A 144,179-nucleotide genomic window follows, 5' to 3' on the forward strand; every position below is an offset into this window, starting at 1 on the left:
TTGACATTTCCAACTTAAGTTTCTACTTAAGAGACTAAGTATCTCAATTCACTCTGAAACCACTCCGGTCCCAAACCAACTAACCCGATATAATATAATATAGCTGAATAACACAAAAAAAAGTAAAAATGGGGAAAACGGGGCTATAACTCTCGAAATGACCGGCCGGGTCGCTACATTCTCACCTATTTTCTCTACTTGAGTCTATGGATTAAATTCTGGATTACTCATATTGAGTTTGTGATTGTTTACTTAGATTTTGGTTGTGTTGATTAGTTATGGACTGAACATATTTGAATATTTGATATACCTATTCAATTTGTTACGGATTGTGTAGTTAGTAGAATAATACCTCTTATTTCACTGTTTTACATGTGTGATTTAAGTTTTGTGGGAACAATCATGTAATTAGATCAATTCTTCTTTGATTTATGTTCAAATAGTGTTGAAATACAGATATTGATGAGGTCTTTGGTCTGTAATTTATGCAAGCTTCTCAGAACTAAAAATTTGTGAGTAGGGATAAAGTTGCTATTGGACTAGGGAGTATGTAATTTTTCTCTGTTCTGTCATCATTGGTTATAAAATCAGGAAGTTGAAATAAGATTTGTGGTTGTAGTACTTCGAAATTTGAATTTCATTTGTGTACTGATAGACCTCGGCTTTCATGGAAGGTCAGGACGTAGTGTTTGGTTCAACTGGGTATGAGTTTAGGCTAATAGTTGATGAATGTTGAGCTGCCAGCATTTATTCCAATCCAATACATGGCTCCATGACTCTCAACTTTAACACACGATCTTGAACTTAGAAAAGTAATCAATTGATGAATTTCGTAGCTTGCTTTAGGCACGATTAATAAATTATCGTGGTCATGGGTATAATAAATTATCGTGGTCATGGGTACGATTCTCTTGGCATGGTCACGATACATAAATCCCAACTTAAGTGCGCTTTTCATGTGAATAATAAAAATTAATATGTTGATTAACAGGAAAAAAGCTCTGACTTGGAAAATGTGCCCTTTATTTCTCTCTCTTCCAAACATGTCCTGGAGTAACTTTTTGTTCTAAATTTACTTCCGATTCTCATGGAAGACAAGATTTTCTTTCTTTCAGGTGATAAATCTTTTGAGTTAATCGATGCCGGCGATGGGTGGTACGTTTTAATCAAAAGAGGCAGAAGGTTTTCAAGCAGTATTAAGGTCGACGAAGAGAATCTCTGGTGGGTCTGCGATGCTCTTAAACAAGCATCAAACGGAGTGGGGAATTTTTATAGACGCTGGGGGAAGAAGATACAAGAGTACATTTATAGAGTGTATCAAAAATACAACATATATGGTCGATTCGTTCGAATCGAAACACGGCTGGGAGACAAGAAAATAGCAGTAATCATCCCGGAACCAGATTACAACAGGGGATGGGGAGACATAGCTGGGAAAATTCTACGCTTTCTGGATAAATCATACACAGTTGTAAGACGCATGAGGCCCAATATTCCACAAATGAGTTCTTATCTTGGTGCAGCTGCTATTTCTCAATGACCGGAGTTGAGGAAGCAACCAGTAATGCCAAAGGATAGCCGGTTCCAGTCCAACCCAGTAACAGTTGCTGAAAATCACCAGTTCCTATCGAGTTAACTTGTGGGAACTCTAAATGACCCTTTCAATCACAGCCGGAATCCAGAGGTGCTGCGAACATGGTTTATGAGCAGATGAAAGGTTTGTTCCGGCATGAGAGTAATTCCTCTCTCTCATAATACTTTCCTGTTTGAACTGCCATCGAGGCAGGAAGCGGCTAGGGTAAAGGCGGGAGAGTGGTTTTGGAATGGCCAGCGACTAACTTTAGAATGGTGGTCACCTATGATCGGCACCGAGACGGCTGGAAAAAACTTTGTACGTTGGGTCAAAGTTTTTGGGATTCCTATGCACGCATGGAATCTCGACTCTTTCAAAATCATTGGTGACCTCTGTGATGGATTCGTAGGAATTAATGAAGATACGAAGCATCGGAATCATCTTCTTTGGGCAAGAATATGTGTCAAAAGTTCTGATGTTAACTATCCAACCACCATCTTGCTCGATGTGGAAAATTGGAGGTTCGAAGTTTCAGTAATTAAGGAAGTTGTTGCCACACCAGTGGTAACCGGAGGTCCATCTGTTTTCGGAGAAGAAAAGGGAAAAATATCGAGCACATACCCAAAGGCATCAACATCGAGGATAGCAGTGCAAGGCAAAGTCCAATCGCTGCACGTGGGAGGACAGGTGGAGAAGGTTTACTTTAATTCAAAAAGTGTGGAGCCCTATAACCGACCCGCTCCAGCTATAAATAAATGTTATCACACAGCGGGCCTCAGAGCAGATAAAACCTACTATACTAAAGGCCCAAACAATCAGACCAATGCAAAGAACAAAAGGCCCAAGCTGCACAAGCCAATAAAGGAGTTGATAGTTAAAGGGATCAGGCCCATCCCTTGGTTATATAACTGGGCCATGGCTACCAGCACATCATCGACAATCCAACAACAGATTGCTTCCAACCACTCCAATCCACCACGCGATTTCACAAACGACCCCCAAATAGAAGCAGATGAGGAGGCCGACGATGAAGCCGAAAATTTCAGAGACAATCTCTGGGGACTTTCTTTATTCACAAAGTGGCATAAAATTGCTTCCACCACTATTACATGCTCTGACTCTCAGTACTCTACCTCATCTTACAGTAATTCACTGTCATTTCCATGGTATAAAGATGAGCAGCCTAATTTACAGATGGTGCAGGAGCCTACTGTGCTCGAGATTTCAAAGTGGACAAAGAAAATGTTGAGTAAAGCATATAAGACCTTCGGGATTAATCATGCAGGCTTTGAACATGAAATTATGGACTTAATTCTGAGAATGGATGAGAAACGTCGGGCTCAGATTCAAAATAGGAACTGCTCAAGTTCAGAAAAGAAGAAGGGCAAGAAAAAAGGTGAGAACGAAGTGCTTAATTTAATATATGGTGTTAATTATAAGGGTAGTAGCAGGAAGGAAAGGGGCAGGCGAGGCAAGGAAGTTAAAAGATGAAGATCAAAATTCTTAGTTGGAACATAAGGGGGATTAATGATAATAATAAACGGACCACTATTAGTTCACCGGTCCGCAGATGAAAACCTGATATTTTGTGTCTTCAAGAAACTAAAATAGATAACTGCCCTGCAGGTATTGTTCACCAAGTATGGGGGAATAGATGGGCTAAATGGGAAGAGTTGAAGGCAAGTGGTACCAGAGGGGCTATTATTGTTCTATGGGACAAGAGACTATGGAGGTGTATTGATTCCTATCAAGGTAGATTCTCAATAACTTGTATCCTTGAAAGCTTGCATGAAGATTTTAGGTGGTGCTTTACAGGTATGTATGGTCCACATTCAAACATAGAGAGGATGGAGTTTTGGCAGGAGCTGGGAGCAGTGAGGGGGCTATGGGGTGAACAATGGGTGATTGGTGGCAATTTTAATGTTTGCAGATTCGAGAATGAACGATTCAACTGTACTATAAAATCTGGTGCCATGAGGAACTTCTCAAACATTATATTAGACCTTGAATTAATCGATTCACCCCTTCAAGGGGCACAATATACATGGTCAAGGGGAGAGGATTATCTCCAGGCTTCCAGAATTGATCGCTTTCTAATCTCCTCGGAGTGAAATGAAAGTTTCAAAGCTATCAAACAGATAGCACTTCCAAGGTTTATCTCTGATCAAAAGCCATTACTACTGGAGTGTGGTGAGTGGGAAGCAACAACATCCTACTTTAAGTTCGAGAACATATGGTTGCAGCAAGATGGGTTCATTGATATGATAAAGGATTGGTGGCAGAACTACATGATTGGTGGCTCGCCTGATTTTATTCTCGTCCAAAAATTGAGGAACCTAAAAAAGGATATAAGCAAATGGAACAGAGAGGTTTATGGCAGAATGGATGATAGAAGAGGCAAAGCACTTGATGAACTTTCAGTCCTTGAGCAGGCTATAGAAAATAGAGTCTCTATACAATCTGAAAAACAAAGGATTCTGAGTTTGAAATTGGAGCTACAGAACTTGGCCAAAGCTGAGGAGATTTCATGGAGACAAAAGTCTAGATGTCGGTGGCTCAAAGAAGGAGACAGGAACACTAAATACTTCCAAAAACTGTCCAATTAAAATAGAAGATACAATAATATAGACAAGCTCAAGGTGGGCAGTGAAGTAATTGATGACAAGGAGTTGATCAAGAAAGAAATCCTAAACTACTACCATAACCTGTATACTGAAAATGAAGTTTGGAGGCCTACAACCAATTTTGAGGAGGTGGCCAGAATTTCAGCAGTTGACAACGAAATGTTAGAAGCAATTTTCGATGAAGAAGAAGTCCATGCTGTTATCCAGTCTTGTGCCCCAAATAAAGCTCCAGGTCCAGATGGGTTTACCATGGCATTCTTTCAAAAAGCTTGGGAATTTATCAAGCCAGAAGTATTGGGGGCTCTCAACCACTTCCACCAACACTGCCATATGATTAAATCATGCAATGCTTCATTCATTACACTAATTCCCAAGAAGAAAGGAGCCATGGAGTTGAGAGATTATAAGCCAATTAGCCTCATAGGAAGTGTGTACAAAATTATCTCGAAGCTTCTAGCAGAGAGACTAAAGAAGATTATTGGCAAGCTGGTCTCTGTACATCAAAATGCCTTCATAAAACACAGGCAAATCACAGATGCATCACTGATTGCCAATGAAACCCTTGACTGGAGGATTAAAAGTCGTGAACCTGGTGTGATGTGCAAACTTGACATAGAAAAGGCATTCGACCCGCTAAACTGGTCCTATCTCATCCCTATTCTTAGGAAAATGGGATTCGGAGACAGATGGATCAGATTTAACATCTCAACTGTGAAATACTCAGTGATAGTCAATAATGGTCCAGTGGATTTTTTCTCTCCTCAAAAAAGGATCAGGCAAGGAGATCCCCTCTCCCTTTTTTTGTTCATTATAGCAATGGAAGGACTGGGAAAAATATTGGATAAGGCCAATCAGTTGTAGTGGATTCAGGGTTTTAATATGGGTACTAATATCGGGAACTCAGTCACAATGTCACATTTACTATATGCCGATGATACACTCATCTTTTGTGAGCCTATTACATCACAACTACTGTATTTGAATTTGACACTTCTCCTCTTTGAAGCACTATCAGGTTTACATATCAACATGTCGAAAAGTGTAATGTACCCGGTCAATGATGTGCCTAACCTAGAGGAATCGTTCAACATTATGGGTTGTACAATTGGGTCATTCCCTACCACCTATCTAGGTCTCCCCCTTGGTGCCAAATACAAGAACACTAAAATCTGGAATGGGATCATTGGAAAGTTTGAAAAGAGATTGGCAGCTTGGCAGATGCACTATCTCTCCATGGGAGGGAGACTAACTCTCATCAATAGTGTCCTTGATAGCATCCCCACTTACTACTTGTCATTATTTCCCATCCCTAGCAAGGTACTTAAGAAGCTAGACAAGATCAGGAGAGACTTTCTCTGGGAAGGAAACAGCACCTCCCGCAAATACCATCTCGTCAAGTGGTCCAAAGTCACACAATTAAAAAGCAATGGAGGTCTGGGTATTAGAGACTTGGCCTTACATAACAAAAGTCTGCTCATGAAATGGCTATGGAGGTTCGGTACAGATGAGTCAAGCCTTTGGAAAGAAGTAATTGTTACTAAACATGGTAGAAGGGACAACTGGAGAACAAATACATCTACGTCGTCTCATGAGGTTGGTCCTTGGCAGCACATCAGCAAGTTGGGAAATAAATTCTTTGAGCAAGTATCTTTCAGGGCTGGAAATGGTGTGAACATTAGTTTCTAGAAGGATAAATGGTTAAACAATATTCCACTCATGGAGATCTACCCAAATCTGTTCCAGATTGCCCAAGATAAGAATTCCTCTATTGCTCAAAATAGATGTGGAAACTGTTGGAATGTATTATTCAGAAGATATGTTCAGGATTGGGAGATAGATAGCGTGTTGGAATTACTAGCTAGTTTAGAGAGGTGCACCATTGTTGAAACCAAAGCTGACAGACTCAGTTGGGGAGACAACAACCTTTTCACAGGGAAGGAATGCTACCAGCTATTAAGTTTCCAGAATCAGATAATTGATTCCTAGCCTTGGAAGCAAATCTGGAAGACCAAACTGCCTACAAAGGTCATCTGCTTCAGCTGGATTGCTCTTAAGGAAGCATGTTTAACACAAGACAATCTCAACAGAAGGGGTTATAAATTGGTAAATAGATGTTATGTGTCAAAGCAGCTCCGAGTCAGTCAGCCATCTGTTTTTGCATTGTAGAGTGGCCAAGGAACTATGAAATATGTTCTATTATCTCTTTGGCATTCAATGGGTCATGCCACAGCATGTTGGTGAAGCATATGCAAGCTGGAGCCTATGGAGAGTTGAAAAGACCATCAAGAAGATATGGGTGATGATCCCTGCAGTTATTTTTTGGTGCTTGTGGAATGAAAGGAATCATAAATGTTTTGATGGGATCTCAGCTCCAACTCACTCTCTTAAAGCTACATGTCTGCTTAACCTTTTTTGCTGGACTAAGTTAACTCCTGTAATTAGCTTTGATCAAATTTTTGATTTTGTTAATTCCCTGATGTAAAGGGGCTAACAAACTAGTATTTTTGTGCGCTAGTGCTTTTATTCTTTTGTAACTTTGCATCTTCTTGATGTCTTTTATTAATGAAACACCTTACTTCATCCAAAAAAAAAAAACATGTTGCAAATCGGGGGTGCGTTTCACGTGGCGCGATTCGCAATGTGTACAAAAACAAGCGAGTGCGCGACACCGCGACTTGTTCAAACAAATTTCACAAATATTAAAAACGGTTAAAAAGTTAAAAATACACAATAGGTTTCAAATATGTATTAAATCAGATAATTAGGCCAATTATTAATAGTTGAGCGACTGTGCTAAAACCACAGAACTCGGGAGTGCCTCGCACCTTCTCCCGGGTTACCAGAATTTCTTACCCGGTCTTCTGTGTTCGCAGACCATAAATAAGAGTCAATTTCCTCGATTTGAGATTTAAAATAAACCGGTGACTTGGGATACCATAATTATCCCAAGTGGCGACTTTGATTTAAATAAATAATCTCATTTCGAATAATATCACTTAAAATGGAAAAACTCCCATATCCCCTCGGGAAAAAGGAGGTGTGACACTTATCAAAGATTTATCTATAACTTTAACAAAGTAAGATTGAAATAATGTTCACGTAACAAAATAACCTGAAAAAACCAAACCAATCCAAACCGATATAGTTGGTTTGGTTTGGTTTTGATAAAAAGTGAACCAACCTGGCCCATGTACATCCCTAATGCCAATGATATCATATGATACCATGTCTCGTTAATGACTTGCCTAAAATTCTTCTAAAGAACAGGAAAAAATGAAGAAAAAATTTGCATATTTTCTCTGAAAAATGGTAACTGTAGGATCTAGAATACAATGCAAATCTAGTTTTTCCAAATCATAAATGAATTTCCAAATGAAATATTTCATTAGAATTATTTCTTGTGACTGACAGTAGTATAAAAAGACCATCTGTCTTCGTTTTCTAATCATAGGTTTGTCAACTAAAACGTTATATGGCGCAAAGCTTATTGTTGTCTTGTGTAATTCAGAGTACTGATTAGTCGGGCCAATACGTTCTGGATACTAGAAGTTGTGTATCGAGCATCTTCACTTTCTATCTTCTTCATTGAAATCTTTTACATCTTGTGAACCATGTTTATAAAAGGGTTTGCTCTTAAAAAGATTTTGATGGAGAAGATGGAAGTGACGATGATATATATACAATAATATTTCAGAGACGCATTTGGATGTAAAACTTAATAAGTAACTAATTAGAAAAATAAGTAACTAATTAGATTTGACTTTATGTGATGCTAACTTTATGTAGTAGTAATCCTTTGTCATTCATTTTATTACTATATATAATTCTGTTACATTAATTTTATCTATAATTCAAGTGGCATTTAAAATAGAATACATTTTTTTTGGTTCGATTTTTTTTATTTTTTTTGCAGAAAATCTACTATGAGTAGTTCCTAAACAAAGAAGTCTTGATATCAATTCTGTTTGCTTCCGTCTTACCATGTTGTTTCACTTTTTCATTTCCAATATTCAGTAAAGCGGCAAAATTACCCCCCCCCCCCCCCCCCCCTTTTTTTGTTAAAATTCAGTATAGCGATTAACAAATAATATTGAATTTCAACATGTGAATGCACAACAAAATATAATTTTCAAATCTATAATTAATATAAACATAGTTTCTATAGCTCTTTCGCCTTGTATGGGCTGGATTTAGTAACGGGATCTTTACATAAATAGTCGGTCATATTTATTATTTATTTTTTTTAGCCATATATATAAATTATACATTAATTGTATATAATTATACATATATAATACATAAATTATACATATATTATACCACTGTCGACTATTTTTAATTTAAACGATGGACGGTTATTTAGATTAATTCTTGAAATACTGCAAAATGATATGCGGGCTTCTGAGGCCTATTTGGATCGAGCTTTCCTTCAGTACTTTACCCAATAAGGAATTCTTCGTCTTTGTGGGCCGGGTGGAGATTAGAGGTAGCCACTCGAAACTTACAAAAAAGTGTTACATTTCCTGGTCATAACTTGAACCTTCTTTCTCGTAGTCACTATATAACTCATGTAACAAAGGTTTGAGTATGATGGCAGATAGTTTTTCCCGTCTCTTTCGGGTGGATGGTGAGGTTAATAGGACCTTCACGTGTTATCGTAAAGTACTAACGACACGAGCCGAGCAGTGTCTCGATTACGAAAGATGAAAGGTCCAAAAGTGTAAACATGAGGTTGGATGAGCAAGAAATGATTAATAATCAAAATAGCTGTTTCTACTTATAGGTATATCTCAAGAATTTGAAAGAATAAATATTTTGTTACCTCCTAATACAATCTTGTCTTTGCCTTCGTGTCTATATGTATTTGAACTTACCTAGCTGCGTACCTTCCTCACAAGAGGCATCCTAACTCTAGTGTTCAGTACTTTAATTTCTACTACTATTCTTTACTCCAAACTTAAAGATGTACTATTTAGTTCTTCTCTTCACTTTGTCTGGTAGACTAGTAAAAACTCTCTCTTAACTGAAAAAATTAACTCTATAAGAACAACTCTTGGGGTTTGAAATGAAAATGCGAAGTTTGATTTTCTTTTTTTGTTTTTTATTTATAAAAATGAATTTATGACTAACAACTTGTTTGGATGATTGTTATTTATTGTATCGTATCGTATTATTGCTTTAAATACTATGTTTATTTTGATTGTTACTTAAATTTTATTGTATGTATAGTTAAATCCATCGTTAGGTAACGACGAAAAGTTCCACTATGTAACGATCGATTCAGTGTGGTCGTGTTGTTACCTTGTTTTTTACTCTTATCTTGTCCTTCTTTATTATTGAATAAACATATCCTATTCTTTACTCTACTTTTTTACATAACAATTCTATCATGTATCCTACTTTTTCTTTATAATATTGTAGTTTTATTTTTTATATTTCTGGCGTGTCACATCATGAAACGATGACAAACGATCAATTTATCCAAACGTAAAATTCATCGAAACAATATAATACAATATATAATAAACAATACGATACATTATGAAACGACATGTAATAATCATCCAAATAAGCTGTAATTGATGTTCAATTTACCCTTGTATTAATTGAAACGTTTTAAGATTATTCCTTTCATTATATACTTTCGGGCCATTAAGATCTTTGCCGTTAGTAAAACGTCTTATATTTTATCATTGACTTCAGTGGAGCTTTGGACTAAAAAATCTTTGAACTCGGTCAAACATCTTGATACAGTGAACTTCACATTTCAAAATACCTTAGATTTACCAAAATTTACTCTTTTATTTTTAGTTTTGTTTTATAATACCTTTCATTATAAATCGATTAAAGTTTGTAAGTGGAAGAAAGAGACAAAAGGCTTGTCAGAAATAAGCCATTTCCACTAAATGAAACAAAAGTTTCATTCAAAAATGAAGGCCAAACTTTAGGGTGTCCACATACACCATATCCAAACACAATCGTCCAAATTACAAGAGGGGCAAAGCTAGAGTGGAGTTTTGGCAGAGGCATTATCAAAAGGAGTTGGAAGCAAAAAATTATTTCTCATTTCATATGTTTGAATAGTTTTGGAAAACAAACGAATATTATATATGTCGGAGCTAACCATTATTAACCAAGAAAAATAAAGGGCACCCGTAATCAGTGCCGGAAGCATAATTTTCATTAAGGGGGTTCAAAAATAAAAATAAAAATACGCAAAAAAAATTAAGAGGATTCAACATCTAATATATGTATATGAAAAAAATAAACTTATATATATATATTGTAATTTTCGGCAAAGGGAGTTTGGTTGAACCAGTTCCGCTCACCTAGCTCTGCCCTGCAGTTGTGACATTCGATCTTTTAACGAAAATTTGAAATCGTTGCAAAATTTTAGTTGTATGATTAATTAATATTTCGTAATGGAAAATAATTTTGTTTGGAAGCTGCTAATATTTGTTACTATAACTCATATCATAGCCTACAACGCGTAACTATTACATGTTGTCATCTCAAATACATCTAAAAGTAAAAATAAAGAATAACATCAATCAATGTCCATGGACAAAAGAGTCATGTATAAAATAATGACTCTAATTCTTTTTTTTATTTGACATAATAAAATGTTGCATGCATATTAAATTACGTAATATACCTCACATTTAGTTATAAGGTGGGAATATGTTCGATCCCTTTTCTGTTCATTTCAATATTGATTGAAATTGTTTTTGTATCCCATTCAGTGTATGTTATCCACATTGGAGCCCGATTATATTCGGATTCTCATCGCGTAAGGCCCCATTCGGGGAGAAGCGCTCCCTGCCTAGGATCTTTTTCATACTCAGGGCTCGAACTCGAGACTTCTGTTTAAGGGAAGAGCAGTCCCATCCACTACAGCACATCCTTTGGTGGTGATTGAAAAACTCCATGATCAACAAGATGTTGAGGTCCAAATTCAAAATAAAATTCTTTATTTACCGTAATACGGGGAAGAAATATATAAACAAAAAAGAGATCACATTTTTTAAGCTTGTAGTACCGGATAAGTATTTCCAATTTATATGTGTATGCATATATACAGTCAGATATTTCCATAACAATTATCCTTTATAACATCACTTTATTATAACAACTGAGTTTTCTTTGGAATTAATTTTTCATGTTATGTTATAATATATATTTTATATAATAATACTTCACCGGAGGCGGAGCCACATGCACCAAAGGGGTGTCAACCGACCCCCATTCGTCGAAAAATTACATTGTATAGCTCGATAATTTTTAAAAAAAAATATGTATATATATACTATATAATGACACCCTTTGACTTTTTGGTGAGTTTATTTCTTTATATTTTGACTCCCCTTAATGAAAATTTTTGTTTCGCCACTATACTTCATTATAGCAGCTAAAAATATCGAAACAAACGAGAGGTGAGATGCATGATAATATATAATAGCAATGAGGCAATGATGCATAGCTCTCATTGTGGGCAAAGAGCATGTGATAAGCTTATTGTGTTCATCGAACCTGACAAAAACTCACAGATAGGGGAAAGCTAAATGTCACAGGATACCCATTCTTCTTCATCATCTTCTACTAACCGGTTGTGTTGGGAAAATCTGCTCACTAATGGTATGTCTATAGGGTAGGGAACTAGGAATCCACCCTATATATTTTTCTATCTCCTAAGCCATGAGGATGTATGTCGTTATTGTGACGCAGTCAGAAATTTCATCAAATGAATATTACATGACATAATTTTCAGAGGAAGAGAGTTTGGTTAAACCTTATTGATAAGTTGTTGAATTGTTAAGGTGTGACTGAGAAAATTCACCTTTTGAATTACACATTTCTGTCTCACCCTTTCATTGTTTATAACTTTAGAAGTTTGGCTTATTTTTTATATACAAAACATTTTGAAATCTCTCCCCTCTTCTCTGCATTGTTTTTTCAAACAAACATAAGTATCGAGTGTGATTTGTTTCGTCATTTGAGCTCGCAAAAATTCTGTAATTTAAAGTGCCGCTATTACAGAGTAGTTTTTTCGTTTTATCCTATGAGAAATTAATCTGAATACTTTAGATAACAATGAGAGGATTAAAATCGTTAAGGACACATAAGAAATTTTCTGGGCTCGAAATAATTCACGTTTCTATTTTAAAGATTATTATGCTCATATTATTTTACACTTTATATAATTTAATTTTTTATTTTGAACACAATTTACTAACATAAATATAATTTTGCCACTGATCGTTACTACTTAGTAGACGCCTTCGTTGACTACTAAGTTTGTACCTTATTACAAATAGAATAGTAAACTTTGATTGTACGTTATATTAAAATCTAAAAAGATATTCCGATGAAGGTTATATTATTTCATGTTACATGAACAAAAAAGATACTACTAGAATCCGCCATGTTAAATGAATTTGAGTGTGATGGGAATAAAAGAGATTTTCTTGACTATTGGGGAAGATTATACTATTATTATATATAAAATACACATGTATAGGGTAAAAGTGAGATTAGAAAATTTGTGCGTAATTAATGGAGGGTAAGTTTGAGGTTTGAAATAATAAGCACGTGATTAGATGTGTCTCATTGACCTGTACTTTTATAATTAAAAAATGACATCTCATTCTTTTACATTTCACATTATATACATCAAGTTAAATCTAGAATGCTAGTCTAGAATGCTAGAAAAGAACCAAGAAAATGTTACTTTCATTATCCCAATTACTATGACTTCCGCCCTATTTTTTTTTTCATGTTACTACAATTATTAAACCTCTCCGTAACAATTTCATTTGTTCTGATATTATTTTGTTATTATAGTGAAATGCTGTTATAGGGGATATTTATTATAACATAACATAAAAATTGATTTCGAGAAAAATTTGGTTCTTAAAGTGATTGACTATTATATAGAAATGCTTTTATAAAAAAGTTTCACTCTATATATTTATAAAAATTTCTCAAATATCAAAAACTCAATTTCATTTAATTAAATAATTTAAAATTAAACACATAATCAATAATTTTTTTGAGAAAAAAATAATAATATAATTTTGAGACAAAATGATAAAGGCAATAGAACAAAACATGGGTGTGTGGACCAACCGACTTATAGCATCTTTCACAGCATAGTCAAAATTTCTAAGTTGCACCCGTGACCCTCATTTGGATCTTGTGATTTATTTGTAAGGTCATTTCTTTGTTTTCTGTTTTACACGAAAAACTAAGAGCATGTTTCACTAACAAAAAAATAAATAAATTATTAATTAAATAAAAACTCTCATACCAGAAGTATAGCCTATAGGATATATGTTACTTAATAATTTAGAAAAAGGCATGTAAATTATAGTTCATTTATACACGTTTTTATTTAGGAAAAAAGGATACATAGAGATGGGATTTTTCGAATTAAAGAAAGTTTGAATAATATTTTTCTAAGTTTAAAACATTCGGAGTATAAATTACCGCAATAAATAGAATAAAAGTCTAAAAGTGATTTTAAAGAAGAATTAATCCAAATAGCTGTCAATCTAATTTCTTAAATTAAAAATAGCCAGCGGATGTATAATATATATATATATATATATATATATATATATATATATATATATATATATAATTCATATAAATATAAGTATAATTGTGTATAATCTATGTATAGGGCTAGAAAAAATAAATATTGAATCTGGCCGGTTATTTGTGTAACAATATATACTTGATATATGCCTTTTGCAAATTTAGTAATTTAAAGTTATTTTCCACTTGAAACAAATAGATGTCTAAAATGTTCACGACAAAATGCATGTTATAGAATCTTTTTTTTTTTAAAAAAATATTGAAGGACGTGAGATGAGAAAGAGTAAAATTGTTTATTTCATCGAAATATGCACTAAAAAGTGGAAGTAAATGATATTCAAAAAAATATTCTTGGAAGTGAAACACAACAAAGGAAATGGTATTGGAGTTCCTTATATTTGAAAATTATTGACAGAAAAATTGAAAGGACAAAGCAATAGATGGTGAAACAAAGGACACATGATTGAGAAGCCCTATAATCTAAAAAGTCCCTTATCAAAATAAATAATCCAAAAAGTAAAAAAATGTAATAAGAAAAAATGTTTTAAGTTGTTAAAAAAAAGAGTGAAAATAACTAGACTTTGGGAATTGGTTGTAATGTGTCAGATGGACTTATCTTTTGGACCATTTTGTTGATTGTCTCATCATTTTTTACAGTTTGGTGTCTTTTTTTGTTCAAACAACCACAACATTCTCCTTAGATTCCCTTTCATCTTTCTATTCTCATTTCAAATTCTACCTTCTTAAAATATTTCTTGGCCAATTACTTTGCTACTCCTTTAATTCCGTCACATTGTCCGTCCCAAGTTCGAATAAAGGACAATTGTAATAAGCGATAGACAACATAAATCTAGTCAATTTACGATAAATTCCTATAATATAAACAATATTGAAACTTGTTAGAAAATGGAGAATCGTGATTAATAAGAATTATAAACACGGTCCTAAGAATTATAAACACGATCCTAATTTATTTGGGATTGATGCGTAATTATTAACATACATTCATAAAGCTTTCTTAAACTATCCTCATGTCCAACGAAAATACAAAACTTTACTTCTCTAGACTTTTTACAACGTACAAGTTGCACCATATATTAAAACATATATCTCTAGACGCTATTATATTTAATTGCTTAATCTTTCATTGGTTATCTTCAAATCTTGTATTCAGTCAAAACAAAACCTCTATTTTTAGACCAAAAGGGAAAAATGAATAGTTATGGTTTTGTTTTTCCTGTTATTATAATTATAATTATATTTTGAAACTTAGATGCATGGTTTATGTAATACATGTTAATGTTTGTTTTTTCTCTTGACGTGATATGTTTCACAATCTGAGGATATAGAAGACTGAATAAATTACTAATGTACATAGTACTTTTTAACATAATATATGGTTTATTGAGTTAACTAAAACAAGTAATTTAAACTATGATTTGAAACTTATATACACGAATGATCCACATATTTTTCACTCCACTGGTGTATTTTAAATTGTCATAGCAGTGTATTTTAAATTATTATAGCAGATTATATTTGCTTTATTTTATAAATTACCAAACTAAGCTTATTATGGAAGTTAATCCATTGTTCTAGCTTACTTTAACGCAATAGTATAACAAAATACGCCGTAAGTGCACAAAAGTTAAACTTCATAAGCTAATAGTATCCAACTCAGAATTAAATCATATATACCAAGATTCTTTTACACTATCAGTATAATTTAACATGTTATAGCATGTTGCATGCCTTATTTTACAAGTTACTAGTTCCGCTCGCTACAAAAATAGAAAAAAAATTAACGACAAACAAGTTACGTCGTTAAATAATAAAGATTCATTGTTAATCCTATTTAGCGACGTACTAATTCAGTGTTAATATATAGAAATTTAACTCATCCAACTATTAGTCTCCCCAACCCTTTCCCTCCCTACTCTCACATCTCTCCCTCTCCAAGAATCCAACTATGGGTTTAGGGGTTGGTTTGGGGGGACTAGAAACCAAAAAGGAAAGAGGAAAGAGAACTTTTTATCACCCCCCCCCTAAAACACAAGGACTATCACAAAACTCCCAAAGCCACTAATAGTATCCAACTCAGAATTAACTCATATACACAGATAGTATAACGACTCTTTTGAACTATCAATATAATTTAATATGTTATAGCATATCCATGCCTTATTTTGCAAGTTACTAGTTCCACTCACTACAGAAACAAAAACAAGAATTAACGACAAATAAGTTTCGCCGTTAAATAATAAAAATCCATTACTAATCTTATTTATCGACATATTAATACAGTGTTGATGTATAAAAATTTAATTCATCCAACTCTTAGTCTCTCCAACCGTTTCCCTACTCTCACTCCTCTCCCTCTCCAAGACTCCAACTATGGGTTTGGGACGGGGGACTAGCAAAGCCGGATCCAAAATTTGAATTTTATGCGTTCAACTTCTGAAAAATTTAATATTGAAAACATTATATTGTTAAAATTATGAGTTCATATCTATTATTTGTTTATTTTTTAGATGATTTTTGCACATAAATTTATATTCTGTACCAAAAGTACTGAGTTAGGATGAATCCGACACTGCTACGCTGGATCCGCTCCTCGGGACTAGAAGCCAAAAAAGGAAAGAGGAAAGAAAACTTTTTATCACTCCCTAAAACACAAGGACCACCACTAAAGTACCTATCTCAGTCTTTCTTTTTCTCTATCTCTCGTGAATATAGTTACTTCATTTTCCATCCACCTTGTAACACATGAATATCTAACAATAATCCCAAACTCAAGATTCATTCATGAAATCTGTACTCCACTACCTAAATTCACACCCTTTCTCTAACTATTCTCAACTGAACATTTGTTTTCTTCTCTTGTAGTAGGAACTAAAAAAACCATATGAAAATGTGGGTTTTTTCTGGTCCTTCTTGTTTTCTTATCTTCATACTTTATGTTGGTTTAATATATGGATCTTTAGCTGATGAAACTTTGCAACTTAATGATGATGTTTTAGGCCTCATTGTATTCAAATCAGCTCTTCTTGATCCTAACTCAAAACTCTTATCTTGGAATGAAGATGATAACTCTCCTTGTGCATGGGAATTCATCAAATGCAATCCAATGAATGGTAGAGTTTCTGAACTTAACTTAAATGGCTTAAGTTTATCAGGAAAGATCGGTAGGGGGCTCGAGAAGTTGCAGTCGTTACAGGTATTATCTTTATCAAACAACAACTTCACTGGTCCTATTAGCCCTGAATTAGGTTTGTTAATAAATCTTGAAAATCTTAACCTTAGTCAAAATGGCCTATCAGGAAATATTCCTGCATCTATTTCAAAAATGACCTCCTTACAATTTCTTGATCTCTCTGAGAATTCATTATCTGGACCTGTCTCTGATACCATATTTGATAACTGTGGTAATTCGCTACGTTATCTTTCTTTATCTGGGAATTTTCTTGAAGGTGCATTTCCTACCACAGTTTCCAAATGTAACAATTTGAATCATCTCAATGTTTCAAGAAACCATTTATCTGGTGACCCGGGATTTTCCGAGGGACTCTGGGGATTGACAAGGCTAAGAACATTAGATCTTTCACATAATGAACTCTCTGGATTAGTACCAAATGGTGTTTCACTTTTACATCAGTTGAAAGAGTTTTTGTTACAAGGGAATCAATTTAGTGGAGAGTTACCTTCTGATATTGGATTTTGTCCACACTTGAATAAGTTAGATTTGAGTGAAAATCTATTCACAGGAGCAATCCCAGAGTCAGTACAAAAGCTCAATGCTCTTTCTTTTCTAACTTTATCCAACAATATGATAAATGGAGATTTCCCTCAATGGATAAGTAACATGAGCAGCTTGGAATACTTAGATTTTTCAGGTAATAGTTTAGAAGGGTCATTGCCTGATTCAATAGGAGACTTGAAAATGTTGAAGTACTTGAGTTTATCTGGTAATAAATTGAGTGGAAACATTCCAAAATCTATGGTTTATTGTACTAGTTTATCGACCATTCGGCTAAAAGAAAATGCATTGACTGGTAGCATTCCTGAGGGACTGTTTGGTATAGGATTAGAAGAAGCAGATTTTTCAAGAAATGAGTTAAGTGGTTCAATTCCCCCTGGTTCTGGCAAATTATTTGAATCACTTCAAGTTCTTGATTTATCTGGAAACAATCTTACTGGAAATATTCCAGCTGAAGTGGGACTTTTCTCCAAGTTGAGATATTTGAATCTTTCTTGGAATAATTTTCAATCAAGATTGCCTCCTGAAGTTGGATATTTTCAGAATCTAACGGTGTTAGATCTTCGATACAGTGCTTTAGTTGGATCAATTCCTGGTGATATATGTGATTCTGGTAGCTTAGGAATTCTTCAGCTTGATGGAAATTCATTGACTGGACCTATTCCTGATGAGATTGGAAATTGTTCATCCCTCTACTTATTGTAAGTACAATTTTCTGATTTCTCTTATTATATTATTCAGTACTGTCAAATGAAGGGGGCCTTGGCGTAACTGGTAAAGTTATTGCCATGTGACCAGGAGGTCACGGGTTCGAACCGTGGAAACAGTCAAACAGCCTCTTGCAGAAATGCAGGGTAAGGCTGTGTACGATAGACCCTTGTGGTCCGGCCCTTTCCCGGACCCCGCGCATAGCGGGAGCTTAGTACACCGGAATGCCCTTTTTGTACTGTCAAATGAATGTCATAGTAATTTATTCATCAAAACTCATTTGATCAATTTCATAAAAGAGGATGTCCTTAGTCTTTATAGTTTCTCTTTGCTTTCTTTATTTTACTATAGTCTTGAACTGAATGCCAAAATTTGCTAAATTGCAGGAGTTTGTCTCATAATAACTTAAGTGGCTCAATACCAAGGTCTCTTTCAATGTTGAGGAAGCTCAAGATTTTGAAGCTAGAGTATAACCAATTGAGTGGTGAAATACCACAAGAGCTTGGCAAATTGGAAAATCTTCTGGCTGTTAATATATCCTACAACAGGCTCGTTGGACGGCTTCCATTTGGTAGTATATTCCAGAATTTAGACCAGAGTTCATTGGAAGGGAATTTGGGCATTTGTTCACCCTTATTGAAAGGTCCTTGTAAGATGAATGTGCCAAAGCCTTTGGTTCTTGATCCTTATGCTTATGGAAACCAAATGGGAGGTCAAAACCGGGGCGATGAAACTTCAAGAAGCAATAGCAAAAGGTTCAAACACCATAGATTCCTTAGTATTTCATCCATTGTTGCAATCTCTGCTGCAGCTTTGATCGCGGTTGGAGTAATGGTGATAGCCTTACTAAATGCTTCTGTTCGAAGGAAGATTGCGTTTGTTGACAACGCCTTGGAAAGCATGTGCTCAAGTTCTTCTAAATCCGGGAGCCTAGCCACAGGAAAGCTAGTGTTATTGGACTCTAAAACATCCCCGGATTGGACAAATAACAGTCTTGAATCAGTCCTAAACAAGGCATGTGAAATCGGTGAAGGTGTTTTCGGGACAGTTTACAAGGCTCCATTGGGAGGAGAAGGAAGATTAGTAGCTATCAAGAAGCTTGTGACATCAAAGATACTCCAATATCCTGAGGATTTTGATAGAGAAGTCAGAGTTTTAGCAAAAGCAAGGCATCAAAACCTGATATCCTTAAGAGGGTATTACTGGACTCCTCAACTTCAGCTTTTAGTATCAGATTATGCACCAGAAGGAAGTTTACAAGCCAAACTGCACGATAGGCCATCGTCTTCACCTCCACTGTCTTGGTCCAATCGGTTCAAGATTGTGCTCGGGACAGCCAAGGGACTAGCACATTTGCACCACGCGTTTAGGCCAGCAATCATTCACTACAACATAAAGCCTAGCAACATCCTCCTTGATGAGAATCTCAACCCGAAAATATCAGATTTTGGGCTGGCAAGGCTCGTGACAAAACTCGATAAACATATGATAAGCAACAGGTTCCAGAGCGCACTAGGCTATGTAGCACCTGAATTAGCATGCCAGAGCTTAAGGGTGAACGAAAAGTGCGACGTTTATGGTTTTGGGATGTTGATTCTTGAAATTGTGACAGGGAGAAGACCAATTGAGTATTGTGAAGACAATGTGTTGATACTCAATGATCATGTGAGAGTGTTGCTTGAACAAGGGAATGTTTTGGAATGTGTTGATCCAACATTGGATACATATCCTGAAGAGGAAGTTTTGCCTGTTCTGAAATTGGCTTTGGTATGCACTTCTCAAATACCATCAAGTAGGCCTTCAATGGCTGAAGTGGTTCAAATCTTGCAGGTCATCAAAACACCTGTTCCTCAAAGAATGGAAGCATACTAAACATGTTACAAACTTCATTGTCTTTTAATTTTGTCTCGTTTGTTCCTTTTTCTTGAACTTATCCTGATAAAGTTTATGGGTTTTCGATTATCTGGAAATTATTTTGGAATTAAATTTACTGGTTTGTCGCTCGTACAAAAAGAAGGTAGCCATTTTAGTGAAAGGGGATATAACGTTGCAAGTAACTTGTTATGTTTGTATTTGTTCTTTTGTACCTAAAGCATTGCCAGAAATCACTTTACATGATACAGAATGGAATCTGTGTTTAAAACTATCTTTATCATGCCTTTTCCTACCCCTTCTTTTCACCTTCTTTTCTGATGCCATCAAAGGGAGTTTGCATTTCTTCTTTTTTTTATTCTTTTTTTCCTGCAGTTAGTAGTGAAACATCTGTTACTACTTGTTGATTGTCTTTGTTTCGATTTTCTGATTGCATTACCTAGTGCTAATTTTGTATTTTTAGTTCGGTTATCAGATCGATTTGCTTGTTATTGCCCCTCCCCTTTCACTTCCTGAGCTGAGGGTCTACCCGGGTATGTTGTTGTAGTTAGTAGTGAAACAATAAATGAATAAGCTTTTTTTTTTAATTCTCAAAATTCAAGAATCGCAATTCCAACAACTTCTATGATTTTCATAGACGAGTAGGAAGAATTTTATGATTATTAAATTCTTATATATTGGACTAGCCAGGGGTGTGCCATGGGAAAAAAATCATCTTAATTTTGTGTCGAAATGCCAAATCAGACTATGCCACTATGAATTTTGTCCAGTGCGCCGCATGTTTAACATTTTTCAGTGTCACAAAATCTCATGTTTCTGAAAAATTTCCATCAATACTTTACCATAGCCAAATCGCAGAACAGGAACAAACAATTAAATCATATGAGGTGAAGCAATCTGTTCTTGCTCACTGCAGCAATGAGGGAATTCAAAACCATTGATCTAAAAACAACGAAGTTATCAACTCGGAGATCCTTACTCCTTTACATACTCGATGTAGTTGTTCACATTTATAAGTCCGACAACAAGATCGTAAGATATTTGCCTTCAATTTCATCTAATAGGTTTATAGGCTACACCTGATTGTTCATGACAAAAAATCTGAAAATAATAAGCTAAAGAAAGAACCGATCCTACACAGGAAAGACCATTGTCTTTCCATGTCAACTCAGTTTTGAGAAAATAACGCCACAAAACTTTTAAGTTACAAATTGCCCACTCAAAACTTCCTCAGTTCTCGTGTAGAGCCTTCATCAGATATAGTCTACTGAAGCTTTGTCCCGCAACACTGCAAACCGCATACAAACATATTCATGATCAGAAGAACGAAAAATTACAGAACGAAAACCACGAAGAACAAGAAATTTTAAATGGAAGTCCTAAATCTTGGTTGTCAAATGAGAAGCACTGGTAGCAAAAGTGACAAACAGAATTAAAAGCACACCACTTATTTTATCTAATCAATAATTCTTTATAGTACTTTGATCTGACCAGCAACCTCCAAGTAATTTGGCAGCTGCCAGTCAGAATACCAAGTATTGTTTGCACAATCAACAAACTGGTCTAGTTCCTTGGAGAGCTAATTTCCATTGCACCAAAAAGGACACCAAGCATCTAAAAAGATTTGAAAATGTTGAACACATCCATCAGGTAAAAGTTTCCGGCCTCACATTCCTATACTCATGTATTCCTATTACAAGAGTTCTCTATTTCTGTTTTTCTTTTTTATATATTTTAATCTTCTTTTGGAGGGGGTGAGGGGATTTTGGCAGAAATTTATAGAGGACTCTCAGATATGCATACCCATACCAAAAATCCACGTATACAGGTGGACATCTTAGTTTATCCTCAGTGGTCATGGATAATGCAACAAAAATCCATATACTAATGCAAAACACACACATTTGTAATGCCACACCGCAAGACAGGCCGCCTTAATCTAATAAAATACATCCAGAGAAAATGCTCTCTATACATGTGTGTGTATGTGTGAGGGCAAAATTTTAAAAACATGAAGCACTCAAGGTCCATCATTTGCCCGGGAAGAAAAGAGATCAGCAAAGGGTCAGCATAATTCAGCCATCATGTGTCAAACTCAGATATAACGGCAAACAATAAGCACTCAAGGCGGTAACTTACCCATTAATCTGGTTGCAGTAGTTTGCTATTTGATTAGTTATGAGAAAGCTATCCAACCGCGAGGGCTCTGGAAGTGGCTTAAAGATGGGATTAGAGGGATCCTCCTCTGGCAGAGGTTCTTCTCCTGCGGCTTTGCGTGCCATGTTGTCAGACCTGTAATGGACAGAAGCCAGAATTAGATGGATATAATTATATATAAACAAGGACCTCTGATTAGACATCATGATTTGCAAACGTTACCAGAGCATAGCTCGCAAAAGAATCAAACTTGACTACAAGGTAGACTACAAGCATTTAAGGATCTAAACAGCAAATTCCATTCTCAATTTGTGGCAATTGGTCAAGACCTTTCTCCTTCCTATCCCTAACATATAATTGTCTGCTAAAGTTGTCTAATAATATTTCCTGAATAGCCAAATATATTCCATCTCCGGAAGTGTCAAGACTCTAACTTCTTAAGCTTTTACTGCATATGAACTAAGGCAGGAGCTGTCTTGTTGAAGCCTAGATGATCAAGTCATACTAAGCTTTCCCCAAAACTGTTGTAACCCTTCTTTCAAAATGTCCTAAAAAAGAGACAGCTACTTTTTTTGTAATAAGGTTAATGAAGTACGTCAAAAATGACAACTACTTGAATATGCCCAAAAAAAAAAAGATACCTCCTCTTTTGAAGCCAAGCTTGCTGCTGAGCTTGTTGACGAGAAAGATTCCGGTAATAGAATTGGAACTGCAAATAAAGTGTTAATCTTAGTGGACCATCACTCGTATATGAATGCAAGAAAGCAAAAGATTGAACTAGGAATAGGAAAGACAAACCTTCTGCTGTTCCATTGACAAGTCATCCATGCATTCAATCAAAAATTCCACATTCCTCTCCAAATATGGATTGGTTGACAATTGTAGCCGTTCATAATCACACTGACACACATAAAAGAAAATCCGGATTACAGTTTGCCAACATATACGGATATGAGTATTCTGCCAAATTTCAGTTACATTACCTGAGTTACAGGTGTATCAGGCTCCAGTTCAGTCATAAAGGCACTAATGAGTGCGGAATTTGAAACTTTTATCTGTCAAAACAATAGAAAATTAACTTCAGCAATGAAATAGAAGACTTTTCCAGAGTTCCTGACCTAGGGTACTATGTGCTTTTACTAACACCAGGCAGGCAGGATCACTGCATGGTGTTACTCAAAACAATGTATAATTCCAAGAAAACGCATGGCAAAGCATCGCATGTAAATATCAAATCTAATCCTAAAAGGAAGAAGATTTTTTTTCAAAAATCAGATAAAAGGAAAAAATGCTACTAAATCAGAACTATATCTCAAACAACTTATCTTCAAATCAATACAACTGTCTTTTACATGCAAAATGGTAACAGGCTATGAAGCAGTGAACAATATTCTATCGATAAAAAATCTAGCAGAGAAAGATAGTATCCACATATGATGACATAAGTGCCAAAAGTAAACAGGATAAGGAAGCATTAGAAGCATACCGGTATCTCTTCAAAGATGTCAACCCATGAAAGATTCTTTTCTCTCAACCTAGAACAGTAAAACAATATCAGCAATTACAATTTGTTTACTTCTACTTCAATGGTACCATAAACATACTTCTCTTGAGAGGGAAAGATAAAAAGGAGCAACTCAAGAATAAACATACTTTTCTCCAGTAAAGTTGTTACTCTTGTAGAGTTCCATGAAAGAGTCCGAAAGCTTCAAGGCTTTCAAAGCTAAGACACCTTGGTTGGATCTTGAAGGATCGTAGATTATGCAGACACAACGTTTTATATTCTCCTGTAATCACAAACATCATAGCGTCTAAGTACAATAAATTGTTCAGATATATAGTTATTAGTTAAAAACAAATAATGCAAATAATCCAGCCAAAATATAAAATACAATTACTATTTAGGAGAATATCAGTAAGAGGACTTTTTGTTTACAGTATAGAGTGTTTCATCTTTCAAAAAATCAACATATAGGGAAATGCTAGTAGCTTTTCCATCCGAAAATAATACATAAATTAAGCTTGGAAGAAATAACTAAAGCTTGTGACATTTGACTTTGAAATCTTTTTCACAGATGTTTAACTCGAGCAGTTGGTCAGAAATTGACTTTTTGAGCAGCGTTTTGGTTCCCTCAAATTCCTAAATAGGATACATTTCTCATGTTGCTTTAAATACAACAACAACAACCCAGTATAATCTCACTAGTGGGGTCTGGGGAGGGTAAAGTGTACGCAGACCTTACCCCTACCCTGAGGTAGAGAGGCTGTTTCCGATAGACCCTCGGCTCCCTCCCTCCAAGAACTCCCCTACCTTGCTCTTGGGGTGACTCGAACTCACAACCTCTTGGTTGGAAGTAGAGGGTGCTCACCACTAGAGCAACCTACTAGTGGGATTATACTGGGTTGCTTTAAATAGGGTTTCATAATCTTAGTGGGTTGGGTTTTCCCTGCTAGAGAACCAGCAGGAGATTAGTACTGAAATGCATAGCGATGAAAGCTCATTTATGCTAGAGTCAACCTGAGCACGAGCCCTGCACACCAACATTACAAAAAGAAAAGGTTTATAAAGCTAAAGTTTTTACTCCAGCAGATGTTGGAGTGGCCATAAAGCAGCTATCTCATTTTGGTTATGGATGATCCCTTTCTATTTCTTCCAAATTCACATTTGCTAAACTTTGAAACTCAAACTTGACTCTTTTTTAGTCCAATTCCATGAGCTTTTCCTCATCCTTGTCTATCAAAAAGGTCACTCCCTTCATAGGTAAATATCTTTACATGTTACTTAAAGGCCAACAAATAAATAACCAATTTCCATTTGCTCTTTGACCAGAGTAAACAGTTACTAGTTATACTAAAATATGTTGTCGGGGTGATTCACTCACTAAATTTTGAGTCTTAAACCGCAAATGCACTTCAGGGCACTAGTCTTGCAAATCTGCAGAGCATTTCAAGGATACATTGGTCTTTTCAGGCATAGAGTCCTAGTGTTTAAACTTTAAACCAAAAGGGTACAACAGTTATTGCAAATCTTTCTGGGACGCCTTGAAGTCTTGTACTTATTTAGGATCCCTCTAAAAGTTCGTCCTTCTCCCTTCTCTTTTTAGGGCCAGCAAGTATATCTTAGGTCACTGCAGACACTATGACTTTTCAAGTGAAATGTACTACCATATTCGAAAAGCTCCATCAGTAATTCAGCAAAACTCAATTTGGGGTGGGTATAATTTACAAAGATCTCATGACAGAAAAAGAAAGCATCAAACCGCTGCACCTTGCAAAATTCTGAACTGGAAAACGCTATACTAATAAACATGCCAAGACAAAATCAAAAAAAGGAAATTCTGTAGTGGCAACCGAGTATCCATACCCCAGTTATCAGCACAGAAACTGAACCAAAGCAAGAATAACTTAACCACTGAAAAAAAGAGGTTCAGAATCCAACAAAGAGCTGGATAAGGATACCTGGTAATTCATGAAGGTCTCTATCAGTTCCACAGTCTGGAAAGAACCAAATAAAGTTGATTGGTACCTGGAAAATAACCACCGGTGAGATTCATATTTGGGACAAATTATTAATGAGGTAAAAGTTAATATGACAATCTGTTGGAAGAAGGGACCTGGCAAAAGCATTCCTTGTTACCTCATGAATTTAAAGCTAGGAATGGAAGTACTATAATAACTTGCCCAAAAACAAACATATTTTCTTACTTAGAAAGAAGAGCCAAATGTCCTACCAAGATTAAATAATGTCTAGCAGTCAGAAAGCATCTTACCAACCAACGGTGTTGTTGTCAACATTAACCTCCCTCAGGCATCTCATCATCTCAAGCTGATAATTAGCACCCTCAGCTTCTATCTCCTCATCTTCTTCACGAACCTGAGCAAGACAGACGTGAAGAAAGCATTTGGTGACATAAATTCAAAAAACATTTTTCTGTATAAATAAGAAGCGTGAAAACCAGAATTCAACATACCGGAAAGGGAAAACAGTTAGTGACTTCAAGAACGCTCCCAACATCCAATCCAAGAAGTTGCCCAGTGACTAAAGCTGGTGAAAACTCCTGGCAGTGCTTTATTATTTTCAAAATAACCTGTAGAACACAGTTTACTTCAGGAAAGTACACACGAACAGGCAGTCCAAGATGCACATGTACTACAAGAAGAGAGAACAAATCTTTTTCCCACCCATATTTCCCAGTGCTATGTGGCATCTCTAGAAACATGGTAATACAACATTAAGGGTATAGATAAATATTTCCCAAGGGCTTAGCTCAAGTGCCAAAGGGTTGAGGGACTTGTGACTTAGGCCACAGATTCGAGCCTTGCGCCAACAAAACCTGGTATTTACATGGAGAAAGGTAAAGGGACGGGCCCATTATCACCGAGCTTCGAGGGCTGTGGTTGGTCCCAAGGTTGTCCCTAGACGGATTTCTCGGTCATTAAAAAAGTATACATAAATATTACTCCCTCGATACCATTTTACATGTCCTACTATCACTTGTCATTGTACTCGTCCTTTCTCAATAGGTATAACACTCTTTATTTAAGAATACCCTAAATACATATACCAATGGAACTACCAAAGTAGAGAAATATTCAAGACGTGCAAGCTAGTACGATAGGAATTTAAATAAGATAGCACTCGGTTTTCTTTTCTTTCTTTAATTTCTATTTTGTTTGTGGTACCTACTAACTCCCGTTAACGCACATACACGTGTAACTCTACCCGAAAGCGGAGTTAAATGGGATCAAGGAGGTTCAATTGAATCCCCTTCGTCAAAAAAATGTACTGCACAAATAGGGCAAAACAGATTTTATCGGTTAAATATGAACTATAGAATCCCTTTGATAGAAAGGTAGATTCTTGCAAAGTTCAAAATTCACTTTAGATCACAGGTTCAAATCCCAAGTGTGACACTTTAAATTTTTTTGAATCCCCTTGTATGAATTTATGGCTCCACCCCTAACTCCAGCCAACAAAGTATAGGATGATAGAAACATTTCACCTAGTGTTCTCCATCCTAGGATCTGAAACTTGATTCGCAAGGGGGCTGCAAGGCCACCCCCTTTGGGGCAAAAGATCACTCAAATTGTTTTTCCTATGACGGTGATGTCTAGGCCAACTTGCACGTAACTCGAATATTACACGGGGTACCTGCTACCTCCCACTAGCACAAATACCAGTAAAAGACCAACCTCTTTGGGGCAAGATATCACTCAAATTGTTTTCCCAATGACGGTGGTATCTTGGCCAACTTGCAAATACCTCAAGTATTCCACAAGGCACTTGCTATCTCCCGCTACCACAGTACCAGTAACTATGTCCACCAAGACATGGACATATAGGAAGAAATCACCTAGTGTTTTTTGCTTTAAGCTCGGATTTGAACATGAAACCTCGTGGTTCTCAACTCACGTTATTGACCACTAGACCAAACACTTGGGCGCTTCTACTTTTGAGTTGGATTTGCCAACTTGCACGTACCTCAAATATTTCAGGGGGCACCTGCTACCTTCCACTAGCACAGGTACAATTAACATTGTCCACCAGAGCTTGGACATGTGGAGAGCAATCAGGTAGTATTTTTTGCCTCCGCTTTGAAGCTGAGACATCATGGTTCTCAACCCACCTCATTGACCACAAGGTCACACCCTTGGGTGCTACTACTTCCAAGTTGGAATTCGAGGATTATCACTGAATCAACAAGGAACTCTTCCAATTGAGCTATATACAACTTTATCTATGATTTCATTGGCTAAGTATAACATAAACAGAAAGAAATATAAGAAAGAGATAGCAGGTCGTAATACCAGCCCTTCAATCTGAACAACCCTGAGTGGCGGCGCAGCAGCCTCCTCTGTAGCTGCCACTTGCAAAAACGACCGCCCTGTTGCTGCATCAAATCAAATTGAAAGGGGTTAATTGCTAAACTACACATATTGCACACAAAAAAAGTACTCTTTTAGAAGTGGAAGCAAAATTATACGTACGATTTGCCATTGACGAAATCGGTGAGAGAAATTAGGTAGAGAATTTGATTGTGCGAAATCTTACGCTCTGCGAGAAAAAGTTCGAAAACCAAAGCCCTAATTTCTGGAGGGGTTTTGTTTATTTGTTGGGATGAGATGGGAGAGGAATTGTCATTAATGGGCCGGTCCATTACTGGCTAGTTAAAATGGCATGGTGTAGCCATTTTTACGGCTGGATATCCAAAAATAGCCACCATCGCTAATGTGATCGATTTCTAGCCATTTTAACTTAAAATATATTAGTAAATGACATAATTGCCCCTGTCCTTTTTAACGTCCTTAGTTACTTTTTATTTTTAATCGCTCTTCTCTTTATTTTTATATCATTGTACGGATTTCGCTTTCGTGAGAGCAGTTTCTTCGAATTTAGTCTGGGTTTAGGTTCAATTTTCTTCAAATTTATCTGGGTAAGTGTTGTTTTTACAATAATATGTTTGAATTTTCGTTGTTATTGTTGTTTCGTTAGTTTTAAGTTTGATTTTCGTACTGTTAGTTTTAAATATTTATGGTATTTTAATATTTACGAATTTTTTTATCTGTTCAGTAGTTTGTCTTATTTCTGAAAATTTTGTCATTCTGTTATTAGTTTTATGTTGTAATATTGTAATCGTTGCGTAATTTATTTTGATAAGTATATTATATGTTGTATGAGCTTTTATTATATACTAGAATTCATTTATTTTGAAAAAATTGCTTCTTACTGATAATTTTTAGCTGTTTTTTTGTTTTGTTTTTTGTTTTTTGCATGTTGTATTTGATTATGTTTTAATGATAAACAAACAAAGTATTTGTTTGTGGAGTTTTATTTTTGCAATAAATTTGGTGTAGTATATTTATACGGAAAATCTATCTTCTGAAGGCTTGTTTTCCAGTATTTTATACTGGATGATTTTTTATTATGTTTTTTGTTTATGGAGTTTTGTAATAATTTTTGTCCAGTATATTATACGGGAAGTCTGTCATCTGAATGTATGTCCTCTATTATATTATACTGGGTGATTATTATAATATATTTGAGTTTTGTTTGACTCCAGTATATTTTACGGGAATTCTATCTTTTGAAGGCTTGTTTCCCAGTATTTTATACTGGATATTTTTTGTTTATTAGTTTTGTAATAATTTTTGTCCTGTTTATTATATGGAAAGTCTGTCATATGAATGCTTGTCCTCCAGTATGTTATACTTGATGATTATTATAATATATTTGAGTTTTATTTGATTTCAGTATATTTTACGGGAAGTATGTCTTCTGAAGGCTTTTTTCCCAGTATTTTATACTAGATAGTTTTTTATTTTATTTTTTGTTTATGGAGTTTTGTAATAATTTTTGTCCAGTATATTATGCAGGAAGTGTGTCATCTAGATGTTTGTCCTCCACTATGTTATACTGGATGATTATTATAATATACTTGAGTTTTGTTTGATTCCAGTATGTTATACGGGAATTTTGCCGTCTTTAAGCTTGTTGTCCAGTATGTTATATTGGATAAGTCATGTTTAGACTAGAGTTTGTGATTACTTTTTTTGAATGATTATTTGTATTTTTTTTATTATTATTATGCTCTTTGATTATGTTTCTTCTTTATACCTCGTTATTTGTTTATGGAGTTTCATTGTTTCTAATTAATTTTATCCAGTATATTATATTGGGACTGCTATATATAGGCTTTGTTGTCCAGTACTTTATATCGGATGGGTATTGTTTATACTTTAGTTATGTTTTATATATTGTATTCTGGTCGTGTTTAGTAATCTAATTTGTAATATGCTTTATTTTCATGATTTTATGAAAATGGAATCTTCAAGTAGTATATTGAAGGTACGGATTCCTGAAATGTTCAAGTTTTTATCTTAAAATTATATAAAATATTACTTATATGTGTTGTATTTTAATTTTAGGAGGAAGATAGATTTTATGACTTTAATGAATGGTTTCCGACTGATTGTTATTGGAAAGGCGATCGAAATTTTAAACAAATTATATCACCTTTTTTTCAGAACTCAAATGGATGTGTTGAAGAATAGTATTTTTGGTAAGTTTTTAGAGTTGAATGAAGTGAGTCATTATGGGAAGTTGACTCATTGTATGTTGTTGTCTCAACTTTTCTACAAGGATAGAAGCAGAATATTTTTTAAAGTTTTTGGGGCATGATGTAGCATTTACAGAAGAAGATTTCTACATTATACCGAACTTAAGATTGAGGCATCCGATTATAGTTTCGTGGACTCTAGAGTGAACCGTTTGAAGGAACGGTATTTTCCTGAAGTGAAAAGGGTTTGAAGATAAAGACCTTGTATAAATTTATGCAAAAGCGGTCTCGATTGCGTGGTGGTACAGGAGATGATGCAATAAAAAAAGTCCAGCATTTTATTCAAGGCCTTATGGGAACCTTAAAAATTTAGATGTGTTATTCTTATTTGAATCACAAATACTTCCAGTATAATCAACTGGAAGTTTATGAGTTTTAGATATTAATTAACAAATGTCCAGCATATTATACTGGCATTTTGTTCCGCACCATTTTATATTTTTTTTGTGATTTTGAATTAAAGATATCTCCATTACTATAGCATATGTTATTTTTTTAAAGAACATCTTAAATTACTTGAAATTAAATTATATTTATATATTATACAATTAAGAACAGAATAAAAGTTTCTCATATAAAATTTATAATAATATCAGAACAATGCAAATTAACGCATTGAGAAAATTCTAGATTATTACAGATGAAAGCATTGAGAAGAAATCAGAAAATTAGAAGAATCGGAAAAATAATTGAGAGCTTACTTAAATTTGGAGATTACGCCGCAAGATTCTACTGAAAACAGAGTGTGATGTCGTGTTGCGCAAATTTATAAATATAGTTGGGGTAATTTAGTCAATAACACATTCCCGTACTAATTTAGTGGCTAAATAAGGTTGACTTTTATTTATGTGGCTAAATTTGATTGACCAGGCGTAAAAATGGCTAGTTGTGAATTCCCCGCTATTCGCTATGCAAGGATTGGGCCAACTTAAAAAGTGATCTTTACATAAATAGCCGACCAGATTCACTATTTACTTTTCCTAGTCGGTATACATTGATTACGCACGGTTATATACATATACATGTATTACAATATATTATACAATTCCGAGTATTTTTAGTTTAAGAGGATGAGTGAACAACTATTTAGGTTAATTCTTTTTTTAAAAGTTCTTATATTAATTGATTATTAATTTTGTTAATTTTTCTTTTTGGTTTTAGTGAGAGTATTAAAGTTCTTGCAATGTATCAAATATTAGACTAAAGTAACGGAGTTAGACTAGTGAAAAATAATAAAGCAATTCGCTTTGAATAAAAATTGAGATATATAGTGTACAATATAAAATATATGTTTGGTTTTACACTAGAATAATTTGGAAAAACATTTATTGCCGATTTTAACTTTGGCCTTCATATAGGACTTAGGAAGAAGAACTTTCTTGTTATTTGGTTGTTTTATTTCGAAATTATTATTCCATATTGATTGTGGTATAAATTTAAAACTCTATTTTCGTTGCGATATAATTTGACTACACAGAAAAGGAAAATAAACAGACGATTATAGAATTTCTCATTCAATATATTTGGATACAAAACATAATTGCAATAAGTGGAAGTATTACATAAAGTTTCTCTAGTAAAGATAAATCAAGTGTAAATTTATATAGATACGTTTCAAGGCATCCCTTGTAAAGCGATTTGGTTAGCTTGTATCCTAGCTAGGAATCTCAGAATCTGAGATTACACAAATGAATACTTCATTCAATACTTACTATGCTATTTGCTTTGTAATCAAAGTATGTGCTTCAATAATAATGTTGAAGTGTAGACAAAAGGAAGCCAAATCATAGCTCAGTGTGAACATTGTATTCTTCAATTTTCTGCTCAATTTTCTTATCAGATGAGTTGAGACACTCTGCTTCAGGATGAACGTAACCGGCTATAATGCCTGTCGCAGAGTTGCAGTAGACTTCAGCAGTGCCATCTCTGCCCTCTAAGTTGACATTGTCCAGGGTAATGTGGCTGCAGGGCACAGTGTCACTACACGCGAATTTCATCGCCTTTTGGCTCTTTGATGTCCCACTAACGTTGCGATACATTACTTCACTTATCTCAACTGCAGATGTCTATAATGCCAAAAGAAACACACACTTTGTCATACTATAATGCCAAAAGAAACAAACACTTTGGCATACTTCCATTTTCTCAATAACCAAAGAACATAAAAGTTAACTTGAGAATTATGGTTATATTGTACCTGATTATGGCAAGGTTTTTGTGAGTCGCAATAGAATTGATCGATGATGATTGGGTTTGAAACATCTTCCATCCTTACATTTTGGAAGCGCACTGTTCGAACATAACCTGATCCTCCCTATGAAAATTAAGGACTTCACATCAGTCTCCCTATAGAAACTAAATTCAATTATGAATAAGGAAAAGGAAACAGCCTCTTGCAGAAATGCAAGGTAAGGCTGCACCTGCATACAATAGACCCTTGTGGTCCGGCCCTTCCTCGGACCCCGCACATAGCGGGAGTTTCGTGCATCGGGCTGCCCTTTAACTAAGGTTATAACAAGAACTTGTACCTGCCATGTCTTGATCCTGAGGCCATTTGCGGTGCCTTTGAGGAATGCAGTATCCAGTACTACCCTTGTCACTATGCCGACAGAGTCGTCCTTACCAAGGCTCCCAATGCTGGGCAAAGATCAATCATGTAACAGAATCAATTGAGGGAACATAGGTTAGAATAATACAACAAGAACAACAACTACGCCTCGACCCCAAGTCTGGATAAAGGAGGAGTGTTTCCGTAGCTCTAACAGTCAGCGTAAAACTAGTTAGAATTCTCACAATAAGTTAGAACAATACTTCAGCTAATTCTTACATAATTGTTCAGCACTGATTCAACTTATATAGGAATAAACTACCTGATTCCATGGCCAGGACCACAGTGGATTGTCTTCATCTTGATATTGGAACTAGCATTGACGATTGATACGCAATCATCGCCTACATATCAAAAACAAGTTAACCATTTTGACCACAAAACACACATTATGAAATTTGTTGGAAAAAGCACATTCCATAGTTTTGCATGTACATTATAAAGTGCAAGCAGATCGGTCTTTTAAATTGTAAAACTAGTGATGTTGCAGTTTTTTGTTAATGCCAGAGAAATGATGAGAACTGAAAGTAGATGATTTTTAGAGGGATAGAGTGGAAACCTGTCCCAATTTTGCAGTCCTGGAGTACAACATTTGTTGATTCACTTATATGGATTCCATCGGTATTAGGACTATCTCCAGGAGAAGAAATCTTAATGCCATTTACACGTACAGAATCCGATCGAGAAATGACAAAATGCATCTGTTGGCTATTTTGGAATGTAAGGCCCTTCACCCTTATACCTGAGCTTGAGTCTATAGTTAATGCCTGCAATTCAAAGTTTCTCGTCAGTTTATCAAGCTAAGAAGATAAGAGTAATAAAACAAAGAGTCAAGACTATACGAATTAAGCCCTTACCCTTGGTGCTGCTTTACAAGGCTGTTATCAACACACAAAAAACCAAAGAAAAGAAATAGTTAGAACATCACCCCAACTTAGTTATCTGTCAACAGAGGTGCGAATCAAGGATTAGCAGTTAGTTGGTTCAAAATGAGTGTGATATCAACATTTATATACTCTTTTTTTTTTTTTTGGCATATGTATACATAGTCGAGCAGAAAGAACCGTCCTAGATCTGCCTCTGTATGTCAAAAAATTAAACGAAAAGAGCGTGTTATATGGCTTATTGTGTATGTTACATTGGTCTTGTTCTTCTTGCATGATGCTGCCCACCATTTGCTGCCAGATCCATCAATAACACCGTTTCCTTGGAATGTAGTTCCTGTCAAATTGTTGAACACAAGCCAAGCTTTTGGACTCTTTGGATCCCAGTTCTCAGGATCGCTTGGTGCCACTATGGTTCCATCAACCTGGTATACATAAAAAAACATTTTCAAACCATAAATTTGCCCTTTCAATCATTTCTATTTTTTGAACAATTCACACATAGTTCAGTTACTTTACTGTGATAGAAACAGTTTTGTAACTGTTGGGATCGGGTTACCGGGTAGTGCGGAATTTAGCCAAACAACATTATAATGACAATAACAAAGACAATGCAAATTGATAATAACGGCAATTAAATAAGATAAAGAAGACACAAATTTAACGTGGTTCGGTCAAGGTGACCTACGTCCACAAGCGGAGAATCGCAATTTTACTATACCAACAAGAGTACAAAAGAGAGTACAAAATTAGAGTAAATAGTCTAATTAGTCCCAAATACTCCAAGAGAACAACCTCACTATAACACTCCAAAGAAAGGGTTCACACAAGTGTTTCCCAACACTCACTCTCTTACAAAATACTCTATAATGAAATAAAGGAGGAAAAAGAAAGACAAGAGTGAAAAGCTCTTGAATTGGTGTGTTTGCAAATGAGGAGAAACTTCTCTATTTATAGCAAGAAATCCTTGGCCTAATAGTGGATATTATGTCATGATCCACAAATTTTGTTATAATTGATATTATGTCATGGCAAATGTCACGAAAATTTGGCCATATTACATTAACTTTAATATTATAATGGATAAACTTCAGCGACATTATATGAAATTAACAACAGGATGAAAGTAATAACCTGGATGATTAATCTGTTGGCACAAGGCCCGCTGAATCTGGTTGCATTCACTAGATAAATGCGTCCTGAAGGAACCAAGAAAACTGATCTTCGTTTCGAACAAGCTTGGTTCCATGCATCTACAAATGCCTGAAATTTACAGCAATTTAGAAAGTGGAAGAATGTAACTTTAACTACAGATAATCGTCCATAAAGAGTAACATAAGTAACCTTAAAAACAAGGCACGCTACCTCCCTACACATAACATGTTAAAATAAAAAATCTACAATGTCAGTACATATAAGATCGTAAACACCCTCTCTGCCCTTCCAAGGTAGGGGCAAAGTCTGCGTATACACTATCCTCCCCAGACCTTCACTGGATTTGTTGTTGTTGTTGTTATCGTCGTACTGTCAATACATATAAGCTAAATCTTTTACCAAAAAACTAAAAGCATAATCTTTACCTTGGTGTCATCTGAAGTTCCATCACCAGCTGCACCAAAACTATCTACATTGACAAGAACTTTATTGCCCCTTCCATTTTTTTGTAGTTCAAATACTTCTTCTTCATCTTCATTAATGTCATCAAAATCTTCAAACTCTGAAAAAATTTCTTCTTCAAGATTCTTCTCAAGTGCACTTCCAAGAGACTCAATTAGCAAAACAAGAAATAAAATGAAGAGTATCTTTGTCTTAGCCATGATATATGACTTAGTGTTTGTTTTTGGTTGGCCTATGATTTTGGATAAATCAAGTGAAAACCATAGTATTAATATTTATATGTAGTGTATTTAGTGGGGAAAATTGGAGGATTTAGTGGGATTACATAGCTTGGCTTGAAAGTAGATAAAAGTTGTTGCAATTTTTTTTACATATCCGTACTTTAAGTGTAAGATTAAACATTATATAGAGAAGTTTGCTTTACTTCTCAGACATGATCCATTTCGTTGTTCACTGTTCATTAGTCAAAGTGCTTTTCCATAAATTCTATTTTTATGGAACTTCAAGAAATTGTTCATGGTTCAAATGAGTCGACTTTCGAAAAGTTCTCTTATATACATGAGAAACTAGGGGCTGCGCAGGATTTCTGATAAACGGTATTAATATTTTAAAAAAATGAACAAATGAATAAGTCATTATAATGATAAGCAGCGTAACTTTTTATATTTATAACCAATATATTTATCGTGCTTGTTATCTATATATATACATATTAAGTAAAATATTTGGATGAAGCGGTGGCACGTGACAGTGCTTGTTTCAAGGTGTATCTGCCATGAGTTTAACTTGTATACATACTGATAATGTGAAAATGCAAAGTATTTATCATATCAAGTAACTAGAAGATAACTATGCATGTAACAGTTCTTTATTAATGGAATTTCTAGTAACTAAAAAATACAAGACGTACTATTTGCTACAACATATAAGAATGCACTAACAGTGCAATATAAAAATTTTTAGACTATCAATATATATAAGTTAAAATCATATATATGTATAAGGAATGTGAGAGTACATAAGTATATAGCTGGAACAATTTAACAAACTCCATAATGAAACATAAGAAGCAAGAACTGGCACAAACTTAAACGTGAAGAGAAAGATAGATAGAGTGTTTTGTGTCACTTTCTCCTTTCATTTAGTCGGTGTTTTTTCATGCAAATTAAATATTCCGTTACAATATGTTATTATGGAAGTTTTTTTTGCCTAGTCCACACTTTTTTTTTATTTTTTTATAAAGCCAACAAAAGCTAAGCACCGCGAGATCCCAATTCCTGATTTTAAGAAAGGGCTCGTTTGGTACGAGAGATAATGAATAATTAATTCTGAATAAATTTAAAATATGTTTATCCCATGTTTGGTTGGGATAAAATTAGGATATAACTAATCCCGAGATTGTAGTATTGTTTTTCCTATGAAAGGGTGGGATAACTAATTTCGGAATAACTTGTTTCCCAACCAAACGAACCCTGAAAGTTTCATAAAACATGCCTGTATTAAAACAAATATCCTACGAGCCTAAATAATTTCTTGCTTTTAAAAGAAATTCCCCAAAAATTTGCCCCTTTTTCCATGAACTTATTATTACCACTTCTATTGTTATTAATCTTACTATTATTAATATTAGTGTGAAAGTTTGACGATGGAACAAATAATTCAACATGGGGAAGATTTTAGGAATTTTAAATCTGATGGACCATATATAGTAAGTTAGCTTGGTTCCAATCCAACGATATTTGAACCATAACTTCCAAAATCTCGACACTGCAACTTTGCTATTTTAGCAAACCTGTCACATTGTTTTCGCAGTACATAAACTCTTAATTAAAGCCAGATATAGTCCAAAAAAGAATGACCACACTTGATACCAGTTAAAAAAAATTGATTTATCTAGTGTGTCGTGGACCTATAGCGACTGAATCTTGTTTCCAATAGAGCACCATTGAACGTCTACCCCTTTGATTCAAATATTTGATAGATAAGTTGAGACTCCCTTCAAAAATATTCCACTGATTTTCAAAGTTCACAGGATATATATATCTCCCCATATAATTTCAATTGAAAAGAAGACTAAAGCTTTAGATATGACACTGCAAAAATTTAAATGTTATTTATATTCTAAAAGAAAGTAAGTCCAAAATGAGAGAGAATATTGAGTGTATTCTTTCAGAAATTGTAAGATTGTTTAACATAAAAGTGAACTTAAAACCTGTGTTTTATCCTGAAATGGACCGAAAGGTAAAGAACAATTTTTATTTGAGAAAGTGATGCATTTCATTTTATAAGCTTCTTGCCCTAGTGCATCTTTCAAGGTTATTTTGAATAATTTTGGTTTATGGTTTGGATGTTTGCCATGGATTGTTTGTGAGCTTCTAGCCTTGGGCAAGGGCATGGACCTATTAACTCCAAGATATCACCAAATTATGTACTTTTTCCCCTCTACTAGATATGATCCAACAACCCCAAACATTCAAATTTTGAAATTTATGGTTCCTACGGCAACAGTATATAACAATAATTAGATTCACAGTCAAATAATTATAGATATTAGTGAATTTCTTAATACATATACTGCTCAAATAATGGTGTACGTGTGTAGTGCGTCAATTAATAAATATATTTATACGTAAGAAGAACAAATTATTAAAAAATAGCAATTTATATCAAAATTTAAATATTTGCTTAAGGAAATAATTTGTAAAAGATGATTAAAATTTTAATTAATCTTAAGTTTTATATATTAAGACTTCTGAAATGGTTCAAATAATACATATTCGATAAATAAAATTAATTTTAAAATCCTAAATAAGTAAATATTAAGAAAACTAACACATGAATAATTATATTTTTGAAACAATTTAATAAAATATAATTTAAACAAACCAAGAAATATTGTATGAAAAGGAAAATAAAGGATCAAAATTGATCTTGCACGATAAAATTTTCATTATATGATATAGGCACAAAAAATCTACACGGAAATTATAAAATATTTTTTGTCCTTGGTTGAAAAGAAACTTACCTTTTACTTTTTATATTCTCTTCTTTTTTCTTAATATATTTTATCCTTGTTTAGTTGATTTCAAACTCCTAAGTATTAGGTAATAATTAAAATTTTACTTGATTTTAAAGTCCTAAATATTAAGAAAGTAACTTAAATTACATATTTGTCCAATGTGAAATTAATTTTTAAAGGGTAAAAATGACGAACGACATTTAGCTAAGGGCCTTCGTGCTTTTAATATAGTACTAGTTTCTATGTACGTGTCCTGCACGTAATACCCTAGACCGGAGAAGAGAAAAATATTAAAAATATACAACAACATGTGCAACTAATACTTTACGTAGGATATGCTAATAGTTTAACCAAAAAATATTAATTTCTTCATACCATGTACAATTTGTTATCGCTATTATTTTTTAATTGGTTATTATACGAATAAATTTGGAAAGAATTTTTTTTTGAGAGTAAATAAGAAGACTTAGCATATTGAACCATAGAACTTGCTTTTTGTTGCGACTTTTTACTTATTATGGAAAGAGGAAAGCTTCTGGCCTTTGAATATGCCAACAATATCGGCTTTTCATTTTATCTACATGTATTACCATTCAATCTTCTAATTAATTAATAACCACCTTCTTTTTTCCTTTTTTTTCATTGTTTTCTCGGTCTTCTCTCTCACACAAAACATATATAATTTAGAAGAAATTAACTTATGAGTTGCAACTCAGATCTATAGTTTAGCAAGAATAACTTATTAATACTTATTTTAACACAATGAAGCACGCAACAATTGACTATCTAGAACTAGTGGAACTTGTGTGTAGCTTTCAATAGTTGTTGCGTTCCATCCACATTCACAGAATATCAATCATTTCATCTTTGTCAAAATATTAATAAGCTGATTTCTTGATGGCTCTATCAGTTCCTGATATGATGTAAAATCCTTATTGCAAGTTAGGAATAAAGACGATAAAAATTAATGTTAATATTATGACAAAGAAAGTATCATTCACTTCCTTTTATGCCTATGTCACTGTCACGATCCAAAATTCCAATCTGTCGTGATGGCGCATATCTCGATACTAGGCAAGCCGATAATCTCGATAAACCATAATTTCTCTTAAGTTTGAAAATACAATAATTTAATACAATACAACATCCCATAAATACTGACATGAACACTCCCCAAAACCTGGTGTCACTGAGTACATGAGCATCTAATATGGATACAAATTTGGAACATAAGGTCTATAATAGTCTAAGACCAAAATACAGTAAACAAGGAGATAGGGAAAGAGAGACAAGGTTTGCGAAACACGGCAGCTACCTCTGAATCTCCTGAAAATCAACTGCGCGAAATGATCAACACCCACTATGTTCGGGAATACCTGGATCTGCACACGAAGTGTAGGGTGTAGTATGAGTACAACCAACTCAGCAAGTAATAATAATAACTAAGGAACTGAAGATAATGACGAGCTACACAATTATAGTTCACTTTCAATAATTCCCGCAAAGAATAGACATGCTTTCAAATCCGGCAGTTTAAGTCGAATCAATTTTATACAGTTTAAGTTCATGTAATCCGGATATAAAATCTTTCAGAGATTTCACAACAATGACATATAGCAACCAAGTGCAACAATAATGCAAAGCAAGTACAACCTCTCAGGCAACAGTCACTCAACTCATCACTTGGCTCTCAGCCCTCAGCACTCACACTCAATGGGTACCCATGCTCACTGGGGGTGTACAGACTCCGGAGGGGCTCCTACAACCCAAGCGCCATAATCTGCATGGACAACTCACGTGCTGCACGGACAACTTACGTTCTATAATATTCTGCACGGACAACTCACGTACCATAATATCCTTACCTCACCGACATGCCCTCGACCTTACTCAGTCCTCAACCTCTCTAGTCTCTCGGGCTCTCAGAAATTACAAAGATCAACCCAAACAAAGATAGCATAGTGTATCAAAAAATATCCAGAAAAGACTGAGGTATAATACGCAAGAAAAATCATGACTGAGTATAAGACAATAATTAGCAAATAATTCAACAAGTACGTGACCTCGGTGGGTCCCAACAGTACTATCACATAGCCTAAGCATGATTTCTAACATGATTTATAGTCAAATTTCTGCAACACATAAAGAGCATATAGCTAACAATAAATTATTCAACTTTACAGTTTCACGGGACGGACCAAGTCACAATCCCCTAGGTGCACGCTCACACGTCCGTCACCTAGCATGTGCGTCACCTCCAAAATAATCACATGACATAAAATTCCGGGGTTTCATACCCTCAGGACCAGATTTAAAATTGTTACTTACCTCACAACGTGAAATTCTTTACTCTACTATGCCTTTGCCTCGCAAATCGGTCTCTGAATGCCTCGAATCTAGTCACAAATAATTCGTTTTAGTCAATAAAATTTATTGGAATTAATTCCATAAGAAAATGCTAATTTTTCATAAAAATCCGAGTTTTAGCTCAAAAATCGCATGTGGGGCCTACGTCTCGGAACTCGACAAAAGTTATAAAATTCGGAAGCCCATTCAACCACGAGTCTAACCATACTAATTTTATCAAAATCCGACCCCAACTCGACCCTCAAATCTTCAATTTAAACTAAGAGGGTTTTCAAACTTTTCCAACATAATTCACCAATTAAATAATAAAAATAACCATGGATTCGGGTAATTTAATTAATATTGAGTTAAGAACACTTACCCTATTGTTTTTCTTGAAAAACTTCCGAAAATCACCTCTTTAAAACTTAAACTCTCTGCACAGACATTTGCTCTACGCGATCGCGAACATTCCCACGCGATCGCGAAGAACAATTTTTCATCGCCCAGATTTTACTCTACGCGATCGCGGACTTTCCCAAGCGATCGCGAAGTACAACATCACAGACCTACGCGATCGCAAAGCACAATACGCGTGACTTCTATTTCCGCTCCACTTTGTCTACGCGAACGCGACCTTCTTCACGCGTTCGCGAGTTACAAAATCCTAGAGCTACGCGATCGCGTCCCGCTTCACGTGATCGCGAAGCACAAAGTGCCACTGCCTCACATTAATCCTACGCGATCGCAGATATCCCCACGCGATCGCGTAGAACAAAAACTCCCACTGCCCAACTAAGCCTATGCGATCACAGACGCATTCAGAAAATTCCAGCAGTTGTTCAAGTCCAAATTTTTGATCCGTTAACCATCCAAAACTCACCCGAGCCTCTCGCGACCTCAACCAAATATATCAACAAGTCCCAAAACATCATACGGACTTAGTTGAACCCTCAAATCACCTCAAACAACGCTAAAACCATGAATTACACCCCAATTCAAGCCTAATGAATTTTGAAATTTTTAATTTCTACAAATAACTCCGGAACCTATCAAATCACGTCCGATTTACCTCAAATTTTGCGCACAAGTCATAAATGACATAACAGAGGTACTCAAATTTTCAGAATTGGATTTCGACCTCGATATCAAAAAGTCAACCCCCGGTCAAACTTCCCAAAAATTCAACTTTCGGCATTTCAAGCCTAATTCCACTACGAACCTCCAAATAATATTCCGGACACGCTCCTAAGCCCAAAATCACCATACGGAGCTATTGGAATCATCAAAATTCAAATCCGAGGTCGTTTACATATAGGTCCATATCGGGTCCACTTTTCTAACTTAAATTTTCAATTATGAGACTAAGTGTCTTATTTCACTCCGAATTTCTTCCGGACCCGCACCCACTAACCCGATAAGTAATAAAATAACTATAAAGCATAAATTGAGCACTAAATAGGAGAACGGAGTTATAATACTCAAAACGACCGGCCGGATCGTCACAGTCACATGCTCCAACAACTATTTTTCTTTCATATTGATTAAGCTGTGTAACTAAAGTTTTAATTTACACGCGTACTCGTTGATCGAGTAAAACACAACACAATTCGTTTCATGAATATCGAAGGAATCATGAAAGAAAGTATGCGTAATTTTAAATTACAAGTCTCGCTTATTTCAATCTTTAAAGCACATACCTTCCCGCATGCATATAAACTGACAAAGATTTTTTAACAACCAATAAAAACTTTCAATGAGTCGGTTAACCAACATGCTATAGAGAGTCCAGTTTCTTTTAACATATTTGAACTCCAGTGCAACCTATAAAATACGATACAGAGGTAGACAAAACCACCTCTTAAAGGCTGGTCAATCAATATAGACATTTTGAGTTGCACTTAACACAACGTGCCAATAAAACTCATAATATAGATCAGCTATTATATAATCAATGGTTCAACTAATCCTATTATGTTTGACATGAAATATAGATATATAAGTATGAAAATCACTAAATTTTCAAAAAAAAAATTGATTTGGAATCTATAATTTTGTATATTGAGTTCAACAATAAGAGCATAAAGATTGAACCCGCATTAAACTTACATCCTGAATTTATATATTCATAATAGTATAATCATCTTTCTGAAATTTTGGCTTTACCTATGATCGGATACACTGAACAATAAAACTCACAACTTCCTAAATACACATTATACTCAGGGCAGACCATCCAATGAAGTTTTGCTATACAAGTTTCAATGTGCTGATTTCATTACTACCATCGCTCTGCAATCAACAATATCGACATGCATTACTTTATGGTAAAGAATGAATTCTACTAATACAACTAACAAATAGCATCCAAACAAAATAAAACAAAAAAGATTTATAAAGCTGAGTTTACGTACATGTCATGTCAGAGACAAAGCATGGCCACAGATAAATCTGCTCACAAAAAATTTGGATCTTCTAGAGATACTATGGCTAAAGGAGAAGAAAGTAGAAAGCAGATGGATCTAAACGAAAGGACTATTTAAGCAAAATTAAGTTAACGATAAAATTGCAAACTACTCCTATTCAAAATAGAACTCTTAAACACTCGTAGGATTGCCGGATTGAGATTTGTTATTCAATGTTCATGTGAAATTAGTACAGTATTAGAACTCTACGTCTACTACTATAATTTTAAATTAAAATTATATTATTTAATTGATTTCAAATCCCTAAATATTAGGCAAATTATTATATATATATACATAAATATGGATACAAATTAATAGCCTGTTTGGCCATGTTTTTTTTGTGCTAAAATACTTTTTTTGTGCCAAAAATACTTTTGTCTTTTACGTTTGAGAACAAATACTTTAAAAAAAATTGATTTTAAAATTTTGGTAAAAAAGACTATAACCTCGATAACTATAAATATCCAAGTATGCAACGAATGAGTATAAGAAATTGAATAAATACCCTCACATGTGATATATGGAAACAGACTTGAAATAGAATTATTACGGGAGATCACTTCGTCTAATATTTCCCCCCCTTTCATCCTTGGGTGATTTTACAACTACATTCCTAAATTCTATAAATATTTTAGAGTATAAAAGTCTTCAAGAATATTTTTGTCGTTCAACATTTAACCTAAAACATTCGTACTTTTATAATAATATAGATAGATAGATAGATAGATTAGTTCTTACTTATTCTTTGTAAACTGTTTCATTTTAAGTATTCTTGTTCATCATTATATCCAAACTCATTTATGCCATTTGAATTGATAATATAGTACTTTTGATTGGAATTATCATTGAAAATATGATAAATTATACCTTAATATTCTCACTAATTCAAAAAAAAAAAATTAGTTAAATAGGGTGCAACTTAGTTTGTTTATATTTAATATTGATGAGTGTTATTAGATCTTGAAAAATAAGGAATTAAAATTAAAATGTAAGTTTTTCTTCTTGGATATGGATTAGATTAAGGAGTTATAAAGTTATATTATGCTATTTAAATGAGAAAATAATTTATATAAGTTAAAATGTTATTTTATTTTGAATTTTTAAATATTAGGAGCTCCTGTTACAGAATTTTAACGTTATTATTTAAATGATTAAATTATATTTAATGTATAATATAATGTATGTGTTATCCATCATCAATGATTAAATAGTTTGTATTAAAAACTAAAAAATTTATAAATCACCTTAAGACTTCATGCACATGTGAAATATTAGAATGAACAATATTCATATGGTTCAAAAAGAAATCGAAAAAAGTGGATTTTGACATGTTTGATGATTCTTACGTGGTTAGTACTACAAAACTCAAATGAAGACTAAATTCATAACGTAATAAACACTTGGAAACATTTAAGGAAAATACCTACATAATTTAAATATGGAAAAAAAGTTGTATAAGTAAAATCAAACTCCATTTTAGATTCCTCAATATTAGGAATATTTATCTAGTTCAAATAAGGAAGAATTTAATAAATAAAATTTAGTTGATTAAGTCTTAAATATTAAAAAAATGAAGTAAATTACAATTACAAATTTGTCCAATGTGAAATCTATTTTTAAAGGGTAAAAAAAGCGAACGATATTTTGCTAAGAGACTTTGTGCTTTTAATATAGTATAGATTAGTGAATTTCTTAATACATATACAAGGTCCACGCAAAAGCTATTGGATTCCTTCAGAATTATAATCATTATAAGTTATTGGGTTCTAAATTAATAAGTTATACATATTAAATGAAATTCTTAAGACGAATACATGGTTTGAACAAAAGCTAGCTATTGGGTTCGGCCGAACCCACACCCCACACTCTGCCCCGCCCCTGTGCCGAAGTAACATCAGTCCTCTCAGTTTCTTAGCATGTTGAAGGCTTAAGATCGTTTTAATTACTTTAGAACAGCCAAAAATTCTACTGCAAGACATCAATGTTGCAAAATTAATGAACTAATCATTCTACAGATCAAGTAATATAACAAGCTGTACACAATTAAATAAATAGAGACATTGATATTAGCTACACATGAATCTTCTTGATTAACTGGTAAGCTACTTTAGTTACAGTTGTCAAACTAACAAACTGAAAGCTAATTCAGTTCTTGGTTATCTGCCAGACAACACAATACAACCAGGGGCGACAACGGATTCAGCCTAACCCAGTAGCTTTAGTCCAAACTCTATATTTGCCTTAAGAAATTTATTGAATAGGTACAAATTCTTAATTTAGAACCCAATAACACAAAAAGGTTAGAATCCCGAACACAATAACTTCAAATCCTAACTCCGCCTCTGAATACAACATCACTCTATTCTTTTCATACAATCTTCTCAAATTGGCCAATATTTTCTTTTTGAATATGAAATGGATTTTACATAAACATGACCAACTGATAATTTGAATGTGAGAAGATAAACTGAAGAATAGATTGAAAGTATGAGCAAAGATACCGTCTTACGCTTGAATCCTTTTAGATTCACACTTTTCAATTTATATGGTTACATCACCTGATGTGAGACACTTATACACACTATTCTATATTACATTTATAATGTATTCTATTCACACAATAAATAAGCCTCCATTTAGATTCCTCCAACATTCTTCGTGTCACTATGCAAGCCGAAGAAATTTACTTTGTTAGAAAAGTGAGTATTCAGGGGCAAATGACTGATTTTTTTTAATTAACTAGGATGGGTTCAGCAGTTTGGAAAATCTTAGTGCTTTGGAACATTTAAAGTAGTTGAGAGATATTGGTTTAATAAGCAAAATTCTTCACCTTCCTCTAGCATTCTTCAGTTCTCTATGCAATCTGAAAAAATTAACTTTGTCAAATACAAGATTTGTTTGGAGTAAGGCAAATAAACTGGGGTTTTTAACCAGCTTAAAGTATTATCGATTGAAAGGAAAGATCTAAGGTTGTAAATCTTCAATTTCAAAAACTTAAGTACCTTGTTCTTAAATCATGCGATGAACTTGCGGTTGTACCAATTAAGTTGGCTGATGTAGCTAGCCTTCAAAATACGACGTCGGAGAACGCAAACAAGGAGATCAAATTTACTATCCCACATAGGAAACAAGAGATGCATTGCAAAAAGCAACTCTAGAACAAAAATCAAAGACAAAAAAAAAGGGTCAAGCTCTAAAGAGTTCAACTTCATTCTCACTATATTGCGCCCCTCCCCGAAACAATTGATTGCAACGTCACACGGTGTAATTGAAAAAGGTCAGTCGATGTTCTAAATCTTCATTATCAAAGTGTATGTCTATATATTCATACTCAGCGGACAATTTATCCATTATCTGTAGAGATTAGAAAGTATTGCCGCCAAAAGGGTGGTAACACTTGAACTCGAGGGTTTGGGGAGAGGGGTCGCTGTAACAGTTGCCTTGGGATATTCCCACATCAGAGTTGGTGGAAAGGTAAATAGCCATAAATAATGGTCAGGGTCTCCACTTGGTAGGCGACTTTTGGGTTAAAGGCGCAAGAGGACAAAAATCATGACATTCAAAGCCTGGAGGTAGCTCAAAGGACCGTATCAAAGCAAAAATAGTTGTCATGTTGGACTTGGGCTAGGACAAATGCCAAAAGCCTTGAGATGACCTAAAGGGGTCCAGCCGAAGGGACAAAATGTGAAGCCCAAAAGCCTTAAGATGGCATAGAGGAATCGGGCCAATAGGGACAATACCCGCCACGTTGGACTTAGGCCATGACAATGACTAATAAGGAGCCCATTGTATATCACTGTAATGAAGCCTATACAATATGCTCTCGGTTTCATATCATAGGTATAGATGCAGCCTCTTTCTGTCATGGCCAAAGTCCAACATGACAGGTATTGTTCGCTTTGCCCGGACCTCTCTGGACCACCTCAAGGCTTTTGGGACTCATTGTTTTGTCACCTTGAATTTTTAACCCAAAAGGCGCCTACCAAATGGAAACTTGGACCACTACTTGTGGCCCGTAACACTTCAATCTGATTCCTATGTGGAATTAGCTTAAGGCAGCTGGCACAAAAGCCGCCCTTCGAGTTTAGGTATCAACCTCTCTTTGGTTGTGAAACTTTCTATTCTTTATGAATGATGGATACATGGTTTATCGATACACTTGGCGAAAACCATAACAAAGATAAATCATCTCAAAACAAAATGTATTCGAATGACCTTTTTCAATTTTGTTGTTGTGTCGTTGCATAAACTATTTTGGGGTGGGGTGGGGGTGGGGGGGAGCGAAATGTAGTGAGCATGAATTTGAAACTCTGTAGAGCCTAGCTCTTCTTTTTCGTATCTTCTATTTCCATTCTAGATTTGCTTTTTGCATGTGTTCTTCATGCATTTCTTGCTTTCCGTTAGATAGTTTTATCACCTTGTTTGTGTTCTCCGGTGCCATTTCTTAACCATCTCTTAAAGGTTACTGACATTAACCAGCTCAATTAGTACAACCTCAAGCATATCACATGATTTAGGACAAGGTATTTAAGTCTTTGAAATTGGAGATTTGCAACCTTCAAATATTTGAGGTTTGCTCTTTCAATCTGCAATATTTCTTTAGTTGGTTAAAACTTCCAATCTTTGAATATCAGGTCGCCCTATTGAATGATATTTTGCCAACTTTAGGACCTCAAGACATTCCAATTGCCCCACAGTCTAATCGCCTCACTCTAAGCAAACCTTGTATTTGATAAAGTTATTTTTTCTAGTTTGCATAAAGAACTGAAGAATGCTAGATGAAGGTGAAGAGCTTTGCTCAAGAAACCAATATCATTTAACAACTTCTAATGTTCCAAAAGCACTTAAGATTTTCAAAACTGCTAAACTCACACTAGTTAGTTCTAGACAAGTCAATCTTTTGTCCTTGAATACTCACTTTTCTAAGATTACAAGCCCTTGATAGCGCATTTCTTTTCGCAACTTCCTGGTGCAACTTAAGAAAGAGTTTGTAAGCAAAAAGGTTCACCCGTTTGGCTAGGAAGGGACAAATCAAACAAGTTAGATGATTTATTTTCATTTATTTAAATCTTGGAATATGAAATTATCTAGTATTTCTCCTCTTATGTATCTTGCAAATAAAAGATTTCGTTGTCAATAAGTCCTTCCCTTATTCTATTCAAGTCTCTCCCACGAAAGAAGAGAAAAAGATTCTTAACTTCTACACTTGTTCTAATGCGCAAATTTTGCTGGGACATTGGTGTGCATATGTCTCAGCTGTAACATGATCCCTACTTGTGACTTTATTAAATATAAGAGCTTGTAGATTCCAAAAGGGAAAAGACAAAAAAAAAAAGAACATGAACTCGTCTGGTATTTGCAGTTACACTATTATTCTTTGAGAGGGTCCTATAACCCCTCTGGACTATTTTGAAGTGGAATATATACCCTCTTGAGAAGTCACACCCAAAACTATACTAAGTGGTGATAATACACGCTCCCACATATTTATTTCATAATTATTTTTTAGTTTTTCTTCTTCTTTTCCTTTTAACCTTTTTTCTATTCGATTTTTTCTCTTTCATTCTTTTATTTTACCCTGCCACTACCGCCGACAATCAGAAGCCATGCTTATCTCTCTTTTTTCTTCTATTCCTTTCTTCTAGAGTCTAATCAACAACACCTTCTTGAGAAATACCAAAGAAAGTATTTTTCAAATGGAAAGAAGACGAGAAAAGAATTTATTTTTGTACATTAACGACTCTATTAGTGGAACAAAAGAAACTAAAAAGAGCAATTGATTAAGGGTGTGTTTGGTTTTTTATAGAAAATATTTTTCAACTTTGGTTAGCTTGAATGTTATAAAAATATTTTCTTGATGAACAAGAGGAAAATCTCCCCTCACCAACTCTATATCCCGGCACACCTCACTCTCAATAGCAAATCCCCCCTCACCACCACCACTAACCCACCCTCGGCCCCCTTTCCCTTGCCTTGTTCCACCCCTTCCTTCCGCCCCTGACCCACCAACTCCTGCCACCCCTCCCCCGCCCGTCTCGGACTTCGTGAACCGAAACACAAAGATCGGGGCCCCGGTGTCGAAGTAAGGGACCAAATGTCGGGACAGGGTCAAGTTTGGGGTCGGTCACCAGTGCCAGGTGTCGGGGTTGGTGTTCGGGTCTAGGATCGAGGGCAAAAAATGGGGTTGCGGTTGGGGACCATGGTAAGGGTTGAGGTTCGACGTCGGGGCCAGGTTGGGGTCATGATCCACTATCACGGTTCAGTTCGGGTTGCGGGTCTAGGAACAATGTCAAGGCCCGTGGCCGGGATTAAGGATCGAGGTTCGGGTTAGAGTCAGGGATAGGGGTGTGGATACAGAGTCAAAGTCAAGATCGTGGTCAAAATCGGGTGTTGGTGTTAGGGTCCAAGTTCGGGTCGAGTTCAGGTTTGGTTTCGGGTTTGGGTCGGGGTTCAATTCTGGGGTTGGGTTCGATGTATGAATTAAGGGTCAGGGTCGGGGTCAGATGTCGAGGTCTAAGGTGTGAGTCCAGCATTATAGTGCTTGCCTAAACTATATAATGCTCTTGGGACAATATTTTCTCCTTATTAACCAAACACTAGGAAATAAGTAAGAAAGCCACTTGTTTTCCGGGAAATATTTTCTAGCAAAACATTTTTCATGGAAAACATATTCCATCATACCAAACACACCCCAAGAAAAATAGCATTTTGGTTTGATTTTGTGGGGCAAGAGAGAAGATGAAATGAGAGCAAAAAGAATCATTGGAGTTAGCCTTCCAGTTATACATCGGCTTAAATTGTTCATTGTTGTTAGCTGGATTTTTGAGACTCGAAAGAAAGTTGAAGGAAAAACAAGAAGAGGAAGGAACCGGAGCGAAGGCCTGATGGCGGAAGAAATTTTTCTAGCTGGGTTGTTCCTTTAGCTAGTTGGGTTATATTTCGAATTTATGTTGCTAGTTGGGTTATATTTCGATTATAGGTAAGTGGGGATGTGTGGGGTAATATATATATATATATATATATATATATATATATATATATATATATATATATATATATATATATAGCTTCTCACTCTCTCGTGAAGAATATATTTCACTCTCTGCCACATCAACATTTAAGGGGTAAATAATTCCACTTTAAAATAGTCCAAGGGGGTCATAGGACACCGTAAAGAATAAGTGTGTAATTGCAAATAGGAGATAAGTTCAAGAGGGTTTATATACCTTTTCCAATTTCAAAACTTAGCAAAGAACTTTGAAGAGCGTTGTCCAAACGCCATATTCTTCAAACGAAATATCCCACTAAAATCCTTTGGAAAATAAGTTTGAGGGATTCAATGTTCAAACGCCATATTCTTGGAACCAAGATTACAAAATGCAAATAAAACTAACAATAGGATAGGAAACGACAAATTATAAGAAAAATGTCACAACCCGCATTTTGGGGTTGTGACTTCATTCGAAACCGGTGAGAAAAGGCTCTTTTGATTCTCTGACGTAGACCTGTTTACTCAGGAAACTTGGGCTTTTTAATTTTAAGCATATATAAGGGGGGTATAGGTGTTGAAAGCTCAACCCGCCTCCCCCATACGTGCTGCCACCAAGCCGTATCAAATGAGCGACCTTGAGGGAGAACCTCAAGGGCCTGCCTGGACGACTCAAAGGAGTGTCCTAAGTATCCATACGAGTTAGGGAACTCTATGGACGGCGCAACGCCTTCGGGCTAGCGTTGGGCACCAAACGGGTGCTGGAGGTTGATATGTGGGACGGGTATGCCCCGCGGGCTGCCGAAATGTTGGACAAAGACCTCTGTGCTGATTGGATACTTGATGCACCTATCTTAGGGGAATCATGTGTCGACTTGTAAGCATGACTTGGGTTCATCCATGCGAGCAAGGGTCCGTTGGCCTAAACGTGCAGTTGTGGGGTGACACCGCACTATTCGGGATGGAAGTGTGCCGCGAGGGCTATGTATGGGCATGCCACTAAAGACGCACAAGACAATGGCCAAGGACTAAAGGTTGCCTTACTCGGGCGAGACGCAAGCCGGGTATGGATGTACGAGGCGAGTGCCAAGCTTGAGGATTGGTTGTGCACGCGAGAGCGATGCTCAGTTCTAGGCAAAGGACAAGACATGTCCTTAGCCAACCCCCAGAGCGCGTATGGATTATGATCCTAAGACGAGAATCGTCACAACATGTCGAGGCCTAGAGCTTAGACATCATACGGGCGGCACAGTTGGGGCGAGCCTCATGGGCGAGCTCCATCAACAGGCACAGGATCGTGCTTGGAAAACCTGGGAAAAGTAAAGGCTGGCCTGCAGTGAGGGAAACTGCATGCGCCGCACGGGCTATTCGGTGCCGCTGACGAGCGTAAGAAAGTCGGCCCGTGACACGTGGTATTAGAGCTGATTAAGGCCATACTATGCCATGAAACAATGTCAAGGCAAGAGTTGAGATGGCGAGTGCATTTTGAATGTCAGTGCGGAGATCATGTCAAAGCAAAGATTGATGTTCATATGCCACCAGAGATCGAGAACCCGATACTGTTGGACTTCTATTGAATGGGGTGATATGCCGATGAGTCGGAAGGTCAAGAATAGTCCATGTTTGCCAGGTCGAGCAACCATATTGCAAAGAGTGGGAGCCGTGGACTATAAACTTTGGGCATGATCGCAGCGGAGATCTTGCCAAGGATGCGTACAACGCATCATTTGAGTGTCTTTCCTGCGGGATAGACCTGTTAGCTGCCTGAGGGCATTGCCAAGGTGAGGAGACGGATTCGAAGGAAATAGCGAAGCTCCAGAATTGGGCATATTTCCAAGTTGGAAGATGTCATCATTCTGGAAAGGAGTACGCCGAATGATCGGGGACCGTTGAGAGTCCAAGTGCGATGCACAACCGGACCGGGAAGTCGTGCCAGTAGGACCAAGAGAGTACCTGACTATAGGGCGAGTACAGACGTACTACCGGGAACATTGGGTACTTGCTGAGAAAGTGACAGTTAGAAAACAAAGAGCTCTGTTCGGGAATGCGTCGATGCTATGAATTTGAGAATGTAGTACTCACCAAAAGTACGTCCCAAGAGCTGGCCGAAGGCCAAGTGGGACGTGTGCGCTAAGAAGTATCCTCCACATTGAGTGTGGGAGGATCCGCCTATGCAAGAGGCATTAGGGCAAAATTGTGAGTCCGGAAGCAAACACATCCTCAAAGGTAATGAGGGCAAGGAAAAGGCTACGAGAGCGATTGTGCTACGGGAGCTATGCCAGAAGGCGTGAAAAGGCTACGGGAGCCACGCGAAAAAGCACGTTAATGCGCTTACCATTGGAGGAAGAGCTTCAGACAGACATGAAGGCCGTGGGGGTCATGGTGTGGTCGATAGTGTGGGTCAACCACAAAGTGAGACACCAGAGGGTGCAAGTGCGGAGGCACTTTCCAAGTGAACACCGAAAGGAGGTGAAGTGCAGAGGCACGCTTGGAAGATACTTGGGGGAGAAGTGCATGGGGCACGACTCCTTTTGAGCAGCCGCAAAGTACATACCTGAGGGGGCAGACTCCGGGATGTCGCATGCCTTGATGTGTCATCGGGGACGATGACATAATGAGTGTGGGAGGATGTCACAATCCCGAACCAGTGAGAAAAGGCTCTTCTGATTCTCTGACGTAGGCTTGTCTACTCAGGAAACTTGGGCTTTTTAATTTTAAGCATTGTTAGTTTACATATATATATATATAGTGTAGTCTGGTCCCACATTGGAAGAACAGTAATATCTCTTTGTAGTGTATAACTATAAATAAGGACTTCTTGTATTGTATTTAAACATCTAATATCAATAACATATTTTCTCCCGTGCCTTCTCACATGGTATCAGAGCATTAGTGAGAAACCCGTCGTTGTGTATCATTCCAATGACTTCCGGGAAGCAAGACCTCTTCGCCGTGCGATTTTCCGGCGACTTAGAAGGCTGTCCGTAAGCAAATCACTTTCTGTTGGTGTTGTGCAAAAAAAACCAACACCACCACAAGACTCCTCAGGCTCTGGCGACCAAACCCCAATCAACCCCACAGGAAAACACACGTCCACGCGCCCTCACATGTCGGGAAAAGAAAAATTTCCGGCGAGATCTGACCCACGCGCCGGCGCATGAGCACTGTTCCGGCCAGATTTTGAAAAAGTTTCGGTTGAACAGTATGATCGCCTGGTAATTTCGATCCTACCCTTACTGGTTTTGTTTCATTCCGACCACTTTGAGTTATTACGGCGAGCTACAGTGTTTCCAGCGTGAACAGTATTTCAGGCACAGAACATTGTTCTGTTTTCCTGCTGTAAACAGTGTTTTTCAAGCTATTTCTTCAGTTTTCTCAAAGGAGTTACTTATTTCCATTATTTCAAGTTAACCCTACTACTACAAATTGTAGCGACATGGGAACCGATGCTTTGAATAGTCGGATGGTTTCTTTAGCAGATTATATTGAGTTCCTTCAGTACAAAGCATGTAAGCAGCAGGGGCGGCTCAACGGTAAAGCCACTCAAGCATCTGCTTGAGGCCCCACATCTAGGGGGCCCCAAAATTTTCTGATGCTGTATTAAATAGTTATATCTGTATTTGATGAATTTTTAAAAAAATATTTAGTATATTAAAAAAAAGTATATTTTTCATAAATAAGGGAACTATGAGACCAATAGAGATAATTTGGGAATAAGAATAGTTACTTACGTGTGAATATATGTCTTGCCTCCTTTATATATTATCATTATTATCACATGGCCCACGAAACTTTTATTACTTTCTCCTTAAACCGATTTTTACTTAATCTTTTATATTCCTTTCCAAATTTATAAATCCACTGTCTCATAAAATATTCTATCAAATATGATAGTAGAAAGCAATTGCGAACTCTTTTTTTGTCAAGCTTTCCCGGAATTGCACCAAAAATATTGAAACAATATAAGTAATATATCAAGTTATCCATGACTATTTGTTAAACCAGGTTCAATTGTTCTATACTTTTCTTATTACTTTGCATCTAATTTTTTTTTTTTATATCTTTTGTTTGTAAGTATATGTATTAGCTTTTTAAATTTATTAGAATTTTAATATGTCAACAAGAAAATATGAATCCGCATATTAAAAATGCCAAAAAAGGAGAAAAGAATTGAAACTTTAATACAATCCCCAAAAATAGGAAGAATTTATGGTAGATAAACAAATCACTAATATAATTGAGGTAGAAGAGAATGAAATCCAAGAAGAAGAAGAAGTTGGTGAGAGTTTAACAAAGATCTTTTAGAAAATTAGGAAATCCTAAAAGAATTGAATAATAATCCTAGAAAGTAGAAATATATATAATCCTAGTTAAGAAATCGATTATAAATAAATTATTAAAAATTTTACATCTCAAAAAGCTAGAAAAATTAACTTCAAAATAAAATTTTATTAAATGAGTTTTTAAATATGAAAAAACTTAGGGCCCCTCGTTGAATTTTGGCTTTAGGCCCCGGATACCGTTGAGCCGCCCCTAGTAAGCAGACATCTTCTGAGATAGCTTATGTTGTTCAAACAAGTAATAGCATGACTTGTTTCTCCCAATCTTCATCCTCTAAGTCTTGGGTCATTGATTCAGGTGCATCAGATCATATTTCTGGTAACAAATCTCTTTTCACAACTATTTCGTATTCCCAATCTCTTCCAAAAGTCATAATGGCCAATGGGTCTCAAACCATGGCAACTGCAATAGGTTAAGCACACTCACTTCCTTCCTTACCTTTAGATTCAGTCCTTTATGTTCCCAATAGTCCTTTTAATCCCATAGTTGTTAGTCGCTTAGCCAAATCACTTAAATGCGCTATTTTATTTCTTGATGACCTTGAGAGAGAACCTCAAGTGCCTGCCTGGACGACTCAAAGGAGTGTACTAGGTATCCATACGAGTTAGGGAACTCTATGGACGGTGCAACGCCTTCGGGTTAGCGTTGGGCACCAAACGGGCGCTGGAGGTTGATATGTGGGACGGGTATGCCCTGCGGGCTGCCGAAATGTTGGACAAAGACCTCTGTGCCAATTGGATACTTGATGCACCTATCTTAGGGGCATCATGTGTCTACTTGTAAGCATGGCTTGGGTTCAGCCATGCGAGCAAGGGTCCGTTGGCCTAAACGTGCAGTTGTGGGGCGACACCGCACTATTCGGGATGGAAGTGTGCCACGAGGGCTATGTATGGGCATGCCACTAAAGACGCACAAGACAATGGTCAAGGACTAAAGGTTTTCTTACTCAGGCGAAGCGCAAGCCGGGTGCAGATGCACGAGGCGAGTGTCAAGCTTGAGGATTGGGCTGTGCACGCGAGCGATGCTCAGTTCTAGGCGAAGGACAAGACATGTCCTTAGCCAACCCGCAGGGCGTGCATGGATTATGATCCTAAGACAAGAAGCGCCACAACATGTCGAGGCCAAGAGCTTAGACATCATACGTGGGGCACAGTTGGGGAGAGCCTCATGGACGAGCTCCACCAACAGGCACGATCTGGAAAACCTGGGAAAAGGAAAGGCTAGCATGCAGTGAAGGGAACTTTAGTCTAACGACCCGGCCGATCGTTTTTGATTAGTTAAGTCTCGTTCGGCGGCATAAGGCCCTGAGCAGCTTTGTATTATGTGTATTGACTTGCGTGCGTGGTTGAATTCAGTTACCGGATGATTCAGAGTGATTTGGGACACTTAGTCCCTAAAACGCAAGCTTAAGTATTAGAATTTTGACCGTAGTTGGAACTGTGTGAAGACGACTCCGGAATGGAGTTCCGGCGGTTCCGTTAGCTCCGTTGGGTGATTTTGGTCTTTAGAGCGTGTCCGGACGGTGAATTTGAGGTCTGTAGCTGAATTTGAGTGTGTCCAGTCAGAGATTTTGACTGGAAGTGGACTTTTTGATATCGAGGTCGGAATGCGATTTCGAGAGTTGGAACAACTCCGTTATGTTATTTGGGACTTGCCTGCAAAATTTGACGTCATTCCGGGTTGATTTGATAGGTTTCAGCGCGGGTTTTAGAAGTTGGAAGATTTGAAAGTTCATAAGTTCGATTCATGGTGTGATTCGTAGTTTCGTCGTTGTTTGATGATATTTGAGACCCCGAGCGAGTCCGTGTTAGGTTATGGAACTTGTTGGTATGTTTAGACGGGGGCCTGGGGCCCTAGGTATGTTTCGGACAGGTTTCAGATGATTTTTATAGTTTTGAACAGGTCTAGTTCTGGTGCTTTCGCACCTGCGACACTTTGGAGCGCAGGTGCGGCTCCGCTTCTGCGTGAGCCTGGTCGCTTCTGCGATCGTTGAGGCTTGAGAGCTCGCTCGCTTCTGCGGAAGCTGGCACGCAGGGGCGAATGCCGCGTCTACGGTTCCTCGATCGCTTATGCGAAGAAGCTCGCTTCTGCGTCCCCTCTTGCGCTTCTGTGGTGCCGCTGGTGCGGCTATGTTGTCCGTAGATGCGGACCTAGGCCTGGTAAGTTAAGTTCGCAGATGCGAACGTCTGCCCGCAAATGCGATTGCGCAGATGCGCTTAATGGTCCGCAGGTGCGGTTTTACCTAGGCAGAATCATATAAGTCAAGGGTTTGACCATTTTCTTCGTATTTTGAATATTAGACCTCGGTTTTGGGAGCTTCTTTGAGGGTTTTTCAAGCAAATTGATTGGGTAAGTGTTCTTCACCTAGAATTTATTATATTCCATGATTTTATCTTTATTTTTATCATTTAATTTGTATTTTTAGTTAAGGAAAATGGGGATTGTTGAAGAAAACTTTCAAAATGAAAAATCATGATTTGAGGAACGAAATGGTATCGGAATTTGATAAATTTAGTATGGTTGAACTTGTATCGGAATGGATGTTCGGGTTTTGTGAAATTTATCGGGTTCCGAGGTGTGGGCCCGGGGGTCGACTTTTGGATCAATTTTTAGATTTTGACAAAGACTGAATCTTTATGATCCAGAATAGTTTCTTATGAGTTTTATTTGTGCTTTGAAGTTATTTTGATTAGATTTTAGCTGTCCGGAGGCCATTTCACCGAGAAGTTCATTTTATAGTATCGGTTTGTCTTCTTTGAGGTAAGTATCTTGCCTAACTTCGTGTGGGGAAACTACCCCTTAGAATTTGAGTTTTCTATGCTAATTGTAGTCCGTGTACGCGAGGTGACGAGTACGTGCTCGGACTTATTTGTGAAAAATTTGGCCTTTTAGGGTTCTTAGGTTCTTGTATTTACTGAATATGCAGTTGTTTTGTTATGAATACGTTTCTTAATTACTAGTTTTACCTCTACCTGCTTTAATTAGAATTAATTGCTTCATGATCCACTCTTGTTGCTTATTTGATTCTTCAGTGCCTTAACTGAAATTGTTATCTCTTCTATTGCCATGTTATCCTTTCCTAATTGCTTATCTTTATTTGAAGTTATAATTATCTCTTCTGTAATTGTTCACCCTTAATTGAGGCTAAAATTATCTTTCTGCTGCTTATCCTTATTGAATTTGTTGTATCTCTTTCCTAATTGCCCAACCTTAAAAGAAGTTAGATATCCTATAATTTAGTTGACTGACCTTATTTGGAATTATTCGACTTGTGTTAGCTCCCCCGTTGTCGAATTGTATATTGTGGACCGTTGTTACATAGTATTTCCTTTCTTGTTAAGTTGTTCTTATTATGACTAGCATTCTCTATTGTGACTACTCCTTGTGAATTAGTTCCTCCGTTTCTTTGAGTTCTGAAATTTCTGAGTTGACTTATTTGTCGTACCCTTGTATTATTGTCGTTGTTGTTGTTATACCTGTTGTAATGCGCGAGGTTTCTGCCGTGCGAGTGTTATTGAGTTGCACGAGGTTTCTGCCGTGCTATTGTTACTATTGATATTTGCACATGCGGCGTGACAAGGCGGGATATATATATATATATGTGGGTTGCGCATGTGGCGAGACAAGGTGGGAACATTATCATGCACGTGTGGCGAGACAAGGCAAGCATTTACTTTACTATTGCACACATGGCGAGACAAGGTGGGATGTGTCAGGGATTGATCTGTGATGACTTGTGATGGCCTGGGGGCATTCTTGTTGTTGATGTTTGTGTAGTGGTACACTTACCTGTGTGAGTTTTATCTTGTGGAAAGTTGTGAGAAAACATTCTACGTGCTGTCCATTTCCTTTCCTATACTTATTAGCTGGCATGAACCATGTTAGGACACTTGCACAAGCATACACGTAGTTGAGCACCCTTATCGGTTAAGAGGTTTTCTTGATATTGCTGAGTATAGATGCACACCCTTGTTACTTGCCTTCTATGTGAGAATGGCTCTATTTGGCACGTGAGTCGTCAGTGCGATTATGAAGTGTAATGAGGGCACATGATGCCCAGTGTTAGGGTTCAGGTATTGGGACCCGTGAGTTGCGAATAGTATGAGGTTCGATACCTCGTGAAGTTTATTAACTAAAACCTGGTGTGAAAGTGGTTGTTTTCATCTAGCTGCTACCTGCCCTTCTTTTAATTGTGTTCATCGGATTTAGGTTGTGTTTCCGTTCGTTCTTCTATGCCATTACTATGGTGTTCCGCTGATAGTTGTTTTCCTTTCTTACTGAAATTTCCGTATTATTTGCCATTTCGCGTAGTCTTTATGTAGAACTATACTCTGTTGTTCCTATACTTATACTTGTTCAGGTTATTTAGTCCAGTATGTGTCTTGACTGTACCTCATCACTACTCCATTGAGGTTAGTCTTGATACTTGGTGGGTACCGCCGTGGTGTACTCATACTGCACTTCTGCACATTTTTGTGCAGATCCGGGTATTTCGAAGTCAGTTGATCATTAGCTAGTTGTGCAGACTGTTGCTGTGGAGACTCAAGGTAAACCTATCGTTGCGTTCGCAGGCTTCGGAGTCACCTTCTGATTTGTATTCACACTGTTTACTTTATTTCAAACGGTTGTATTTAGTAAATTGTAACAAACTCTGTAGAGCTTATGACTTGTACTACCGATTTTTGGGAATTGTAAATTTTTATAGAGATTTCTATTTCAAAAATTGTTAGATGTTATTTAATTATTGTTGTTATTTAGTAAATATTAGGCTTACCTAGTCTTAGGGACTAGGTGCCATCACAATACCCAACAAAGAGAAAATTGGGTCGTGACATGCAGGCGCCGCACGGGATTGAAAAGAGACTAATTTCCAAATAACTTGTTAGGAGCAATGAAACTTACTAATAATTTAACAGGTTCAATCCTTTTTCAGATAGTCTCAATTCCTCTAATAGCTTTTATCGCCAAAGCAGTTCGCAAACACCCCGGGTATAGCACCATATTCTGCCTCTGCATTTGATCTAGCAACTATACTTTGCTTCTTGCTTCGCCAAGTAACCAAGTTCCCTCCAACGAGCGTACAATAACCGAATGTAGATCTTCTGTCATTCAGAGATCCAGCCCAATCCGCGTCTCTAAAGACTTTATTTGGAGGTCATCATGTTTGGAGAAAAGTAAACCTTTCTCTGGAGGAGACTTCAGATACCGCATAATATGAAAGACAACTTGCATATGAGAATCTCGTGAATCATGCAAGAATTGACCCACCACGCTAACTGAATAAGCTATGTCTGGTCTCGTGTGAGAGAGATAAATGAGTCTTCCAAGCAACCTCTGATGTCTCTCCAACTCCACTTTTTAAGTTGTGATTGCTTTCAATGGACGATTTTGCGGGCCTGCAACATATCATACCAGTTTCTTTCAAAAGATCCAAAATATACTTTCCTTGAGAAATAAAAATTGCTCTTTTTGATCTAGCAACCTCAATTCCCAAGAAGTACTGCAATTGTCGTAGACCTTTGATCTCAAATTCATGTGCCAGCAACTTCTTCAATTGGGACATCTCCTCTTTGTCATCTCATATCATTACTATGTCATAAACATACACTATAAGAAAAGTGAGCTTATCCGTTTGATGTCTTATGAATAGGGTGTGATCAACATTGCTTTGTTGGTCACCAAAGGAGATTATTGCTTTGCAGAACCTGTCAAACCAAGCTTCGGGAGATTGCTTCAGTCCATACAAGGCTTTCTTCAATCTGCATACCTTTCCTTGACTTTGTGCAGTATCAAATCCTGGAGGAATCTCCACATACACCTCTTCTTCTAAGTCTCCATGAAGAAATGCATTCTTCACATCAAACTGTTGCAAGTCTCAATCGAAATTAGCTGCACAAGACAAAAAAATTCTAATTGTGTTCATCTTAGCAATATGGGCAAATGTCTCTTGATAATCCACTCTATAAGTCTGAGTAAATCCCTTAACCACCAATCTTGCTTTGAATCTTTCGATCGAGCCATCAACTTTGTGCTTCATAATGAAGACCCATTTGCAGTGGTGAAGTAACAAGTTCCCAAGTCTCATTGTTTACAAGACCTATATTTCTTCAATCATAGCTTGCTTCTATTTAGGATCTACAAAAGTTTCCTTTCAATTCTGGGAATAGACAAGGCAAAAGCTCTATATGATGGAGATAAAGAATTATAGGAGACAATGAGATAAAGAGTGTTTGATAGTGCAAGATCTGACTCCTTTTCTGTGAGCAATAGGCATATCTAACTCATTAAGAAATGTAGATAACTCACCGGTAGAAGAACAACTTCGGTAGATCGCATGATGGCTTCTTCTGCTCTATTTCTCCTTGAGTAAATTTTCAAATCAGGCTTATCCAAACACCCAATAGTCTCCTCCTGAATTCTTTCTCCAATTTCACTTTTCCTTGTGACAATGTCATCAAGAGGTCCAGTAATGGAACTAGGTAGGTGATAAGGTAATACTGAAATAGGGCTCAAATTCTCGAAAGCTAACATCCATGCAAATAAAAGATCTCCTAGAGGGAGGATGATAACATTTGTAACCTTTCTGTGTTCTAGGATCAAGTTTCCCTGAATTCCTAGTGTGGACAAAGCAAATACACCCAAACACCTTTGGACGAATAGTATATTTATTCTTACCTTATAAAGCCTCCAGAGGACTACGAAAAATGAAGATTTTAAGTGGCATTCTGTTGATAAGATAGACAACCACTAGAATAGCATCCCCCAGTAAGGTTTTGATAGATGCATGTTGAACATAAGAGATCTTGCTACTTCTAATAAATGCTTATGTTTTCTTTCAGTGACCCCATTTTGTGCACTAGTGTAAGGACAACTAGTCTGATGGACTATCCCATTGGACTCCAAATGAGCACCAAATCTTTTATCCATGTATTTGCCGCTTATCAGTTCTCAAGATTTTTATTTTGGCATCAAACTGAGTACAAATTATCTTATGAAATGACTGAAAACAAGAGAAAACTTCACTTTTGGCTTTTAACAAATATACACAAGTCATCCTAGTGCAGAAATCAATGAAAGTAACAAACCATCGACTACCAGACAAGAAATAATTTAGGTATGACCTCATACATCACAATGAATAGTCATAAATGGGGTTGTGCTTCTATTATCACTCACAGAATAAGAGTTTCAAGTATGCTTGGCATATTCACATGCATCACAGAACAAATATTCAAATTAAGTTCTTGAAAACAAATCGGGATATAACCTCTTCAAAACAAAGAATGATGGGTGTTCTAACCGTCTATGCCGTTGCATTATTTCTTGGTTCACATTACTACTTTCCCAAAAAAAGCTTGACCAGAGTTTTGAATTTCATCCAATATATACAAGTCATCACGTAATCTACCACTGCTAATCCTTTTTCCTGTTCGAAAAGCCTTAAAAATACAATGATCAAGAAAGAACTCAATTTTACAGTTTAGAGCTTTGCTGATGGCACTAAAGGATAAAAGATTGACAGGGAACTCAGGGACATGGAGTACAGATGATAGTTTAATATAAGAAGTACAAACGACAGAATCTGTTGCACAGATAGGTGTTCAAAGAGCCATTGGCTATTCTAACATTATCTTCTTTGAGACACGTAGAATAGTTTCTAATGCCTTTAGAAGAGCCGGTCATTTGTCTATTTGCACAAGAATCAACAATTCAAGAATTAAGGTGAGCAACAAAGGTAGTACTTGATTATACATAATTGGATGTGGCAATATTAGCGTAGTCAAGTTTGGCTAGGAGGCGACGAAAAAGTCGAATTTCATCCGAAGACAAAATTTCTCCAGAAACCCTCTCGTTGAATCTCTCCATATTTTCTGCCCAATCATAAGGAAATCTGAAGACAATTTCTCAGAAACATTCTGCATCGCCGAAAACCAAATCTGTCTCGACGGAACCTTAACTCCGGTGAATAGAAAAATCAAAACTAGTTAGGATAGGATCGGAATGTTCCAGCGACCCCAACAGAAAAGAAAATTCCAAAAAAACAAAAAACTAACCAGAAGGAGTTTGTGTTGCAAACAACCATCAAGTCAGAAGTGGCACATAAAATATTCTCATCACTGAGGCCATACAAATTGAACATTCCAGAAGCTTCTAGAGACCGGCGCCTGGGAGAACTCGACCTGTTTGATAAAAATGAAACCCCTAGTGCTGCGAGGGAGATAACTCACCTCAAAAAGGCATCAATGGCTCTAATACCATGTAGATTTTGAGAAGAAAAAAAGGCTTCTTGTATTTTTGTGTGTTTACATCCAATGAGCAACGGAATATATACAAAGCTCCTAATGCTAATTAAGAAAATAAATAAATCTAGATAATCAATCCAGCTATCAATTCAAATCAAATCAAATCACCTAAATATAATCAAATCTCCTGAAATCATGTGAGAATTAACAATCTCCTAAATATAGTCAAATCTCCTAATACCATGCTAATCAACAAGAAAAATGGTTGGAAGATGAGTAATCTCAAAGTCCTAGACTAATACGCCAATAGAGGTGGTGTTTGGATGGCCGAAAATGGCTGGAAATCACCTAGGTAGAGACGACACAAATACTCTTAAGAACATCGGAAACAACAAGTGAAAATATGGAAGAACAGTTGCCTTAACCTACAAATTGCGATGAATAAGCTCAGGAGTCTACTCCAATTAACCCAAGAAGCTCATGAGCATAGGACAAGGGACGGTTGAGCAACTCAAGCGAACTGCCTTACTTTATTCCACCATAGAGATAGAAGCAGGAAGGTTGTGAAGATGGCCTCGTTTTCCAACATCCGATCCGATAAATGGAGGACTGACTGGCCCGAGTTCTCACGAGCGCTGGCAGGTTATATAGAAAAAGTCGCAAACAATTCAACACATGCGCAACCATGGCTACTCCAACAAAATTCGCGAGAGTTTTCTACTGGAATATCGTGAGCCCCTTGGTCAAGCTAATTGAAGCACAACACTCACACAAAAAAAGGCACCTTGGGTATCACTCATAGCCACCGGAAAATTGCATAGTGATGAGATTTCTCTAGCACACATTGTTGATAAATGCACAATGAGCGAATTTTCACAATGTTTTGATGCCATGTGCAAAAGAAAAAAGGAAAAAAGATTAAGCGAATGCATGGAAAACCTATCTTACATCCCAATCTCCTTATTTTATACTTTTTATATGTATTTAGTGAATTTTTTTATGTGAAACACTTATAGACACTTCTCAATATATAACATGTATGTCTAATCAATTTATATAATTTATCAAAACCACATTTCAGAACAAGAGTTCAGTAGATGAATAGATGATACAATAGTGTGATACTTCACCTGAGCATATGAAGAGATTTGAGGCACCGTGCTCTAGTGATTTGGTTCAGATTTCGCACCCTGTGGCTTTAAAAATGGACATTCTTGAGACTGCATATGGAGTTTGATCGGAATCAGAACAAGCATAAAGATATAAATATGTAAAAGAGCAAATCAAAAACCAAGTAAAATTTAGATAACAGGGAATACAGCAACTAAAGTTTTTGGGATAATATAACAAAAGGAAGTCTGGTCGTTATGTGTTTATTTGTCCATATGACAGTAACTAATACACCTTTTAGTAACTTAAGAAGTGACCCAGAAAATCAAATTACTTTAACAAGATGGAGCTTTAGGGGCAAACTAAAATTGCACCTAGGGAAAGATTTGACCATATTTGACTAAAATAGAGAAGTCATAAAAGGGAACAAGCTCAGAAATACGTTACTTCTCCCATTTCAATTTGAATATCAAGATTACAAATTTCAACATTCTCATTTCTGCCACCTTCATCTTCTGGATATGGGAATTCTTTACTGGCCAACACTCTGCCCCATACAACATAATCGGTCTAACCACCACTCTGTAGAACTTACCTTTAAAAATAATTGGCAACATCAACAGCCAACATAAAAATAATTATGCTGAAACTTAGTGGAAAATTCAATAAGATCATTGACTGTGTCAAGATACTCCTTCAATATCTCCAATAAAAGTACGAAACATACCCAGTGAAGTCATATCTAAGATTCTAAGATCACCTGTGCTCTTTCAGTTTTATGCACTTCGTGAAAAATCAATAATTGAAAAACTTAAAACCTCTTACAAGTAAGTTTTTGATACTCCACTCTTAACCATCGAAGAGTATTTCATCATCCACGTAGTCTTGCTGTATCACTAAAATTTATCATCCATTCTTCAATCTCCCGGTGCAACTCTCACTCCACTCTAAAGACAGCACCAAGATATAGACTTCAATTAAAAGGAAGGTCACAAAATACAGCCTTTAAAATGGCATGACGAGATATCCAGATGACAGCTTCCACACTGCATGGAAACAACAAATCCAGCTTCTGAAGATTGGTCTGCTTGATCAAAGAAATCATCAGTCTTACATGCAAGTGTGACAGTCTTCCAGATCAACAACATAACAGTGTTAAAGAGGAATATGGTGAAAGGACTTTATAACAGGCGTATATGCTGCAACTATTGCGCCCTAAGCATTCAGAAACCACCTCTAAAGACAGTCAATACCACCAGCCTGCTATAACATTTTGATCCTAATGAGCTGGTCCCATAAGCACTTCCTAACTACATAATTAAAATATGAATCTCTGAAATATAACCATCAGCCTGCTACAAGCATTTTGATCCTAATGAGCCGGTCCCATAAGAAATTCCTAACAACATAATTAAAATATGCATCTCTTTTATTTGAATTTGTTCTTTCATACTTAATACTCCTCTATGAACTTTAAAACTCGAATGAGAAAAGAAAGTCGTATTTGAACATGGCATAAATGTTCAATGATCAGACAAAGAAAATAGAAATACAATACAAGCATCCAGAAATTGTTGGAAAAATATACCTAAAACATGAAATATATGTGGTTGGATACAATTGACCTGACACAAATATAATAACATTTTGGAAGCTTTGTTCTTCATAGAGGGGTAGCATTCTGTTTATATGGTTAAGTTAACATGAAACAAAAAACAAAAGTCTATTTAAAATTTTGAAATAAAACTGAAGGAACCAAAGAAAACTAGAAGAATTTGGTTCTATAACATTGAAACTAAAAACCAAAACAAAACACCAACAAAATTGTAGTGCGCTAATTCCATTTTTCAGCTGAAAAGAATGGATTCCACCGCTACACTTAGGATGTCCTTCTATGGCTAATACGCCACTGATTTTTTTCATTACGCGGTATATTTGAAATAAAGTAGTCTATATGCATGTGGAAATGAATTGTGTTCTCAGTACTACTAGTTGATTCTTGAAAGGTTGCATACCTGCTACAAGAGAGACCCCAATGTATTTGTTTCCCACCAACTATATTTTTCCTATAAATAACAAACAACAATCTCGCCTTAGTCCCAAAAAAGTAGAGGTCGGCGGAACGAATCCTCACTTCTTTCTTTATAAGCTCCATTCATATCATCATTATGCCAAAATAAAATAATAGCAGTGAGTAATAATATATACATAAGTTCTCTAACAAATTGAAAGCCTATTCCTAACAAATTGAAAGCCTTTATTAAATTATTATATATATATGAGTAATAATAATAAGAAAAATAGTAATAATATTAAAAGTTCTCTAACAAATTGAAAGCCTATTCTTAACCAGTAAGTATCACCTATATGAATCTTTTTCTTTCATTATGCCTTATCTTAAGCTAAGTTTGCATTGATTCTAAGGATTTTTAGGTTTTTTAAGAGAACTTATTGTAGATTTTTGAGAAGAAAAAAAAGGCTTCTTGTATTTCTGTGTGTGTTTACATCCCATGAGCAAGGGAATTTATACAAAGCTCCTAATGTTAATTAAGGAAATAAAAGAAATCTATACAATCAATCCAACTATCAAATCAAATCAAATAAAACCAGATCTCCTAAATATAATCAAATCTCTAGAAATCGTGCTAATCAAATCTCCTTGAATCATGCTAATCAACACTTACCCTCAAGTTGGTGCAAAGATGTCGCATATGCGCAACTTGCAACTCAAAGTATGGAAAGCTCACTTGTTGAGACCTTTGGTAAACACATCAGCTAGCTATTTTTCCGATGGCACGTAAAACAAACTGAAGACACCAGTTGTGACTTTTTCTTTGATGAAGTGTCGGTAAATTTCCATATGCTTTGTACGGTCATGCTGGACTGGATAATGAGCTACACTGATGGCAGGCTTATTGTCACAGTACAAGGAAAGTTTTCCATTTTCAGACAGTCTCAATTCCTATAGTAGCTTTAGTAGCCAAAGCACTTCGCAAACACCCTGGGCCATAGCTTTATATTCTGCCTCCGCACTTGATCTAGCTACTATACTTTGATTCTTACTTCTCCAAGTAACCAAGTTTTCTCCTACGAACGTACAATAACCGATGTTGATCTTCTGTAATCTAGAGATCCAACCCAATCCGCGTATGTAAAGGCTTCTATTTGGAGGTGATCATGTTTGGAGAAAAATAGACTTTTCCCTAGAGCAGATCAGCAAACTTCAGATACCGCAAAATGTAAAAGACAACTTGTATATGAGGATATCGAGGATCATGCATGAACTGACTCATCAGGCTAACTGAATAGGCTATGTCTAGTCTAGTGTGAGAGAGATAAATGAGTCTTCCAACCAATCTCTGATATCTCTCCTTATCAACTGACTCTCCAACTCCGCTTTGTAACTTGTGATTGCTTTCAATGGGCGATTCTGTAGGTCCGCAACCTGTCATACCAGTTTTTTCAAAAGATCCAGAATATACTTCCTTTGAGAAATAAAGATTCCTTTTTTGGATCTAGCAACCTCAATTCCCAAGACGTAGTGCAATTTTCCTAGATCCTTGATCTCAAATTCTTGTACCAACAACTTTTTCAATCGAATCATCTCATTTTTGTCATCTCCTATCATTAATATGTTATCAACATAGACTATGAGAAGACCGAGTTTACCCGTTTGATGTCTTATGAAGAGGGTGTGATCAACATTTTTTTGTCGGTAACCGAAGGAGATCATTGCCTTGTTAAATTTGTCTAACCAAGCTTTGAGTAATTGCTTCAGTCCGTACAAGGCTTTCTTCAATCTGCATACCTTTCCCCGACTCTATGCAGTATCAAACCCGGGAGAAATCTCCATACATACCTCTTCTGCTAAGTCTCCATGAAGAAATATTCTTCACATCAAACTGTTGCAAGTCCCAATCAAGATTAGCTGCATAAGACAAAAGAATTCTAATAGTGTTCATCTTAGCAACATGGTCAAATGTCTCTCGATAATCCACTTCATAAGTCTGAGTGAATCCCTTAGCCACCAATCTTGCTTTGAATCTTTCAATTGAGCCATCAGCTTTGTGCTTCACAGTGAAGGCCCATTTGCAACCAACCAACTTCTTGTCTGGTGGTAAAGTGACAAGTTGCCAAGTATCATTTTTTGAAAAGGCCTTCATTTCTTTAATCATAGCTTGCTTCCAATTAGGATCTGCAAAAGCATCCCTCCAATTCTGGGAAATAGACACAGAAGAAATAGAGAAGGCAAAGGCTCTATAGAATGGAGACAAAGAATTATAGGAGATAAAATTAGATAAAGAGTGTATGGTGGTGCAAGATCTGACTCATTTTCTGTGAGCAATAGGCATATTTAACTCCTTAGGAAATGTAGTTAACTGAACTCACCAATAGAAGAAGGTTAAGCTTCGGTAGATTGCATGATGGCTTCTTCTACTCTATTTCTCCTTGAGTAAGTTTTCAAATCAGGCCTATCCAAACGCCCAATAGTCTCCCCTTGAATGTTTTCTCCAATTTCACTTTCCCGTGTGACAATGTCATCAAGAGGTCCAGTAACGGAACTAGGTAAAATCACCTCTTCCTCCTTGCTGCTCTCTCCCTGAAGAGGTGATGAGGTAATACTGAAATAGGGCTCAGATTCTCAAAAGGTAACATCCATGCTAACAAAAGATCTCCTGGATGGAGTATGATAACATTTGTAGCCTTTCTGTGTCGAAGAATACCCAATGAAAACACACTTTATAGCTCTAGGATCAAGTTTTCCAAAATTTCTAGTTTGGACAAAGCAAACACACTGAAACACCTTTGGAGGAACATTATATTCATTCTTACCCTTTAAAGCTTCCAGAGGACTTTGAAAATTGAGGGGTTTAAGTGGCATTCTGTTGATAAGATAAGCAACCGCTAGAATAGCATCCCCAGTAAGGTTTGGGTAGATGCATTGTGAACATAAAAGATCATTCTACTTCTAACATATGCCTATTTTTTCTTTCAGCTACCCCATTTTGTTCACTCTTGTAAGGACAACTAGTCTAATGGACTATCCCATTGGACTCCAAATAAGCACTAAATCCTTTATCCATGTATTCGTCGCCATTGTCAGTTCTCAAGATTTTTATTTTAGCATCAAACTGAGTACAAATTATCTTATGAAATGACTGAAAACAAGAGAAAACTTCACTTTTGGTTTTTAACAAATATAACGCGAGGTTGGAGGTTTGGAGACAAACCTTGGAGTCTAAAGGTTTCAAATTGAGTAGAACCAAAACAGAATACTTGGAGTGCAAATTCTGTGACGGGACCCATGAAGCAGACGTAAAGGTAGCTTGATGCTCAAGTTATCCCCAAGAGAGCGAGTTTTAAGTATCTCGGGTCTATTATCCAAGGTAACGGGGAGATTGACGAAAATGTCGCACATCGCATCGGAGCGGATTGGATGAAGTGGAGGCTCGCTTCCGGTGTTTTATGTGATAAGAACGTGCCGCTAAGACTTAAGGGCAAGTTTTATAGAGTGGTGGTTCGACTAGTTATGCTGTATGAAGCTGAGTATTGGCCAGTCAAGAACTCCCACATCTAGCAGATGAAAGTAGCAGAGATGAGGATGTTGAGATAGATGTGTAGGCATACCGGGAGAGATAAGATTAAGAATGAAGTTATCCGAGACAAAGTGGGAGTAGCCTTCGTGGAGGACAAGATGCGGGAGTCGAAGCTGAGATGGTTCGGACATGTTAAGAGAAGAAGCATTGATGCCCTTGTTAGGAGGTGTGAGAGGTTGGCCATGGCGAGTTTGAGGAGAGGTCGAGGTAGGCCTAAGAAGTACTGGGGAGAGGTAATTAGACAGGACATGGCGCTACTCCAACTTACTGAGGACATGACTCTTGATAGGAGGGTGTGGAGGTCGAGAATTAAGGTAGAAGGTTAGTGGGTAGTTTTTAGTTGCTCACCGATAGTCTTAGTAGTACGCATGTCCCTTCATATTCTTAGCTTTTTATTACGTTATGTGGTTTTGTTCGCTTCAGGTATTGTATCCCTTGTTGCTAGTATTTGGTACTAATTATCCTTTATATCTCCCTTTTTCTTTTCTCTTCCCTCTTTCTTCCTTTCTTGCTATCCACTTCTTCTTATTACTTTCCTGAGTCGAGGGTCTATTGGAAACAGTCTCTCTACCTTTTAGGTAGGGGTAAGGTCTGCGTACAAACTACCCTCCCCAGACCCCACCTGGTGGGAACATACTGGGTTTGTTGTTGTTGTTGTACCCAAGTCATCCTAGTGCAGCAATCAATGAAAGTAACAAACCATCGACTACCAGACAAAGAAACAGTGTGAGTAGGACCTCATACAACAGAATGACTAGTCATAAACGGAGTTGTGCTTTTATTATAACTCACAGGATAAAGTTTCAAATATGCTTGCCATATTCACACGCATCATAGAACAAAGATTCACATTGAGTCCTTGAAAAAAAAATCGAAATATAACTTCTTCAAAACAAAGAATGATAGATGTCCTAACCGTCTATGCCGCGTCTTATTTCTTGGTTGACATCCTTACTTTCCCCAAAAAAGGCTTGACCAGAGTTTTGAAGTCCATCTAATATATACAAGTCATCACGCAATCTACCACTGCCAATCTTTTTCCCTGTTTGAAGATCCTGAAAAAAACAATGATCGGGGAAGAACTCGATTTTACATTTTAGAGCTTTTTGACAGGGAACTGAGGGACATGGAGCGCGGATGATAGTCTAATATTAGGAGTACAAACAACAGTACCTTTTTCCACAGATAGGTGTTAAAGAACCATTGGCTATTTTAACATTATCTCCTTTGGAACACAGAGAATAGTTTTGAATGCCTTTAAAAGAGCATGTCATGTGACTATTTGCACCAGAATCAACAATCCAAAAATTAAGGTGAGCAACAAAGGCAGTACTTGATTGTACATAATTGGATGTGGCAATATTAGCGTAGTCAAGTTTGGCTAGGAGGCGGCGAAGAAGTTAAATTTCATCCGAAGACAAGATTTCTACATAAACCATCTCCTTGAATGTCTCCATATTTTATGCCCAATCATAAAGAAATCTAAAGAAAATTGCTCAGAAACATTCTGCCTAGCCGAAAACCAAATCTGTCTCGACGGAACCTTAACTCCTGGTGAACAGAAAAATCAAAACTAGTAGGGATAGGCTCGGAATGTTCCAGCGACCCTAATAGAAAAGAAAATTCCAAAAACAAAACCGTCCAGGAGTTTGTGTTGCGGACAACCACCAAGAGAGAAAACTCGACCTCTTTGATAAAAAGAGAACCCTAGTGCTGCGAGGGAAATAACTCACCTCAAAAAGGCAGCAATGGCTCTGATACCATGTAGATTTTTTAGAAGAAGAAAAGGCTTCTTCTATTTCTATTTGTGTTTACATCCCATGAGCAAGGGAATTTATACAAAGCTCCTAATGCTAATTAAGAAAATAAAATAAATCTATACAATCAATCCAGCTATAACAACAACAACAACAACAACCCAGGAGAATCCCACTAGTGAGGTCTGAGAAGGGTAGAGTGTACGCATACCTTACCCCTACCCCAGAGGAATAGAGAGGCAATCAATCCAGCTATCAAATCAAATAAAATAAAATCAGATCTCCTAAATATAATCAAATCTCATGAAATCATGTTAATCAACACTCTTAAATCAAATCTCATGAAATCATGCTAATCAACACTTATTTCCACGTGATTATAGGTCTACCGTGTCCTCTTATAACACCTTCATTTATTATATTTTCACACCTGCAGATCGGTGCATATGTTGAGAGACACAAGACATGATTAAACCATCTAAAGCAACATTCTCTCATTTTATCCTCAATGCGTGCTAATTGCACATCATGACAAATTTGATTATTTTTTCTCTTATCTTATCTTGTATGATGGCACGTCCATCCTCGCATCCACGTCTCTTCAACACTCATCTTGTAGATATGTTGGACATTAGCGGCCTAACATTCACCGCCATTTAACATTCCCGGTCGTATAATTGTTCTATAGAACTTAACTTTCACTTTGGTATACACCCTTCTATCACATAATACCAGTAACACTTCTCCATTTCAACCATTGGGTTTTAATAATGAGTAACATTTTCATCTATTATTCCATTCTCTTGAAAAAACGAGCCAAGACACCTAAATTGTTTGCATTTTGGCACGGTAATCTCTAGAGTGCATGTATTCAATCTTGATTCTACTCATCCTAAAACTCTTAGTCTTTAAGATGCTTCTCGATAATTCAAGCTTGTGGTTGATACCCTCACTAGTTTCGTCGATTAATACAATATCATTAGCGAATAGCATAAACCATGTGAACTCATGTTGTATTGTGTGGGTTACCTCATTCCTAAGTTTACGCCTTATTACTCTTTCCTAAAGTTTCATCGTATGACTCATGAGCTTAATACCACAAAAGTTTGCAGAATTTTGAATATCTCCTTTGTTCTTATAAATTGGTGTTCTCATCACTCATTGGGCATTTATTGCTTCTTAGCATAGCATTGAATAGCTTGGTGAGCCATTTCACTCCAATCTCTCCAAGACGCTTCCAAACCTCTATAGAGATACTATCGGACCCCAAGCTTTTTTAATCCTCATATTTTTCATGGCATTTTTTTTTACCATTGTCGGCCTAATTCTACGAGTGTAGCTAAAGCTTCTATTGTACATAGACGTGCGGAGGTCTAAAATGTTATTCTCTTGGTTCGAGTTAAATAATAGATTAAAATTGCCTCTCAATCTCTCTTTGATCTTGTTATACTCTATTAACACTTATTGAGAATCGTCTTTAATACACTTCACCTGGTTTAAATCCTTCTTCTCAGTCGTGCTAGTCTAAACATTTCTTTCTCCCCTTCTTCGTGTCCTTAGCTTTTGGTACAAGCTATCTAGAGCTTCTTCTCGAGCTTTACTAATAGTCTTCTTAGCTTCCCTCCTAGTTTTATTATGTTCTTCTAAGGCTTCTTCATCATCTGTTTTTGACAACTTCCTATAATACTGTCTATTTGCCTTAATAAATCTTTGTACCTTATCATTCCACCACCAAGATTCTTGTGGTCGAGGCCAGGCTCCCTTCGCCTATAGTTTTTCTTGAAATGCTAATTGGTTAGCACCTTTTAATACCCACCACCTAATGTATGGTTGTTTGCATGTCATCTCCTTTTCTCACTATACACTTGAGTTGAAATGTAAATATAAATTAGCTTTACTTCATGTATTTACATTATGTTTAAGCTTATGTATGTCATTTCCTGTAACTTGCATTTATTTTTCAAAACATATACTCACTCCGTTTTAATTTATGTGAACCCATTTGACTGGGCATATAGTTTAAGAAAAGAGAGAAGACTTTTGAACTTGTGGTGTAAAATGAGGCACATATATTTTGTGTGGCTATAAATTATTGCATAAAGGTAAATTGTTTCCAAATAAAGAAAGAGGTCATTCTTTTTGGCACGGACTAAAAAGGAAATAGGTTCACATAAATTGAAACGGAGGGAGTATAAAGGAAAGGTCTAATAGTCAGAGTTTTCAACAATCATTCAAATTTTGTGTTAGGTGTCTCTCCTTCCTAGTACCAGGTTGGATTTCTTATAGTCGACGCTCTCATTAATACAAGCAAACTTTTATTCAATTCTCTTGTTTACTCTGAGATCTAGACATTGGCTTTCCTGTACGGTTATTGACAATCCAGTCTATCGTGCTGAGCGGCTTTCAATTGGAAGAAAACAATCACAAAAAATTTGTTCCTTTGTCTTACGTCGCCCTCCCAAGACACCTCGAGAACACGTGTTGTGACAATTGATACAAGGGCATAAGCTCGACACTCAAACGGGGGATACATTGTAACGCTCATCACTTCTTATCATGACACGTGGCTAGAAAAATCAAGCCGATCACATTGCAAATGTGCAAGTAATTGAGGAACTGAAGCACCTCACATGCACAGTACCCAAGCTAAAAGCTAACTTGGAGTTGTTATTGGACGATATGACGCACTGATGCAGTAGAAAATTAAGGTACTTGAACTCAAATCCTACAACAGTGGTCGAAATCCAAAGTCATCGAAACTTTCTTTTTCTACGTCGATCAATATTTTGCGGTTGGTGATGGATTGGAAACAAGAAGATGACCGATGTCGCCAAGTACCTAGTAAGTAATGCCAAGCTTTGGTGGCGAGAAACTTTCTTTTTCTACGTCGATCAATATTTTGCGGTTGGTGATGGATTGGAAACAAGAAGGTGACCGATGTCGCCAAGTACCTAGTAAGTAATGCCAAGCTTTGGTGGCGAGTAGCATAAAACATTCGGATTGTGAAAAGACCCTAAAAACATGGAAGGAACTCAAAGCGGCCATCCGTAAACAATTCAACAAGAGAATGTAAAGTACATTGCACATGGAAATTTTCGGGAGTTGTGTTGTATATGTATGTGGGGAGTTTTTCACTCGTGTTCAATATTATGACTTGGGGGATAAGGATTGCTCCAGCATGCAACTGCAACAGCAAAGGGTTGACACTATGACAAAGGCAATGCAAACAACAGAATGTCTTATTGATCATCGAGTGGCACCCCGAAAAGACAAGCAACAGTAGACTTTAAAGAAAAAAAAACAACAAAAGGTCAGCGTAACAGAGGTTATACTAACAAATGTTAGATCAAGGTGCAAGTAACTCCAAAGTTTCCTTATCGAAGGAGTTGGGGGCCAAGCTGGTGACTATGGGGGCTTGGAGGAGTAGTGGGGACGCAAGCGCTATGTGGACCACGACTGCGCGGTGCATTTGGGAAGCTATGAGAGAGGTATTAGGGGTCTCAAAGGATTACTCTGGTGGTCACAAGGGAGACTGGTGGTGGAATGGAGAGGTGCAAGGAAAAGTGAAAACCAAGAAAACAACGTATCTGAAGCTAGTCGAAAGTGTAGATGAGGAGAAGAAGAGGGCGAATTGGGAGCATTATAAGTTGGCTAAGAAAGAGGCAAAGCTAGCAGCTACGGCGGCCAAGACTGCAGCTTTTAGTCGTTTGTATGAGGAACTCGAGGGCCGAGGTGGGGATAAGAGGTTGTTCAGGTTGGCCAAGGCGCGTGACTTGGACCAAGTGAAGTGCGTCAAGGACGAAGAAGGAAGAGTTTTATTGGATGAGGGGCTAATCCGTTGGAGATGGCAAACCTACTTCCATAATCTCTTGAACAGGGAGGGGGACATAAGCATTGTACTGAGTGATTTGGAACTCTCCGGGAGTCACTGTGACTTTGGGTACTGTAGGCGGATTAGAGTTGATGAAGTTGAGGGGGCTATGCGTAAGATGAGCAGAGGCAAAGCGACAGGGCCGGATGAAATCCCAGCGAAGTTTTGGAAGAGTGCGGGCAAGACAGGCGTGGAGTGGCTCACTAGGTTATTTAATGTCATTTTTAGAACGCAATAGATGCCCGAAGAGTAGAGGTGGAGCACGATAGTTCCTGTATACAAGAACAAAGGTGATATCCAAAATTGCAATAACTATCGGGGTATCAAGCTGCTTAGCCATAGTATGAAAGTCTGGGAGAGAGTGGTAGAGCTAAGGGTGAGAAGGAGTGTGTCTATTTCCGAGAACCAGTTTGGGTTTATGCCAGGACATTCGACTATAGAAGTCATCCACCTTGTTAGGAGATTGATGGAGCAGCATAGAGAGAGAAAGAAGGACTTGCATATGGTGTTCATCGACTTAGAAAAGGCGTACGATAAAGCTCCGAGGGAGGTTTTGTGGCGATATTTGGAGGCTACAGGTGTACATGTTGCCTACGTTAGGTTGATTAAGGACATATATAATGGAGTAAAGACCCAAGTGAGGACGGTAGGTGAGGACTCAGAACATTTTCCGGTTATGATCGGGTTGCATCAGGGATCGGCACTCAGCCCTTTTTTGTTTGCTCTGGTGATAGACGTACTGACGCGCCACATCTAAGGAGAGGTGCCGTGGTGTATGCTATTTGCAGATGATATTGTATTGATCGACGAGACGCGAGACGGTGTGAACGCGCAGTTAGAGATACGGAGGCAGACCCTAGAATTTAATGGTTTCAAGTTAAGCAGGTCCAAGACAGAATACTTGGAGTGTAATTTCAGTGGCGAGACTCAAGGAGGGGAGGGGAGGCTGGACTCGCAGGTCATCCCTAGGAGAGGGAGTTTTAAGTACCTTGGGTCTATTATTCAAGGGATGGGGAGATTGATGAAGATGTCACACATCGTATTGGGGCTGGATGGATGAAATGGAGACTCGCTTCCGGTGTTTTGTGTGACAAGAAAGTGCCACCGAAACTTAAGGGTAAGTTCTACAGAGTGGTGGTCAGATCAACGATGTTGTATGGGGCTGAGTGTTGGCCAGTCAAGCTCGTTCATGTCCAGAAGATGAAGGTAGCAAAAATGAGGATGTTGAGATGGATGTGCGGGCACACCGGGTTAGATAGAATTAGAAATGAGGTTATTCGCGACAAGGTGGGTGTGGCCCCTATTGAGGACAAGATGCGGGAAGCGCGGCATAGGTGGTTTGGTCATGTGAGGAGGAGCACAGACGCCCCGGTGAGGAGGTGTGAGAGGTTGACATTGGAGGGCCTACGAAGAGGTAGAGGTAGGCCTAAGAAGAGGCGGGGAGAGGTGATTAGGCAAGACATGGTGCAGCTTCAGCTGACCGAGAACATGACCATTAATAGAAGGTATGGAGGTCGAGGAGTAGGGTAGTAGAGTAGGTAGTTTAGAGTGGTCATAATTGTAGTATTGACGCATTTATAACTAACCTTTGTTTTCTTTCATTGTTGATCAACTTAATGTCTTGTTTTTATTCTGCTTTTATATGGCTTTTTGGTACTGTCCCTTTTTGTCTATATTTTCATTATTGTGGTGCTTATGTTTTCCTAAGTCGAGGGTCTATTGGAAACAGCCACTCTATCCTCACAAGGTAGGGAAAAGGTCTACGTATACACTACCCTCCCCAGACCCCACGGTGTGGGATAATATTGGATATGTTGTTGTTGTTGTCGCAGCAACAGTGCAACTTTTCAAAAAATAGACTAAGGACTGGAATAGTCACTTCTAGAAATAGATAGTTTCCAATGCAATGGTTTGCTCAAGGTTGATGACTGCCTGCAGCGATCTGTTATTCCTCCCGCGATCAGTTCTCCTGTCGCTGATAAACTTGTCTACCGACCGGAAGTTCCTGCTGCGACCTTCCGTCTGCTTGTAGGGTAGGAACCGGCCCCTTGAACCTCGTCTATTTAAGTCGACATCGTCTTTCATTTTTTCCATGTTCTTCTCTTGTCCCTTTGCCGATGACGGGAAGTCGATCTGATCGTATTCAATCCTTATCTTTGACTCGTACCGGTTGTGGGCATCTGCCCAAGTTGTTGCTTGAAACTCGAGTAGACTTTCCTTCAGCTTTCGGGAAGTATCTGAGCTTCTCGGATTTAAGCCCTTTGTGAACGCTTCAGCCGCCCATTCATCCGGGACAGCCGGTAACAATATTCTTTCCTTTTGGAAATGACTAACGAATCTTCGTAATAATTCGGTTTCTCCATGCGCGATCCTGAATGTCGGCCTTCCGGGCTAGAGGCAAAAGTTGAATACCCATGAAACATGAATAGTGGAGACAAAACCGGAGCAAAAGGAAGAATCATTCTATGCTTTTTCTCATACTCTAATATTTACCCCAATAAGTGGGCAAATCTAGTGTTAGTCTTCGAAGTAATAAGAAAATTGTTCCCACTATAGCCAAGAGAACTCCGGATGTAGACAATAAACCATGCATTGGCAAAAGCAAAGACTTAATTTATGTCGATGTCCGGCCAATGGCGAACCCATCAGGGCATTGGTGGAACGCCTCGACCTTGTCACTTCTATTCCACGGACGAGTATTGTTCTTACTTCAAAAGGACAAAGACATGTGCCATGACATCCATGAACAAAAGTTGGGGACACACTCAAACCATCAACTCCAAAGACTAGGGCTGTTTAAACCGAACCGAAACCGTTAACCGGACCAAATCGATAGCTCATTGGCTTATTAGTATCGGATTATCGGGGTAATGGATGGTGAACGAATTGAGATTTTATAATTAACGGCTTAACTGTTTGGGGGCGAATTACTCAATTTTCTTATCGGGTAAACCGTTAACCCGTTAAGAATTTTTATATTTACACTTTTAACCCTATGTATATAAAGTACTATTGAAACCTTAAATGGCTAAATCCCTAATTTCTATTTTCTAATTCTCAATTGTCTGCAATCACCAGAGGCAGAGAAGCCGTCAGTCTCGTCTCTCTCTTGAACTGAAAACTGAGAAGTCGTAAAATCAAAATCCCAATGATTAATACGAGCATGTCTGTATAATTAGTCTTGATGGTATTAAAAATTTGGTTAATATGTGTATGACAGTATGAGTAGTCTTGAAAACTCTTCAATTAAAAAATACCGTTTGGTTAGATCTTAGATGGTATTAAAAAATTGGTATTGATTTGAAACTGTTTGGTATTGATTGAATGATTGTTCAAAAAATTTCTATTTGATTTAGCCAATAAGCCGCCCGATAATTGTTAATCCGACACCAATCCGCCCGTTGTCTTATTGGATAGCTAGCGGATTACTACATTTATAATCCGATAATCGTTAAGCCGAACCGTTAAGCGTAATTATCCGCCCGATAAGCACCCCTACCCAAGACAACTAGTTGGAGGTGCAGAAAAGGAGTCATTGTCGAACTTGGCCCTCATAAAAGGAAAAATAATGTATATGGTAATTATAGAGCATTTCAAGCAGATCCGTAGTTGGAATCCTTGAGGGAAACACATATTACTCTGAAGCACAAAGATGTTTTGGTGATGATGAGGCCTAGGCCTTTACAGCCGACAAAGAGTCGAGAGGTAAGAGCCCATATTTCTACCCACCATTTATTTGCAAGACAATTGAGCACTCTTCTTGTCCCATTCTATGACTGTGAAGAAGCTCTTGATGGAGTTTGAGATATGATGTCATAAGAGATGCGAAGTAGCCCATTAATAGTCCGCACTCTTGCCTACACACAATGCCCACAACGCCAATTAGTAAGCACCCCCCCCCCCTAATTGCATACAGAGTCCTTGCTAAAGCTAAAAGACCCGGCCACTCCAAATGCCACACTGATCCAGCTTGCCTTTGCGACTTCCCTTGCCAATGATGCTGAACATGTTGCTTGGAGTCCTTTATACAGGTGATAAACTCATTTCCGTATATTCATGTATTTACAACATGTCTTTTAGCTTATTTATGTCATTTCTTGTAAATTGCACTTATTTTTTAAGATATATAAAAGGGGTCTGGTACGGGTTAAAGAGAGGAAGGCTCGGGACCTGGACCAAGTGAGGTGCATCAAAGATGAGGATAGCAAGGTATTAGTGGATGAGACATGTATTAGGCATAGATGGCAGACATACTTCCATAAATTCTTGAACAAGGAAGGGGACAGGAACATCGTAACTGAGTTGAAAAACTCAGAGAGGCTGAGAGATTTTGGGTTTTGTAGGCGTAGTAAGATTGAGGAGGTTGAGGGGGCATTGTGTAGCATGAGCAGGGGTAAGGCAACTGGGCCTGACGAGATCCCGGTAGAATTTTGGAAGGACATGGGTCGGGTAGGCTTGGAGTGGCTTACTGGTTTGTTCAATGTCATTTTCAGGACGAAGAAGATGCCTGACGATTGGCGGTGGAGTTTGATGATTCCGTTGTACAAAAACAAAGGTGATATCTAGAACTGCAACAAGGATATCAAGTTGTTGAGACACACTATGAAAGTTTGGGAAAGGGTGGTGGAGAGGAGGATGAGGAGATGCGTGTCTATTTCGAAGAACTAGTTTAGATTTATGTCGGGACGGTCGGCTACAGAATCCATTCACCTTGTGAGGAGATTGGTGGAGCAGTATATGGAAAGGAAAAAGGACTTGCATATGGTGCTCATTGACCTAGAAAAAACCTACGATAAAGTCCCGATGGAGGTTCTATAGAGATGTTTGGAAGTTAGCAATGTTCCGATAGCGTACATTAAGAAGATTAAGGACATGTACGATGGTTTTACAACTAGGGCGAGGACTGCGGGAAGAGACTTGGATCATTTCCCAATGGAGAAAGGGTTGCATCAGGGATCAGCCCTTAGCCCTTTTTTGTTTGACGTGGCGACAGTGTTATCAAAGGCGAAAAGCGCAAAAAAGCTCTAAGATCTGTTAGGGCTTTAAGCGCAAAGCGCAAATAAAGCGTGGGCTTTAATGAAAAAAAGCGCAACTGGAGAAAAAGTAAAAATATGTATATGTAGTCCAAGACTAATAATTATAAGCATGAATAACAAATATATGGACAAAGAAATTGGAAAACAATTATGATAAAGTGAAATATTAATTGTTTAATGTCGTCTTTTCATGATTACACTCATTGACAAGGAATAGTATGTCTTATAGCCTTGATACGATACTAAAGCACCCACCGTATGGGCGTGGGATGGATGAAATGGATTGCATCCGGGGTTTTGTGTGATAATAATGTGCCACCAAGACTTAAAGGCAAGTTCTATAAAGTGGTTGTTAGGCCGATTATGTTGTATGGGGCAGAGTGTTGGCCCGTCAAGATGTCCCATGTCCAGAAGATGAAAGTAGCTGAAATGAGGATGTTGACATGAAAGTGTGGACATACCAGGAAAGACAAGATTAGGAACGAAGTTATCAGGGACATGGTGGCAGTGGCCCATGTAGAGGAAAAGTTGTGAGAATCGAGACTGAGATGATCCGGGCATGTGAAGAGGCGAGACATAACCACCCCGGTTAGGAGGTGTGAGAGGTTGACCATGGCAGGTCTGAGGAAGGATAGGGGTAGGCCTAAGAAGTACTGGGTGATGTAACTAGGCAGGACTTGTCACTGTTTCAGCTTACCGAGGACATAACCCTCGATAGGAAGGCGTGGAGGACGAGTATTAGGGTTGAAGATTGACAGATAGTCGTAAGTCTATCCTAGACTTGTCAGTAAAACTAGTCTTATTGTTGTATTTGCTTATTCCTGGTTTATTATTAGTACATGTTATGTTATTCGCTTCCATTATACTATTAACTTGTTGCTATTGCTTGTTGATTTAGTTCATTGTTCCTTGAGCCAAGAGTCTATCAGAAACAGCCTTTCTATCTTCATAAGGTAGGGGTAAGGTCTGCGTACACTCTACCCTACCCATACTCCGCTTGTGGGATTACACTAGGTTTGTTATTGTATAAAAGGGGTCTAGTGGTCAAAGTTTTCAGCAACCATTCAAATCTCGATATAGGTGACTCTTCCCTTTGGCACCATGTTCGCTTCCTTGTAATCGTTGCTCTCATTAATAGCATTTCATATGAAAACTATTTTGAAGTTGATCTAAACGCCTGCAAAAAAAAAAAAATGGCTTCCTAACTCCTATTATCATGGTTATCCATCTATCCATTCCCATATACATGGAGAGCTGAGAGAATAATATATGCAATTTATAAGATTAACAACTTATTTGGTCCAAACCAGCTTATTTTGAGAACTAATTCTTATCAAAAGTACTTTTTTAAAAAGTGCTTTTGAAGATTTGCAGTTAATGTTTGGCTAAATCTATTGAGAAGTGCTTTTATTAGTGTGAGAAGGCACGGGAGAAAATATGTTATTGATATTGGATGATAAATATAATACAAGAGGTCCCTATTTATAGCTATACACTACAAGGAGATATTACTCATCTTCCAATGTGGGACAAGACTACACTATACATATCTGTAAACTAACACTCCCGCTCAAGCCGGTGCATACACATCATATGTACTGAGCTTGTTACACATGTAACTAATACGAGAACTAATAAGAGACTTGGTGAAAATATCTGCTAGTTGATCATTTGACTTTACAAACTTTGTAACAATATCTCTGACAAAGTGACTGTCGATCTCAATGTGTTTAGTCCTCTCATGGGACACCGGATTTGACACAATATGAAGAGCAACTTGGTTATCACACTAGTTCCATCTTGCTGATTTCTCCGAACTTTAACTCCTTGAGCAACTGCTTGACCCAAACTAACTCACACGTCGCCATAGCCATGGCCCGATATTCGGCTTCGGCGCTAGATCGAGCAACTACATTCTGTTTCTTGCTCTTCCACGAGACCAAATTACCTCCTACTAGAACACAATATCCAGACGTAGAACGTCTATCAAAAGGTGATCCTGCCCAATCAGCATCTGTGTACCCAACAATCTGCTCGTGGCCTCGATCCTCGAATAGTAATCCTTTGCCTGGAGCTGACTTTATATACCGAAGAATGCGAACAACTGCATCCCAGTGACTATCACAGGGAGAATCCATAAACTGACTTACAACACTCACCAGAAAAGAAATGTCAGGTCTAGTCACTGTGAGGTAATTCAATTTGCCAACCAACCTCTTATATCTCGTAGGGTCTCTAAGAGGCTCCCCTTGTCCAGGCAGAAGCTTAGCATTCGGATCCATAGGAGAGTCAATAGGTCTGCAATCCATCATTCCTGTCTCCTCAAAAATGTCTAAGGCATACTTCTGGCGTGAAATAACAATACTTGAGCTAGACTGAGCGACCTCAATACCTAGAAAATACTTCAATCTGCCCAGATCCTTAGTCTGTAAGTGCTAAAAGAGATGTTGCTTCAGATTAGTAATACCAACATGATCATTACCAATAATAACAATATCATCAACATAAACCACTAGATAAATACACGGATTAGGAGCAGAATGCCGATAATACACAGAGTGATCAGCCTCACTACGAGTCATGCCGAACTCCTGAATAATTGTGCTGAACTTACCAAACCAAGCTCGAGGGACTGTTTCAAAACATATAGTGACCTGCGCAATCTGCACACACAACCATTAAACTCCCCCTGAGCAACAAAACCAGGTGGTTGCTCCATATAAACTTCTTCCTCAAGATCACCATGGAGAAAAGCATTCTTAAGGTCTAACTGATAAAGAGGCCAATGACGTACAGCAGCAATGGACAAAAAGAGACGAACAGATGTTACTTTAGCCACGGGAGAGAAAGTATCACTATAATCAAGCCCAAAAATCAAAGTATATCCTTTTGCAACAAGACGAGCCTTAAGCCGATCAACTTGGTCATCCGAGCCGACTTTGACTGCATGAACCCAACGACAACCAACAGCAGACTTACCTGCAGGAAGAGGAACACGCTCCCAAGTGCCACTCGCATGTAAAGCAGACATCTCGTCAATCATAGCATGTCGCCATCCTGGATGAGATAGTGCCTCACCTGTAGACTTAGGAATAGAAACAGTGGACAAAGAAGATGTAAAAGCATAATGAGGTGACGACAGACGATGATAACTTAAACCGACATAGTGGAGATTAGGATTAAGTGTGGATCGTACACCTTTGCGGAGTGCAATTGGTTGACTAAGAGGAGACAAGTCCGCAGTAGGTGCAGAATCTGATGCGGGGCATGAATCACTTAAGCCTGATGCTGGATGTGGACGACGATGATAAGTCAAGAGTGGTGGAGCTGTAAAAGGTTGAACTGGATTATGCGGAGGAACTGGAGCTATAGGTGGTGGAGCTACAACCGGAGCTGTAGGTGGTGGAACTAGAGCTATAGGTGGTGGAGCTACAACTGGAGCTGTAGGTGGTGGAGCTGGAGTGACTGAATCTCCAAAAGATGAAACTGGTAGTATCTCAGAAATATTTAAGTGATGACCTGAACCTGTGTAGTATGATTGGGTTTCAAAAAAGGTAACATCAGCGGACATAAGGTACCGCTGGAGGTCAGGAGAGTAGCATCGATACCCCTTTTGTGTTCTCGAGAAACCTAGAAATACGCACTTAAGAGCACGAGGAGCTAACTTATCTGTTCCTGGAGTAAGGTTATAGACAAAACAAGTGCTTCCAAAGATACAGGGTGGAAGAGAGAACAAAGGTAAATGGGGAAACATGACAGAGAATGGAACTTGGTTCTGGATAGCTAAAGATGGCATACGATTAATAAGATAGCAAGATGTAAGAACTGCATCCCCCAAAAACGCAACGGAGCATGAGATTGTATGCGTAGGGTAGGAGCAGTTTCAATAAGATGTCTATTCTTTCTTTCAGCTACCCCATTTTGTTGAGATGTGTACGGACAAGATGTTTGATGAATAATCCAATGAGATTTCATAAACTGCTAAAATGGGGAAGACAAATACTCTCGGGCATTATCACTACGAAATGTGTGAATAGAAACCCCAAATTGATTTTGAATTTCAACGTGGAAGGTCTGGAAAATAGAAAACAACTCAGATTAATTTTTTATCAAAAATATCTAAGTGTACCTGGAATAATCATCAATGAAACTGACAAAGTAGCGAAATCCCAAGGTGGAACTGACCCGACTAGGACCCCAAACATCTGAATGGACTAAAGTAAAAGGTGACTGCTCGATTATCAAGACGCCGAGGGTAATGGGAGCGGGTATACTTATCCAGCTGACATGACTCACATTCTAGAGCTGACAAGTGAGATAAACCAGATACCATTTTCTGAAGTTTTGACAAATGGGGATGTCCGAACCGTTTATGTAATAAATCTGGTAAATCAGTAACAGGACAAGTTGTAGAAGGAAGACAAAATGTGAGTCCATGTGATTTAACAAGGATAAGGTAATAAAGTTCGTTTGATTCACGCCCGGTACCAATGATCCGCCCCGTACTGCGTTCCTGTATAAAAACATGGTCATCAAGAAATAAAACAGCGCATTTAAGTGATTTGTCTAAGCGACTAACAGCTATGAGAATAAAAGGACTATTGGGAACATAAAGGACTGAATCTAAAGGTAAGGAAGGAAGTAGGCTTGCTTGACCTATTGCAGTTGCCATGGTTTGAGACCCATTGGCCATTGTGACTTTTGGAAGAGATTGAGAATATGAAATAGTAGTGAAAAGAGATTTGTTACCAGAAATATGATCTGAAGCACCTGAATCAATGATCCAAGACTCAGAGGATGAAGATTGGGAGAAACAAGTCACGCTATTACCTGTTTAAACAACAGAAGCTATCTCAGAAGATGTCTGCTTACATGCTTTATACTGAAGGAACTCAATATAATCTGCTAAAGAAACCATTCGACTATTCAAAGCATCGGTTCCCATGTCGCTACAATTTGTAGTAGTAGGGTTAAACATGAAATAGTGGAAATAAGTAACTCATGTGAGAAAACTGAAGAGATAGCTTGAAAAACACTGTTTACAGCAGGAAAACAAATTGTTCTGTGCCGGAAACACTATTCACGCCGGAAACACTGTAGCTCGCCGGAAAATTCCAAAGTTGTCGGAATTTGTCGTAACCAGGATGGATAGACTCGGAATTCCTTTGCAAGCAAGCTGTCCTGAAGAAGTTTCGCGAAAAAATGGCCGGAAAGTGGCCGGAACCCTCGCCGGAAAAGTTGTTGCCGGCGCGTGGAGGAGCGTGGCGGCTTTTCTGCCGGATAAAATTTCAGGGGTTGGTAGTCGGAGGGTGATCTACCTCGTGGTGGTGTTGGTTTTAGCACAACACCGACAGAAAGTGACTTTCACTTAGATAAGTCTTAGATCACCGGAAAAATTACACGATGACTAAGTTCTTTCGTTAACGCTGGAATGACGCACAGCGATCTTTTCTCACTAATGCTCTGATACCATGTGAGAAGGCACGGGAGAAAATATGTTATTGATATTGGATGATAAATACAATACAAGAGGTCCCTATTTATAGCTATACACTACCAGGAGATATTACTTCTCTTCCAATGTGGGACAAGACTACACTATACATATCTGTAAACTAACAAGTAGTTTGTGTTTAGCCAATGTTTTGAAAAGCGCTTAGAAGTGTCAAATTACGAACAATGATATGCAACTAAGTTGTCACCTACTTATTAATTAGCAAGGCGACTCATTAAAACTTGTTAAACTCATATCTCTATTAATAAATTAATGTTATATTTAATAAGAAATTAGCATCATTTAAAAGATTAATACTATTTAAATAGATAAATGAGCATGCATGTTATGATTTGTAATATTTAATCTAATTTAACTTTTAAACTTTACTCGATGGGATGTGCCTACCAAAACAAGAATAGAAACAAATCTGCATTAAAAAGAACATAAATTTTCAAAAAAAATCGACCTAAAGAATATTACTGGCTCTCTCATAATAATGATTTCAAAAAGATAGACAAAATATGCATTTAATACTATAATTTGATGAAAAATAAAACAAAAACCCTACTTGTAAATAAAAAAAATCCTACTTCCAATAGCGGACATAATCTTATATTTTTAAATATTCTCACTTTAACCATTTCTCTCATTTACTATTCGTATAACCTAGATAAAATAACAATGTGAAAATCATGGTTCTGAAAACTAGAAAAGTTACTACTAATTAGTTTGGTAAATATGAACTTTGATATAGGTATTATTGTCCTAAAAAAATCAAAAGCACTTATTTTTTGGAGAAGCTAATAATTTCAGCTTCTGCTTAAAAGCAACCCCAAAAGATAGGCCAAACGCATTTATTCTCTAAAATAATTATTTTTTTAATAAATAAAAAGCACTTTTTACCTTTCAAAAGCTTGGTCAAACAGTCTATAACTATAGAATTTGTTTATTCATTACAAGCTTAAATTTGAACATTCAACTTCGCTAATATTTTGAAAAAGTGATAATGATACAACAATTTTTCACTAGACTATATATTAGAAACTAAATCATTTGCCAAACTATTACAGATCAAATCAAATCAACTAGACCTTGATTTAAAATTAGTTGGGCATTATCATACAATATATCTAATTTTCGTCTATTCTCTAGGGAAATTCCACGGTGTCAACCTTTATGCCTTACAAGTGGAAGAATTTATCTCATACGCTTCAATATCTTTGTGCAACAAATATTTTATTAGATCATGATCCAATCAACTATCTTACGTTCAAATTCGTCAAATAATTTTGTGAAATTAGACAGAGATGATATTTTTATAGCCGAGAAATCATGAGGACCAGTAGTACACAATTCAGAACTCGATGAATAATAAGCTAGCCCATGCCCCTCTACCCTTCTTCATTTGGATTCTGCAGCAGAGTTAGAATTTGTGACATGCATCTAACTCACACATCACGTGCTTTGCTCTAGCAACTAGACTACAACTCTAGGAGCCACTTATATAAATGATTACAACAAGAGAAAGCAAAATTCTAGGTGTGTGTGTGGGGTGGGGGGGGTTGGGGGGGTTAAAAGAGAGGAATTGTTTTTTTCTTATTTATCTTAGACTTTTTCAACTTATTTTATTTTTATTTTTCTTCATGAATGTTTACGTAGAGAGATAATTCAAATAAATCGAGTGACATAAAAAGATTAAATGTATGCATCTAATGATAAAAATTAAATTCAAATAAGATATTAGAAGAAAAGAAAGGGACATTTAATTAAATAAAACCGCAAAATTCATCCATTTTTAGATTAAATATAGTTATGTTAAAAAGAATAAATATTTGAAATTATAAAGAAGCACCCTCCCTAGTCTGACACTCTCTCCATTTTGGATATTTCAAAATATTTTACATCATTTTATTTGATCCAACTTCACAACTTCATTGTTTCTACTCCATTAATTATTCTAATTTAAACTTGATGCGATGCTTTCTCTATCAAAATATCTTTTCAACCATAAGTTCGCCATATCCTTCCATTACTGGGGCAAAAACATCCTCATATATATTGAAACACAGAGAATATATATGTTAAAATTGAAATCTTGGCATATGTAATCATTTTATTTTTTGAGGTCGCACCCTATAGAGTACTGGTTAAACTGACTATGTTGTATGGGGCAGAGTGTTGGTCAGTCAAGAACTCTGATGTCCAGAAGATGAAAGTAGTAGAAATAAAGATGTTGAGATGGATATATGAGCATACCGACATTGATAAGATAAGGAACGAAGATATTCGAGACAGGGCAAGAGTGGCCCCTGTGGAGGACAAATTGTAGGAAGCGAGACTTAAATGGTTTGGGCATGTGAAGAGGAGAGGGACAGATGCTCCAGTAAGGAAGAGTGAGGTTAGCCTTGGTGGTTCTAAAGAGAGGTAATATAAGCCAAAGAAATATTAGGGGGAGGTAATTAGGCAGGATATGGTCTGTTTCAGCTTATCGAGGACATGACCCTTGATAGGAGGATGTGGAGGTCAAGAATTAGGATAGAGGGTTAGTAGGTAGTCGAGCGTTTTTCTTTTCCATATTAGTAGTATTAGTAGTAGTCTTGTATTTTCTTACTCTTAGATTTCTATTACTAATTGTTGTTTCTTTTGCTTCGGTTTCTTATTATCTTGTTGTTATACTGCTACTGTTATAGTTACCATCTGTCCATGAGCCAAGAGTCTATCGAAAATAGCATCTCTAACTTCTCAAGGTAGGGGTAAGGTCTGCATACACATTACCCCTCCCAAAACCCCACTTGTGGGATTACACTGGTATGTTGTTGGAGGTAACACCAATGCGAAATACTCTGTATCTCAATTTGACTTCGTCCTAGAAAGATTGGCAACTTTTTACTATTAGAAACTACTTAACTTTTACTTTCACATTTTGCCATTATCTTACTCGTCGTAAACCTAACTAGACACAAAAACAAGCACTTTGTTTGCTCACGTGCTAAAGTTCTTCCGTTTATGAATATCATGTCTAGTCAAACACAGCAAAAAAATTAGAAGAAAGCAAGTAATTCTAGTTGACTTCTTCAATACATATTATTCTCATGAGTGGTCCTCAACTTCTCATTATAATTAATTAATTTATCACATGGTGGGCATCAAGAAGAATAGGCGTATGTCGAGCCAAGTAAGGTGGATATTGACATAGACTATGCAGGCCGATATTCAGTAAAGACTAGCTCAATGGCCTAACTTCAAGTCGAGAGTCCAAACCAAGTCGTACCTAGATTTAGAGTAGGACTATAGAGCAAGACTTGTTAGAAATTTGATAAGAGAAGTGAGAAAGGTTAGCACGCTAGATTCAAGCCATGCTAGTAGTCCACTCTACTTTCAAGATTGGTTGAGTCTTAAGTGTACTTTAGTAAGAGTGAAAGATCTAGTGGTCGTATTAGATGACCCAGCTTGAAATCTACCAACCTTTTTCAAGTGGGCAATGCCACATCAGTTTGAAATTAAAACATGATGACTTGTACAATGCCTACCTTTCTGTGGTGGGGCGGTCTTGTTATATGACATATTGGGTAAGAAATGGACCTTAACAATCACCATATCCATTCAAAACTCCAAAGTTAAGTGGTGCTCTGACAAGAATACTAGGACGGATTATTCCTTGGAAGTCCTTGTGCTGCATCTCTTAAAAAAAAGGAAATGGACCGTAGAGATTTTCACCAAATACTTTACTTTGAAATTTTAATTACTATAATACTAAACATTAGTCTAATTTTTCAACTGGTCCGGTTTCAAAAGAACGGTAGGACTCAAAGCACGAGGATCAAACCATTTAATTTGCAATCTCAATTCGCAAATCGTTTCATTTATATTTTTGAATAACACACACACACACAGAGATATATGTATGTATATGTATATATATTTGAAACTTACATAAAGGTACACCAAATAATAACTTATATTATTTAAGATATTTTTGAATAACGTACTGTGAAAGAAATGCTATTTAACTCTCCAAATAGTAACAGTGGAGTATAACTAGTGAAATATAAAATGACAAGTGGAGTAAATATTAAAAGAAAATTACTAGATTTGAATGTCAAACAAGTTAAAGTACAATAAATTGAACAAGCTAATGACTAAACATGAACAACTATAATTAAATAGCTACAAATTTGTCTGATATTTTTTGTTAAGAACCTAAAGGTCATTTTCCTTTTGACCTTGGATTATACATACATGCAAGCACGAAATATACTATAACAATTTCACAAATGAAGTATTACATTATATATATACACACACACACATACATATAATAACAACAACAAAAATAATACATGGGCTGCATGAATGGGCCTACAGGGCTTAACTTCTACACTACTACATTGTCACTAAAAGGCTAGATGAGCTAAGTAGGTCATGAGCCCATGGATGATCCAAATATAAATGCTATTTTCCCTTTCACATCCCTTTTTCCCTCTTTGTCTTCCTGCAGCCAATAAATCTTCTAACCTTTCCCCTGTAAATTATGTTATCTCCTTTTAGATTTCATTAACTCTCTTACCTTGGTTTAGTAGCCAGGTTTGCTTTGATATTGGTTAGCTCATAGTCTGGTACAGGTTTTTTCTGTAATAGGAGCTAACCTTGTATCCTCTTTTGTATTCTCTTGCATCTTCTTGACGCCTTTTATATAACACCTTAGATCATTTAAAAAAAATCCTCTAAAGTAAAGAACAAAAAACATTTGAAAGAAAGGGTCAAATCACTCTTCTATTTTTTTAAAACTCTTGAATTCATTTAACAAAACACAATTTTAGCAATTATCCTTCACAAAGTTTGTGAAATCTCACACAAACAATCAAGATAAATGAATATATGTCCACGATATTTTAGAAAATCATTGTTATTAAGAAATACACATAAATTAACTATTTGTTATAAACATAGCAACACAATTTTAAAAATTTCTTATGTGTGGAATTTACTAAGAATTACTTTTGTTAAGCTTTTGTATTTTGTTTATTGGCTCAGGTCTCTCAGTTACTAGAAAGGAAAAGAAAGAGTTCAAAAATTAACTTCCCTATTACTTTTATTGAGGATTAGAGAAGTGTGTGGTCAAGATGTTATCTTGTAGAGGTGATTGTAGGATGGCTACCAAACTATTTAATGTTATACTAAGAAGTTGTAGGATATTCGAAGAGTACAGGAAGAGTACATTGATTCCATTTTATATATGAAGAATGGAGATACCCAAAGTTGTGCAAACCATCATCTCATTAAACTTATGCGCCATGAGACTCTGGCAAAGAATGACATAGCATAGACATAGGGATACTGCAAGAGTAGCAGAAAACCAATTTGGATTTATGTCAGATCTACAATGAAGGCCATAATCTAACTAAGAAAATGATGGAAATTTATCACAAGAGGAAGAAAAATCTACAAACGACGTTCATTGACCAAGAGCAAACATATGATAAGAGGACCAAGAAAGGTCCTTTGTTGGATGTTCGAGAAGAAAGGAATTCATATTAAAAATTTAAATGTCATAACGAATATGTATCACTAGTGTGAGAACAGTAAAAGAGAATACAGGATTTTTCCCATAACCGGGGCTTTACACCGACGATCAACATTGAACCTTACTGGTTTATCCTACTTCTAAACTACTTGAATTTTTTTGGGAAAAAATTGAAGTTGTATAAAATACAAAACACCATCATTTGTGGAATCACATCAAACATTTTGTCACGTAAAAAATGAGGAGTGTGTTATATAATAAGGACAGAAGCAGAATAATCGAAATAAAGGATCACTCAAATAGAACTTTGCAGTCCAACTCCCACTATTTTAACTGGTCTCTGTTAGATTATCCTCATCTCTTCTCTTACTTGAAAAGTGAACTTTTGAATTTTTTTAGCACTAGTTGTAATGCTAAGAATAGGTCAAAGGCTCTCCACTCTCCAGTATACTTATCCTTCCAAAGTTACAGAGATTCTACTGCTACTAGTGTGCGCGGAAGAAAGAGGAGCACCAAATTGCTAAACTTATAAATGCTGTTACAATTGATAATGATGTCTGTCTATACAGATTGTCAACTCAGACGAAACACACTCTTCGTCAATTTGGCAAGAGGGACAGATACTTTTTTCTTTTTTTAGAATGGTACGGTACAAGAGGGCAAGAATCTTCATAGTTCCAATATGACAGGCAGGCAAGTGTAGTGTATTCTAGCACCAAATTCTCTAACAAATCTCACTCCTGGCCTTCGGACAACTACCAATCAAACTAAATGATTTCTCCCTTCAACCTATACTACTTTCTAAATGAAACTCAACCAAATGGCAGGTCTTGTTATCCATACATCTCCAACTGCCCAACCACAGTTACAAACCGTAATATAACTACATTTCCCTCCCAAAGAAACTAAACTTATAAATGCTGTTACAATTGATAATGATGTCTGTCTATACAGATTGTCAACTCAGACGAAACACACTCTTCGTCAATTTGGCAAGAGGGCCAGATACTTTTTCTTTTTTTAGAATTGTACGGTACAAGAGGGCAAGAATCTTCATAGTTCCAATATGACAGGCAGGCAAGTGTAGTGTATTCTAGCACCAAATTCTCTAACAAATCTCACTCCTGGCCATCGGACAACTACCAATCAAACTAAATGATTTCTCCCTTCAACCTATACTACTTTCTAAATGAAACTCAACCAAATGGCAGGTCTTGTTATCCATACATCTCCAACTGCCCAACCACAGTTACAAACCGTAATATAACTACATTTCCCTCCCAAAGAAACTAAACTTATAAATGCTGTTACAATTGATAATGATGTCTGTCTAACAGATTGTCAACTCAGACGAAACACACTCTTCGTCAATTTGGCAAGAGGGCCAGATACTTTTTCTTTTTTTAGAATTGTACGGTACAAGAGGGCAAGAATCTTCATAGTTCCAATATGACAGGCAGGCAAGTGTAGTGTATTCTAGCACCAAATTCTCTAACAAATCTCACTCCTGGCCATCGGACAACTACCAATCAAACTAAATGATTTCTCCCTTCAACCTATACTACTTTCTAAATGAAACTCAACCAAATGGCAGGTCTTGTTATCCATACATCTCCAACTGCCCAACCACAGTTACAAACCATAATATAACTACATTTCCCTCCCAAAGAAATTACCTATCAGCAGAGTAATCAGAATAGTTCCGTGCAAAAAGGATTAACTGATAGATGCTCACCAGACCACCTCTACCCCATAGATCATCCTGAAATCCATCATTGTCATCAAAAAGATGCAGGCACTATATCATTCAAAAATGCATAGTTTTGCCCTAAATGTGCTATGGTTGCTTATGATTCATTTTTACTTATGAAGTGTGCTTTACACACTAAGTTATATCAGAACTACAGTCTAAGGAAAGTTCATTACCTCCTAACTCCTTCTCCGAATTACATATTCTTGAAGGGAGAGGCAATTATGCAAGGAACTATGACCTGAAGAAAGCTCATTTCCTTCAACCAGTCTTTTCCCCTATTAGGAGGCCTTTACTCCTGTATGATGACACTTGCAAGAAAAACTTGAGATTAAAAGAGCATGGCGCCTTAATTGCAACAACAATATCTCAAATTGCAACACAGAATTAGGCAGCATGGATACCGACTAAGGAAGACATAAATGAAATAGAAAAGTATAGATTAATTGGGTAATTCTGTACAGAGACATTCATGGTAAGAATGGGAAGCGGGGGAATATATAAAGCCGCAAGCTCCAGAACAACTCTAGCCTTAGCAGAAAAGGCGGAAAAAAATTGCAAGTACTGGAGCAATATATGGACATCTGAACCAGCTAGTAGTAGGTAACAGGGAGCAAGCGACCAAAGACACGTCACTTCGAAGGGAAGACTTCTGCACAAGAGGGAAACTGTTATTAGTATATGGAAAACACGAAGATGATCATGAGTGAAAAGTTGATGCACAAGATGAAGAATGAGGTTACTTTCAGCAACTGGCACTACATAAACGCATGAATTGATGTGCTAGAGGAACCAGAATACGACTCAGGAAAGGAAAGGAAAGTGAAAAATAGAGAGAATGAAAACAAGAAGACACCAAAAACCAAGGATAAACAAAAGGTGGACAAGAGAAAAATATCACTGATGTCCGGTACATGGTTCCATGAGCAGAAGGTCAATGGAATGTTGGTCCTCATCAAGCTCAGATATCACAAAATGCTAAATCGCCACTTTTGCAGTGATTTTATAATTTTACATTATTGTTATCATCATTACAGAAAATACAAGCATATTGTTTAATATCAATTCTTATCTAAGAAGGATAGAACGATCTTTAAGAATAAAAGAGCGCTCTTAAGGTTTTCAGCAACACTCTCCAATGGCAAATAGTTGGCTGCCACTGTTAGTTCAATAATCTTAATTCAGGATATAATGCATTCCCAACTTGTCACTTGTACCTCTACTAACAAATTATTTCCTTTCCGCAAATTCACCACCTACCTACCTATATATATTATGGCCAAACTTTTTTGTTGCATTTTCTGTATGCTTCCCACATTGTAGGTATACAGTCTAATATCTGTACCAAACATATTCTTCACAAAATTGTTCACATTCTAACTAAAGGGTCATAGTAAACAAAGCAGTTAAAGTTCACTACACTGACTGGATCAGAGAAAGCAAACGCTCGACAGGGACTCAATAGCAGGCAGAGAACGGCTCCAAGTGAGCACCCTAACGAGAAAATTGTAATAGATGTAGAAGCCAGGACAAAGTGTCAGATATGTAACAAGTGAAATATAGAATTATGATTCTATATATCATTATACGTTCATGCATCAGACACACTATTCCTCTTTTAACTTCTCTTTTCCTCCTAAATCACCCAAAAGCTTCCAATGAACATTTAAGTTTCAAAACTGCATAGCACTAACAGTAGCAGCTCATCAAACTTTTGCTACGACTCCACCTATGCTTAATTCACCTTGTTCCCACTCAGAAGAAGCTTGCATCAAAACAAACTACGACAAATTAACAGTTAATTGTTTACAAAGCATCTTAGAATAGGACCAACTGACATACACAGACTAGTTCACTCAGTTTCGAAGTAGCAGTCCTTGAAGCCAAAAGCATCACCATTTCAGCTCAAGTTCCCAAAGATGCCTTTAGTGGGTAGCAATTACAGTTTGTTACGCCACTCAAGCATACTAGTGACTGCCTTTCTCAATAGATGAATCAAAAAGTTTTTGTAGAAGAAGACTTAATCATTCCGTATCGGACTTCCGGTACAAAATAAGCCAAATATTCATGGAACGCTGCCTCATAGGTCATAGCATGATATTAAAATCTAAATAGAGGTTTGATGAAATTCTAAGGAGATAGCAACCATGGACTTTGGAATATTGAAAGTGGAGAAAAGAGGAAAAACTTATAACTTTTATGGAGCTAAATATGTCAAGAAATACATGGAATAGTACCTCGCTTGAAGTTATAATCTAAATGGAGGTCTGACCTTATCGAACAAGAATCAGCCCATGGATTTTAGAATATTGAGAGTGAAGAAAGGAGGAAGATATCCACAATAAGAAATTGCAATCATCTCTTGTTGTAGTAAGTTGTCCGGTTGACGGTGCGACACCACCGTCATCAGAAAAAAAGTTGCCAAAGAGAGTCAAAGAAAGAGACCAAATGCCTAAACTCCAGAAATAGTTACATTATGATGGATTTCCTCAAATTTCCCAAATGTGGCCAAAGAGCATAGCATTAGTTTGATGCCCAATAAAGAGCTAAGACAATCATTTGTCTCCCACCAAAGATTCAAACTAGCCATTCTCAGGAGTCAAAGATGTATCTTCCATGGTCTGATCCTTTAGGAACATCTGTATTCCTCATTGGTGCATGGAGCAAGAACCCAGGCTAAAAATTAGTTAGTTTTATGTCTAAATGGGATTCTTTACCAGCATTCTACCCAAGGATTGGGGAGTATCCATGTCTCGTATCTCAACTGAAGGGTTTGAATTTTCTGAAAATATCTTAACCTCTTTTTGTCCTTTCTTTCTTTCTTTTTGAGATAAATAAGCTAGATAAATCTGGGTTTGGTTCCCAATTGTGCTACTCCATGCTGATAAATATGGGTGGTCTATGAAAGAGAGCTGCTTCAGTTCTCCTTCAGTAAGCTACTCAAAAACGACCAACGAATGTGTGTGTTGCCAACTTGCCATTGCAATTGCTTGTGCCGTTTCAATCTTGAACTTGCATATTACAAGCTTAATTGATTTATGCCCTAAAGGGAAGTTCTTTATCAAATCTCTGACTAGAGAAAAGTATTCCTAGTGAACTAAACCTTAATCACAACTAATTGGTACCGCCTACAAGGATTTTCTTACGTTCTACCGTTGTTTGCACCGACTCTGGACTTGAAGAAATTGTAGGTCTTCCGAGACAACTTCCTTCAATATAAGACATGACCAAACCATCCCAATTGACTTTCCTCCTTTTATCCAAGCACAACTTGATCATTTCTAATCTTGTATGACCGCACTTCCATCTTAACATTCGCATCTCTGCGACACTCATTTTTTGTGTATATGCTGGACTTTAGAGGCCTGTTACTCCCATAACTTGACCAATCCTACATGATTCTATGTGTAACATCTTCATCCATCACACAGTTCTATGGGAACATCGAACCTAGATATCTGAAGTGTTTGCTTTTATGCACCACTATCCCATCCTATCACATCTCAGTTTCACTCTTCTTGTGCTAGCTAAACCTGTAGTGCATATATTCAGTCTTACTTATTAAAACTCTTGTTCTCTAGGGTGCTTCTCCATAGTTCAAGCTTCAGGTTAACACTTTTGCTAGCTTCGACAAATTAACACAACATTGTCTGCAAATAGCATATACCACGGGAAATAACTAGGGCAAAGAAGTACGGGGTCAATGCCAAACTCTTGTCTAAACCCATAATATGAGCAAGTTCTTTGTAACTAGAACTTTATGGCATTTATATATATAATATGAATTCTTTTCTATAGGCAACTGCAAAGAGGAAAAGAGTGTATAGTGAGTTGTCATAGAGGAGCAGAATAGGATGAGGTGAACAGATTATTCTCAAAATCCTTCTCAAATGTTACTTTGTATATCATTACTAGCATGACATAAATGTACAGCAATAGAATAACATGCCAAATAAATTACCATCATCATACAGATTGGAATAATATGTATCCTGGATAATAAATAAAAAGCAAACGATAAACGGGTTCACATACCTCTTTATTCTCCTCCCCAGTCTATTAACTCATTGCGTGGTGCATACAGCTTCGACATTCGTTCCTCAGCTTCGGTATCATTTACTACACCTCGGCATCTTGGGAAGCCACAATAACACGCAAGTTGTTCATCGATAGAAAGGAATCTGCAACGTGAACAAATACAATTTAACACACCAGAGATGGGAGTGACAAAATAATTGAGCGAGATGATGGAAAAACCTGTAATCATATGTCAGTTCTTCCCATTGTTTAATATCTCGTTTGGCAAATATGATTATATGTTGATCGTTATTGACACTTATAACTCTTGAGTAGCAATTTGGCTGCACAAAAAATTGAAAGTGGTGAACTGCAGCTCAATTACAGAATGTCTTCTTAAGTACTAGCAATCAAAAACTCCACTACATTCTCCATTGCAGCAGTCTTTACAAATAAACCCACTGGCTAGCCAATGAAACGTATATTTGGATCATGTCGAGGAATCTGGATGTGTTTACCGATGATACATTATGCTTAGATCTGGCTCCATAACAACATAAAGTAACAGCTGACAAGTCAGGTAAAGGCTTATTCACCAACTCACTTGGCATTCTCATGCCATCCCAAAGGTCCTAATAAGAAGTGCTCTCCGAAATACAAGAGGGTAGCTTAGACTTAACAGATAAAAGTTGCTTGCTGGTATAATCAAAAGTAACCTTTCAAGAGAAAATATTCTGTCCCTCCCAGGGATCCAAGGTCACAACAAATCCTGAAGCCGTTAAAAGATGGATCTATATTTAGATGTTAAACATGGAGACCCAACAGGAGTTTTCTTGAGGGTGGTAAGCTCCAATTAGACTGTTAAACTTTGTTTATACATATGCATCTGCGCATATGTAATCTAACAGAAGAATACATCCAAGAAAAGAATAAGTTGTAAAGCATATATTAATAAAGATGTTTCAATAGCACACCAATTATAATTTGTCCACTCAATTGAAAAAGACCAGTTCCACAATTATATTTTCAGACCCATGTTTATGGCGATAAACACATGGTGTCTTTGTTCATGTCATGCGGGTGTTCTCCATCTAGTGAGGAAAGAAACATTTACCCCCGTCCCCCAAGAGAATAAAACCATTAAAGAAACATGGAAATAGGTAAAGGAGGATTTTGCATACTTCACATGAATGATTGATCAAATGTGCAATGCTTCCAGCCCTTGTTGCATCTATAACACGCTCATCATCAATTCGAAACATGTATGTTCCAGCACCCTGAGAGTAGAAATCATGTTATTATATGGTGAAACAATATAATTACCACCAATGGAAGCAGTTTTCATCCTTCATCAAGCCAGTGCACAAAAATGGAACAACCAAAATCAAAAAGGGATATGCTTATGAAGTTTATAGGCATCTATTAATCAAAAAAAAAGAAACTCAAAGGTTTCTAATTTCTTTCAATAGATACTCCAACTACTATGTCTTAAGCATTGAGCTTGACCAGAACAAGCAACATGATCAACAAATTCATTTCTTGTGACCAAATGTCCTGTGCAGAGCAATGCAACTTTGGGATTTTACTTTTGCAAGTACATTTTTCAAGCCTTACTTGGAAATAAGTTTATTTATGGATTGCACCCCTCCCCCCTCTTCCCCTCTCTCTGCTGCAGGTATTCGTGGAATGTAACCCTTACTTCTGAAACGAGCATGAACCCACATGGTTTGCAGAGCACTTCAAAAAGAATATCAGGTCAACTGACATAAAAAATACACATGTTTTGGTTAAAAATATGCTTAGCATACATTTAATAACTATCAATCTGCTTCTATTGAATGCAAATGTTCCTTGCTTCCAAGTTAAAGGGGGAAATAAAAATTGGCCATGTAAACATAAAGAAAGATATTAAGAAACGTGAGCCTATCTGTAGCTAAAGATATGGAGAAGAAGCATTTTCAGAGATTTGCAGCCATCAATTGGATTCCGCCAAGCACTCCCTATAATGGCCCACTAGTATCGAAAGTACTAGGAATCCGGGTATTTGGAGCCATGAAGGTGTACCAGAGCACATATTGTGTTTTCTGGCTTATACTTTTTAGAAGTGATAAAGATTGCATTTCTCTCCAACCAATGTTCAAAACTATATCTTCAATAACCAAACAATGAAAAAAATAACTACTACCATGCAAATCAAAAAGATGACCATTTGGAAACCACAAGTATGACCAAGCAACATGTAAACATCGTAAACAATGACATAGTTCTTACCACCAGTGAGTTGTAAATTAGGTGCTCCCTTCGGTCAGCAATAGGAGGTCTAACTAGTTCTCCAGTGTACTCAATTACCTATTAAGCAAGGGAATTGTCAGTCCTTGGTATTGAAACTTTCCAACAAAAGAATACGCATGAATATTCATATAGCTACTTTCTCTCAAATCATATCACTGTAATAAAGAAAGGGACAAATTACCATGTCCCCTGCTTTATGAGGAAGCTTGGTAAAGATGCCAAATCCATGTATTCCGGATTTCCCTGGAGGCAATGACAATCTCAAGATTAAATTATTGCTACTTGTAAGAGAGGGGGAAGTGGTGATACAAGAGCACAAAGGAGCTCAAAGTAGCACCAGCTAGCAAAATAATCTAGTTAGGGGATAGCAAGAATATTCAAAGGGATCCATTTTTGGCTTTATTCGATCAGTAGCTCTATTCCCACCATGAACAATAACACAAGAAAACACTTAAACAATGGAAAACACAATAGAGGACAAGAATACGATTGCAGGTGTATACAATATACAGCACACATCCAGATAAGACAATTTCAAATTTGCTTCAGATAGTGAAGGCATACAGAATATTCAGCTTACCAAATGCCAGTCTTTTTCTAAAGGTTTCTTTCATGTAGTTGTATTTCTCAACCATGGAAAGTATGCTCCTTGACACATCAAGCAGCGAACACTTTAGCTTTTGAAGGTCAACGGTGTATTTGGAACCAGCAAATGAGGAAGATGATGTATCACTCAATTGCTCATGTTGGCTGTGGCCACCAACCAAATATGGTCTATTTTCAACATACAAGCGCTTCAAGGATGCAGCTGTAAGGACTTCAGGTTCTTTTCTTCCTCTTCTTCCAAAATAATTGTAAGGCTCTATTCATTAACAAACAGAAATCAGGAATCATAAAATGCACTGCTAAACAATTTCACACAGAGAATAGTAGCAAAAGATGCCATCAATATAAAGCATTAACCAAAATCATTTCAGAAAACAACAGATAATGGAATAACAGATCTGAGACACATAAGTAGTGATGGAGAATAAGAATAGCATACCACTGCGAGCACATCCAGAAGGATTTGGTGGAGGAGTATAATCTGAATGTTCACAAGCTTTTTGTGCAACCCACTCATCAACAGCAGGACGCTCATTAGATACAGCTCTATGCTTCTTGCAGAAAGAAAGCAACCGAATGCACTGATCCTCCTCATCCTCATCCATAGGGATTAAATGCAATCTGTCTTCATCCTCAAGCTATAAAAATGTTAACATCAAAAGAAGATAGGTTAGCATAACAAATAGGAGAAAAGAAGAACGCGGAGAATCCATACATCACATAAAAAAACTTCCATCACTATAATAAGAAGAAATCACCTCAACACAGAAGCCAGCAGCTCGTGCACAAAGAGGATGATAAGCCACCCGACACGTATGGTTTGAGCACTACATGACAAAGTAACAAGGGAAACAAATTAAATAGTAAGTTGGACAAGCATATATGAAGTAGAACTCAATCAATTGACATGGATGCTAGTGCCTCTCCCAAAAGATCAAATTTATAGTACACAGAGAAGAAGGAAAAGAAAACTACTAAAGAAATCAAAGAAAGGAAGAAAAGATTAGAAAGGAAAGATAGTGCGAGAGCCCTGTAATGGAGCTAACAAATTCACTTTTGCACTTATTATCTTTTTGCACTACATGCATCTTTTCGATGCCATCAGTGATATCATTTACTTCATCAAAAAGAAAGATAGCATGAGAGAGAGAGAGAGAGACGGCAGAACTTGTAAACAAAATGCAGAAAGAAGAAAAGAGATTCCACTTCATTAAAGATAAGAGGATCAGCCAATGACTATCAAATTAGAGCTAAACATTATGTCTTAAATGTCACAATTGACAGAAGTCCTTTTCTTTTTCTTGAAATGATCAATTAACAGAACTCCTAAGGATTAGTTTTTCAAAGGATCTGCAGAGGCAGACTAGAGTCTGTCACATCTTATCCAAACACAATCCGTTTCCAATCAGTTCGTAGGCTACCAATTTGCATCGTTACTCTTTAATATTTGAGCCCATATATTTGAGGATAATAGCAGAACACAGAATAAAAAATTAAATCTATATTTGTAATCTCCTAATAAATTGAAATGGGGTTAGGATATAAATCACAAGGTTACCTGAATGCAAGCTCCATAAGGAACACCACAGATACTACACAAGAGCTTCCAGCGGTCCTTTAAAAAATAATAAACAGAAGAAGAGATTATCACAAGAAACTGCGGCAAACCCTATCTATGTGGACGTCTTCCACAACAAAAGACTTCTCTTCCTTTCGATAATTAAGCAATGAAAATTAATTGCATAAATAAGCAAGATATGAGATAATGACAGGTATAAGTAATTCTGGTAGATATTCTGAAAGTCCAATTAGGAAAATTAGGTGTCCCATCTACATATATATTGCAATGGATTAAAAGTGAAAAATGGCTTACAATCTCAATAAAAAAATTTAAAAAAATAGTTTTCTTTTTTTGATAAGGTTTATAAAAAAAGATGGGGTATAGTGGAATTATCATTCAAGATAATAATAATAACAACAATAATAATAATAGAAGAAGAAGAAGAAAATAGGGGCAATCTTGGGTTTAAACATAATTATGAGAGCCTAACGTACTTATTCTACGGGGCTTGGGCATTTTTAGTAGTATAGCCACATGAAATATGAAAAAGTCATGGTTGGTACCTTTAAAAGTGCAAACAACAACAGAGGACAAGACTGAAGGGTTTTTAGACAATGATAAAAAGATAAATAGAACTGCTATAGTACCTTGCTGATCCTGCTCAAACCGTCAATTGGCTCCATTCTCTTTATATCAGATAAGCAAGTTTCTGAATCATGATAGAGATAATCAGTAAATCAAAACACTTATCGACAACGATAACCAATCAGTAATGTGACAAAAAGAAAAATAATAACCTGGTATCCAAATGGCACAAGCAAGATGAGCCCAACGTCCATCAGTAGTAGGCTTCATAGCACCGCCTGTATAACATTTATAATAAGACACAGAAGCAAGAAAAGAGCTGGGCAAATGAAGAGAAAACATGCAAGCAAACGTAAGTACCGATAACAGGGCACAGGCAACAAGGGGGAGGGACTACTGGAGCTCCTGGACGACACAAATTGCATAACCAAAGTACTCCATCCATAGGCTCCCTCTCCCCATAGCATCTAGCGTGGACCTGAACAAATCATGACCAGCAAAGAACTTTAACCCGGAAGAATGGAATCAAATATTCAAGCCCAAATAAGAACAAAGTATCACTCAAATATCAAAAGTAAAAGAGAACATCAACCAACACAGAAATTTTGTAATAAAACGTTCTGTTCACCCATAGGGAGGAACAACGGAGTCAAATCAATAAGTAATGTCTGGAATGTTCTCCCGTAATTCAAAGTTGATACAATATGGAAGTATCAAAAGTAAGTAGTCCTTTTTCGCATGTTAAGTAAATAGTCACTTTGATCAATAACAAATAAAAAAGAAAATTCTATGCAGGTTTAACAGAAAACGAGCAGCTATCACATCCGCATAATAGATGTGTGGATAAGAGAAATAGCAAGCTGGAAACATTCAATTCTAAAATAAAAAGGGAAAATACATTACTATACTTTGTCTCAAAAAGGAGAGACAGAGATTAGTATACTCACCATCATTCGGCATTTATCACACTGCAGAAACAAATTATTCTCATACTCCTGTAAAAGAAGAATCTACATCAGCATGATCCGAAGAAACTATATCGTTACTACTCAATTAGGGAAAGAAAAAATGATACGGATCATCAGATGCAACTTCACTAGTTGTCATATAACAACAACACCCAACTAAGCAAAATAGACATCTCAAAAATCACTCATTTGCTGGAAGTAGAAAAAGCATAAGAAATGAAGCAGATTCCAACCTCATCCATATGGCAAACGTTGCATTTGTCCAGATCTTTCCATTTAACACGGACAGGCCTATATCCAGCAGGCAGGTCTTGATTTTTCGAAGACGCCAATTTCAAGGATTTTGCAAGAAGCCTGGAGTTTGATAATTCCTGACAGTATAATATATGCCTTAGCCAAGCAGAAGAAAAAGAAATAAGCAAAATATAGAATAATGCCTTCCATCAAATAAGTCATTCGCAGATTAAAACTTCTTAATGTGTAACTAAACAATGCGCTCGCCATATTATGAGTTGGAACACTAAGCTAAATTATATTATGAACTTACTTTAAGATCTTGTGCCAAACTATTTTTGTTTGATTGAGTAAGTCCAATAGATTTAAAACTTATTTTTTGCTAAATTCTTTTTTTTTTAATATAATAGATGAAAAATCAGCAGTAAGAAGATGCTGCTATTACTAAAAGTCAGCAAAAGAGAAGCCAAAAAAAAAAACAGGCTATCCATACAAAAGATACAACGAACTATGACGGGGTTTCACTATCATCTACCCGTCCATGTTTACACCAAAAGGATATCAGATTCTGCTCCGTACATGAGATACATATTTAAGAAAAACTCTAAATATTCAAAAGGGACTTCAATTCCATTTATGCACCACCGACGGCATAAAGCATATGTTGCCTTCAATTACAACTAGATAATGGGAGAGTAGAACTATACGATATTTATAGTTAAATGGCACAGTATATTTACCAATTAATGGTATCCACCATATTCAGCTACACTTGAAGATAGCAGTGCATTTTTATGGTCTTTTTTAATAAGGCAAAATAATTTATTTAAGTAGAGGTTGCAATGGTCTTATATGTTTATATAATGTTCGTCTTATCTTATCAAACACTTCTGAAGTCTAATCGCTTGGTACAATTTGACTCCGAAGTGTTGAATAAGGAAACAAAACAGCACATAATATATTCACTTAAATCTTATTCGCAAGTAAAGTAAAACTGTACTAGACAACTTCAAAGTCATTGGAGCCAATGATAATAATATAAAACATGCTCAGATTTGCAATAATAAGACAGAACAAAAGTTGAAGGAACAGAACCACCATAAAGTGAAAATTGAGCGGAAGAGCAACCTATAATACCTTTATAAGTTTCAAAATTTCAGGGTGAGAAAAGCCAAACATATGAGAACCCGATCCGAAAGTCCTTTCGCTTTCACCGCCAGATATTGACTCGTCAAAATTGTCAACTTGAGTCTTTCTCATCCGTTTGTAAACTTTATTCCAGGAAGCAGATGGTGTAGATCCCTTAAACTGCAAAAACAAGTACACGCAATTAGCATTATCACTTCTCTTAACATCTAAAGGCTAAACATTAATGCCTATTCGAAAGCAAAACAAATCCTAGATAAGAAAACAAAAACCAGTTCAAGTAGGTTTTCCATGATTGCCAGCTATTTCCCTTAGAGAGAGAAAAAGGCAGCAAGCTGATGTTAAAAGTTATGAGCTAAACACTAGTATGTTAAAAGTTGAAATTAACCCCTACTAGGATAAAGAGCAATACACATCTTAGCCAAGCTCTCAAGCGGACACACAACAGCGTAGATACTCAATGATTCATCTGAGATTCAACATTTCACAAGCCAGCAGTTCAAATAACTGAATAAGGATGACGGTGACAAAATAAAGATAACCACATTGATTATCTCCATTGAAATCTCCCACAGCTTATATTAGTGTTGTGCAAAAACACAAGAAATCCTTGGTTACTTTGTTTTATATATTACTGACGGAAAGGTAGGGACTTCTAAGATTTAGCTGGTAATAGTCTTTCAAAGCTCAAGCTTGAGCCTTAAATGTAAAGTTCAAACATAGCTTGAGCTTAATTAAAAAAGCCAAGCAAAGCCAGACCTGTCAGGACCTCTAGGTACTTTAAACACCCAAGTCAAACCCGAAGAGGCATGCCACAGAATTTAATCAAAAAGCCTAAGATATTTTTCAATAACAAGGTGTCTTATCCATAATTTAGCAACCAAGAATACATCAGTCTGACAGGTGATTCACATGTATATCATCAGAATCCAAAACCCTTCGAGGCATAGGCTCCTTGCATACAAGATGTTTATCACCCAAATCAATAAATATTACTCCCTCCGTCCAATTTATGTGGCATCCTTTCTTTTTTAGTCTATCCAGAAAAGGATATCATACTTCCTAATTTAGAAACAATTTAACTTTAAACTTCCCCTCTTACCCGTAATGAGATAATTTATAGCTACAAAAGTCTATGGCTTGTTTTTAGACCATAATTTTCAAAAGACTATCTTTATTTCGTAAACTTTGTGACAAGTCAAACAGCGCCACATAAATAGAGAATGTGAGAAGGCACGGGAGAAAATATGTTATTGATATTGGATGATAAATACAATACAAGAGGTCCCTATTTATAGCTATACACTACAAGGAGATATTACTCCTCTTCCAATGTGGGACAAAACTACACTATACATATCTATAAACTAACACTCCCCCTCAAGCCGGTGCATACACATCATATGTACCGAGCTTGTTACACATGTAACTAATACGAGAACCAGTAAGAGACTTAGTGAAAATATCTGCTAGTTGATCATTCGACTTTACAAACTTTGTAACAATATCTCCTGAAAGTATTTTTTTCTTTGACAAAGTGACAGTCGATCTCAATGTGTTTAGTCCTCTCATGGAACACCGGATTTGACGCAATATGAAGAGCAGCTTGGTTATCACACACCAGTTCCATCTTGCTGATTTCTCCGAACTTTAACTCCTTGAGCAACTGCTTGACCCAAATTAACTCACACGTCGCCATAACCATGGCCCGATATTCGGCTTCGGCGCTAGATCGAGCAACTACATTCTGTTTCTTGCTCTTCCACGAGACCAAATTACCTCCTACTAGAACACAATATCCAGACGTAGAACGTCTATCAAAAGGTAATCCTGCCCAATCAGCATCTGTGTACCCAACAATCTGCTCGTGGCCTCGATCCTCGAATAGTAATCATTTGCCTGGAGCTGACTTTATATACCGAAGAATGCGAACAACTGTATCCCAGTGACTATCACATGAAGAATCTATAAACTGACTTACAACACTCACCGGAAAAGAAATGTCAGGTCTAGTCACTGTGAGGTAATTCAATTTGCCAACCAACCTCCTATATCTTGTAGGGTCTCTAAGAGGCTCCCCCTGTCCAGGCAGAAGCTTAGCAGTCGGATCCATAGGAGAGTCAATAGGTCTGCAACCCATCATTCCAGTCTCCTCAAGAATGTCTAAGGCATACTTCCGCTGTGAAATAACAATACTTGAGCTAGACTGAGCGACCTCAATACCTAGAAAACACTTCAATCTGCCCAGATCCTTAGTCTGGAAGTGCTGAAAGAGATGTTGCTTCATATTAGTAATATCATCCTGATCATTACCAGTAATAACAATATCATCAACATAAACCACTAGATAAATACACAGATTAGGAGCAAAAAGCCGATAAAACACAGAGTGATCAGCCTCACTACGAGTCATGCCGAACTCCTGAATAATTGTGCTGAACTTACCAAACCAAGCTCGAGGGACTGTTTCAAAACATATAGTGACCTGCGCAATCTGCACACACAACCATTAAACTCCCCCTGAGCAACAAAACCAGGTGGTTGCTCCATATAAACTTCTTCCTCAAGATCACCGTGGAGAAAAGCATTCTTAATGTCTAACTGATAAAGAGGCCAATGACGTACAGCAGCCATGGACAAAAAGAGACGAACAGATGCTACTTTAGCCACGGGAGAGAAAGTATCACTATAATCAAGCCCAAAAATCTGAGTATATCCTTTTGCAACAAGACGAGCCTTAAGCCGATCAACCGGGCCATCCGGGCCGACTTTGACTGCATAAACCCAACGACAACCAACAGTAGACTTACCTGCAGGAAGAGGAACAAGCTCCCAAGTGTCACTCGCATGTAAAGCAGACATCTCGTCAATCATAGCATGTCGCCATCCTGGATGAGATAGTGCCTCACCTGTAGACTTAGGGATAGAAACAGTGGACAAAGAAGATATAAAAGCATAATGTGGTGACGACAGACGATGATAACTTAAACCGACATAGTGGGGATTAGGATTAAGTGTGGATCGTACACCTTTGCAGAGTGCAATTGGTTGACTAAGAGGAGACAAGTCCGCAGTAGGTGCAGAATCTGATGCGGGGCGTGAATCACCTGGGCCTGATGCTGGATGTGGACGACGATGATAAGTCAAGAGTGGTTGAGCTGCAGAAGGTTGAACTGGATTATGTGGAGGAACTGGAGCTATAGGTGGTGGAGCTACAACCGGAGCTGTAGGTGGTGGAACTGGAGCTATAGGTGGTAGAGCTACAACTGGAGCTATAGGTGGTGGAGCTACAACTGGAGCTGTAGGTGGTGGAGCTGGAGTGACTGAATCTCCAAAAGATGAAACTGGTAGTACCTCAGAAATATCTAAGTGATGACCCGAACCTGTGAAGTATGATTGGGTTTCAAAGAAGGTAACATCAGCGGACATAAGGTACCGCTGGAGGTCAGGAGAGTAGCATCGATACCCCTTTTGTGTTCTCGAGAAACCCAGAAATACGCACTTAAGAGCACGAGGAGCTAACTTATCTGTTCCTGGAGTAAGGTTATGGACAAAACAAGTGCTTCCAAAGATACGGGGTGAAAGAGAGAACAAAGGTAAATGGGGAAACATGACAGAGAATGGAACTTGGTTCTGGATAGCTGAAGATGGCATACGATTAATAAGATAGCAACATGTAAGAACGGCTTCCCCCAAAAACGCAACAGAGCATGAGATTGTATGAGTAGGGTACGAGCAGTTTCAATAAGATGTCTATTCTTTCTTTCAGCTACCCCATTTTGTTGAGATTTGTACGGACAAGATGTTTGATGAATAATCTCATGAGATTTCATAAACTGCTGAAATGGGGAAGACAAATACTCTCGGGCATTATCACTACGAAATGTGCGAATAGAAACCCCAAATTGATTTTGAATTTCAGCGTGGAAGGTCTGGAAAATAGAAAACAGCTCAGATCGATTTTTTATCAAAAATATCCAAGTGCACCTGGAATAATCATCAATGAAACTGACAAAGTAGCAGAATCCTAAGGTGGAACTAACCCGACTAGGACCCCAAACATCTGAATGGACTAAAGTAAAAGATGACTCTGCTCGATTATCAAGACGCCAAGGGAAATGGGAGCGGGTATGCTTACCGAGCTGACATGACTCACACTCTAGAGCTGACAAGTGAGATAAAACAGATACCATTTTCTGAAGTTTTGACAAACTGGGATGTCCCAACCGTTTATGTAATAAATCTGGTGAATCAGTAACAGGACAAGTTGTAGAAGGAAGACAAGATGTGAGTCCATGTGATTTAGCAAGGATAAGGTAATAAAGTTCGTTTGATTCACGCCCGGTACCAATGATCCGCCCCGTACTACGTTCCTGTATAAAAACATGGTCATCAACAAATAAAACAGCGCATTTAAGTGATTTGGCTAAGCGACTAACAGCTATGAGATTAAAAGGACTATTGGGAACATAAAGGACTGAATCTAAAGGTAAGGAAGGAAGTGGGCTTGCTTGACCTATTGCAGTTGCCATGGTTTGAGACCCATTGGCCATTGTGACTTTTGGAAGAGATTGAGAATACGAAATAGTAGTGAAAAGAGATTTGTTACCAGAAATATGATCTGATGCACCTGAATCAATGACCCAAGACTCAGAGGATGAAGATTGGGAGAAACAAGTCACGTTATTACCTGTTTGAACAACAGAAGTTATCTCAGAAGATGTCTGCTTACATGCTTTATACTGAAGGAACTCAATATACTCTGCTAAAGAAACCATCCGACTATTAAAAGCATCGGTTCCCATGTCGCTACAATTTGTAGTAGTATGGTTAACTTGAAATAGTGAAAATAAGTAACTCATGTGAGAAAACTGAAGAAATAGCTTGAGAAACACTGTTTACAGCAGGAAACAGAACACTGTTCATGCCGGAAACACTGTAGCTCGCCGGAAAATTCCAAAATTGTCAGAATTTGTTGTAACCAGGATGGATAGACTCGGAATTCCTTTGCGAGCAAGCTGTCCTGAAGAAATATTTTCAAAAAATGGCCAGAAAGGTCATTGTTCACGCCGGAAAAATATAAAAGTGGCCGGAATTTGATTTGAATTAGATGGGTAGGCTCGGAATTTTGAGGAGAGCACACTGTCCTGAAGAAGCTTAGCGAAAAAATGGCCGGAAAGTGGCCGGAACCCTCGCCGGAAAAGTTGTTGCCGGCGCGTGGAGGAGCGTGGCGGCTTTTTTGCCGGATAAAATTTCAGGGGTTGGTAGTCGGAGGGTGATCTACCTCGTGGTGGTGTTGGTTTTAGCACAACACCGACAGAAAGTGACTTTCACTTAGACAAGCCTTAGATCACCGGAAAAATTATACGATGACTAAGTTCTTTCTTCCCGGTTAACGCTGGAATAACGCACAGCGATCTTTTCTCACTAATGCTCTGATACCATGTGAGAAGGCACGGGAGAAAATATGTTATTGATATTGGATGATAAATACAATACAAGAGGTCCCTATTTATAGCTATACACTACAAGGAGATATTACTCCTCTTCCAATGTGGGACAAGACTACACTATACATATCTATAAACTAACATAGAAAAAAGAGACAAATACTGTTTTAAGCATTCAACAGCAGTATCTGAACAGAACATAATGTAAGAACTTATGTTCTCTCCAGGCATTCCTATGGGATCTCAAAGTGCTTGAGATCATCAAATTCACAATTTAATTCAATCCATTTTGTCTGGTCTTGTCCTCCACCTTGTAGTCCTTTAACTCAATCTTAGAGTATGATTGACCCTCTTTTTATCAGCAGAGCATGATTGACCTTTTTACTCTTCGGGCATCAGTCTTGTTTTATAAGAGAGAATAGTGTAGTGTCCTTTTCATCTAATTGAAAAGCTTAATGAGCTTCAATAGATCAGTCAGTCCTTTATTACATCTATAGATAACTTCTATCCAATGCTTAAAGTTCACAAGCACTAGTACTTTGAACACAACATTTCTTAGCAAAAGGTGAAAAAAGAAAAGTTCCTCTCAGATTCTGGAATGGATATGAAGAATCTGAACAAGAGGCCCATTGTTTCAAAAAGGTGCTATAAAATTAATTGTGACAATAATATACTCAGTGCCTTCGTAAGTCAGATAGGAGACCGTGGAACTTGACAGCAATTGAAAAACTGAATTGCAGAATCAAAGGAGAATAGAGCATATAAGTGAATGAATGAAGCAATTAAAGAAAAAAATAAAAACTTGATTTGACATCATTGAATTGCAGAATACCTGCTCTCCACTATCTGACGTAACTCTAAATAAAGGCCGTGTCCTGAAATCAGGATCTCTCAGTACCTCCATCTTATACGAGACACGTACACCGGGATCTGGCCCAATTGAGAAGTAGAAGAAATGGATTAATTTTATACCACTTAATTCAAACAAAGGCACAGCAGAACTGTTGCTGGAGAAGGAAATATGAACAAATTACCTGTTACAGAAGGGAACTTCCTCACAGCAGTATAACCTTCTGGCCAGATATATTTCTCATCTCGAAAGAGCTCTGAATCTTCTACTATTTTCCCTGTACAGGACATTTGCACAATGAAGACTGATATATATCAAATATTCATCAAGTGAAGAGAAAACATCAAGTCAAATTATGAAAATAGGGAATGTTACTCAACAAAATAGAGGGGAAAAATGAACACTGCAGTTTGGCAGATAATATGTTACAGAGGTGGCTTTCATGGACAAAATGACTGATTAGCTTATGTCCATAGAATCTTATTAAACCAATCAATCAACTGTTGGGATAGCTATATACTAAAGTAGTAAAACCATATTGAATTACAGATTATCTAATTGGAGGTAAAAATCTCATGATGTAAGAAGGGTGAAGAGGGTGGGGAATGGTCAATGGTTTCTGATACATCTGGAAGAATGAGAATCTCAATCTCAAACATATAAAACACACCCAATACAATAAAATATTATTGCATTCTTTTGCTCTCCAGTAAGCATCTAAGATTTGAAAAAATACCAAGGGTAACTACTTGCAAGTCCCCCAATTCAAATGGACAACTTCTGATATCCTCAAGCTTTCTCCTCAACCCTTCATCCTCTGAATCAGAACTGCCCTCACCTTCTTCGCTTTCAGTATTGTTATCAGCAGTGATACGATTCTGTATCCGCAGCATCCTCTTTGAGAGCTTCTGTTCAGTAAGATACCTGATCAAGAAAAACAGAAGTATGAAATCAGTACAAACCTAGAAACCGAGCTAATACTAGGTAGGAAGATACAAAGATACACAAACCAAAGGCAGCAATACAGCATATACAGGTAAAAGGAAACTTCTTTGCAGACAGAACAAAGAAAAAGGCACAACAAATTTTTAACTTTAAATTCACAACCAGACTTTTGATTTATAAGTCAGCATGCTTCACGAAGGACAATAGAAACCTTTGAACTCCATAAGACGAGGAAAATAATGAACAGTAGATTTTAGGCATGGATGGGTGTAACTTATTTAATTATCTGTTAACTAAAGTAGAACTTAAAGTCGGAAAATGAAGGCATTTTAAGGTGTGTTCTTCCAATACAATGAACATCGATCACAATGTTTTGGCTGGAAGTCCAACACTAATATTACTAAAGGATCAAAGCAAATTATATAGCACATGCACCTGAATATTGGTAATTATGGGTTGCTATGTTAAACTGAGATAAAGGCTAAGATAAGACCAAAGGCCTAAATTAACACCTAACAATTCTAGCAAGAAACATATCCAATTATTTGGCTTCACTGTATTATATTAACAGTGTCAAGTTACCAATGAGACAACCTTATGATCTAAGGCCATGCTGAATAGTGCATAGTGGGGCCATAAAGTTCAATGCATGTGAAAAAGAAAAATTAAAAATGCAAAAAAAATACAAATACAGGAATCATGTCTTTAATCATCAAAGCTTTCACATGAGAAGAATATAATGTATGCATCAACCTTTTAAGAAGCATTTCTACTAGTTTAATACAATAGCTTTCCCTATTGTAATGACAGACATAAAATGGAAAGAACAATATCTAGCAAAGGACCAGACGGACGGAAAACTACAAATATAGGACATGCAAAACATTTAATCCCGGTGAAGTAACGACAAAATGACACAAAAAAAAATGAACTCGGATCAACAAGGCTCACATTTTTGCTTCCTCCAAACCTTGAACAAATTTTGGCTTTTTGCACTTGAGGTGAAATGAAGAAAGAAGCCCTCTCAGGAAAGATATAACTTGCTTTAATTTAACCCTGGAATTCAATAACAAAGTTTCATAAGCCCACAACGAAGTAATTGAGCATACTGCTTAAATAGTAAATACAACTCCAACTACATTCAAAATAAACTTCCAAAATGCACACCTAGCAAAATCATGGGTGCCAAAAAACTGCACAAGAACTGATTTTTCCCCTGAAACTTTGTTTAGACCTTTACGCCCACCAGCAAGAGATTCATCCAGAACAATAGCCGGCCACATGGCATGACCTGTATTGGCCAATAAAACCAATGAAAAATCAGATATTTGCCATTTGAGAGATTTTGAACTCACATTTGTTCCGGGAAGTAAACAACCATGCAAAATTTAGTTGCTAAAATTTTTTATCTTTGTTATTTCTTCTACTTTGAGAGCTTCTTCCTAGCTGCTTATTGACTGTGTGTAACCATAGAGTGGACATGATATAGTTGCAAATCACACCAGAAGTTATCAAAAGCTCAGAAAAATTCAGAAGTAGCAAATAAAGGACATAACTTACCAGTCAGCTTGGCCCATATAATATCTCCAGGCTCGAGAGCTTCACAGTCATCCAAAGTAGCAGCTAATACAACCATCTCATCAACATCAATTCCATCAGTTTCAGGACTCGTATCACTGGATCTCAACTTCAAACGACTAATCTCCTCAAGTGAAACAGAAAACTTGACCCTTTCATTTGATAAAAGCAAATGCTCTTCATCCCCGTCTACATATTTCACCTGCATTGGACTCAAAACTTGTTTCACACACTTACCTCAAAAGATCAAACAAAATTTATACGAAAAGGAGCCAGAAAATCAATTACATGATGCCGTCCAGTCTCAGAGTTGTATGCAATTACACGACCAGAGTACCAATCAGCATCTAATGGCCAATACACCTATCAACAAAGACTCTACAATTAGTCTCTTAAACTGATAATAACAAAAGTACACAGTACATTCTAATCATTCTAAGTTTGATCAATTCACACCTTACATTGTAGTCCATTAAATTTCTTGGGATCAACTCCTTCAAAACTCAACCTGTAAACCGCACAAACCCAAACACTTTCATACATGATAACACATACATACGAAGCATAAAATTGAACAAGGGAAAAAAGTACCAAACCCATTTCTTGGTGCGAATTGACCCTGAGCTTTTGCTACTCAAGTGATTCTCCAAAACAGAATTTTCTTTTCGCTTCTTAATGTTGTTACCCCTAAAGTTAGAATCTTTACAGTCATTATTACTGTGATTGGTATCAGTTTTATTTTTACAAGCACTATTTCGAGTTTCTCTCAAACAAGACTCATTCAACATAACACTATCATCCACTCCCAAATTTGCCAGCTCCGAACTACCCACCTTCCTCCTCTTCTTCTCCTTCTTCTTCTTATTATGCTTCACAACCACTACATCATCTTCTCCCTCATTGTCCCTCTCACTCTTGACACACATATTCACTACTTCTAAATTCCCCACCTTCCTCTTCTCCTTGATCTTTATAACCACTTTGTCTTCTTCGCCCTCAGTTTCCCCCTGGTTTTCTCTACTGTCATTCGAAAAATTGGTTAATTTCTGCTTCTCCTTATTCATTATAACCATTTCCTCATCTTCGCCCTTGTCTTCTAGGTCCCCATTCGATAAATTGGCTAGTTTAGCTGACCGAGAAACTAGCTTTGAATTAAACACTTTTCTCTTCTGTTTCCCCTTACTCTTTACAACCATTTCCTCGTCTTCACCCTCGTCTTCTCTATCTCCATTCACAAAATTCCCTATTTTCACGGGCCGAAAAACTAGCTTTGAATTGTCCACTTTCTTCTTCTGTTTTTCCTTATTCTTTACAACCATTTCCTTGTCTTCGCACTCATCTTCTCTATTGCCATTGGACAAATTCCGTAATTTCACACTCGCTTTCCTCTTCTGCTTCTCCTTATACTTTCTACCCGCTTCCTCTTCTTCGCCCACATCGCCATTGCAACTACCTAATTTCACTGATCCAGACTCTAACGTGTCGTAAAACGAGGGTTCATCCTGTCGTTTCCTTTTACGGCGGCGAGTGTAGAAGTGAGTAAGAGGTGGTTTCGTTGCGGACATTGAGTAAATGTGCTGTGTGTGTGAATAATGTTTGGTGCGATCGTCGTCGGTGTCGAAATGTGGGAGGATTTTGCGAGCGGCTTTAACTTTTTTGGATCCAGTAGCGCCGCCGACGTAAGGTGAAGTAGCGGAGTAAACATCGCACAACGGAACGTATTTTAACGGCGTCACTCTATCGCCTCTATCATCGTCTACGTCATCAACCTGCTGCTGATTTTGATTAGGTTTTGCGTCTCCGTCGATAGGAAACGCCATTGAATTGGGGAATAAAAGTTGATTTTATTCACTAGTTTTGTGTGAAGATGGAAGATTTTGAGCTGAATTGGTATTGGAATTGGGATTTTTAGGGTTCGAGAGAATGGGGGATTGGAATTTGAGGGAGAGTGATTGGTGCTTTTGGAGGGAGGTTTTGGGGAAAAAGGTATGGTTTCCCGCCGTAGGGGCGATACACGGCTTATTTATATGGAGGTGGAAGAGGACTGTTTCACTTTTACTTGTTGCTACTATTTGTTTTATTTTTTATTTTTATTTTTGTTAACATACGCTTCATGTCATTTGCATCAAATCGTTTTGGATATTTTGACATATATATATATATATATATATTTTTTGTTATTTATAGTAACTAATGATGATATCAAAATACAACTAAGTTTGACATTGTTATTAAGGATGAAAAGTCTATATTGGTTTTTTGAATATTATATTGTTTGGTATGAAAAAGTTTCTAAGAATTCTTCTTCCTCCTTTAGATTTGTTGTTCAATTTAATTAGAATATTTTTTATTTGAGGTATGTTTAAAAAGTTATAGGCTTTTTTTAAGTAAATGAAGTATTGAAGAAGGCTAAATATTTTTAAAAAAAAATTTAAGACGTACTCACCGTCTAAAAAGTTTTTGAATTTTTATCAATAATGTTACTGTTACGATTCTCTAGATTTAAAAGCTCGTTACGGTATTTAAAATTCCGTTATTTCGATCTGGTGTGAAAAGATTTGAATTTCGCGCAAATAATGTGTCATTTCCGTTTGAGCTTTTCTTTATAAAGTTAATATATATTATTTTCTTATCATTTAAAACGTGTGTGTTTTAAGGATTATTAATAGTACATTGCATGTGTAATATATGTACATACGCACACGGCGTAAGCACAACATATATATAGGTATTTTGTTATTTATAGTAACTAAAATGATGATATCAAAATCCAACTAAGTTTGATATTGTTAAGGATGAAAAGTCTATAATGATTTTTTGAATATCATACTGTTTGGTATGAAAAAGTTTCTAAGAATTCTTCTTCCTCCTTTAGATTTGTTGTTCGATTTAATTAGAATATTTTTTATTTGAGGTATATAAAAAAAGTTATAGGCTTTTTTTAAGTAAATGAAGTATTAAAGACGGCTAAATATAAATTAAAAAAAAAAATTAAGACGTACTCACCGTCTAAAAAGTTTTTGAATTTTTATCAATAACACTATTGTTATGATTCTCTAGATTTAAAAGTTCGTTACGCTATTTAAAATTCCGTTATTTCGATCTGGTGTGGAAAGATTTGAATTTCGCGCAAATAATGTGTCATTTCCGTTTGAGCTTTTCTTTATAAAGTTACTATATATTATTTTCTTATCATTTTAAGCATATGTGTTTTAAGGATTATTAATAGTATAATGCATGTGTAATATATGTACATACACACACGGCGTAAAGCACAACATATATATAGGTATTTTGTTATTTATAGTAACTAAAATGATGATATCAAAATCTAACTAAGTTTGATATTGTTAAGGATGAAAGGTCTATAATTGATTTTTTGAATATCATACTGTTTGGTATGAAAAAGTTTCTAAGAATTCTTCTTCCTCCTTTAGATTTGTTGTTCGCTTTAATTAGAATATTTTTTATTTGAGGTATGTGAAAAAAGTTATAGGCTTCTTTTAAGTAAATGAAGTATTGAAGACAGCTAAATATAAATTAAAAAGAAAATTAAGACGTACTCACCGTCTAAAAAGTTTTTGAATTTTTATCAATAGCATTACTGTTACGATTCTCTAGATTTAAAAGTTCGTTACGCTATTTAAAATTCCGTTATTTCGATCTGGTGTGAAAATATTTGAATTTCGCGCAAATAATGTGTCATTTCCGTTTGAGCTTTTCTTTATAAAGTTACTATATATTATTTTCTTATCATTTTAAACGTGTGTTTTAAGGATTATAAATAGTACAATGCATGTGTAATATATGTACATACACACATGACGTAAGCACAACATATGCACGCCCGCAAACCCCTATATAAAGTTTTTTTAGTAACTATTTTAGTGTACGTGCGTTGCACACCTATAGTAAAGTTTTAGCGTTATTCCGTGTTGATTATTAAAATAATATGTCAAGATAATGGATTTATTATACGAAATTTCATATGTGCTTAAATATAGTAATTGAAGACACGTCTATAAAAACACAATGTGATTGATCAAAAATTGTATTACATTAAAAATGTTAGCGGATTTTTCATTGAAAGAGGTGGAACTTATATTTTAAAAAAAAGGAATATACTCCATTCGACAATATTGCCTTCAAATGTAAATTTGGTATTTAGAAATATACTTTTCGTGGCTTTATCGAACCCTTAGTCTAGTGAATACTATAATTGAGATTTAAATTTTTTTGTAAAGATAAATCTATAAAGTTTTTATTACGGGGTTTTGTGCTTGTATAATAACATACAAAAAATACGATAAAGATTTAGGATTAAAAAAAATATTTTATAATATTTGTTTGTTTCTAATGTGAACTTGAAATTTTGGAACAAAACTTGTAAGATTGGAAATGAGGTTCACTACTTGCCTTACGTCACCGTACAAGCAAGTAATAAAATTATTCTTTAACTAAAAAACTAATAAAAGGAAACAATAAAGTTCTTTAAAACAATTACGTTCTTTAATTAAGTACGAGGTTAATGATTAGTACTGTGATTACTAAAAGATGTGTACCAGTTGTCGTAATATTGCATAGGTGAAAAAATCAATAGGTAAAAAAAAAAATTAATGGCTCTTCCTTTCGAGAAGTATAATTTATCAAAATCAAATTGAGCATCAAAAAGCTGTTGAACCTCATGATAAACCTCATGATAAACCTTAGGCGAAGCTCATATGTTAGGTAATTATAAACTTGAAAAACAAACACAAATCAACAATAGTGATTGAGATATGAATGGGTAATATACATCATAGGCTATTTTATCGTGTCAATGTCGACCTAACTCAATAAATTTACAACATAAAAGGAAGAATTAACATATTCTAGATCTTTTTGTATAGAGATTACGCGCCTTTTCTTTTCAACTCAAGGATATTAACATGTCATTAAGTAAACTCAAAAGAAATCTTCTGAACTTTTTGTTGTGCTAAATCAAAAACTAAAACTAATACTAATAAATAAGAAACAAACAAATAGCTGGAGAATATCGAAGAACAAGAAAGAAAATCGGATACATCTTCAAATATTATACCAAATTAAGTTATAAGATGTAAAGTGTTTGGTAAAAAAAAAAACAAGAATAGAAAAGAAGTGAAGAATTACTTATGTCGGTGGTGCTTTTACTTTTGAGTATATGAAGGTTATGCGTGAAATTTTGTCCAACTATTCCTCTATACATACACTTAGATTAGTAATTTTGTGGTTCAAATAAGGAATAATTTATATAAGATAAATTCTAAATGATTTTAATGTCCCAACTATTACGAATAGTTCAAATAATAAAAAATTAAATAAATACATTTTAGTTGATTTAAAACTCCTAAATATTAGGGGAAAACTAAAATTACAATGTTGTCTAGTGTGAAATATACATATAAATGGTAAAAAAGACGAACAATGTTTCGCTAAAGGCTTTCGTGTTTGGTAGGACATTCAATTAGTGTAAAGCCACGGTAAGTTCAACATGTGACGACCAGTATCTCCGGAAGTTGGTTCAAATTTTTGTCAAGCCAAATTCTTTTTTAAAATAAAATTTGACTATGAGAACCATTGTTGTAATACCTTTCACATACACAACTTTACAACATGTTGAACTCTAACCTTCATTGAGATTGCCACATGGAATTAAACTTTGAGAAAGAATTCATATATTGAGAAAAATAGATTACCTCGAGAAATAGGTACTGATATTCCCTGCGTCAATGGTTGTTTAATCATGAAACAAGGGAACACAACCAAAGAATTAATATAAGAATGCTTGTTGTATTGGTGTGTAAACATACTACACCAAATTAAAAATTGCAGAATAAATTAGAGTGGTTGATAACATTGCTATGATTAGATGCACCAAATTAAACTGCCGTATACATATTCTAAAAACCTTATAGAGAATTCTCAAAAAAAAAAAACGAAAACCTCCAACCTAAAGAATCTTTAAGCAAAAATAACATTGGTAATAAAAGAATCTTAAACCTAAAGGAGTAAAGAATCCTAAACAAAACCTAAAGAATACTAAACCTAAGTAAAAGCCCTACGGCACTAAAGAATCCTAATTCTAAATAATGAAAAATCTACAGCACGGTAAACCTAAATAAATGAAGAGAATAAATAGTTTTGATTTTTATCCCACAAAAAAAAAATAGTGATTACAATTACAATTAAAATAGTGATTACAATCACAATTACAATTATAATTACAGGACATGTAAAAGTATGTTATTATTTCTGTTGTAGGAAGATTTAAATTTCAGGCAGATGACGTGTCGTTTTATTTGAGGTTCTTTTTGTAAAGTTACCATATAATGATTTCTTATCGTTTTATATGCGTATATATTAAGGTTATTAAGTTTTTGTTAGTCTTCGTTAACTTACCAACAATGTTACAACACGTGAGTGTATACACATACGTACGCACACGACATGCGCACAACATATGCACGTCTACAAAACTCTATATAAAGCTCTGTAAGTAATTTATAATTTACTTATTAAATAAATTGTATTTGATATGCTGAGATAATATTTCTTCAAAGATAAGTAAATGTCACCTAGTATAAGTAAGCAGCATTATTAACAATGTCTTTATATAAACCAAAACTTACATATCTCGTCTAGAAAGAAGTGGGCAAGCATTATACATTTGCAATATACATTTGCTCATGTGTGTTATCACTGAGTTAAGACGTGGTATAACAATGCATACAGATAATTCTTAATATCAGTTGTGAATGAATAATAATTCCGAATAACCATGATTGGTAGATTATTAATGACAACATTGATTTATTTTGGTGAAGAATTTAGAACTTTTTAAGTGGTGTTAAGTCATATAAACGAAAAAACTTAGATCGTTCACTCTTTACATGAAACAAAACTATTTAATCTAAATAATTAAGAGAGAATTACACCCCTTATCACTTGGCCCAACAACCCATCCGAAAATGGCTCGTGTTTGAAGCCCTTACCCAGTGTAGCCTAGGTTGTACATAAACTGAAAATTACTTTTCACCAGTTAGCCCGCACTTTTTTTCTTCGTTCTTCTTCTTCTTCTTCTTCCCGTGTCACGCCTTTGCACCCCAAAATTTCTCTACCATTGTTATTCTCTTTCAATTCTTCTTCCAGATTCAACGATGATAATCACACTATTTTGATGAAGAAGAAAATCAATTTGCAAGAGAATTAATTATTTGGAGTCATACGAAGATCATTTCCTCCATTTGGAATGGGGATAAATGTGTTTATTGTCATGCACTAAAGAGGTTCACTTATTAGGTTGTTGGATCATCAAACTAGAAAGAAGGTGTCGGCATTGTCTCGGCCTTATCCTCATTCCACATGTAATTTTGATCCCAATGGTTAACTACAATTTTGAAAAATAAAAGTCACCATTAAAGGTGGTTCAAATATTCGATTTCATAGATTGGGTTTTTCGATTTGTTAGTTGTTTGGAATGAGTGTTGTCCCAATTGATTGGAATCATTAAGAGGAGTTCAAAACTTAAATTTCAAGTGATTTGGAGTAGATTTAAGCTAGATTTGAGTTAAATTCCAGAAGATGCCCAAGGAAGAAGAATAGTGCCAAGGAAGAAGAAGAAAAAGAACCCGTGAAGCTCCATTGATAGGATTCATTTATATAATAATATATAATATACACTACTGTATACATGGCTGATACATTATTTACAGGTATTTGGTGAATTTCTCGCATTTTCTTCTTCTCATTATTCTTATACACCTATATGCATAGCGTATCACGAATATTTTCACTACTATGATTATGCATTTTTATACACTTTTATACAACTATATACATGTCACGACCCAAAAACGACCATCATGATGGTGCCTATCATGGAACTAGGCAAGCCACAACTCGACAATTTCAACACAGTAAGACATTCTTTTAGAAATAACAACGAAAAAATTTATATTAAAGAAAAGCCATTTTAAAATAGAATTTAACCAAGATACGGTACAATCCATCCCAAAAATCGGGGTATCACTGAGTACATGAACGTCTAAAATTAATATACAATCCACAACAGTATCTAGAGAATAAAACTCAAAGTGCAGATAGAATAAGGGAGGGAAATCAAGGTCCGTGAACGCCATGCAGCTAACTCGATAGTTCTCGAACTCTGATGCCTCAATCAGCCGCCGCCGCCGTGACCAGGAACGCCTGGATCTGCACACAAGATTCAGGGAGTAACGTGAGTACATCCAACTCAGTAAGTAACAGGTCCAAACTTTGGACTGAAAGGTAGTGACGAACTCAACTGGTACAGATAAAATGGAAATAACTGTGCAGAATCGTAGGATTGCTCTCAAATCACATAGGCAACTCAAACAGCAAAGTAAAGCAGATCCGAACAATGTAATGAATATAACTTTATTATCTCTACATGCCAATGCACATACTGTAAGTGATGCACCATGATGCAACCTCAAGTGCTCACACTCTCAATATCTCGACCACTCGGTACTGTATATGGCCCACACGGCCCACGGAAAATCCATCCCAGAACATATACAACACTGACCATAGGTCACCCAGTACCGAGGAAAGGCCAATCCAGACCTGTGGAGAAGATCCATCTCCATGTATCAAGTACTTCGGACAAGATCCATATCCAGGGAAGATCCATCCCTCAATAATATCAACCGCGCTCACTGGGGTGTGTTACAGACTCCGGAGGGGCTCCTACAACCCAAGAACTATCATAAAATCAGTATAACTACTGCGACGTGCAACACGATCCCATAACTGTCACTCATCATCAGGCTCTCAGCCTCACTCAATCATAAATCTCTCCAGTCTCACTCACGGGCTCACAATAATATGACAACTAGCCCGAAACAATAATATGATGTATCAGTAAATAACTACTGAGACTGAGATATGATATGAAATGCATGAACATGACTGAGTACATAATATCAATGAAATCAGTGAGATGACAGCAAGAAACAACCACTAGAGGTTCCAACAGTACCGGCATAAACCCTAAACATGATATCTAGCATGATTGACAGCTCAATTACTTTATCACAAGATGAAAATACGGATATCAACGAAATAGAGTCACTATACAGTGCCATGGAATCAACCAGGCCACAATTCTCGCAGTGCACGCTCGCACGCCCGTACTTGGCATGTGCGTCACCTCAATACCAATCCTAAAGCACATAGTTCGGGGTTTCGAACCCTCAGAACCGAGTTTGAAAGCGTTACTTACCGCAACTGCGCAAAAAAATCCTACTCCGAAATGCCTTTACCCCTCGAATCAGTCTCTGAATGCCCCGAATCTAGCCACAAACAGTACGAGATAATCAATATAGGCTAAAAAGATCAATTCCACTAGACAACTACTAAATTATAACCCAAATCCGAAATCGGCTCAAACCCGGCCCTCGGGCCCACGTCTCAAAATCCGATAAAAGTCACAAAACCCGAAATCCCATTCACTCACGAGTCCAACCATACTAAATTCATCAAAATCCGACATCATTTAGTACTCCAAAATTCCCAAAATCCATTCTCTAGTTCTCAAGCCCTAAACTCCCAAATTTCACTTCAAAATATCACTAATTAGGTGGGGAAATCAGTGGGGAATCAAGATTTAATGCTAAAAACGAGTACAAGAAGCTTACCTTAATAATCACCTCGAAAATCTTCTCCAAAATCGCCTAAGTCCGAGTCTCAAATGGTGAAATAAGACTAAAATCGCAAACCTTTACTTTTAAACCTTCTGCCCAGACTTTTCGCATCCGCAGATCCACTGTCGCATCTGCGAAAAATCCATCGCAGGTGCGGATTCCACTTAAAATCCCAGATTCCACTCCTGCGGCTATAAGACCGCATCTGCGCTTATCGCATGTGCGGAAACCTATTGCACCTGCGTCTAAAACTCGCACCTGCGCCTAGCTGCCCGCTTTTGCGACCATAGCAGGTGCAGGAAAATCTTCGCACCTGCGGCTTCTGCTCAACTCAACCTTGGCCTCTTTTGCGGTCCCATCCCCGCTTCTGTGAGCTCGCACCTGCAGTTCCCACTCCGCAGGTGCGATTACACCAGCAACAGCAGCGCTTCAGTTGCCCCTTTAAAATCCAAAACCAAGTCTGAAACCTCTCGAATTCCACCCCAGGCCCCTGGGACCTTAACCAAACATGACAACAAGTCAAATAATCCAATACGAACTTAGTCAAACCTTCGAATCACTCAAAACAACATCAAATCACCGATTACACCCGGATTCAAGCCTAAAGAACTTCTAAACTTCCGAATTCCGTAAACGATACCGAAACTTACCAAACCACGTCCGATTGACCTCAAATTTTGCACACAAGTCCTAAATGACCCCACGAACCTACTCCAATTCACGTAAATCAAATCCGACCCCGATATCAAAATTTCCATTGTCGGCCAAAATCGCCAAAATTCCAACTTTAGCCAATTCAAGCCTAATTCTACTATAGACCTCCAAATCACATTCCGGACGCACTCCTAAGTCCAAAATTACCTAACGGAGCTAACGGAACTATCAAAATTCAAATCTGAGGCCGTTTACACATAATTCGATATCCGATTAACTTTTTCAACCTAAGCTTTTAATTAGGAGACTAAGTGTCTCAATTCACTCCGAAATCACTCCGGACCCAAACCAACCAACCCGGTAAAATATATAATAGTTGTAGAGCACAAAAGAAGAATAAAATGGCGGAAAGATAACTCTTTTGCCTAGACTGCACCGTGCGAAGCCGCTCCTGAATCAATTTCACCTCGTCTAATACATCCCGGACCAAGTCTGTACCCAAAGCCTAGCCTCACCCGGCTCAAACTATCCCACCGGAGATCTACACCGTCTTCCGTACAAAGCCTCGTACGGAGCCATATGAATGCTCGACTGATAACTGTTCTTGTATGCAAACTCCGCGAGCGGCAAAAACTGGTCCCATGAACCCCCAAAATCAATTCTAAAATTTAATGTAAACAACAATTACAAGTAATTTTGTACCTCATATAAATCACACATTATGTTATAATGGCTAGAATATATTTATAAAAAATTATTATATACCTCACATAATAAGTAATGCTTATGTGAGGTACAAATGAAATTAGTGGTCTCATTCATTAGACCTCGCAATCTGTTCTTTCTAGTCTATGGATTATACGGATTATACATCTTCTTATTCGACCTAGTACCTAAACTCATTTCTTCAATATTCTTGTGTGAATTTTTTCACTAGAGTGAGCACAAATTCCCCATTTTTATAGTTTCCTAAGAAACACATCACTGAAATATTACTGCAACCTCTTCAAAAGCACATATTCATGACTATTTGATCCAACTTTATTACACTTATGTTGCAATTGCCAAAAATATGTGATTGTTTATAAACTCTCTTGGGGCTGGCGTAATACATGGAATGGCTATTTATGATATTGTGTAACTTGTACAATCAGAATCTCACACAATATGTATGGTGATTAGCCGCTTCAATTAGAGATGTTTTATCCTGGTCGGCAGAGGAATTACCAAAAGTCTAATATTTTCTCAAGCTTTGCATCAATGAGGCTCTTTTGCGAGGAAAAAAAAAGAGAATATGCCTCCACCATATGAATATCAAGTAACAATAGCATGACACTTTGAATTTAATATTATTTTGGCCTTTTAAAAAAAAAAATAGTTGACTTTGTATCGAGATAGTAGTATGTGATAAAGAATATTTTGGATTTTCTTTTATTTATTGGAACTTTAGTTGAATTGTTAAATCACAAAATTTAGTCACAACATTCTAAAAAATTGATTATTGACACTTAGTTCAGGATAATGTAAAATTATTACTCTACCTTTAACTATTTTCTTTAGTCAGTATATATGTTACTTTTACCATTATTTAAGTTGTCACGACCCAAACCGTTGGGCCGTGATGAGTGCCCGAGTCCTACATGTCAAACCCCCTAAACAAACGTCTAAGATATAAATATGAAATAAGGATAGGTCATACATAACATATAACATATAACATACGTGAGAAAATATGCCATATATATATATATATAATGGGATGTGCATCTTTCTATTTCTCCTACTATGCATCATGTTTACTGTTTAGCTCAGTTACTTTTTTTTCTTGCAAACAAGAAAGGGAAAAAATAGGCGATTCGAATCCCCGTTCTTCTGATTTCCTCTTGTATACTTTCTTGCTCATGCCCAATACCTAACAAAACAGTTAGGAAATCTGCATGGGATTCTGTACCAAGAACATCGGCTTCTCATGTTGATCTTCCGTTCGGCCAATTGGACAACATCATCTTCGTTTAGTTTACTATTCAACGTCCCCCGATCCCTAGTTTTATATAAATATATATATATATATATATCACGACCCAAATCGATGGGCCGCGACGGGCATCCGGTACCTTACTCAACCGAGTACCAACATAACGTGTCTTTTTGTATCATACTATCAAAGGAAAATAAGACGGAAAGGCTGCCGTGATATAACTAAAATAAAATATGTAATACCAACTTATACATAAGACATACGACCTATAATACCAAAATGATCGCTCGTACATTGAATATAGGCCGATAAGGCCATAAATCTTTCACATACATGACATATGTCTACAAGCCTCTAAGAATACATAATTGTCATACAGGTCGGGACAGAGCCCCGCCATACCAATCAATACATATCTTAATCATACTGACCAAATAGCAACTCTGGAGCAAATGGAGCGCACCAACAACTTTCGCTGAGCTGATAGTCTACTTGGAGGACTCTCGACCTGTCTATTGGGATCTGCGGGCATGAAACGCAACATCCCCAGGCAAAAGGGACGTCAGCACAGATAATGTACCGAGTATGTTAGGAATGAAAATCAGCAAATAATAGACATGAGAGAAACATGGAGTAAAAGACTCAACATGTAAGTCTGAACAACTCTGTGAATCATTAATATTTATAATATCATGCATATGCGTATAAATGTCATACCATGCTTAGGTATATGCGTTCATAACATCATCAAGCCTCTGAGGACATCCCATCATATCATCTTGACCACTGTGGATAAATCATCAATGTATACTAGCTGATCAGGTGGTGGTGCGTATATAACGCCATAACCTTTTTCAATATCCCATAAACATATAATATACTCGTATATAACGCCATCTGGTGATGGGTCAATGTACATGTATAAACGAATGAAATGCATATGAAATACGTTAATAAGATTTCTCGGAATGTCATAAAATCAATATGTCTTTCGGATAAACTTTATCAACTACGTATTTTTCTGAGACCCATGAACAGAAATTACAATAATAATTCACATAGGTAATCAAGAATATCGACACCCCTAGTACTTCTATGAATAGAGTCATTTATAAAAATTATGCGTTTACTTGTTTCGTTTGTATCGTATGGATCATGCCAAAAGGAAAGAAGGGACAACCTTAATATACCTGAACCGATTCTCTTGACAATCCCTCTAACACACATCAACTGCGCCAACATGCAACAGTGGATCGAAGTAGGAAAAAATTCGTATGATATTCTTGAGAAAGATTGTACCATACTCTCTTAAAATTGCAAATCCCGTTGCTATTACATTACGTAGTCTCGTATGAATTTTGTGGCTTTCATCTGATAGCTTAGCAAACATAAGAATCTCACTTCTTAATGATATGGGAAAATCTTTTATAATTGTTGGTTCATAAGAGCTTTTGGGTGAAGTTACATCCGTTGCCTTTTAAACATATGCATTTTAATGACTTATGTTGGTGTCTTTGTCAAAAAGAGTGGGCCCCACTTTAAGGTGACTTAGTTACAAGAATTCTCAACATATGCCATCTTGCCATATGATTCAAGAGTCACATAGTTGGGCTTTAATCAAGTCCCCTTGGCTGCCACGTTAAAAGTTCCTTAGGCTTATCCAAGATTATCATTAATTATCCACTAATCTCTTAATTAACTAGTTAATTTCCTCATTAATCAACTATACACATAAATAAGAATTATCTCAACTTACTTAAAATACTACTCACTTTTAACCCACTTTATATATCTTGCTATCATGGTCATGTGGTACCTTGTATGGCACTAGTCCATAAATACGGGGTATTATAGCTCTGACCGTATTTTATCTCAAAATGACAACTTCGACGAAATTTATTTTCTTTGATTTGGTTAACCTCTCACTTTCACGAATTTACTCACCACCTGTTTGAAATAGAATAATACTTATAATCTCAAAATAATCTCATTCCCGAACTTACGTCGATTAACTTACGACGAAACTTTAACGTACGTTTTGAAAATGCGGGATGTAATATCTCATTTATGAGCTTATATCAATTTACTTGTGGTGTACTTTCACGTACAAAAATATGGGGTGTAATATCATTCTCCCCTTTGAAACATTCGTCCTCGAATGTTGACGGATGCACTTATCGGTCTTATAACCGGATAGCTCTTACGAATGGTTTTAATACTCTCCTTACCATATAGGCAGTTGTTCTGTGAATAAATCCAAAGGCCAGGGCATTCCCCCCTTTAGGCTTCTTCCGCACACCACGACTTGTGGCCGAAATCCTTCCAATCTCGTAACTGTTGCTACCTTCTATCATACAGCCTGTACGACTCTGACCTTGTAAATGTGCCTATGCGACTCTTCTCTCCTTTTTCCTCCAACTTTTAGCCAATCTCTAGGCCTCACTTTGTAAACATATACAGAGCTTGATAAGATATCCCTCTGGGCATCTATAGGTATACTGAAGTTCTTCTCTCGGTACTTTGTCAAACTTACAAATATTGCTATATCTTATTTCATAGACCCAGTTATCCATCCGTATGACTTTACTGCATCTAGGTAGGTCATATTATACCATAACTCTTACTTCGATTTATCGTTACTGAGGTCTGCTACCAAACTCCAGCTTACTCTCGTTGCTTATCCTATATGTATAAGTGTAAGTCCTTTAATGCTTCCTTATAACTGTTCATCTTAAGAATGAGGACCTAATCGTATCTCATACTTCAAAACTTTTATCCATCCATTGTTGATTCACCTCAATATTGATCTATAATCTACCATTGATAACTTGACCTTTTATGTAATCACTAGGGCTCACGTTACATCGTGGAACATTTGAAGTGATTCTCCTGATCCACCTGGGGGTGATACGATACTATACTTCCATAACCGTACTTCATAACATCCCAATGTGATTTACCTTACGTGGATATTTTAATCCTGTACAATTCATGAAATTCCCCCCCCCCTTTTCAAATCATTACTCAATCGAAGGCCCAAACGTCATCCTTTATCTATCACAATTACATCTTTATTCTACTACCAGGGCAACATTCCATCTCTTCTACATGCTATTAGTCTTGGACTCCTTTGAGTTCATTCAAGCTATACTGAGCTTTCTATAACTTATAGAACCCATCAACTCTCTTGTTTTCATGGGCTTCATCCTGAGAACTTATCCATTCTCGTCATCTTTTCACTCACCTTTGCTTACCTTACTCCCGTCTTCCTAAAACCTTTTCGCTCTACTATACTCTAGCTTGCAACCTACACATATCTATTTATACTACTTGCAACCTTCCTTCAACTTTCTTGCACCATAGATTTCCTTATGTTATTCTGGAACATCAAGCGAGACATCACATCGTCTCTAACTCTTCTTTACTCTCTATACTAGGCCTCTCGATACCTAGAAACCATATGCTGGAAGATATGCCACTGACGCCGCCGCTACCATTCCTGGATACTAAATCCCAACGCTTCTAACCTTTTATCTACAGTATGGATTATTCGCAACCTTCTGCACTTGAGCATCTCGTACGTTGTTCACCTTTACCTTACTTACCTTAAAATCTCGCATCACATCTTCTATCTATTTCGTGACCTCACTTTAGCACAGGTATAATTCACATCCACAATTTGAAGCTCTATTATAATACTTGCACCTCCGGTGCATACATAATCCGGTGGGAGTTTCATACTGACTTCTTATAAGGCTAGTACTCTTCTAACTGGCTTTATCGCAGGGCCATTATAGAATATGGCTGTTGTACTATCTCTCTTGCACCTATGATATTAAGAGTGATATTTCTATGTTCTCAATCACGAATCCTATAATTTTTCGGGTCCAATAATCAGACTCCTGATTTACTTAGTTAATTAAACTCTTTAGTTTCCTCTTCCTTCTAATCAGCCTTCATGTAGGCTTAAGATATCTTCCGATATGCGGCTCCTAGTATTAGTCATTACTTTAGCCTTTCATGGGCGCTATGGAATATCCATGATACAATCTTATGACAATTCAATCCTTTGTCTATGTCCTGGGCTCAATTCTTTCTTTTAGCTTATACCAGAGTCTTCTACGACTGTATGAATGTCAATATATGTGCTGCATGGATAATACTCCGAAATCTTAAGTGCGTTCATAACGTAACTAACTCTGGATCATTGATCGAATAATTCCCTTCGTTCCATCTCAGCTTACTTTTAACGTAAGCAATTACTTTTTCTGGTCTTTTCTGCCCTCTTGTTGTGTGCATACTTAGCTTATCTTAATTCACATGCATGTCGGAATTTTGTGCAATTCATATGGTCTCGAATATTACTTTTGGTTTCATTTCCCGCTCATTATCCACGCTAGGTGCCACTTTTTTATGAAGTGCATACAATGTTGTTGTGAGATTGTTGTTACAAGACCATTTCCTTTTTAGGTCACTATGCTTAGGTTGAAGCCTTCTTCCTTATTTCCCCAGCTAGTCTTTCGTTGTAGTACTTAGGGAGACCTTCTGGCTCTTGTAAAGTTACAAGCTTATCACATCGTATACTTGACGAAATTTTTTATGTTCTTCCCCGCCTATAATTATCCGTAGTTACTTATTTCCATGCCCTTGTGCTTGTAGGGTTGCTTCTGAACTAATATTTTGACTGTCTTCCCAGTGGCATTCTCTTTTATTTACCTTTAACTACCCAAACTCCTGTCTGAATATATCTCAAGTATCACAATGTCATATCTGCGAGACTGAATTCCCCATGTTGGGGTTCACTGTGTTCATCCTGCATAATCTGTTGATTTGTCTGTGTCCTCTTGTTTAGCCATAACTAGGCTCTTCCTGGATCAACTACTAACTACTCGTTGGCCCATTCTCATATCAATATTCCGTGTAATCTTTCTTGGGTTATCTCCTGTGTCTTAACTTACGTCTCGCACAAGGTCCTTCTCTATTAAAAACCTCTCGGGCAGGAACCATTACTTTCTCTCCTTGGCGTCGTGTTTGCATAATGTTCTAGAATCATAGCATATCTGTAGGATTTGGATAAGTGCAATCTCATTCCTTTCTCATTTTCATCGCATTTTTCCTTTACTATTCCATCGTTACTAGAACCACTTAATTCTGACTTAATGCCATATCACTCCATATTTTCCCCTTTAGGGGAGTACTAAGATTTAGTGTTACGACGAGCTACCTATAGATGTATTATCTCTTCATATTTGGCATCTTTTCACATCATCGATGACCCTTACTTGCCTTGCTGTAATCCTTCTGTACCAAGGATAACAAAATTCCTTACTCACGAAGGAGATATCTAGTGTAACTGGCACACACAGTCCCTTAAGCTTAACTTTGCTCACATTTCTTGCTTTAGGAAAGTGTCTTCCTGAGTGACTTTTAAAGATTATTCTTCTGTCGTCCATTCTATTATTGCCGGAACGCAATCTAAAATTCTCATAATGTCGACTATTATCAAATCACCTAGTCCCTAATTCATGGTCGGTTTATCTTATTCACCAGCCCATATTGATTTCTATTATTATGAGGTCTAACTTTTCCTTCAGGTAGCCGCATTTGAGTCACGAACTTATTTCTCGAAATAAGGATATGACTTTATGGCCTATACTCTTTTGTTGTCTCAAGGCGTGTCACCTCTCGTCTTTTCCTTCACTTGACTATAGACTCTATAATAATGTTTTTTTTATCTACCGTTGTTATCCATGTATCACATCTTACTCATAATGCTTCATTAACTCTCTTCTTATTTCCCTGCTAATATTTTTGTCTATTACTTTATTCAGAAAACTTCAACAAGACATCCTTTTGCTTTTAGTTCCCCTTACTCCATCCACCGACTCTTCGGGTTGCATAACATTCTCTCTCTACTAGGGATGGGAGCCACACTAAGGTAATATTTATCCCTTCAAGGCTTTCAGTGCCTATCTTTGTAGTACTCATATCTAGCTGTACTATTTTAGAGTGCACCATCTGGGTGTCTCACAAGGAGATCTATTAGCACATTTACAATATCCTTAGGAAATGTCAGCTAATGCTAACAATCCATCCATCATTTTGTGTTACTCTAACCCCAGCTAGATCCTGATATCCTGCCTTCTCTTATACTACTTCTGTTAGCCCCCATAGGGCATAAATGAGATGGGTGTGGCCAATTGTACATACCTCTGTTATTGTTGAAGGTAACTCAAAAGGCTTATATTCCTCTGCGATAATCTTCATTAGCTGGGTAGCTCGTACCCTTTTTTATCTTGCTTCTTTTACTTGCTGAAACTTGTGTCTACCTTCCGATTCTCTTATTCCTTTTTACTCGTAAGAGTGGATATAAATTCTTATCTTAAGGATCCTTATTAATAAGCTTACACATCTTAGTACACACATGATATACTGAATACCTCATATTTATCCATCATAAACATGATGCAAAAATTGAGTTCCTCTGACTCAATTCTTCCACAACTATATCTCTTACAATCCGTCTTTCTGGATATAAGCATCGTCGTATTATGAATAAGATAGAGTTTAGGAAATTAAGTTCTTACAACTGAGCTCTACCACACGATCAAGAGTAAGAAGAAAGAGTGACAATCCTAAATGCCCTGTAGCCTCCTGCTTATAAGTGTGGTGCACAACACACCCATAAATAATACTCTACTAGACACGGCTTGTAGACTCCCTAGGATAGAACTGCTCTGATACCACTTTTGTCACGACCCAAATCGATGGGCCGCGATGGGCACCCGGTACCTTACTCAACCGAGTACCAACATAACGTGTCTTTTTGTATCATACTATCAAAGGAAAATAAGACGGAAAGGCTGCCGTGATATAACTAAAATAAAATATGTAATACCAACTTATACATAAGACATACGGCCTATAATACCAAAATGATCGCTCGTACATTGAACATAGGCCGATAAGGCCATAAATCTTTCACATACATGACATATGTCTACAAGCCTCTAAGAATACATAATTGTCATACAGGTCGGAACAGAGCCCCGCCATACCAATCAATACATATCTTAATCATACTGACCAAATAGCAACTCTGGAGCAAATGGAGCGCACCAACAACTTTCGCTGAGCTGATAGTCTACTTGGAGGACTCTCGACCTGTCTATTGGGACCTGCGGGCATGAAACGCAACGTCCCCAGGCAAAAGGGACGTCAGCACAGATAATGTACCGAGTATGTTAGGAATGAAAATCAGCAAATAATAGACATGAGAGAAACATGGAGTAAAAGACTCAACATGTAAGTCTAAACAACTATGTGAATCATTAATATTTACAATGTCATGCATATCGTATAAATGTCATACTATGCTTAGGTATATGCGTTCATAATATCATCAAGCCTCTGAGGGCATCCCATCATATCATCTCGGCCACTGTGGGCAAATCATCAACGTATACAAGCTGATCAGGTGGTGGTGCGTATATAACGCCATAACCTTTTCCCATATAATATATATATATATATATATATATATATATATATATATATATATAATGCCATAGGGTGATGGGTCAATGTACATGTATAAATGAATGAAATGCATATGAAATACGTTAATAAGATTTCTCGGAATGTCATAAAATCAATATGCCTTTCGGATAAACTTTATCAACTACGTATTTTTCTGAGACCCATGAACAGAAAATATAATAATAATTCACATGGAAAATCAAGAATATAGACACCCCTAGTACTTCTATGAATAGAGTCATTAATGAAAATTGTGCGTTTGCTCGTTTCGTGTGTATCGTATGGATCAAGCCAAAAGGAAAGAAGGGATATCCTTAACATAACTGAGCCGATTCTCTTGACAATCCCTCAAACACACGTAAATTGCGCCAACATGTAACAGCGGATCGAAGTAGGAAAAATCCGTATGATATTCTTGAGAAAGATTGTACCGTACTCTCTTAGAATTACAAATCCCGTTGCTATTACATTACGTAGTCTCGTATGAATTTTGTGGCTTTCATCCGATAGCTTAGCAAACATAAGCATCTCACTTCTTAATGATATGGGAAAATCTTTTATAATTGTTGGTTCATAAGAGCTTTTGGGTGAAGCTACATCCGTTGCCTTCTAAACATATGCATTTTAATGACTTATGTTGGAGTCTTTATCAAGAATATTCAACATATGCCACCTTGCCATATGATTCAAGAGTCACATAGTTGGGCTTTAATCAAGTCCCCTTGGCTGCCACGTTAAAAGTTCCTTAGGCTTATCCAAGATTATTATTAATTATCCACTAATCTCTTAATTAACTAGTTAATTTCCGTATTAACCAATTATCCATATAAATAAGAATTATCTCAACTTACTTAAAATTCTACTCATTTTAACCCACTTTATATATCTTGCTATCATGGTCATGTGGTACCTTGTATGGCACTAGTCCATAAATACAAGGTATTATAGCTGGGACCGTATTTTATCTCAAAACGACAACTTCGATGAAATTTATTTTCTTCGATTTTCTTACCTTCTCACCTTCACGAATTTACTCATTACTTGTTTGAAATAGCATACTTATAATCTCATTCCCGAACTTACGCCGATTAACTTACGAGGAAACTTTAATGTACGTTTTGAAAATGCGGGATATAACATCTCATTTCTGAGCTTATATCAATTTACGTATGGCATACTTTTACGTACAAAAATATGAGGTGTAACATATATATATATATATATATATATATATGCAGAATACGATAGGGTGAGCCGACAAGGTTGCTATGGACAACATATATCAAAATAGAAGCCGACAAGACCACATACTATCCGACTATACATAACTGTCTACAGATCTCTAATAAAGTGTACAACTATATAAAGGACGGGATTGGGCCCCGTCATACCCATATATGTATACAAAAGTATTGTACCAAAACCCAATAGCAACTCCAGATCAAATGGAGCACACCAACGCTCGCTGAGCAAAGATCCTAAGAAGGGGTACCGTCAGCCTGTGTACCTGCACCTGCTGGCATGAAACGCAGGCCCTCAGGCAATAGGGGTGTCAGTACGAATAATGTACCGAGTATGTAAGGTATAAAAATTAGTATACAAAATATATGAAAGAAACATAGAGTAAAAGACTCAACTTGTAAGTCTGAATTGCTCGGTGAATCATGAAACATTTATAATGTCATACATGTGCATATAAATGTCATATCACGCATAGGTATAAGCGTACATAACATCATCAAGCCTCTGTGGGCATCCCATCATATCATCTCGGCCTCTGTGGGCGAAATCATCAACGTATACCAACTGATCAGGTGGTGTTGCGTATATAACATCGTAACCTTTCCCCATACCCCATATACATATAATATACGCGTATATAATGCCATTTGGTCATGGGTCAATGTACATTTATAAATAAATGCAATGCATAAGATAGTAAGTCGATAAGATCTCTCGGAATGTCATAAGATCAATATGCCTTCAGTTAATATCATGAAATGAACTTTATCAACTTATGTATTATCTGAGACCCATAAACAGACGATATAATAATAGTACACACTGGGAATCAAGAACATAGGCACCCCTAGTACTTCTATAAGTAGAGTCATTTATGAAAGTTGCACGTTTGTTCGTTTCGTTGTATCATATGAATCATGCCAAAAGGAAAGAAGAGATAGCCATAACATACCTTATAGAAATGTGTCCAATAACAATGCTAAACTCATCTCACTACACCTTAATCTGCAACAACGGCAGTGAAGCTATTGTCAAGTTACGAATGACTCTCTCGTTTATATAATGAAAGTAACTTAATATGTAACAAAAAAACCGGTAGCATTTCCCTTGATTTTACTGCTCTCTCAAGCCTACTATAGGCGAGACAACAACACAATACAATCAGCAACTCAAAAACAACTTAACTAAAATGCGGGACCTTTAATACAACAAAACTCCACATATACCATAATAACACCAAATCAACAAGTTATCAACTAGCCTGAAACTACAACGACGAACGACCAATCACTGGCTTATTAAGAAACATATAAACGACATACTAAGCAGTAGCACATAGACGAAGGGAGAGGGAATAATAATAATTAAGTATATCATTCGTGTCTCTGTTACAACACAACAAAACTAAATGGTTCGAATCTAAATTGATTTTAGGCTAGCAATGAGGGAAAAGGGAGTGGGTAAGGGGCCTCATTTCACTTGACTGGTTAGTTAGGAGTGATCTTTTTTTGCACATCTCCAGAGTTTTATGAAATATCTTAGAGATCAAGGAACAAATGCTTTCTTCAAGAAATATGAATACTTTATGGTAGGGACAAGAAATTGGGAAAAGAGGAGTGAAACCATTCGACGGAGTTGGAAAGAACTTCGCTAAGAATACTAAGGTTGGTCTCACCTTCGTCCGGGGACTCGAATGAGGTATTTTGTGCTTGCCCTATTGAGAGGTGATCAATCAACTCCTTGGTAAGTATTCAATTAAAAAGCCTGACCTGAATTGATTCCATACTATAATTACGCAAACAAAAAGGCTTAGTTACCACCGGCCTGAGTCTATGCGAAGCAAGCCTACACCCTAAACTGGCTCCAGGCCAAAGTGATGAAAAGGCGAACGGTCGTATATCGTAATGTAATATAAAATGGTCCATGAGAGAAAGCCTAGCCCTATATTAACCTTATGATCCTAGTCAGCTCGTCTCTATCTTGAGGCCAATAACCAGTGACTCTTTTGTTAACCTTCTAACCCCGTGTTCGATAGCCCGATCGTAGTGATGTTAATTGTGGTTACATTCATAAGTAGCTTGGTCCATCTTTATTCCATTTCATATATATCTAAGGATTTGCATAACCCTCGATTTATTTTCTTTCTTTACCCTAGACTTCGTTCTTCAAGGAGACCCATGTGCATTTCCTCTGTTCTGTGCTCACTACGCCCTTGTGCCTTTAGTTGAAGTATAGGCCGTCGATTCAATCTATCTTGATGGGATTTTTCAAGTAGGTAGCGAGAAGACTAGTAGTATTGACAAGAGGCTACATCAATAGCTGAAACCTTTTTTCGGGTAGGGTAGGCTTGGAGTCAGAAGTCCTATTCTTCCCCAACCAAATAAGTACTTTTGCAAAGTTCACCTTCCCGCGGTCAAAACAAGACTTACGGATAACAATCAGACCTTACTAGGGACAAGGACCAGACTATAGAGCCTAATTAAAAAGAATTCGGGCTTACTTTTTCAATTCATATCTATGAGCGAGGATTCCTCTATCTCTTGCTCGCTTCGATCGGACTCTGACAGCTTAGGGAAGAATGATGGGTCGCTAACGAGTCCCCACCTAACGAAGCCAACATAAATCCAATTCGAATAAAAAAATAAAAGGAAGTTTTATTATTGTGGTATACCAGCCACCAGTTCTGGAACTTCTAGTTCCAATCGAAGCATATAGATCTGTAAATAGATTTGTACGTATAGCCACTTCAGTCGTGCTCGTCCTTTCTCGAAAGTATCTTTTTTCTAGGAACATGGTCAACCAGAAATTATTATGTTCGTGATTCTTCATCCACCGATAGAAAAAATGCTCCAATTTTCCATTCTCATATGAGGCCGAAAAGTGGATTGGCAACAGGTCGGCACGAAGTGATTCATCATGCTCAAACATGAGCCGATTGCTCGTATCTCAGGTGGCCTATCTAACATAGCTATCCGTCCGAAATAGTTGCATTCCTTTTCGAGGTTAGAGTCACCGAAGTGAACGATATGCAAGAGAAGACAGAGGAGTAGACGGTCGGGGCGGGGATAAGCTAGCTTCTTCACAAGCCTGTCCCCCCCAAAAAACCGACCATGTAGCGCTAGAAGCTTTATCTAATCAAGGACCGGGGCACAAGGGTCCCGGTACTATCCAGGTGTGAAGATCCCTGGAGGTGACTGCAATGAGCAGAAATCTCACTCACGGGCTTAAACGACGAGCAAACACTCGAACATGAGAGCAAGGGATCACCCAATGAATGGACTATCTCAACCTCCTGGTTTTCTAGATACCGCTCATCCAGGATATGTCTGCTGACTTCACAAACCTCTTTATGGACTGAAGCAAGCTCTGAGAGCTTTTTTCACTTGTTTCAGCACTATATTGTGCTCTAAAGGGATTCTGTGGCAGTGCATGTGATATATTTTTATTCATTCGTCACACATCTGGGGATAGTATCTACCTTTTTTTATAAGTCGATGATATTTTTCTCACAGGTATTGATCAACAGGGAATACTTTCTCTTCTTTCGTTCTTGCATGCTCATGAAAATATGAAAGACTTGGGCCTTCTCCACTACTTTCTTGGTATGGAAGTGTATCGGCAGGGCCATACTCTTATCCTTCGTCAGCAGAAATATGCCCTAGATATCTTGCCTCATGCAAATATGCTTGATTCTTGTCCTTTGGCCACTCCTCTTACTAGTGGTACCGAGCTTCCTAAGTTGGATGTCACTTCCCCCCACTGATCCGACCTATTTAATTCTTCTATTGAGTCGACTAACTGTAATTATAAGTTACACGCCTCGAACTCGTATAAAGATTCTTCCTCTAGGGCCTCCTTTCACCTTTTGTTAGCGACCCTTAAACGTAGGTTCCAGCAATGCCAGTTCAAGCCTTACCTTTTTCATTTAGTCTGACTATTTTTCGAGTTCTATATATGAATGAAATCTACACTTAAGCAAATAGGTCTATTTATATAAACTATCATCCTAAGGAAGAAACTTAAAAACATTAGTTTCATAGTCGAGGTCATAGCTTCAAGTCAGTAATGTCTCTTTAGCTCCCCATACCCTACTACAATTCTTATTCAATATAATAATATTACTACAATGTCGTGCCGATGTCTCCCTTACGAAATTGAAGATAAGTCTTTTGATTATGGGGGTGACAACCGAGGCTTTTAAGAGCAGTATCCATAGAGGCTATAAAGAGCTATCTCATATCTAATAGGAATAATCAAATTGTTATGTCTATTGTGGGAGATGGGGTCCCAAGACCATCTCTTCGACGACGTAGACAAGGGGCCCCATCATGGGCGATCTGAGAAGAGAGATGCAAAAGAAGATGTCCTCCTCAACGGGTCAAGCCCTCGCTAAGAACTAAAGGATCCTTAACATCGACACTCAGTGCATAAGCTCATAAGGCAAGATGAAGATCCGGAAAAAGGTTAAACAAATCGTACCGGCATGGCCCTTTGAAAAAAGTAAAAAAAAAAAAGGGCGCTAGGGAAGAGAGAAAGTAGCAGAAGGCCCTAATGGAAATGAGAGGCCTTATCTCTTCACTTGTTGCTTTCTTTGCTGCTTTCAGGGTATTTGGAAATAGATCTAGAAGTTAAAAAAGTCATATATTTTGATCTTATTTTCCCTCTTCACTATGTCCTACACTGAGACAGGGACCGCCTATGCCAATACATTATTAAAAGTGCTCGATGGGTTCCGGGTGAGCTTACGCTTAGTCTCAGCCTCTTTGATTGGTAGGCGGGCGGGCTAAGCCTCTACTTAAGATTCAATTCATAAGGTTCTATTTGATCGAAGGGATGGCTAAAAGGCCGAATCCGGCTAAAAATAAATAGAAGAGATCAAGGAGAGAGCGCTAGATGAGCACTTGCAAGAGAGCGACTGATAGAAATCCTATGCTGAGTAGGAAGACTAGCCTCTCTCCTTAGTTCTCTACGATCTCCAATGCCTTACTACTTGGTTTCGCATTGGGGATCGGATTTGCCTACCTGTCTAGTTAGCTTGAATAAAAGTGTAAGGCAAGCCCAAGGGCTAGTAGTAAGGGACGAGCACGGCTGAAGTGGCTATGCATACAAATCTATTTACGAATCTATATGCTTCGATTGGAACTGGAAGTTCCAGAACAGGTGGCTGGACCCCCGGGTAAAAGAGATCTATCCATTTTAGCCACCTTTTCTATTACTGATCTAGTTGCTCTTGCTATCTAACCCGCCACTTTATTATATGATCTTTTATTGACTTCAAAAAGTCAATCTCCTGATAAAGGGATTTCTCCTTTTTACTTTTGGTGTATAGGGCTTTTCTTTTTTTCCCCTTTGTCAAGCAATCGAAAAGAGACTAGAACCACGTGAATTTTTTTTATTAAATGAACTTCTTAAAAATGAATCTTTTCTCATTAGGAGACCCCCAATGAGAAAGCTCTGATTGCACCTTCTGTATCTGTACCTGTAAGTGCATATGTATACACTAATTTATATGTGGGTTCCGCTTCGGGGAAGACGAGTTGACTCCACAAAGCTAAAAATTATTGCCTCGGATATTCCATTAACGGTTACCTAGAACCTCTTTCTATTTTGATACGACCACAGGTTCCACCAATTGCGGGGATGTAATTCGCCAAGTTGGGTAAAAGAAAGCCGTTTGACCCTACCGAAGTACCAAAGGCTTTCGAGGCTTACATCCCTATTGCATGACCTAAAAAAAGGCTTTCAGTAGCACCCTTAGAATCTAATTTGAAGTGCCAGTAGTTGTAGTTGTGGCCACACTAACCCTGGTTCCACTTAGTAGCCCAAATGTGCCCCTTTAACACGCAAGTACGCTTGAGCTACTAAGCTTCGAAACAACCCATAGGCTTACTTCTCCTTGGGTTATGAAATAATTCAATAGCTCTGTGCTCCCTCACTGCATTCCAAGGCAAGCTCCTACTAGATCCTACTATTCCTACTGGATTTGAGTAGCTCGAGTATGAATATTGTATCTCTATGCCCCTCACTTAGCCCCACTCTTTGGTTTAGCATGGATCCATACTGGAAGCGAAAATACCGTAAAAATGGCTTCTTTCTTTGTCTCCGCTGGATTCTTTTGTAATAGTTTGATGAGCTGAACCAGCAAGAGATATTATGTTGAAGATGGTCAAAGTAGTCTATTATGATTTAGTATTAATGAATTTGAGCTTGGTATCCATGTGTTCGAGAGGTAGAAATACCATACCATAATCAAAAGGTTTAACGGCCCGAGCGACCAGACTTAACATAAATGTAGCCGAACTCTCCTACTGTGTGCTGTGTGTGCTTTCAAGCAATAAGATTGCTTGCTAAATGAACCACTGCTGACGAAGTGCACCATACCAGCACTAAGGGGTAACCTGAGATAAGGTCCCCATTTCCACTAGCGCTCTTATCCAGAGCGGCAATAGGAGCAGACTGAGTCGGTATTCATCTACGAGAGGCGCACACGTATGCCTTGGTTCCGCTCAACTCTCCCTTCAGAGCTACCCTTGCCTGAAAGCGGAAGAGCTAGCTTACTAACCTACTGGAGTAAGTAGTCTTGTCTGAAGGCCTCATGCGACAAGCGCTCGAAGATCAAGAATCAATCTTTCATTGTTAAATAGACTGGAAGTCTTTGGCTAGTGCGCTGACCTATTTGCCTTCACCTAAATAAAGACAAAGCATTTTAGGAAGGGCGGAATGAGGAGAGAGGCTGGCAATCATATCCCGATGGTCAAAAAACCGTGTTCCCTTCAGATAAGATGCACCGTAGGCCATCATCATCCTTCTTCATTTTCAATGAAAAAAAATCTTGATTGGTCTTCGTTCTTTACACGATAGATTGAGAGCCAGATTGAGATGCCCTATCGCCTTTTTACATACTTCTTAAAGGGGGAGAGCGTCAGGATAACGTCGAGACGCCATCATTTTGGAGCGCGAGGCCAACATAGCCTTTTTGTAAAAGTTTGTTGGTTAGGCAAATTATTAAGTGGCAGCTCTTTCTACGGATTCGTCTGCTGACGAGGCTGAAAAGGGGGGGATATCACGAGAGAGTCGGGAACTTTCACTACAACTGAAGAGGCTCACACCTTACATCAAACTAACCTATCAACAGAAAGAACCGAGGTTGATTTCTTTGCAATAGGGAATGCAGTTGAAATAGAGATTCTGTTGAAAAGAGTGCAGTACTACAAGAAAGTTGTAAGACAGAAATAAGTCGATTGCTGCTATTCTGGAAATCAGGGTTTAGAAGTCTTTCGTCCGGGAGATATAGCTCCTCAGCGCATACATACAGAGATCCTGTGATTTGATCTGTACTAGAGACGGGAAGAACCAGAGGAAGACTCCATAGCTAATAGAACAAAAGACAAGGTCTGGACTGACGAGAAAGTGAAAAGTGATATGCACTATAGCTTCTCCCATTCCTTTAATAGCCATAAACGAAATATTAAGAAGCAAAAAATCTTTCTGGAAAGAAGTAAGAAGGTGATTGTAATGTTGTAATGGCCAAAAGGTTAATTTCGATAAGATCCAGTGTTCGAGAGGTAGAATTTTGAGTCTACGCCTTGAATGAATCGGTAACAACGGATTAGTGGAATGAGGGATAAAGAGACGGATAGGGAGGGAATGGCCTATCAATCATTGGTTGATTTTCCCTTGAACCATTCACGGAGCTCTCAACTGAGTTGTTTAGGTTCTGGAATTCCATCTCTAGTTAGGGGGTTTTGATTCGAAAAAATGTGGTACGGGTTCATCTCTCTCAACCAGTTCAGGTTCAAGGGAGGGTGATCGAGGGGACCCAGACTTTCGATCTCTTCTCTATAGCGGGAGCTTTCATATCAAGAGTGTGTTGGGGAGGCCATGGAAGATGGATTGGATCGCGAGGCGATGCTTATGCCTCTTCTTTATCAATGATATGCCCATTATTTTTAGTCTATGGCGAAGGAGAAAAGGGCGAGGCACCGAACATATTCTACCCTCGACCTCCATCCATCATTAGTAATCTCAGTACGGATGTTGGAGCAGCTCCTCTATGCTGTGGGTGTGGAGGGGGGGGGGGGGCAATCGCCGCATGATAGAGGCAGAAGCGGGGGCCACCGAAGCTATCTGCGTCGAGTGTTTTGATTGAAAGAGGAAGGGAGACAACTCAAATGCCAGCGTAGAAATCACACAATAAGAAGAGTCATCATCCCGATCATATACCCGCACTGAAAGCAATTAAGAAAATAAAAAGGAGCCCATTCAGTCGATATATAGACTGCTCTCCATGACGATGTTCATGTTCCTTGTGCATTGGGGTTCTTAGTGGTTAAGCCGGGTGAAGATCTTGCTTCCAAGTCTGAGTATTATATTGAAACATATTTCAGTGAAGATAACAATTTCTCAATATTAGATTTCAAAAAACGAAGTGAACATATGATGCTCGACTTTATAGAGCGTTTAACAGCTGTGGTATCAGATGAAAAAGAAATTCGAACGGTCTATTTCCATAACTTTTCATGATACGATGGAATTATAGTACCGAGAGCTTTTACTTCTCAGATCGGTAAGTGCTCTTTCCAAACGGTGATGAGGAAGCATAAAATATATGAGTTAAAAGTCTATCGTGGAAATGAGAAAAATAAAATTATTGTTCCGTATAAAGGATTCCTACCTTCTCATTCCCGTTGCGCTAAATAACTTGGCCAAGTATTTATGCCCGAAATTAGGTTCTAAAGGCACCATTCCCTATGAGAAATTACGACTTGAGTATCTTTCGGAGATAGGTCAACAATTATTGGCTTATCTGAAACAAGATATTCGTGTCTTAGGTGGCGTTATGCTGAAGGCACAAGAGATTTATTGGAATCTGTACAAAATAGACATCGTTGATACAATAACATTATCATCGCTAGCTCTATGAATCTTTCGTATGCACTATTACGACCCAAAGAGTTGGCCCATCTATATACCAACTCGAAACCAAGAACGCTTCATTCGGCATGGTTATTATGGAGGACATGCCGATGTCTATAAGACCTATGGTTAAATTTTTGACTATTACGATGTGAACTCCTTATATTCATTTATAATGAAAACTTTTCCGATGCCAGGCGAACGGGGCTCCTAAGCCGGGACGTCTGGCATAATAATTTAGAAAAGGCGGATTTGGATAACTTCTTTGGATTTATTAAGGCTTTTGTAGTGTGTCCTCTCTACAATAGAGAAATCCTTCTTACCCTCTAAGGATATACATAATGCTTTAACCTTCCCAACAGGTAAATTCGTAGGCGTCTATTTTAGCGAAGAATTTTTTTATGCCCGAAACTTGGGTTATAGAATTTTCCCGCTAAGGGGCTACTTGTTTGAGAAAAAAAAGAGTCATTTCGAAGGCTTTGTATCAGACATATTCTCTAGAAGATAAGAAGCAAAGATAAAGGATGATACATCTATGGTATATATCTACAAGATACTAATGAACTCTCTACGGTCGATTTGGTATAAACCTAAAAGTTATTAAAACAGAGATATGCACAGAAGAAAGATAGCATGAGTTGTATAAAACGGAAACTTTTTACAATGCGAGGATCCTGTCCCTTGGACGACTTGAGTAATGGGAGAATGGGAATTGGGCCATGCAATGGTAGAGCCCGTGAACCGGGCATACTATTGAAGAACCTTCTGTGAACTTTTCTTCTCTTATGAAATTTCTACTTATCTTGAAAAGAAAAGAAGCCTCAAGCTGATAAGTCATCATGTTCGATAATTT

At 37.1% G+C, this 144,179-nt stretch overlaps 5 protein-coding genes and 1 long non-coding RNA gene across 22 annotated transcripts; 3 read left to right on the forward strand and 3 right to left on the reverse strand.

The window, feature by feature from the left end:
• The first annotated feature begins 1,660 nt into the window (after window positions 1–1,660).
• LOC104086612 (uncharacterized) lies at window positions 1,661–3,821 on the forward strand. Its single transcript, XM_009590927.4, has 2 exons — window positions 1,661–2,969; window positions 3,200–3,821. The coding sequence occupies exons 1-2, from the start codon at window positions 1,730–1,732 to the stop codon at window positions 3,682–3,684; spliced, it is 1,725 nt and encodes a 574-aa protein (XP_009589222.1). The 5' UTR covers window positions 1,661–1,729; the 3' UTR covers window positions 3,685–3,821.
• A 12,658-nt stretch (window positions 3,822–16,479) lies between these two features.
• Window positions 16,480–20,245, forward strand: LOC104086613 (probably inactive leucine-rich repeat receptor-like protein kinase At3g28040). 2 transcript variants are annotated; one of them, XM_033653511.2, is made up of 3 exons: window positions 16,480–16,707; window positions 16,815–18,252; window positions 18,646–20,245. In XM_033653511.2, the coding sequence occupies exons 2-3, from the start codon at window positions 16,922–16,924 to the stop codon at window positions 20,129–20,131; spliced, it is 2,817 nt and encodes a 938-aa protein (XP_033509402.1). In that variant the 5' UTR covers window positions 16,480–16,707; window positions 16,815–16,921; the 3' UTR covers window positions 20,132–20,245. The 2 variants fall into 2 exon arrangements, with proteins under 2 accessions (XP_033509402.1, XP_009589223.1); XM_009590928.4 differs by having other exon boundaries at window positions 16,480–18,252.
• Window positions 20,246–21,088: 843 nt separating this feature from the next.
• LOC104086614 (eukaryotic translation initiation factor 3 subunit H-like) lies at window positions 21,089–28,416 on the reverse strand. 2 transcript variants are annotated; one of them, XM_009590931.4, is made up of 12 exons: window positions 28,277–28,416; window positions 28,097–28,179; window positions 26,260–26,376; window positions 26,059–26,162; window positions 25,748–25,814; window positions 23,942–24,075; window positions 23,775–23,823; window positions 23,272–23,343; window positions 23,087–23,188; window positions 22,930–22,997; window positions 22,271–22,423; window positions 21,089–21,419 (listed from the first exon to the last, which is right to left on the reverse strand). In XM_009590931.4, exons 1-12 carry the CDS (start codon window positions 28,284–28,286, stop codon window positions 21,362–21,364), a joined length of 1,017 nt encoding a protein of 338 aa, XP_009589226.1. In that variant the 5' UTR covers window positions 28,287–28,416; the 3' UTR covers window positions 21,089–21,361. The 2 variants fall into 2 exon arrangements, with proteins under 2 accessions (XP_009589226.1, XP_018623035.1); XM_018767519.3 differs by having other exon boundaries at window positions 28,097–28,176; window positions 28,277–28,391.
• Window positions 28,417–31,903: 3,487 nt separating this feature from the next.
• Window positions 31,904–35,890, reverse strand: LOC104086615 (probable polygalacturonase At1g80170). Its single transcript, XM_009590932.4, has 9 exons — window positions 35,478–35,890; window positions 35,032–35,160; window positions 34,152–34,322; window positions 33,871–33,891; window positions 33,573–33,780; window positions 33,276–33,357; window positions 32,934–33,042; window positions 32,603–32,719; window positions 31,904–32,471 (listed from the first exon to the last, which is right to left on the reverse strand). The coding sequence occupies exons 1-9, from the start codon at window positions 35,712–35,714 to the stop codon at window positions 32,190–32,192; spliced, it is 1,356 nt and encodes a 451-aa protein (XP_009589227.1). The 5' UTR covers window positions 35,715–35,890; the 3' UTR covers window positions 31,904–32,189.
• Window positions 35,891–45,381: 9,491 nt separating this feature from the next.
• Window positions 45,382–115,342, reverse strand: LOC104106969 (histone-lysine N-methyltransferase ATX2-like). 15 transcript variants are annotated; one of them, XR_011411298.1, is made up of 29 exons: window positions 113,885–115,342; window positions 113,750–113,801; window positions 113,582–113,656; window positions 113,276–113,495; window positions 112,883–113,006; window positions 112,667–112,771; window positions 111,507–111,694; window positions 110,955–111,047; window positions 110,753–110,850; window positions 104,462–104,632; window positions 103,324–103,461; window positions 103,070–103,117; window positions 102,483–102,600; window positions 102,335–102,400; window positions 102,185–102,246; window positions 101,535–101,591; window positions 100,735–100,803; window positions 100,416–100,614; window positions 99,951–100,232; window positions 99,552–99,613; window positions 99,350–99,427; window positions 98,260–98,355; window positions 97,319–97,422; window positions 97,097–97,242; window positions 66,045–66,095; window positions 64,855–65,075; window positions 64,050–64,139; window positions 62,731–62,884; window positions 54,564–62,628 (listed from the first exon to the last, which is right to left on the reverse strand). XR_011411298.1 is itself a non-coding variant. In XM_070186165.1 (25 exons), exons 1-24 carry the CDS (start codon window positions 115,111–115,113, stop codon window positions 97,101–97,103), a joined length of 3,876 nt encoding a protein of 1,291 aa, XP_070042266.1. In that variant the 5' UTR covers window positions 115,114–115,342; the 3' UTR covers window positions 63,775–64,139; window positions 97,097–97,100. The 15 variants fall into 15 exon arrangements, 5 of the variants coding, with proteins under 5 accessions (XP_070042266.1, XP_070042267.1, XP_070042265.1 ...); XR_011411297.1 differs by having other exon boundaries at window positions 64,855–65,113; XR_011411296.1 differs by lacking the exon at window positions 66,045–66,095 and having other exon boundaries at window positions 64,855–65,113.
• Window positions 46,222–46,461, forward strand: LOC138899578 (uncharacterized). The gene is made up of 2 exons (XR_011411306.1): window positions 46,222–46,352; window positions 46,395–46,461. It is a non-coding gene; the product is annotated as an uncharacterized lncRNA (long non-coding RNA).
• Window positions 115,343–144,179: the final 28,837 nt, after the last annotated feature.

The sequence above is a fragment of the Nicotiana tomentosiformis genome, chromosome 9 (genome assembly GCF_000390325.3).
Source record: "Nicotiana tomentosiformis chromosome 9, ASM39032v3, whole genome shotgun sequence".
Lineage (NCBI taxonomy): Eukaryota > Viridiplantae > Streptophyta > Magnoliopsida > Solanales > Solanaceae > Nicotiana > Nicotiana tomentosiformis.

Bases quoted from the DNA above. Each gene is read 5' to 3' on its own strand.
- LOC104086612 (XM_009590927.4), top strand. From the start codon at position 1,730: ATGAGAGTAATTCCTCTCTCTCATAATACTTTCCTGTTTGAACTGCCA. The intron at 2,970-3,199 runs GTGAGAACGAAG...ACTGCCCTGCAG, and splicing joins GAAGAAGGGCAAGAAAAAAG to GTATTGTTCACCAAGTATGG.
- LOC104086613 (XM_009590928.4), top strand. From the start codon at position 16,700: ATGAAAATGTGGGTTTTTTCTGGTCCTTCTTGTTTTCTTATCTTCATA. The intron at 18,253-18,645 runs GTAAGTACAATT...GCTAAATTGCAG, and splicing joins TGTTCATCCCTCTACTTATT to GAGTTTGTCTCATAATAACT.
- LOC104086614 (XM_009590931.4), bottom strand. The intron at 22,424-22,929 runs GTATCTTTTTTT...TGTCCATTACAG, and splicing joins GCTTGGCTTCAAAAGAGGAG to GTCTGACAACATGGCACGCA. The intron at 21,420-22,270 runs GTAAGTTACCGC...TGCGGTTTGCAG, and splicing joins TACTGCAACCAGATTAATGG to TGTTGCGGGACAAAGCTTCA.
- LOC104086615 (XM_009590932.4), bottom strand. From the start codon at position 35,714: ATGGCTAAGACAAAGATACTCTTCATTTTATTTCTTGTTTTGCTAATT. The intron at 35,161-35,477 runs GTAAAGATTATG...TGTAAATTTCAG, and splicing joins GAACTTCAGATGACACCAAG to GCATTTGTAGATGCATGGAA. The intron at 33,892-34,151 runs GTAACATACACA...TGTTGATAACAG, and splicing joins GCAAGAAGAACAAGACCAAT to CCTTGTAAAGCAGCACCAAG.
- LOC104106969 (XM_070186165.1), bottom strand. From the start codon at position 115,113: ATGGCGTTTCCTATCGACGGAGACGCAAAACCTAATCAAAATCAGCAG. The intron at 111,048-111,506 runs GTATTTTTTCAA...TGTCCTGTACAG, and splicing joins CTTGCAAGTAGTTACCCTTG to GGAAAATAGTAGAAGATTCA. The intron at 103,462-104,461 runs GTATTATAGGTT...TTATACTGTCAG, and splicing joins AAATTTTGAAACTTATAAAG to GAATTATCAAACTCCAGGCT.